General features: G+C 45.0%; 11 protein-coding genes across 21 annotated transcripts; 6 read left to right on the top strand and 5 right to left on the bottom strand.

Annotated features, from left to right (window-relative positions):
* Positions 1-5,325: 5,325 nt before the first annotated feature.
* On the bottom strand, positions 5,326-12,070 carry LOC135368032 (microtubule-associated serine/threonine-protein kinase 2-like). 3 transcript variants are annotated; one of them, XM_064601110.1, is made up of 16 exons: positions 12,035-12,070; positions 10,463-10,681; positions 10,354-10,412; positions 9,847-10,212; positions 9,213-9,304; positions 8,991-9,156; positions 8,657-8,829; positions 8,535-8,605; positions 8,359-8,475; positions 7,902-8,285; positions 7,708-7,838; positions 7,249-7,381; positions 7,058-7,203; positions 6,542-6,726; positions 6,330-6,492; positions 5,326-5,694 (listed from the first exon to the last, which is right to left on the bottom strand). In XM_064601110.1, the coding sequence occupies exons 1-16, from the start codon at positions 12,057-12,059 to the stop codon at positions 5,416-5,418; spliced, it is 2,709 nt and encodes a 902-aa protein (XP_064457180.1). In that variant the 5' UTR covers positions 12,060-12,070; the 3' UTR covers positions 5,326-5,415. The 3 variants fall into 3 exon arrangements, with proteins under 3 accessions (XP_064457180.1, XP_064457181.1, XP_064457182.1); XM_064601111.1 differs by having other exon boundaries at positions 7,261-7,381; XM_064601112.1 differs by having other exon boundaries at positions 10,499-10,681.
* Positions 12,071-22,874: 10,804 nt separating this feature from the next.
* LOC135369062 (UPAR/Ly6 domain-containing protein crok-like) lies at positions 22,875-38,728 on the top strand. Its single transcript, XM_064602701.1, has 3 exons — positions 22,875-23,003; positions 34,952-35,113; positions 37,392-38,728. The coding sequence occupies exons 1-3, from the start codon at positions 22,937-22,939 to the stop codon at positions 37,595-37,597; spliced, it is 435 nt and encodes a 144-aa protein (XP_064458771.1). The 5' UTR covers positions 22,875-22,936; the 3' UTR covers positions 37,598-38,728.
* Positions 38,729-40,637: 1,909 nt separating this feature from the next.
* On the top strand, positions 40,638-48,655 carry LOC135369061 (adenylate kinase isoenzyme 1-like). Its single transcript, XM_064602700.1, has 6 exons — positions 40,638-40,758; positions 42,871-42,934; positions 43,867-44,030; positions 44,246-44,362; positions 45,748-45,933; positions 48,299-48,655. Exons 2-6 carry the CDS (start codon positions 42,889-42,891, stop codon positions 48,371-48,373), a joined length of 588 nt encoding a protein of 195 aa, XP_064458770.1. The 5' UTR covers positions 40,638-40,758; positions 42,871-42,888; the 3' UTR covers positions 48,374-48,655.
* Positions 47,535-73,152, top strand: LOC135369059 (O-acyltransferase like protein-like). Of its 7 annotated transcripts, none has more exons than XM_064602692.1 (16): positions 47,610-47,691; positions 61,225-61,498; positions 64,185-64,456; positions 65,641-65,752; positions 66,433-66,547; positions 66,612-66,706; positions 67,367-67,549; positions 68,223-68,316; positions 68,400-68,501; positions 68,720-68,888; positions 68,943-69,022; positions 69,103-69,225; positions 69,281-69,401; positions 70,027-70,216; positions 70,982-71,124; positions 71,362-73,152. In XM_064602692.1, the coding sequence occupies exons 2-16, from the start codon at positions 61,363-61,365 to the stop codon at positions 71,578-71,580; spliced, it is 2,154 nt and encodes a 717-aa protein (XP_064458762.1). In that variant the 5' UTR covers positions 47,610-47,691; positions 61,225-61,362; the 3' UTR covers positions 71,581-73,152. The 7 variants fall into 7 exon arrangements, with proteins under 7 accessions (XP_064458766.1, XP_064458762.1, XP_064458765.1 ...); XM_064602693.1 differs by lacking the exon at positions 47,610-47,691 and adding an exon at positions 53,923-54,039; XM_064602695.1 differs by lacking the exon at positions 61,225-61,498 and having other exon boundaries at positions 47,615-47,691.
* LOC135369058 (zinc finger protein 16-like) lies at positions 53,812-57,151 on the bottom strand. The gene has a single exon (XM_064602690.1). The coding sequence runs from the start codon at positions 57,063-57,065 to the stop codon at positions 54,573-54,575; it is 2,493 nt and encodes an 830-aa protein (XP_064458760.1). The 5' UTR covers positions 57,066-57,151; the 3' UTR covers positions 53,812-54,572.
* Positions 58,180-61,054, bottom strand: LOC135369100 (solute carrier family 25 member 35-like). The gene is made up of 3 exons (XM_064602763.1): positions 60,509-61,054; positions 59,290-59,499; positions 58,180-58,653 (listed from the first exon to the last, which is right to left on the bottom strand). The coding sequence occupies exons 1-3, from the start codon at positions 60,713-60,715 to the stop codon at positions 58,180-58,182; spliced, it is 891 nt and encodes a 296-aa protein (XP_064458833.1). The 5' UTR covers positions 60,716-61,054.
* A 96-nt stretch (positions 73,153-73,248) lies between the features above and the next one.
* LOC135369060 (uncharacterized) lies at positions 73,249-77,465 on the top strand. The gene is made up of 3 exons (XM_064602699.1): positions 73,249-74,380; positions 75,232-75,434; positions 76,606-77,465. The coding sequence occupies exons 1-3, from the start codon at positions 73,722-73,724 to the stop codon at positions 77,220-77,222; spliced, it is 1,479 nt and encodes a 492-aa protein (XP_064458769.1). The 5' UTR covers positions 73,249-73,721; the 3' UTR covers positions 77,223-77,465.
* A 1,817-nt stretch (positions 77,466-79,282) lies between these two features.
* Positions 79,283-104,851, top strand: LOC135369054 (gamma-aminobutyric acid type B receptor subunit 1-like). Of its 3 annotated transcripts, none has more exons than XM_064602685.1 (19): positions 79,283-80,119; positions 80,723-80,922; positions 90,486-90,715; positions 90,809-90,943; positions 91,675-91,845; positions 92,532-92,633; positions 92,846-92,911; positions 93,214-93,405; positions 93,658-93,912; positions 94,532-94,595; positions 94,665-94,742; positions 95,850-96,000; positions 96,566-96,698; positions 96,996-97,103; positions 98,338-98,557; positions 99,058-99,185; positions 100,199-100,327; positions 101,642-101,779; positions 102,310-104,851. In XM_064602685.1, the coding sequence occupies exons 1-19, from the start codon at positions 79,557-79,559 to the stop codon at positions 102,559-102,561; spliced, it is 3,315 nt and encodes a 1,104-aa protein (XP_064458755.1). In that variant the 5' UTR covers positions 79,283-79,556; the 3' UTR covers positions 102,562-104,851. The 3 variants fall into 3 exon arrangements, with proteins under 3 accessions (XP_064458755.1, XP_064458756.1, XP_064458757.1); XM_064602686.1 differs by having other exon boundaries at positions 79,286-80,119; positions 98,353-98,557; XM_064602687.1 differs by lacking the exons at positions 79,283-80,119; positions 80,723-80,922 and having other exon boundaries at positions 90,049-90,715; positions 98,353-98,557.
* On the bottom strand, positions 85,757-90,653 carry LOC135369055 (box C/D snoRNA protein 1-like). Its single transcript, XM_064602688.1, has 7 exons — positions 89,944-90,653; positions 89,684-89,856; positions 88,005-88,102; positions 87,570-87,745; positions 86,555-86,707; positions 85,934-86,058; positions 85,757-85,861 (listed from the first exon to the last, which is right to left on the bottom strand). The coding sequence occupies exons 1-7, from the start codon at positions 89,958-89,960 to the stop codon at positions 85,776-85,778; spliced, it is 828 nt and encodes a 275-aa protein (XP_064458758.1). The 5' UTR covers positions 89,961-90,653; the 3' UTR covers positions 85,757-85,775.
* A 2,276-nt stretch (positions 104,852-107,127) lies between the features above and the next one.
* On the bottom strand, positions 107,128-108,075 carry LOC135369056 (SNARE-associated protein Snapin-like). Its single transcript, XM_064602689.1, has 4 exons — positions 107,911-108,075; positions 107,748-107,794; positions 107,553-107,671; positions 107,128-107,477 (listed from the first exon to the last, which is right to left on the bottom strand). Exons 1-4 carry the CDS (start codon positions 108,072-108,074, stop codon positions 107,379-107,381), a joined length of 429 nt encoding a protein of 142 aa, XP_064458759.1. The 5' UTR covers position 108,075; the 3' UTR covers positions 107,128-107,378.
* Positions 108,076-108,254: 179 nt separating this feature from the next.
* LOC135369053 (delta-aminolevulinic acid dehydratase-like) lies at positions 108,255-111,508 on the top strand. Its single transcript, XM_064602684.1, has 10 exons — positions 108,255-108,421; positions 108,604-108,759; positions 108,833-108,980; positions 109,031-109,166; positions 109,229-109,312; positions 110,047-110,191; positions 110,525-110,612; positions 110,703-110,789; positions 111,035-111,164; positions 111,340-111,508. The coding sequence occupies exons 2-10, from the start codon at positions 108,605-108,607 to the stop codon at positions 111,396-111,398; spliced, it is 1,032 nt and encodes a 343-aa protein (XP_064458754.1). The 5' UTR covers positions 108,255-108,421; position 108,604; the 3' UTR covers positions 111,399-111,508.
* The last annotated feature ends 4,196 nt before the right edge of the window (positions 111,509-115,704 follow it).

Raw genomic sequence — 115,704 nt, 5'->3', positions numbered from 1 at the left:
GTGTCACAGGGATGTATCATGGTCTGGAGAAATCACTGACACCAAAAACTGAGAATCTGTCCTCGGAAAAGTGTAACCCATTGTATTCTTTTTCCTCCGAGGAGGGTATATACGGACGAACACTAAGTGAATTCTTAACGACCGAGGCGTTTGGACACATGTAATACATACAGAATGTGAGGCGCAAATTGAAGTGAAGACTGCAAGGAGCCCGGAAGACTACCAGGTTACAGTCCGTGAAACAGTTTCTTTTCCTTTCTCACAATCTCTAAATAAATATGTGTCGACACAGTTTACAACAATTCCCACTCTTACCTGTTTTTATTTGATGTTTGAAACAACCTCTCATCATAATCACTTGACTGTATGGTGTTAGTCACTTTTGAGGTAACTTCGCAAAAGTATCGTGAGCAAAGTAAGAAATTTGTTTCGCTCCACGTCCAAGCAGGCAGAACGCACAACGCGGGCTCCTTTCTTTTTATTTTGCTGCTGAAAAATCCGACGACAGTGACCCCGCCTCTTGCACGTGCGCGGCGCCAGCAGCCTGTCTGTCCCGCCTTGTTGCAGCGCGATGTACTGGATGTACGCAAACGCAATTCCGACGTGCTTCTGAGTTAGGTCGCAGCAGAGCGTTCGTTTGGAGTGCGTGGAGTGCATTTTTTTACGGGGAAGGTGATAAGGCCACTGGCAAGGTTCTATGAAATGTGCGCGGAAATGGGAACTCGCAGAACTTGGAACTCCAATTCTCACTTTGTGCCCAATTGACAAGGTATATTCGGAACTCCGCTCCCAACTTAATTTCGGCATGGTAGCAAGATCTTTCATTTCTCACTTAATTTCATTTTGATAACTTGAAGGTTGTAATTTCATTAAGTATTTAGCTTAGTGACGTACTCGTAACTAGCAACTTTTGGGTGGTAATTTACTTCCCTGCCTCTGCTGAAATGTACTTTATTGGCGATGAATATCTAATAAATAGCAGCTGCGTGCTCTGATGGAACACTTGCGCCCGATGGATGCTACATGCATGCCGAACACATAATTCCCCAAAACATGACCTATGCACCTCAGATAAATAAGAGACCTATAGTGACCTCTGTGTATTACATTTAAAATAAAAGACGTCCACAAAAACAATGCCAGCCCGATCTTGTCCTATTTGGATCCCAATCACACAAAGGAAAAATAAGCAATCTAAGAAGACACAAAATAAGTCTAATAAAGCACACTTCGTCAGCACGACAGCGGTCTACTGTCGTCTAGTAAAACGCGCGTACGCGACCGAAGGTTGAGGCTCAAATCCAAACCCATCCAATATACATATATAAGCACATTATAGCTGTAGGCGAGCAAATGAGTCAAACTGAACAACCGCAACGTGCAGATCGCGCCACCGCAGAACGCCAAATCGCATCTCGATCTAATCTGCCGCTCACATTCGCAACATACAGTTGCCTCCGGCTACATGACATTGTCCTCCGCGCCCCACTATGCCAAAGAGTAACGCGTTCCAAACACTTTCCCTCCCTGCGACCGCCGATACACAACAAGGGGGGGGGGGGGAGAGGAAGTCCTGCCAAGCATCTGCAGTGTCAGGCCCATACGCCCACACCAGACACGAAACGCGAAGCGTTTATGTTCGCTCGGTGCACTCCAATACACATTTGCCATTCACTCCGCACGCGTTCGCACAAGTAACAGTCACGACACGTGAACGTCATACATCGACTAAACATTGTCGGCTTCAAAACCTATTATGAGGACTTCGAAACCTATCCGTCATCTTCAAAATCCATCGCGCAGACTTCAGCTTCAAAACCCAACCCGCTGACTTCCCCTTAAAAACTATCGCGCTGACTTCAACACCCAACAGACGGACTTCGACTTCCAAACCCACACACGCTGACTTCAACTTCAAAACCAATCACGCTGACTTCAACTTCAAATCCCACCACACTGATTTCAACTTCAAAACCAATCACGCTGACTTCAACTTCAAAACCCATCACGCGGACTTCAACTTCAAAACCCATCACGCGGACTTCAACTTCAAATCCCATCACACAGACTTCAACTTCAAAACCCATCACGCGGACTTCAACTTCAAATCCAACCACACTGACTTCAACTTCAAAACCCATCACGCGGACTTCAACTTCAAATCCCATCACACAGACTTCAACTTCAAAACCCATCACGCGGACTTCAACTTCAAAACCCATCACGCGGACTTCAACTTCAAAACCCATCACGCGGACTTCAACTTCAAATCCCCATCATAGCCCTTCATTCAACTTCAACATCAACTTCACATCACATCATAGCCCTTCATTCAACTTCAACTTCAACTTCACTTCACATCATGCCGTTCATTCAACTTCAACTTCAACTTCACATCACATCATGCCCTTCATTCAACATCACATCATTCTCTATGAGGTGATGGTGAATGAAGTCGGTGAAGGCCATCATGAATGAATTCGCCGACCTATGGCTGCAGCCCTCGAAATACGTCGAGGCTCTTTTTGCTGGCGGTTTTTCGGCTGTGCCTGGCTGAGCATCAAGATTGAACGAAGATATAATAGTATAAGCGATACTACAGACTGACAGACTAAGTAACTGTTCTGAGGCTGGTATACTCAGACTGCATGAGCTGGCTCAGTGTTATCTTTGCCAATACTGCTGAGTCATAGCTGACTAGAGAGTTATTAGAGCCCGGGAAAAGGACTTTGATCGGATTTTCAGAAAGGGTCCTCATCGTCGAGATATTTCTCGTTTCGTTTGACTTGACAGGTACATAGAACACTTTTTGGCTCATGGCTAAAACATAAAGCAGTTGGTAACGATGACTTGGAAGTTTGGTTTGGAATGGATGCAGAATATGGATACAGCAATACTGCGAAATAACACAAAATGGGGAAAACGGGTAAACGCAAAGAATACCCCACCTAAAGCCCCACCTACCGGTGCAAAGCCTGTACGTGCCGCCACATACAGTCCGGGTTTCGAACGAAAAGAGCGTGAAAGGCGTCCATCCATCATTTGCCTTCTCGATTTAGACATTGTTGGTTCTCCTGGCCCGCTTTTGGTGAGGAGAGGAGGCGGGAGTTTTATTTTCAATAAACTTCGTAATTATAATTCACTCTTCCTGCCGTGTCTACCTCATTTTGTCGAGCTATTTCGTTTCGCCATGCATTTTCACCAACCTGCCCAATATTCTACACTCTAAATAAAAAATAACATTTTACGCACAAATAGAAGTGGCCGGCATGGTTGAGCGGGTTACAGCGTCTGCACGTTGGTGGTACCAGCAAAGGTCGTGCTCAAGATTGCATCGGAGGTGGTGGGTTTCATTCAGAGTTGCGGAATGGGATCACCCATTCCATTCCAATTCCATTCTGAGGAATGCAGATTTGTGATAATTCCATTGCTTTCAATTCCTCGGAACGAAAAGGTATGGCCGAATCTCACTCCTGGAATGGCTTGGCAACCCCATTCCATTCCGTTAGTTCCACCAATAAAAGAAAAGGGACCGGTAACCGTGCTGGGTAGCCCAGCAGTGCTATAGAAGAGATTCACATTACCCATCACGGAAAAAAGACAAGGTTATTTCGCCTTTGACTGTGTGGCACCCAGACCTGTCCATTCCAATTCCGTTCCGCCTGCAAAAAAAGAAAAAAGAAAACCTAATTCCATTCCATTCCAATTCCATTCCGGGCTCTGATAAATGTGGAATGATTCCGGAATCATTTCAACCCCGGAGTGGCAACTCCGCAACGCTGGTTTCAATCCTACCACCGGCTGTACTGTCTTTTCCCTGAGCACAGTTCCCCTTCAAGTCTGCTCAGGACGCATGCTAACCTTTCCATCGCTCTATATCTGTCCACATCTGTACCGCGCTCATAGCCATAGTTCATTCGCGACCGCTAGCACGAAATGAAAGATGCAAGTAAGTGATGAGAAAGAGAGTAGCGTACTCTAACAGCTCATTAAAATGAGCGTCCAGTGAGGCCTCCTTACAAAGTACTTAAACTTTCAAAGACATTTCAACAGATATGAACAGCCACGAAGACAGCATTTTTCAATTATATTAATACGACCATCCGTAGATTTGAGTGCTTTGGATTTTAGTATTGATCACAGTTGTCTCGCGACGCCACGAAGTATTATTATTATTTTAGTGTTCGCAGCACGAATGACATTTCCTGGATGTGAGGTCACGTGTAGTTTTTGCACGTAATGTATACATTCCATCCTGACTAGCACGAGCCGACGTCACAGGGATATAAGAAGGAGACTAAGTTTTAATTTCAGCGTTTTTCTGCCAAATTTATTAGATTCTGAATGTAATAGCCAGATTTTTGCTACAAAAACGCCTGGAATAATGACGGAGGAAAGGAGCTATGTTTGCCCTGCAATAGTTGTAGATGCTCATATGACCGGTAGCCTCTAATAATGGGTACAATTTACGCGGTGTAAAATTCCCTCAGGACGGAATTAGTTACTGGACCATATCCAAGTCAGCTTCGTCTATTAACTACGCCATTGTAAATGTTACGTTGTATGTTTGCCTTTCACCTCGTGAAGACGATTTCTTTTAACGTTAAAGTGTGGGTGGAAATGAACGCGTTTGAACTGACGGATGACATAGTATATATTTGTGTTGGAAAAGGTAGTGGCATTTTATACTTTACCAAGCTTCGGCGTTTCTTTCTTTGCGTGAAGTTGTACGGTATATAATGCGGATGTAATTTGTTGTAGTTCCAATGATTAATTTCTGCGGCATCTGGACGGAAGCGTGACGCTCGGGTTACAATGAGCGGGAAACCTGCACTGTCGCAGCCATTTACAAAGAGAAACATGTTTTGAACGCCGCGTCCTCTGATCCTGTTGACCACGTCCCCAGACACTTTTCGGTTATCAGATTAAAAAAAAAATTGCAGCGCAGTGGGGGGGGGGGGGGGAGGATATACGTCTATTTCGGAATTGTCAGCCTGACCGAAGGTCGGCTGTGGCTTATCCCAGTGGCAGCGGTTATGGCGGAGTGAATGCCTTGAGCTATCGCGTAGGTGATAAGAACACACGTGGTTGCATAGCTTGTGACAACGTTGGTCAGAAGGAGCTAATGGGTCGTGGATTCGCACTAGCTGAACATAATTGGGTCTTGAGAGAACACGAGCTTGGATTCGATTTTGAAGAGTGCGCCACGCATGGACCTCCCTGTTGGTGAGGTGTCTATCACGAACTTGGTGGTATAGCGACCGTCCTCAAAAAGCCACACTTTCCACATAGGGGTACCTCACGGATGGTCAATGATCAAGGTCATCATGGTCAATGAACTTTATTCCGTCTTATATTAAGAAACGGCGGGCACTTTGTGTCGCAGCCTGTAATCAAGCAATTATCCGGAACTATTCAATCGCCAATGGGCGCAGTGATGGCAGCCACACTCGAGGGCTCGCCTACGCTGTCGTTGGAGAGAAACGTTTCGCGTAGACGAGTGGACGAAGGCCGTCTCTGTCTGAGAGGTGACAACGGAGCGATGGTCATCTGCAGCTCTGGGCCTCCATTGGCCAGTGATTGACGTAGCGCAGCCTGACTCATTTGGGACACGGAGACGTTCTCGATGTGAGTGATGATGTCTCCAGGGAAGAGACCCCGGAACCGAGAGAGCAAATAAACATCCTTCACTCGCTGCACGAGAAGAGGCTAGTCTTAGCACTTTGTTCGATTACTGACTGAAAATTTGTTCATGGAATGCTTTGATTATCGATCTTACTAGCTTTAAAGGTACCGTAACGCAGCAGACAGGCAGTTGTGTTACCGGCGTATTAATTTACTATAGTAAAAACATGGTGAAACGGCCAAGGCCGACGTCTCGTGGGAAATAATTCCCAACTTTCGAGCAACAGTGATCTATGTTCCCGAGTGGCTTAGTAGCTGCTCTTGATGGCTACGTAGCCGACTTCTTTCGTTTTAGACCCAGTGTTATGCGCATCCAATGTAGTTTTGCCGCCGTACCTAACGAGCGATGCGCAGTTGCTGGAGACTTCGACACAGTTTTATCGGTAATTTCAATCTTAATTTTCTAGGAGACCGCAGTTGTGACGAAAATTGTGACTTGAAAGTACTGAAGACCGAGTCTACCGAATAGATAAATAAATTTTCTGAGATTGTAGCTCTACTGCCTTACAGTACTTTTAGCACCGGACCTCTAGCATCTTTCGCACGGATCATTCTACGTGAAAAAAAAATGCTAAAACATTTTCCACGCAAAAAAAAAGAAAAATACTTTGACCTCATCGCGTTCCAAGTAATGTAACACGTACATCGATAATATGCAACCTGATGAAGGATTTCTGGATGTGGTCCCACGTCCTAACTTCGGTCGTTGTGAAGCCGTACGACGCTCCACTTCGGCAACCGGCCTTCACCACTCCCAGCGACACAGTCTGGGGTTGGCAGCGCTGCAGGATGCTCGTCATGTCTTGCCTACGCAAAAATACGTTAGGGCTCTGAACGACAGACGCGCATCGCTTACCTTGTGTTGATGATCCGAAATGGGCTAGAGGATAGGACCGTAAGCACTAGTTGGTCACCCGCCGAATCCATGATTTTGCGGACAGCATTAATGGGTAGCTCCGAGACGTCTGTTCCGTTCACGGCGACCACCACGTCCCCTTCCACAATCTGCGATCGGTGTGCTGGGCTACCGCGTTTCACGCTCTGCGTCGGACAACGCATTCGAAACGTGATGGGAAATTGACCCACAGCGACTTAACATTGAAAACCATGTACATGTACAATAACACTGAATTGCTGGGATCCAACCTCAAGATGGCCGGTTGTGCAGGAGCCTTAGACGGTTATTACAGCTATGGCACTTACAGCACCCAAACAACATAGCGCCAAAACCGTGGTGAGAAGCGACCGTGCAAAAATATTAATTAGTAAGGTAGTTAGCCGCAGAAAAATTACGATACCACAGAATGAACGAAAGGCCTTGCTGCTAATAATAAAATCCCATGACGAACGCTGCTTCTAAGGTGGTACGTACTTGCACGATATAAAAGTTGCGTCCACCTTCGCCCGTTACGGGTTCCAAGTTTACACCGAAGTTCCAGAAGCGTCCGAAGCTTTTCTTCCGGAACAAGATGAGGTCCAGCCTCTCAGTTGCCCGCCGAGAAAGACCATCAGTGTTGGCTGAGGAATAATGCGAATAAGGCGACCAGGTCTCATTGTACTTACTCGGTGTGAGACCAGTAAGTCCGAGAGTAGAATCAGCATCTGTCGCTTTCTGGTAATCCAGCTCTGTGGAAAATGTGTTGGTGGCGTCCATGAAGGTGGCGCCCACCGACACTGGATTCTCCGCTTCCTTCACCTGAGTCCAAAATGGAACTTTGTGTATGCGTTATGACAATACTTCGAGGTAATTTTCGCCCGAAGCTCTCGCTGTTCGACAACCAAATAATTAGAACTATAGCAATCAGATCTGATTTTCATGCATTGTGAACACATTTCCGTATGTGACGAAGAACGTGTACTTCTCAACTCACTTGCCTTTTTTTTTTCAGTACTTCGTATTAGTATGTCAAGTAGGTGTCTCTCGATATGCCCACTGTCCTGCACTACAGACAGGGTACTCCATGCGACTCTACCTGAGCTTGAGGCTCCTGGCTAGATGTGGTATAAAGGGACATTGGTTACCATTTTCACTATGCGCTGAAAAGTGGGCGACGCATATGTAAAGAGCGGTCGATGTATCGAACGGTCCATGTCCGCTAAGTCTTTCATGTGGAGTAGCTTGCGCCTCTTCGTACGCGAAGTTGCCCCAGGTGCTATGGGACAGTAAAGGCTACACGTTAACGGAAGCTTCAGAGTACATTTAAAACAATCCTTACACATATTACTATTATTTCCTTCTTCGTCAGCACCTCCCTCAGTATCGTTGCCGGGGCTGTGCATGAGCTCAAAGATGGCAGGAACGTTGCAGAGCTCTTTCGTTGTCCGTAGCTTGGCCCAGCTGAAGTTGTCGAAGAACGCGTGTGTTTTCACGTCGCGATACTGCTTTGAGCCGAGTCTCTCAATGGGATTCTTCTTGAGCAGCAGGTAAACCATATCCTTCGCTGCTGAAGACGCTGGACGTTCAGCCATTTTGGGCCACTTGAGGGGTGCGCCAATTATTCGATCCCGAAGCAACTTCCTCGACCTTCCTCTGAATGGGACGCGCCCTGTCATCAACTTGTAGAAGACAATGCCGGTTGACCACCAATCGCAGGCGCGTCCTGTGTGTCAATAGTGTACCTTCCGAGACTGGTGCATTTATAATCCGAAATAAAATATATTTGTGACACTTACCATATGGGCGACGCTTGAGGATCTCTGGTGCCATGTAGGGAATGGTTCCAGCAGCTTCGCAGTCACGGAATTCCAAACATGTTCTCCGGAAGTACCCCCTTATAACACGCTTTGTGACTGTTTTCAGTTAAGCGTCGTTAGCGCCATCTTACAGTATAATTCGTAGCTGTACTTACAATGTCCAAGACAGATCTTGTTGGTGTCAAAATCTATAAGCTTCACACGTCCTCCAGGAATAATAAGCATACTGCAACGGACGCAAAACAATCAACTCCACCCATGAGATAAGGCAACTTACTTTGAGACCTTGATGTCTCTATGTAGGATGCCCTTGAGGTGGAGATGTTCCACTGCTAGGATTAGTTGGGCCATAATGATCCGCACATGGTCGACGGGTAAGAACATGGCTCTCTCCACAACGCGCATCACGTCAATCCCATACACGTACTCCATCATAGTTATGTACGCTTCCTACAAAGAACCCATTTCGTTAGCTGCATTTTAATACAACCGCCACGAGTGCGAAAACCAACTGGGATTCATATCGAAACAAGTGTTTTACTGCAAGTTCGATAATGGTGGCCGATAATGGTGGCAAAACTTTCAGTAGTCAAGTTCAACTTGACACACACCTTGGTCGCAAAGCAGGTATAATACTTGACGAGAAAGGGACACTTGGTGACCGAGGCGACCACCTTATCGATGCACGCCTGCTTCGGTCGGTTGAATCGATCTGCAGCTACCATCTTCAACGTACACACGAGGTTTGCTGGTTTGTAGCGGGCCTTGTAGACGGCGCTGGAGAGTTGAATTCATTCGACTGATATATTTTCCTCGAGCTAGCAAGAACTTACCCAAATCCTCCAGCACCTAGAAGTTTGATAACTTCAATATCCTTCGCCTTCGGCACAAACTCCGTGAAGTGTAGTGGTTCTTCTATTATCAACTGGCAGAAACAATAAGGAACAAACAAACATGTCTGACTACCTGGTCACTGCATGCAACCCAAAGATCCTGAATCGTAGAGGAAGGTTTCTCCCGTTTCGAATATAGAGCTCAATAGGAAACAGTGCAGAATTAATGCTTATCTCCTATATCAGTTCTGTTCCCTGGCAGCGATCGAGTGATGTCACGACAGGGAGAGTTACCCATCCCTGTATATACCTACAGTTACACAACGGCCTCGATAGACCTGTTGATGACGCCTACTGGTTGCCGGTTCGGAGGCCTTGTTCGAGATTAACCATGGGAAGGGTGACGCAGCAGCATGTACGAAAGCGGTTCAACGCGAAACACTCGTGACGAAGTTGCATGAACTACGAATATAAATCTCCTATAATAACGACTGTGACTCAGTTGGAGCCGACAACCATACTGTAAAGCTCCATGGGACGTTGAACGCGTCTTATCATGCCGTACATAAGACGACGGTCCACTGATAGCTGGAAAAGTTCACCTCTGGAGCAATCCGATGGAAAAATTCGTCACCTTATCTGTTTTGATGATGACTGAATCACCCACAGCCATCCAGTCGGTGATCTGAACTTCGGAGATCTTCTCGAGTGATGTAGCGAGCTCACCGACAATGATTGTGAGCTTCCTCACCAAGAGCCCCATATTGCGTGCAGTTGTGGGGGCCCGCTTGATACACAGTTCATGAAGGCAGACCAGGTTCTCGATCATGTCACGAATGTCCTGGTACGTGATGAACTGTCGATGCAGCTTCTGAAGACAATCTTGAGCAGCCAGCACACATTGCTCTTGACAGAAATGCCACAGCGGGTCCCGCATCTGAGACACTTTATTTTCGCGTTTGATGAAGAATTCAAGCAACACTGTCGTCACCTTCGGAATCTGAAAAGCCCACCCAGTACATAGAGAGGCAGGAAACTTTTGCTGTTTAGCAAATGCCTTGTATGTTATACGCATGACCGCATAAGGTGTCACAGCCAACTGCTTTTCGATTATTATTAGAAGGCAAGTGATGCAACTTACTCGCGGGAAAAGCGTGACAAGGACTTGAACCGCTGAGCTTTTTTTCTTGCGCATCAGCTCTGAGAAGACAACGTGTTAACTGCTTTTCCACGAGAGTATTTAAACTTACTTTTCATTCTGACAAAGTCCAAAGGCGAAGGCATACCTTTTCTCTGCTCGGGCGTCATATCTTGTTCGTCACTGGACTTGGTTGTCGACGCTGTGGACGACCTGCCCGTGGTCGACGTCATAGTCAAAGAGGCTGACGTCTGCGTCGTGCCAGGATAAGACGATGCTGGAGTCCAAGACTGGCCTACAGCAGTCATCGTTCGAAACGGTGTACGAGAATCTGTACAAGGAACGAGTGGCTGCTGCCAACACACTTTTTCCGGGGATTGTTGCCCTTATGCAACCAAAGGCATCTTTTAAAAGCAAGCGCTAAATCAGGGACACACACTTTCACTTTCTTTTTAACTCTTAAAGCAACACCGTCCGATTCGTTACGTGCGTTTCAATACCGAGAAGGGACATTTTGTTCTACACAGCATTTCATTTCATTCCATAACACGAAGAAAATGCTACTAAAAATCTAGTCCAGCAGTATGAAATCGGAAATGGTTACAACTCAGCGAACAGAGCGGAACGCGTGTCTTGAAGCATGACATGACCACTTCGCGGGTAAGCCTCTTTTTGACATTTTAGACTCCGCACCCTCACATAAGCGGAGACAAACCAGAATTCAGATCAAAGGGCAGGGGTTTCCTGCTGAAGAGATGTCCCAACATGACATAGGAAAACCTTTTCAAAGGATAATCCGCGGAATGCACGCGGGCGGTTCTTCAAAGCGATGCCAGCCAGGAACCGCTGCCTCATTATCTAATATTGTTGATTATAAAAGAAAATGTGGATCTAGTTGCACTTATGGCTCTAAAACAGAACGCAAGAAACACAAAAAATAGATTAAAAGAGCAAAACATTAGCGAACGTGGCTAACAAAAAGATAAACGAGGCATGTTTGGAAATAAATAAGAAACAACAAAATTAACCGTATGTTTTCAACGGAATCCGCCATATTCGCAAAGGTGGCTGCTCTGCCTATAGAGCGTTCCCATGGTCTTTTCCACGGGAGAGGGGGGGTGGGGAGCCTTGAACCAACTGACACTAGATAATAGAATGACGACACTTGAAACCTCTGATATGCAGCAGACCTGACGGGTATATGACGACATCTGAGTTTTAATCATAACGACCTGTATGTAAATAAAGAGGGCAATTTCCTCGAGGGCAAGTGACCTCGGTGCTCAGGGGAGGGGGCAACGCCCCCCCCCCCTCTCGGTTCGTCCATACGGAGCACTAGAAACGCCTAACGTATCTTGCCTAAATTAAGCTATCCCGGCCCCTCACATAACCGAAAATAACTTTGTTTCGCTTCTTTACTTTTAACAATCTGGCGGCTTCCATCCATGTCGGTTAGGTTTGCAAGGTCGTTTTTGTTGTGCTCCGTGAAGTGCTACAGACTGGCATAAAAAAAGGTTCGAGACCACACATATCTTTCGATTCCTTTTGTAACGGTCTCCAAAATGCGTGCAGTATTCGATTTTTTTTCTACGCGTTCGCTGTTTTTGAAATCCATAAGTGCGCGTACAGAACCGCACCCTAAAAGCTACTGCGTTGACTTCGTTTGATGTAAATGCTAGCTTACGTCGAGATCCTTCCGGGCCAGTCATACTCGAAGCTGCCATTCTTCTTCTTCTTCGTCCCACGGAGAATGGCCATTCCATCCACTTCTTCTTCTTCTTCTACCTCAGAGCAATGGCCGTTAGCCAACAACAGTGAACAACAAGTGCTCCATTCTTTTTTTTCTTTTCTTTTTTTGTGGCTCACTAAGCGTGGTGAACCTCGAGAGAGCTTGTATGAAATAAATTTAGAAAGCATGGGCGTTCTTATATTTCGAGACCATTGATATTTTGCCATTGCGGACCTGACTCTCCTTTTGCGTCTGCTCGCAAGTCCCATTTGTTAAAGAACAGCGCATCTCAAACACGGCTGGTATTTCAACTGTTTGCTTCTAAAGCTCACAAACGGCGCTATCGCACCGAAAACACTTGTGTTGAGCGTCACAAAGCAACATGTGTGATACTTTTCTTTGACTAAGAAAAGTTGCTTTCGCCACCAAATTGGTTTCGTTCGATGAATAAGAAGCAAGCGTCGCTCGCCTCCTTCGCAGTGACGTGTGGAGGCCCACTCAGCTCACCATCAGGTACCCCATCGTTATCGGACTACCCCAATACGCCACTATCGGAGAGTGCTGTGCGCGTCAGCCTGTGGTGACTTTGGCGGTTCGAAAACCGTTATGCGTAATCTCGAGGTCAACAACATGAGGAGTCATCCCAAACCCTGTCTAAGGTACGGGCTAACCTCTCCTTGGGGACGTCTGAGCCGTCTGAGTCTGGGCCGTCTGAGCCGACTTCACATTGCATGAACCACACACAATTCTTTCCCAACCCAAATCGGGACCAAACAATTTTTTTCGGAGATCGGAGTTTCTTGCTGAATCCGGTACTATCTGGCCAAGTCAGATTTCTACACCGAAACCGGAACAGGGACCGCTACCGAATACGGGCAACAAGTGGCAATTCGGCCGGAATGGCAACAATGACGTCGCCAGAGGGGCGACCGATAGCTGTAGCAACGTCTACGACTCTCCCTCCTAGGAATGCAGGGATTACGTATCCCATTGAGCTGCAGGGATGAGAGGAGATGTGGGCCCAATGTCAACTGCTGCGGTTCGGCTTCCATTTTGGTAACATCGGTGATGCATGAAAAAAAAAAAAAAAAAAGAACAGTTAGGTTCCGACGTCGGTAAGAAAAGAATTCGGCTATTTTCTCTCTCTCTCTCGTACGGTCTCCGTTCTACAGCGTATGAGGAAAACCCAGGAAATACACATGGAACAGCACAGAATTATCTGGAAGACGGGAAAGAAGGAGTAACTGAAAGGTAGCAGGAGCTGCAGGTGGGCTTCGCCTCACGCACACGAGCGTTAGGTGACGCCCGCTTTACAAAGTTTACTTGCAAATAGCACGAGGGCTTCCTCGTCACACTTAAGAGTTATTTATTTATTTATTTTAACCCTACCGGGTCATTACAGGAGCGGGACAAAAAGAACAATAGAATGCAACAAAATGGTTTTGTTGATTGTCACATTGCAACAACCATAAGAAAGAAGCGTAATTATAACGAGAGCCTAAAGATAGCACGAACTTTTTTCACAACTATTACAACATCCATAACACAGGGAATGCCACGTATACACTGATGTCTGATGAGCTGACTCAGTGTCCACGTCAGTGGCGCGTACGCAGCAGAAGTGCCAGTGTGAGGGATGTAGCTGTTTAGACGAAAGAAAGACAATCATCTGCGAGGAAGCGTTAGCTGAAGCCGACTTGCTGTTTCTGTCTCGATTTTGTAAAGTCGGCTTCAACTATCGCTTATATTTCTGAGGGGAAGCCGACTTGCCGTTTGTACCTCAATCTTGTGAAGGCAAGCAATAGGTCAAGTGTGTGTGTGTTAAGTTTTGCGAAACTGTAAGAGGGTAGAATATTGTGCGAGTTGGTTAAGTCAACGGGTGAAACGAAGGCACAAGAAGAGAGTGCACACGGGATGAGCGTTAATTTGCACTCAGTGATAGTTTGAGCGTTTTGTGTGTTCTAGGACTGAAAGTTTCATAAAAACAATACCACCCTCACTTTTGTCTTCTCCTCCTGAACCGCATTTGCTGTTCAGATAGACGTGGCGGAGGGCTTTCAAGGGTGATTTTTTTTTAAATGAAACTTTCAGGTGCAAGTTAGCGCTCATCCTGAGTGCACTCTCTTGTTGTGTCGTTGTCGCGCGTTTTGCTTTATGAAACCGGCTGGTCCTTTTCGTTTCCGTTGCCGCCTCCGTTACTGGCCTATATTTGTTTCTGTTTCAGTTTTCGTTGTTGTTACGTTTGCGTTCCGGGTTTTGATACAGCCCCCATCCCCTCGTCACAAAACTGAATACCTCTAGGTATATGTATATTCTGAAATGTATTTTGAGGATTTTAGGGATACGTGGAAAAACAGACAACATTTATGCAAGAATATAGTAAGTGATCTCTTTGTACAGCTAATATATATGAACATGGTTTTCTCGAATGTTATTCACGCCCATGCGAGTGACCATGAGCGTATAAGAACTATGCTTCTTATGTTCACTATGTACTGTTCACTTATATGCTCCAGTTTCACAGTTAGTTTCATTTTAGTTTACTTTCTCAGTTAATTTTAGTTGGCTTCATTCAGTTTGATTTCATAGATTTATCTAAATGATACGATACAGTATTGTAATAATTCGGGTCCTGCAGTACCGCAAAATATTTTCGTTCCCTTTTCTGTTTCAGGTATTCAGAGTGTACGATTTCCGTTCGTGTTTCTGCTACCATTGCGCGCTATATATATTTCTGCCACCTTTCCTTGGTAACCGACTTCACCTAACGCTTATAGTTCTCAGGCAAAGCCGACTTGCTGTTTGTATGTCAGATTTGTAAAGTTGGCTTCACCTAACACTTGCATGCGTAAAGGGAAAACCCAGTTGCTGTTCGTACAAACAATCTATATAGTGGGCTTCACCGAACGCTCGTGAGCTTGAGGCGAAACTCACCTGCAGAACGACGACAACAACCGAAAGAAGCAAAGTTCCTTTTTTGTTTGTTTCACATATTCCTTTATTTCCGGCACGTCGAATCCAAGCTGTGCTATCTGGATGTTTTTCCTTGGTTTTCTGTGAACGCTGCAAGGTTATTGTCGGCAGATATCCTTACGAAGTCGTCCAAGGACGCACCAGCAAAACACCACCATATCTGCGGGCAGGTCGGCCGAAAATAAGACACCCTCAACCAGCCCTCGTGTAGGATTCTTTTTTTTTTTTTTTCAGGGTAAAAAGCATGCGCTGACGCTATCCGAAATAGTGGCGGCCGACGGAACTACATTTTATTCAAAAGGTATTTCGTATGAACAGCCTCGGAACACATTTGTTTCTCGGAAGATTTTAACTATTTCGTGTTTCTCAATCATCCACGGAGAGCGCATGACGTCAGGGTATGGAGCACCTGCCATATTTTCACCTCAACTAAAATCACGGACTCCTGGATTGCAATCCCGCTGACATAACCCTTGTGGACTAGATTGGTAACATTGTTGGTCTATTTCAAAGTGGCGCTTTAAAAATTGTCTGGGTGACACTCGCAGGGGGAGCCATGTAATCACCATTGAACATGTGCGTCTCAAAGAGCAATGGATTCAGTGCTGTTTGAAAAGTTGACCATGCCATGGCCATGCTGAAGGTTGGAATGTGCTGGGATCGAATATCTGGATGCGGGAGACATATTTCGCGTAGTGATGATGAGGGGGGTTTAATGCTGATAGAAAAAAGCAAGGAAAGATTACCGGACTACAAGCGCTAAAATCAGACCCAACAGGCCCAATTCCACGTTTTAAGGAAAGGTTAGCCATGATGTCGGCTTGCTGTCTCCAAAAGCACAAACAAACAAAGGAGGGATACAGCAGCAGGTACACAGAACGAATGAGGATTACTTGCGTTGTGTCCATTGCTTAATTCGCGTTTCAAGTGTTGCCCTTATAGCACTATGTGGAAACGGAAGATCGAGCCTCATTATGCGTCTTGGGCCCACTTCAGGGGAAACTGTGGCGTCTTGAGAGCCTGTAGGAAAACCCAGAAAAACCTTGACCAACGAGCGGAATCCACACTTGCAAATGGTAAGATGATAAAAATTAGTCGTAAGAAATCATTTTTCTACAGTTTGTAAAATGTGAAAAAGAGATTTGATTAATTTCGCTCTATATTTTGTGGTGGGTATCTTTGTTAAAAGTACTGCACTTAAATTGACCACCTTCACATTGGCATGGTATCCATTTTTGTCGCGTGTGAGTACCACATAGAAACCCACGTGGGCACAGCAACAAAACTGGTCTTGCCGGCGGGTTCTCGCGGTGTCCCCACTCCCGTTGGCACGACTCTACGTCGGATAGCCTTTGGAATGGGCAATAGCTTGCACCACCCAGCCTAGAATTAGAGTATTACGGTTACATTAGTGTTACATCATGTACTAGCACCTGTGCGGCCTACATCCCTGTCCAGCGCCATCTATTGAGCCCGGAGACAACCCTGCCTGGCACCCCAAGCTCATGGGAGCCTTCAGCGCATGCGCATGAGCGGTGGTAAACAAGCTCCATTTCAAAATGCAACGTACAGCGTGGGATAACAGTTTTCGGAACACGGCACTATTCCTTTATCGGAGCGTCTCCATAGTAGCTAACGGGAGTGGACAAAATTAAAACCAGATGTCTCGGTTGCCCTGTTTGGAATTTCGTGCTCTTCTGTTCCCCACGAAGGGGACACTCCGACGAACAAATACGCGAGCGCTGTGTTCCGTAAAAATCGGTAGAGCATTTTGGAGAGAAAAACGAGGGTGAAATTCCCCACAGGACCGCTAGCCACTGGTGGCGACGCTGTGTTCTCACACAGTGAGATGACATTTGACGGCCTCCAAAGCGTCTGTCGTTCAATGAGCGTGTACAAGTTGTTCCATTCTTCTGTACCTAGGAGGGGGTTCCCATTGTGCTTATGCTTTATACACCTACACTGCACTTACGCTACGTGCAAAGAACGAAACAATTTCATTTTGCGCTTCCATTGAAATGGCAGTGTACGTAGGTGAATGCGGCTCTTATTCGCTTACGAGCGATAAATCGGAGTATAAAGAACTAAAATGGAGACGCTCAGCCGTTTTATTTGCTTCCTTCGACAGATTCTTCAGATAATCGGAAATCGTTATCCATCCTCTTTAGTGGAAAATCTTTTCTTGAGAGTCTACGGAAGGTTGCATTTTTGTCCCCATTTCCGTCTTATTCCGGCTTTCGCTTTAACTTTCTCTGTAACTCTTCATTTGTTGACGTTACATTATTTGTGGCCTTTCACCTTTAAACGTACATACATGCACTTTACCTTCATAAAATGAACGAGGCAACGATGATTACCTGTGACTACGGTGTTGGTGGGCTAACTTTGGCCACCTTTCTTTAATGCGAATCTCACACGGTGGACGACATGTCGAAGCAGCTTGTACCACGACATCAAGTTGCTGGCGGCCACGATCGAGTCCGCTGCCTTCCGGTATAAGTGTTGCCATGTGATTCACTACACCTGCGAGAGTGGCCACCACATTATTCTTTAGCATCTAACGAAGCGTTTATCTTTATTTCTACACCTCAGTGTAGAAAGTCGAAGGCACGTTATCTTACATGTGTCTACAGGATCGTGTCTGCGAGATGGCTTCGGATCCCACCAACGGGTGTGCTGTTTTCTCTGGAATTTCCGGTAGGCTTTCTATACCCCTGAAGTCGGCCCAGGACGCATTTCTTGACCGTAAAATGCTCATATCCACAGTTGGTTCGTAGCGCTAACCTTCTGCGCGTTGATACGCCGTGGAGAAGCCACCCTGCCTTCACCCGCGTTCTCTGGAACTAACCGTATAAGAAATGAAGCAATTATTTCCCATATTTATCACTATCTGTGCCCGGAAAACGAGAAACGTAGCCGTAGATTTCCGTACACAAATAAATACACCAATGAGGTACGTGAGGTACGAATTAATTTGTCACCTATATCTTCAGTCGACATTTCTAGCTCCAAACCAGGAAAAAATACCTCGAGAACGTTCAGACCTTGAAATGAACTGAAGGAAAGCCTAAAGGTGGTAATTCTGCAGTAGCAGACGATCAAATCTAGGAAGACTAACCCGAGCCTTTAGTGGCGGTTGATGAAAAGGACTGGAGGTCGAACCCTTCCGGTCAGGGATGCTAACATTGCCTCAAACGTACGATCGGTATACTATCGGCGTTGTGTCCACTGCCAGCATGAAAAAAAAAAAAAAAAAAAAGAGGACTGGAAAAACTGAAAGTTGATCGTCTGTAGACGACCTTCTGTTTACAAATATGTGACGTCACGAGAAGACCGGTTCGAGGATATTTTGCTGTGGTGGGCACGAAGCGGGAAAAATGCGTCGCCTGCTATATGATGATAGTGCCCTCTAGCATGCTTTGCGCGGTGGCGTTTCGTAATCAATGACGTAGGTAACGTAGGGGCGCAGGTCGTCTATTGTCCTCCTAAGTAAGCTTACTCTCGCAACCAGAGATTGTAGTTTCAACGGAGTGGTAAGCACCACACCACAGTTACTCCACGTCTCGCAGAAACTATAACACCCCAAAACACAATAAATAACCAAACAATGGTGACGGTGATGGATGAAAAAAGGGGGGGAGGTGAGTCAAGACTAAATCCAATAGGGCCATGTTAATATAGTATTTCTTGGAGACCACGCCGACAAAGACACTGTTGCGCGACTGTCCACGCAGTCTGCATATATATTTTCGGAGCCCCACGAAGAAGAAAGGGTGATTATCTCTTTTTCTTTTTAGTAGTTTCTGCATATTCAGCTTGCATCTGTTTCTCCTGCAATAGTACGATTTCTTTGGCGTTGCAATATAGTTTTTCTCCATTTTGAGATCTTGGCTTCATCTATTCTTATAGCTTCGTCGATCGAAGAAATACGAATGAAGATTCGTGGAGTGCATTTTCTTTCGCAAGTACGAGTTATGCGCGCGACCCGCACGGCAGCTTGCCCGCTTGTATCATTTATAGCAACATAAAAAAGTGTTCGTACGCGGACTTTCGAAAAATTCCGTGACTGAAAAATAGCGATTCTTGTTTGTTTGTTTCATTTATTAGTGATCTGCAAAAGCGGACGAAACTTCCGCCTAGGCAGACCCGCATGCACACACATTCTGCCGCATGTACACATTTATATGTACGCGTGTACAAATGCTATAATCCGGTTAGGTATAAGGAAGTATTCGATACAACGAAGAAATCGTGATCCGCGTGAGCTTCGTTATATCGAGGTTCAACTGGCCCGAAATGGTGTTGTCTGTGGTGGTTTCTTGCTTGGTTTTCCAGCAGGCTTTCCAGACGAATATCGGCATAGTTCTCCCTGATGTGGGCCCAGGAAGTAGACTAACCCCCATCAATTACAACAACAGTTTACTACTCTCTATAGACACAAGACACCTTCAAGTCTTTAGTCTGTCTATACATCTTATACACGTTGTTAACACGTTTGAATTAATAATCAACGAACTCATAATTGACACATCACATTCTATAGAACGTCTATTTATTGCACCAATGGACAGTTCATACACACGTACTTTAGGCTGTATATATACAGGTCCGCAGCATTTATCCCTAACAAAAAAAAAAAAAAAAGACGTTGTTAAAGAATTTTGAATGGACATTCTATACCAAATTGGGCGGCCACACTCTATAGAAAGCCTATTTAACTAGCAAATCGAGACTCTATACAAATGTATACATTTACTTCAGAGAGTGTATATGTAGTCGACAGTAGGAATGTGTTCAAAGTACTAAAATATACTTAAGAAGCGATAGTTGTCCGATCGAAATATCCATCAGAGCCAACAAACAATAAATAAACAGGTTTTCAGTAGCAATCAGCATTCTTCCTTCTGCCATTTTTTTTTTTTTTTTCAACCTCTGCCATCACACATTTCATTTTTTCTCCTGCTACTTCTTTTTTATTGGTTTCCCGGACTTCCAATAACGGACAACGTGTTTTAAAAGCACACACACACACACAAAAAAAAAAAAGAGTGACGCTTTCTTCCTAAGTGAAGTCTTGTGCTTGTCTTGAGAACTTCCACGAATCCGAGAGTCCTGCTCGCCTCTGAGCCGAATCGAAGGATGACGTTTCTAAGGTTAATTCAGTTCCACGTACATACAACAGTGAATTGAGAAGTAGCTTTGAGTATTAATTCACCATCAACACAACGTTTGTGTTTCTTACTTATTTTGCTTCGAGATGTTCACTATGTCCATAGAAAGTCAAGCATGCGCAGTGCCACACAATTTTCTCTCACACTCGCAATAAATGATCCATGTATAGACATTGTGTATTTCTATACACCTGTATATCTGTGTATTTCTACAGACACATGTATTACATTTCGTGTATCGAAACTAGAAAGCAGCACCGGTTAGAAACGTCATAGCTTGTCAATACGAATTTTGTACAGTTTCTTTAGGTTAAGTGGATAGAAAATAGCAGTGGATAGATACTAGATAGAGTCTATAAAATCAAGTTAACAACTCTGTAGAGAGGGGAAGCCAACTTCTGTAATATATATATATTAAAAATCGTACGATAACTCTAGCGGTCTCTTTATCTTTTTATTGAAATCTTGTCAGCTGTCTGACAAGATACTCTTGATGAGAGTATCTTTCTGCGTTTAGATGGGAGCTGGAAATGAAGGGGATGTAAGCGAACGCTAAGACGATCTTGTACAAGGACTGTATCAAATCCGTGCTCCCATTTCAATAAAACTGCACTGCATGAATGACACCATATATTATCAACACGACCATGCAAAGGACGTATATAGCGCTTCTATAGGATATCCATACAACTTATCTACAGGAATATCTGGAATCACACACTACAAATTCTACGAGGTGTAGACAAAAATTATATACACATGTATTAGTCTCCGTAGATAGAAAATAGTCGAAGCCAGAGATTAGGAAAAGATGTGGACACAAGTTCTGTACAAACATTGTAGACTCAGTAGATATATAATGGAGAAAAAATTTCTATAGACTGTGGAAACCAGTTATCGTAAGGGAGCTGTCCCCCATTCCTTCCTGTCTTCATCTGTCTGTACGCCGCTCGTAGCCACAGTTGTTCCGCGGTGCTAACACTGAATTTAAAAAAGAATATTAATATTCGTCACTTCGCAGCTAATAGTCTCTATCAAGTGGGACACAGATACCATATAGAAGCCCTCTTATTTTCAGGGTTTCTTTTTTGCATACTCTCAAAAATTGCGTATTTAAATTCCTGCGAATATGTAACACACTGGACGTCGAGTGCCGAAGACGAACCTTGTTTTGGACCTATAATGCTGTAGTAGCTTTAATACGTTGCGCAAGTCCTTTCAGCAGAACAGAAGTCATATACCGAACTCTTTTTACTCTGAACCAGTTGACTGGAACTAAGATTGGCTTCTCAAGTGACGTGAGCTAAAAGCCGAACAGAGCCTCCAGCATCACCTTGGATCACGTCGCAGTAGTGATGCAAACCTATCGATAAATTGAGTATCGATACTACTGATAGCGTTTTCAAAGCGATCGATAGTGTAGAAAAACTATCCATAGTCGACTATAGATAGTGAAAAAAACTATCGATTGTTAACTATCAATAGTAGTATCGATTGTCAACGATAGAAAAAGAAATTCGATAGTATATACTATCGATAGTTTTACGATAATTGACTATCAATAGTACTGTTATTGTTTTGTATTTCTTTACTATGGAGAGCTAGATGGGGTTTTCACTATCGATGCTTTCGTTCCCGTCTTCGTTTTCGCACTGGCACAGTGACAACGAAGACAGAATCACGGGCGTCACAAGTTTTCGTTTAGCTGTAATGTATGAATAATGTAGCGAAAGGAGGTGAAAGGAGATACTGGAAGGCACCCGGGTTCGAATGCCGGTGAGGGTTGTACTGTCTAGGATTTTCCCTGGGTTTGCCTCAGACGCTTTCAGACATATGTCGGCGCAGTTCCCAGTAGAAGTCGGCCCAGGACGCACATTCCCCGTCAATCGTGACGTTGCCCACCTCTGTGAGGCCGACAACGGCGAGCCTTTTCACGAACACCACCACCACCGCTCATCATAAAATCGTACGCACTCACGAGACTGCAATGACGCAGTCAATACAATTCGAATTGTATCACGTGACCTTGAGATTGGTTTGAGCGGCATAAGAAGCTCAACGTCACCGTCGGAGGGAAACCTGCTATAAGTTGTATTGTAACACTTGTAGGAGTGAGACTTTTTTTTTTTCTTCTATTCTTATTTGCTTATGGAGTTTTCTGATAGCCGACTATCGATGGTATATTATCGATAGTTTTCTTGTTATCGACAGTCTTCTATCGCTAATACTGTCGATAGTCTATCGACAGTCGACTATCGACAGTGCTATCGATAGTTCCATTCGCATACGACTATCGATAGTTTTGCGTCACTACCTCGCGGACCTCTTTGTAAACTGTATAAATTGTGTGCGTGTTAACGAAAGATTCTCTCTCTCTCATTCTTCGTGAATTTCCGCCAATTATTTTCCGAAGCGAAGAAATCTCAAAAAAGCCGAAAATACTTTCGACTCGAAAAGAGAGAGTGAAAGATCAACTTTCATTTCACGTCCCACCACCAATTTGATAATATTCAGCGAAAGTATGGTACATCCAGGAGAGGAGCAACTTAGCTGAGCGCGCGAAATGTGACTACGCCGGTAAATGCGGGCACCGCGCGGCGGCGTGGGGGATTTTTCCGACGACGGAAATGACGTCGGAGCATCTTCTTCCGCACAGGGGTTCCCATCGTGATCGCAGTGATTGCCACTCTCCCAGATCAGAGCTCCTACTGCCATGCAAGGCTCCGTGATTGCAGTGCTGGCCGCTACGGTCCTTGTGTTTCTAACATTACTTCAATCAAGTGAGTTCATTTCTTGCCGCCATGCTTCGCCTTCGATCGGTTTTCTTTCTACTGCACCAAGCGGCTGCTTTCATGGCTTCAGGAGGGGGGGGTTCTGTTCGGGAAATTATCCAGCGGGTTAACCCCAGGAGGTGTTGGGACTCCGTGGGCTACTGCCCTCTAAATTCATAGTCTTCCTTCGGGGATTGTGAGCTTTTTTTAGGTGTCAGGGGCGCTGAGGAACTCCCTGGGTCAACCAAACCCAGCGAGACATATTAACCTCAGCAACAGGTACTCTGCGTAACTTTCTGTCTCACCCCACTCCTCGCAAAATGTAATCAAACTTGGGCTGCTTGATGATAGATTATGTTCCTCGCATCGAACATATAAATACACTTTGCTGGAAGTAGTGGTAAGAAAAGGCGAACATTTTACCGCCTTTATCGTGGATACAGATAACAAAAGCCGACCTTTCGTACAAGAAAACTCGTTTTTTTTCTCTCTCTTCTTTCTATCCCAGTATTGCCGAACTAATCAGTATTCCTCGGAGAAACTTTTTCACCCATGCATGGAACAGCTCTGCATAGTCGCCGACGAAAACGCTCGGATAGAGTTTCAGAACGTCCGTATGCACCCGCAATACGTGTGTATATCGATAATTGAGTCTACGTTGCGCATGCGCGGGCAAGAAATAGTGAATATGCAATAATCTCTGGCGAAATGTGTATCGTCCCAACGGTACTCAACAGTTGCGACATAACAGCCTCTGCACGTGTTTCCGTAAACCGGTTCTCTCTGGCACCATTTCGTCTTCGCTTCTTTTTTTTTTTAATTTTTTACCGCGAGAGTGTCTTTGAAATAAACTGCCTCCTCGGACGTATCTCTCTCTTTCTTTTATCTTCGAGAGAGGTTAGAAAGACTCTGCACGTATCACCGTAACGATCGATGCTGTATTTAGTCGTCATTTGAGGGTTGTTACCTTTCTCTGGGTTTCCTAGATCACATTACAGCTAGCAGTATTGTACAGATCGAGAACGGCGGTCATCGTCTGTGCTCGACGTCGATCGTGGTACGTACCCAATGAATGGGCACACCCCCGGTGTTTTGAGGGAGCGCGAAAAAGTTCCACAAAGAAACTGCGGTAGTATCCGTTCCTTTTAGCCTAAAGCCCCTCTCTTCGTGGACCCTTTGTTCTTTTTCTTCGCAGTTATTTTTATTCTCTATTAATGTTTTCATATTAATTTATATCTTCACTTCCAATTCTGTTTCGTGTTCTAGGTAAAAACTAACGACTCGTGCGCGTTCGCTTTTCCGTATACTGTAAGCGCACGCATCTTTCGGCCGCCGCATGAGAACTTTGTTTTCAGATATAGTGCATCAAGTTTTCTCGACGCAAGGTTTGGATTAGCAGAACAGAAGTTATTGACACTGTACGGAGACGGCAACCAATAAAGTTCGTTAATTTACCGCGAACTTTATCGATATGCATAACGTAAAACCCCGAGAATAGGGAACACGAATGGCCAGACACAACACGCAGTCGAGACTTCGTATCGCGACGCGATACCTAATATTTTTCGTGTCTCATCTCATGGGTAGCAGAGATTGAGAAGCACCGCGATAAGCGCTAAAAAGCGAGTTCAAGTGGGTCGCTTCCCACTTCAACAGGGGGTTTCACTTAACGTGATAGAAGATAGCGGCGGACAATTATTTGTGCTCCTCGAAACAACGGTTTCCGCAATTTTCTTCTTCTTCCGGTTATTGCCATTGTAGTAGTGAATGTATTTTGCAATACAATGGGATAAACCCGGCATTCGCTTTCTGGTTCTACAAAAGCACACACACGTGAGGTTGTGAAATTTCGGAGTTCGATTGGTCAAATTCAATTTCTCGCCAACTCAGTTTGATAAAAGTGCTCGGAACTCATGGCAAAATCTCCGTCGTGATAAATAGCGTTGACCCCGTAATGTTTGGACAAGTACGTAGTAGTAAGTTATGACGTTCGGCGAAATACCCTGTCCCATTCCCTCAGAAGAGGGAAACTGATCCTACCATCGGCTCTGCTTGTCTGAAATTTTTCGGCACAAACGGAGGATACCGCTCGTTCCTTCCATCCGTCCACAGCTTTCATATATAGGCCAAGTTGTTTCGCGGTGTCAAGACTGAATGTCCACAGTAGTCCAACAGTTCGTGATTGGCAGTTTAAATTTAAATGACATTTCCCGTCCCCCATTTAACGCTGTCATCTCTTTAAACTCAACAATGGAGTCGTCACGAGGGTAACAAACAATTGGCTTAACTCTTTGGAGATTTCTTCGTGGTGACGTCATACGACGTCTTTGTCTGTTACATGAAGGCTTCCGGACGTGCGTTAAGATATCGGGAGACGAGTGATGAACGCAAGGTCACGGAGGGCGAGCTTATCGGCCAGTTTACGCAAAGATAGTGGCCGTCAGAGAAGTCGTATGTAGTATGCGGAATGCATTGCGGCGTCTTCTCGCCGTTCAATAAGATGTGAAGCTTTGCCGAACCTGAACACCTATTAGGACGGGGCTCCATCATTATCGAGGTTCACGGGCTGGGGTTCAGAAGTTGGTGTTTTAACCCGGCGGTTGTACTTCAGAACGGAGAAGTCATTTATTCCATTTTACTTTTTCTTTCTAGGAAAAACTATATTGACATTTTTGTGTGGCGACAGTGTGTCTGGACAGAGTACTGTGTAGAGCTGTATTAATTCAGCATTTCTGGTCTGGGGAAAGGATATCTCGCAGCGTACTAACGTTATTAGCATACTCTAGATCGAAAACGATCGGACCGCATGAACGGACATATTTGCGCCAACTTAAAATTACGAGGGAAGAACACGAAAACTAGTCGCTAACGAGAGAAGTGGCTGTAATTTGGAGTGACTTTTGGCGTTGCCTGCTGCCACAAGTGCTGGGAAGAAGAAAAAAAAAACTCCGTCTCATTTCGTTCCCGACGAGAAGCGACTCGTTTTTCCTCCGTTCGTGTCCTCCCAGAACGAAACCCGACTGAAAAACAAATCAGGCCAACTTGTTGTCACTTGGAAGCCCTTTAAAGGAGTATCCTTGAAAGAGTTTTCCTGGCAATTGAAAGCGACGGAATATTTGCTCATTCTGAGGAGCATCTTTTGACGCCATCATCTGGCTTGTTGGACGCGATGAGGAGCCGCTCAACTGGTACAGATTGAATCTGACTGGGAGGAAACCGTGTAAACTGCTCCACAATTGATTACCTCGAGGAGCTTTCGCTCGTCGGCCGTGTGTGGTCGAGAGAGAGATCGAACGTATATCCGCAAAAGTAGCCGTTTTTGCACACAGAGGCACTTTCACTTTTCGGGCAAATCTGTCCTGGACGGGAAAATATGTTCCACGCAAAAAGAAAGAGAGAGAAGGAATTCTGGGTTGCTTCTGATTTTTATCTCCCGAGCTGGCCAGAACGCAATTACAGCTGTTTTGTCTGTAGCTGTCACTGCGGAGATTTCATCAGCAAGGAGTTTGTAAGCAACGCGGGTTTTAGGAATAAGAAGAGGCCTTTTCTTCCTCGTATTTCACGAACTAACCCGACGACAACCTGTTTTTTTTTTTTTTTTTTTTTTCGTGCTCCTGTTTTTGCCCAGGAGAGGAAATTTCTACCTCGAAGAATGTGTCGCTTAGGATGACATTAAGGGGGTTGCATTCTTCTGGACGGCAAATAGGGAAGTGAAAAAATGTTTATTTTTCTGCGTGCCATATTTAACGAGATACAAATCCTGGAACAAAATTCACCTTCCAGCTCTGACGTAAGAGGCCGCCTCACGAGCACAACCGGGTCACTTTCGGGTTTTGTACGCGTCTATTACCGCAGTTGTGTATGCCACGTGAATGAATACCGTTTCTAGACTACTATCCCCTTGGAATGCAGGTTCACATCTTATCCGGGATAACTTGGGTTAACAGGTGGGGAAAAGCCCCCATGCCGGTCCGTTTAGTTGGGAGGTCAACATTTGACTTGGTGCCTGTTGCTCCATGTACGAGATGTAACTTTGCAACAACAGCACCCACGGCGGTCTTGAAGGTACTGTAAAGCGGTAGATATAAGAAAATGTATCTATTCGATAGCCTCGGTACTCTCACGTAAGTGTTTTGAAAATTAAAAATGAAAATTACGGGCAACACTGCGTCGAAGTAGCCACCGAATGCGCATTGCTCGTTAAATACGGCGGCGCAACTACATTGCATGCACATAACACTGTGTCCAAAACAAAAGTCTGCTACCGGACTGGTAATCATCATGAGCAGCCTTTAGCTCGACAAACTTGCGGATTATTTCTCACCAGACGACGCCCCGAGCCGTTTTACCGCAATTTTACTAGCAAATAAAAATAGTAAGTCTTCCCTGCCACATGTATACTTAAGTGTTGGGTTTCCAAGATGTTGAACTACGCCGGCAACATAATTGCTCTACGGTACCTTGAAAACCTGTAATTTCTCGCGTCAACGCTTCGTTGTCTGATATAGGAGACGCCACATAGAACTCGGAATGATGTCTCTCATGTCTCGGCTTCGCTCGGTTTTTTCACTTTTGTGCATCAGTTTTCCTCGTCGTGGATCACTCATCTTTTCTTAAATGTCTACGATTGGGGTGTTTAATCGTGATTCCCTCCCCCAAAATACGTCTTGAACGGGAAAGTACTGTTGGGCTATACTCTGAAATTGCGCAACTCTACTCGCTCGTTACAGCGAAATTAATGAGCGAAAGATCGCTTCAACGGATGCGGCTGACCCATGGAGCGGTCATCCCTCTCAACTCCCGTGTCTATAGCTAGCACTGTACATTGCTTAGTAAATATAACAGTCTTTTCCTTGTGCAGAAGCGGAGAGAAAGCACCGCGGAAAGCATGCAATGTCCAACTATGTTGGCGCATTCGGTAACATTCAGATGCCTTCCAATGACGTCACCTTTTCTACTCGATGCCTCTAATGATAGTTCGTCCAGCAGCGCTCTTACTGTCCTCGGTTTCGCTAAAAACGGAAAACCCGCTTACAGGCAATGAGAAAGCAAGAGGGGCTTTCATTCGCTAATGAATAACCCATCATTGAGGTCCTTCCGTTCAATAGTACACCGCATCCTGCATGCAAATATAAGGGGCAATAATGCGCACACGCGACTGCCGTCTAGAGCAGTTGCGCCACCATGTGGCCGCTGGGGGCGGTCAAGGACGCCATTGCACGCACTCACGTTATATGTTTTCCTTTCGACTGCGTGTGGTGCTGTTTTTTTCTGTTCTATTATTTATTTATTATATTATACTACTAAACGCATATATATAAAGCTGCGAGCGCAGAAGTGATGCCATTTTTGTGGGCGGACGGTTCTGTGGAAAAGTGTAACTGTAAACCGCAACTGTACTGTAAGCCGTACAGTAAAGTGTAACTATACTGGACCACTAATTACCTAAAATTCGTTAATTAACTTTTTAATCGGATGTTTACGCGAAAATGCGAGACGGCAGAATTGGAGGCGACTATTATTTGAATCAACCCTCTTTTGCGCAAGGACCCTGAAACGAGCACGTACTTTGAGGCATAAGTCGCCAAACTTTGGTACGCAAATGAGGCGAAACCTCAAACTGTGTTGTCTCGCATTTTCGTGAAAACGTGTAATTGAAAAGTTAATTATCGAATTTGATGTAATTAGTAGTCCAGGAGTTACACGCTCTTTCCAGCAAGACGTCGGCACGGCTGCATAACCCGCCCGCAAGCGTGGCATCACTGATTTTTAATAATAATAATAATAAAAAAAGAAGCAAACAAATATCTAATGGATGAAGAAAAACAAACATTCTGGTAGTGACTGTTGTGGGCAGTAATGACCGTGGAATACTTTCGGATCAGGTACGAATGGTGACTACTGATATACTACGCCAAAGTACGATTTTCTACGCACGGACATTGATTTCCCCTCGTCATCCGAGTGATGTTCCTGCATTTGAAATGTCCCGTTTTATACACACAGATAATAAAGAAAGCTTCAGCGATACGAATGGTCGCGTCTCTATAATATGCACCTACCCTAGAATGCGAATCACTTTGCGGGTCGGCAAGAAGTGACGTGTTCCATTCTATCCCCCCCCCCTTTTTTTTCTCCAATATCATCATCGTCATCAACATCGACTTGTCCCATCCTCCAGCTAACAATACAAGAAGGTTATCCTCACAGGGCATCATTATGAGGACGGTGAGCCTTATCTTGCCCTCAAGCTCAAGCTTAGAGATCCCTATGGCTAGGAATGCTCCATGTTCACATATGTGGTCACCTATACTAGAAATATGTTCCTGCCGTCCAACCGAAAGATGACTTGAGAATATAGGGGGCGCAATTTTATCGTACCCAATAAATGAGGCAGATGGCAAAGCGGGAGAGTTTAAGAATATGATTTTCCCATCCTAAAGATGCAAGCTCCTTTGGACTGACCACCCTGTTCGTTTTGCGTGCGAAATTGATCATTTTGAAAAAAAGTTTTTTCACTCCAAGTGTTCTTGGCGTTGCACCGAACGATTTCATTCTGTTTTCTTTGGTCATTTGCTGTGAGGTGACGCTCCCGATTTCATTGGGGCGCTCCACTGTTGTTGCGCCATTGAACATCATATCGAAGCTTATACTCTAAAAATGCCTCATGCCGCTATTTGGGAGTCATTATCGTGTCACTGCTTAACAGAACAAGTTGATCAAAGCTGGTGCGTAAATCCACCGAATTAAACCGCTTGTAAGAGAGAAAAAAATGTACGGAGCTCCAAACGTGTGTCCGCGTTCGTGTGTCTTGCTCAAGACTGCCAGCTGGATTCAAATCCGATTGTGCTGTCCTCTCACTGCTACAGATGCTTATTGTGGAAAGAGAAGACAAAAAGGAAAAGGCAGACAGACACAAGGTTGACTTGCTGTTCCATAGCAAAAAGAAGAAAAAAAGGAGAAAGGCAAAGAAAAATTTCACTCATATGCTTCACAGTTGCATCGCGTTGTTAAACCTGAGTTTTAAAAATCCACTCCGTGTTAGCGTACTCCAGTGTTTGCCGCGTTGCAAAATGCACCGCCCTCGATGACAGGAGAGGCTCATATTTTCGCGAGCGTCGGATGTTGATGCTCGGGAAGCCGTTATCGTCCAAAAGTTTCGAGAGCGTCAGATAAGCCCCCTGAGAAGCGAGAGGTTATCGGTGGTGCTCGACGGACCATAGCTTGGGCAGACAGTTTGAATACCCTTATTAGTAGCCTGGCTTTTGTACGAGAGCTCTTTAAGAGTGCTTCAGACGTAGCCTCAAAAGTGTCTAGTCTGTACAAGCGGTACTTAACGAGAGTTTTAACTATGGTTTTTGAAAAGTTGCGAGTTGGCACAGTACGGGAAAACTTGATAGATTGGTCGATTGCGAAGACGTTATTGATTTTCGGAAAATGGCCACTACTATGGGGCACGGACAGAAGGTCGCCGCTTTACTTGCCTCTTCTGATACATTCTTGGACACTATTTCACACGTTGGGGTCAGTTCATGTAGAATATGCACCCGTCGAGACTGACCTAGGTAAGGTGAGAAGAGCTATGTACGTATTTCACATGATTTTGAGGACGTTTATGAGCAAGAAAATAAATGTTCCACTTTAAAAAGAGGCGGCCGGTGTGGCGAGCTTTTTTTTTTTCGCTTAGCTTATGTCCTGTGAGCTTATGTCCGGAGCGCTTTTGTCCTGTGAGCTTATGTCCGGAGAGCTTATGTCCGGAGAGCTTTTGTCTGGAAGCCCACTACTATATGTAGCTTCCGCCCTACGTTTCACCTAGGGTTCCGCGTTTTTGGAGTTTATTGGAGTTTGGAGCTTTTCGTGGTTCATTTTGACAATTGAGTTAGAAGAAAAAACGAGGGCTATCAAACTGCATATTTTAAATTTTTCAGTCAATTAGTGAGGCTACCTTTCTGTTACGTGGTAGAATTTGCGAACGACGACGTCTGCATCACGACCAGCTGGCCACGTAAACATCTCGAAATCCGAATATTGCCGGAGAAAGTCACACGACAGCTCTCGTCCCATCTTACTATCAGAGTTGCAACTAGCGGCCTTTTCAAGAAGACAGTTTCTATGTCATCTGTGCGCCTTTTTCTGCTTTGAAGAGGGTAGCAAGTGTTATTCGCACACACAAAGGATAAACAGTTTGAGGAGACCCTCTGATAAAGACTCATCCTCCAGCGCCACTTGCGACAACTTGGCTACCCTAACGTCACTTCGGCCACCCTGCTCGGCCCGGTCCTGCACAACCACGGGGCGGTTACGGCTACCCTCTTCAGCTTACTCCGTGCCAGCCTCCGAAGGCCCTTTTGTGTGCCTCCGTTTCTTTTCTTTCTATATTTTCTTTGAATTGAAGGAATAGCAAGTCGGCCTACGCCTGACTAACCTTTCCTCCCCCCAGACCCGTGAAATGGCTGAATGACCTCAAAATGCCCTGACGTCGGGTGGTACCCAACTCAATAACTCCACTATCGACGTGCCTCTAGCAAGGATAGTGTTAACCCGCGCGCATTCCACAGATGCTTCGTGAAGTGGATTTGAGTCTTCCTTTGAGGGCCATCCTTTCTTGTCCCGGTAACCCGATACGCCAGGCAATTTCGACACAAAAGAAAACCGCTCATGAAGGCGTGGCTTTTCTTGCCGAGCTCCGGATAAATCCAAAGGGCTGGAACCTTCGTTATACCTGATAACGCAGTTGAGTCACATGAGACGGCAACTAAGTTAGTTACAGCTAGCTTGCAGAAATTGCAGCTGAGCTACAGCTACGTCACAGTCACCTTTTAAAGAGACTACGCAATGATTTTCCTCGATTTTCTTTGAAAGAACTCATGTTCTTGAACACACAGCCCAAGCTTTACGTTCGAACAGTTTTCCAACGAAAGTTCCCCCCCCCAATTCCCCCCCCCCAACGATACACCCCCTCAACTACACGGTTTACATTTCTTTTTTTCATTTTTTTTTTTTTCAACTAACTGCGGCTTAGTGGTGCGGGGTATAGCCAGTCTGCCTTTGTCGTGACTTTAATCCCCATTTTTTCTTCTATCACACCACATCACCTTTCCCTTTGCATTTTAAAGTGAAAGTTACGAATAATAGGTATTATGTATCATAGTACGATCGTATAAGATATGATTGTTTTTGTGAACTCTGAGCATCCATTATCATTCACTACCTTCTCCCCCACAAGCAATGGGATAGGTGGCGCCTCAGCGGCGAAACATCCCACTACATCACCGTTACTTATTTGTTGTTGTTGTTCCTTTGAAACACATTTACCGTCCAATATCACTGTTCTTTTGACATTTATAACGTTGCAATACGACACTGCGACACTGTCTAAATATAAACGTTCGAACAATTCGATGTAAGAAATAAATGTAACTATAATTACGATACTTGGCATTATTGTCAATAGTGAGAAGGAAGTGGACAAGTTTCCGCACATAGCCTTCCGAGAGAGATTTGAACGTGGGCAAATGAATATAGTTGCTTCCGGGGCGTAAAACTGATCAGAGCAGCAAAAGGTGCCAAAAACCGCGATTTAGTCGTCTTCCGCGAGTGCGTGTACCACTGTTTATGAGCATAGCTGATGCCACCAATTATCGTCTGGAGAATGGGTCAAACTGCACCCTTGTATGTAAACATGTGTCCGTAACCCATTCCCATAATTGCTTTGTCCCTGACCGTTTTTTCTTCCGTTGCTCGCGTACATGACACAATGGGTAGACAAAGTTTGTGTTTGTTTTCGGACTGTCACATTGACTGCTTTGCCGTCGTTTGTTTTTCTAATATTGGCAATTAAGAATCTCGATAATAAGAAAAATAAGGCACAGAAAAAAATTGCTCAAGCGCAGCAGCGGTCGCGTATGGAACGCCCCCACATCCAGAGAATCAGCGCTGCCTAAAAACGGACTACGAATACTGTTGCCACTTTGATAGAAATTCTCTCATAATACACTAGCCTTCACTACCGGACATCTTACTGTATAATGTTTCCAGTTTTGTGACTTTGTTCGTCACAGTGTAAATAAACTTCCGTGTCGTTTTCTGCGCTCTCATCGTGCTGACTCAGTGAAACTCGCACGAATTATCCGGAAAGTGCTAGAAACTTGGCAGAAAGTGTAACTGCCCCTTGCAAATTTGAGGGGGAAGCATTCGGAACGGGGAATACTGGGGCATAGTGGGAACGCAAACAAACCCTTTTCTGCAAGGCACTGGTGCATAATGTGAATGTTCGCTCTTCTGGTTGCATGGCATTAGTGGTACGCTGGTAGTAGACGTTTTGTACGGGCATTATACAAAGAAAGGCACGTAACTTTTATATGGCGCGGAGTCTGTAATGAAGACTTACGTCATGTGGCACTCCATGAGGAAGCACAGAGTGGTCTGTGTGGACAGCTGAGAGAAAGGGAATCGTAACACACACAGAGACTCAAGCCGAGGAGGACAGACCGTTGCCTATGTATCTGTACTGCGTGAAACGCATAATGTCCTTTTCTCCCGGATGGACCACTGATTTCTTCGTGACGAATGCATTCAGTGAATATATTATATGTACCGATGTCGGCGTCACACAGCCCTTTCCTGACGAAAACGACTACGAACTAAAGCTCGGGATTATATCTACGTAGAGAGTAGCTCACGGGACAATGACATTATAAAAATAACGACCCTAGCCAGGACCGAGCCGTGCATTTCGCGCAAATCCCAGGACACTTATCTCTCGCGTTAGGGTATTTTATCCCTTAATAGCGCGAGTACGATGCATCGTTCTCATTCACATTCATCCCTCGTACAGGGTGCTGTTTTATTCGTTAGATGTTTTATAAAAAGCTGCGAGAGGAGCATAAGTAGCGTTTTTGAAAGGCTGGTTATGTGGCCAGGAATTTTAACGAGAATAAGCACCCTGAATCGTACTCCCTGAAGAAAGAAGCACTCTTAATAGTAACACACACAGAGACTCAAGCCGAGGAGGACAAACAGTTGCCTATTTATCCGTACTGCGTGAAGCGCATATGTTATTTTTTTCCTGCACACTCCTTGGAACTTGAGCTCGCTGACCTTTGGCGAGGGTCCATTTCAATACTAAAGGAGTTTGAAATGTTTTCTAGTTCCATTCTAATTAATAAGAATACCTCTAAGTGTCTCGATCATGAGGCACCACAACAGAAATAATCTGTCTGACCAGCCCGCGCGGCGTATAGTGGTTAGGATGATGGGAGGTGACATGGGCCGGCACTGGCAGTGTTGTCTGAGGTTTTCCCTGGGTTTTCCGGCAGCCCAAGAAGCATACTCTGTTCCTTCCTGCTGTCCTCTTTCCATCCGTCTGTATGCCGCTTATAGTCACAGTTGCTTCGCGGCGGTAACAAGGAAACAAAAAAGTTTGGGTAGTTGTGTCTGTGTCCTGTTGTGGTGCCTCAGGCTCAACGTTTTTGGCTTGAGTGTATGTGGGAGCTGTCAAATTCGAGTTGATCATTGTGATGAAAGCGCCATTGGGTTACGAGTGACTCTGCCGGAGCTGTTATCGCTCCCTATATATCCTGTTATCCCGTCATAGTAGGGGAAAACGGAGGACGAGAGAGAGAAAAAAAATCAACTTTTCTTTTCCTTCTAGCTGTATGCTGTTGTTTTTCCATTATGCCACCAACTCCTTGGGTGTTATTTCAGACATTCGTTCTTAGCATCTCGTTACATGGCAGAATAGCTTAGGGGTGGTTGGAACTACACGTGCACTACTACACCAGATGTGCTTCATTACATTGGGATAAACTCCCTAGCGGAAACCTTGACATCACAGCCGGGTCATGTTTGATCACCGGTTTTCATTGCTGTTAAACTTGGAATGCATGGAGTGGCATGAGGCAAGCTTTATAAGTGAACTGACTGATTATGAGTTGTTGTTTTTTTTTTTCATCCAGCGCTGGCCATTGAGTGCTACGTGTGCAACTCCTTAAAAGATCCTGAATGCGACGGAGCACCGAATAAAGACATGCTGAAGAACTGCAGCGAGGCTCGCATGGGTTCCATGTACAGTGCCTGCAGAAAGATTGACGTCTACGTCGACTTTAAAGTTCACGAACGTGAGTATATCGGGTGGTGGCTCAATAGAACGATGGACCTGCCTATAGACAAACTGTATGGGAGAATTCTCCTATACAGTATGTTTGCATGGCCATTTAAGGCACCTACAAAAGCTGCATCCGTGCTTCTCCGGTAGCTTTTCATAAAAATAAGCACCATGTGTGTACCCCTTACAAAAGTCGGCTTCTCTCTATAGAATTCCTAACTTCGTTTTATAGACTCTATCTATTATCTATCCACTTAATCTAACGAAACTGTATACAAGTCCTATTGACAAGCTATGATTTTTCTAACCAGTGCTACTTTCTATACACGAGTTGTATAAACATTCTATACATGTCCTACAGACACATTTATATGCACAACTTCTTCATAACTTGTGTACGTATATACATGTGTCTGTAGAAAGTGCATAGAAATACACAATGTCTGTACATGGATCGTTTATTGCGAGTGAGAGAGGGAAACTGTGTGGCACTGCGTATGCTTCATTTTCTATGGACCTAGTGAATGTCTGAAAGCAAAACAAGTAAGAAACACAGACGTTATGTTGATGGTGAATTATCACTTCACAGTTGTTTGTATGTGTAACTGAATTAATCTTAGGAAGGGAGTTGCCTCAGGACAGAAGCCGCCAATTAATCTTAGACACGTCACCCTTCGATTTGACTCAGAGGCGAGCAAGACGCAAGTTCGAGGCCGGAAAAGACAGTTATTTAGTATGCTTGTTAAAATTCCTTGCCATACAACCAGCCTTCAAAAACGGTACTTATGCTCCTCTCGTAGCTTTTTATAAAAAAAAAAAAAATCTAACGAATAAAACCGCACCCTGCACGAGAGATAAATGCGAATGAGAACGATGCATGGGATGCGGGCTATTAAAGGATAAAATACCCTAACGCGAGAGATTAAGTGCCCTGGGATTTGCGCGAAATGCCCGGCTCGTTCCTGGCTAGGGTCGCTATTTTTGTAATGTCATTGTCCCGTGAGTTTCTCTCTACGTAGATGTAATCCCGAGCTTTTATCCATAGTCGTTTTCGTCAGGAAAGGGCTGTGTGACGCCGACATCGGTACATATAATATATTCACTGAATGCATTCGCCACGAAGAAATCGGTTGTCCATCCGGAAGACGTTATTTATGGCAGGTCTATGTTCATTTGAGCCCGCGTCATAGCATCTTGTATTGTCACTTACGCTGTGTGTCGTGTCGATTATCTTATGTTTCGATTTTACTGCTTGCGAGATCTGGTTGTTAAAATCGTTAAAAAAAACTGTGAAAACCCCAGTGTGAGGGTAGAAGAAGAACAGCACTGTACCTAGATAGAAAAAGCCTCCTCTCCCTCCTTCGCTACGTGGACAGAATTCGTCCGCTACTGCAATACGCCGTTCTGCGAATTTAAGAACCCGCAAATGATTGCAGCTCACCTGGAACCCGCAGACCTAAATATTTGGAGAAAAAGTGCGTGACGCTTTCCAGAAAATCAGTTTTGAGATTTTCTGAGATTCAGATTGAGATTTGGACCGTTTTGCGCTTTATTTCCCATTTTTCCCATTTAGTACGGGGGGACGTTCAATCACAAATCGCAGACGACGGTGGTGGTTGTCCGTGGCCACGACCGCTGAAAGCACGTTCGTCATTGGCTGCCGCCGTTGAAAACACGATCCCGATTGGCTGACTCTTAATTGTTACGTCACCTCGCCGAGCGCGCGGGCTTTCTGTATCTAGGTGGCGTTGACCGTACTGGCAAATTACGTTCCTCTCCTTCCCCCACTCTTCCTTGTACATATGTATCGTCCTTTTCGTACTCTCGTACTGGGGTTGGTTATCGTTTACGGGTTACTGTTTTCACATAAGACACCAAACAGTTGAGATTTTAACGCTTTTCTGCGAGATACTTGTCTGAAACCGACAGCCAGCTGTTTATCGTGTCCGAAATCTCCAGGTGTTGGGGTCTTTCAACTTTAGACTCGCCCCGCATACAGTTCCTCCTCAAACACAACATTGGTAGAGCTCCTTCAGGAACAGTCAAGCCAAGACTGTACTCTCGAGCGAGATTTTCGGATGACTGTGTCGCAAGTATAGTACAAGCGATATATAGAGTGGAAAGAGAGTCTCGAAGGCTACCAGGGGCGGATCTAGGATTTTTCCGAGGGAGGGGGTCCGCTATGAACAGGTACATGCTGGGATTGGTCCATTGAACCCTATGTTCAAGTCTGGAATTGAGGGCGCCCCTGAAGGCGACATTGTCTCTCTAAGCGAATTTTTTGTTTCCAGTTCCCCCACTAAAGCGAGTGATCCGTCAGTGCGCCATGGAGGCGGAACCCGATCGACCTTGCTACTACAAGGCTGGCTTCGGCGGCCGGGTCAACGTCTGTCATTGCTTCGATCCCAAATGCAACAGCGCTCAGATCCACACCATCTCACTAGGAGCCCTGGCCACAGCCACCGTTTTTGTCCTGTTCAGGCTGTTCAGTCAGTGACGTTCGAAAGCCCACCATCCTTCCCCGTGCCTTACCTGTCCTGGACGAGACAATAGTGGACTGCTGGTGGTTCCCATCTACTCTTTTTCATAAGTGCTAGTCCCATCATTGTCCATTAATCTGCTCGACCTACATTTCGAGACTAATTAGTGCTTGTGGCAGCTTTTGGGCCACCGTCACAGTGTTGTTTGTACCAGGTCGGGACCCAGTGTAGGGATGTATAGATACAGTTGTGAGTGTAATGGAGCGTTATATGTTGTCAAAGTGTTGTCGTTGTAGCTTTCGCTGCCAGTTGAACGGTACGCCATGGCTTTAAAGGAACCTGACGTCTCCTCCGTGAGAGAGTCTTTTTAGATTTCTTGTACAACTGACGCCCAGATGCCCTTTTACGGAAGGTGTACCCCTTTTGTTGGGAAGCCTTTCTGTTCTAACCGTCATCTGACAGCATTTGTTGAGCATTTGACACAACCGCGTGTCAAAAAGCTTTTGTTGGAAAGCCGACAACGTTACCTGTACCTAAGGTGGTTCCTTTCATTCCAGTAAGAGGAGGAGAAAGAAATATGTTTATTTACAGACAATACGAAACCTCTTCTTGCTACGAAGAAGACTGCATTTCGTCTGTCGAAACATATCAGTGCGGTTCGCTTACCGACGTCCGGTGTCAACCTCGCATTTTGAGAACCTCTCGTTCAAAACCAAGTTGCCCACTGTTTCGTACCACGTAGGTTATACAGCATTAAACTGCAATTTACGCGGGTCCTGTATTATATATATATAACTTTCTAGTACTATACGATGTTGTTCATATTTCTACCTTACCCTCTTGGGATGTTTTTGACTGTCACTTTTGAAAACTTTCGCTCGCCTTTTTCCATAAAAGTCCCTCTTTCGAAGCACCTTATGAGATGATACAGGTTGGACAAGTCTTTATCCAATTTCTTGAGCAGTGTTCTTCAACAGAGTGTCAACGAGTGGATTAATGGACATAACTTCCTCGAGGAGCACTTCTTATTGCAATTCTATGAGTAAGAAACAGAAACGTGTACCAACCGGTGGCAACCGGTGTGCACAGAGGAGTGCAACCGGTGTCTGCGTTAGAATTATGAAATAAAGTCTGTCGATTTGTTTTTCCGTTCTGCTTTTGTGCGCTTTCGTATTAGCTGCGCAAACACATGTTGCACCGGCTCGTTGCACTTGCAGCAGTGGAGAGCCCAATTGTCCGTGGAGTTGTCTGATAACCCTGTCACACGGCAAATTGAATGTCATTCCCAGCGAATGATATTCGTTTCGTGTCACACAGTAAAATCAAATGGCAATATATGCGAATGAGTTCGGGGAACTCATTCAGTTTTCCCTCTCGCACCGCCAGCTTACCCTTACCCCTTACGGTACAGAGGTATTAGAAACAATGACGATACACCGTTCGAAGAAATGAAAGGCGAATGAAAAGTTGTACTCCAATATTTTATCACCCATTTGATAACCTTTGACACGAAGGAAGGAAGGCTGTCTTTCGGAGAACTACCCTCATTCCCAGTCGCCACGTTGCCAAGTGAGGTGCAGATAGGCTTCTTAGTTGTCTTTACTTGTGGTACTTGGCCAATGAAGTGTCTGAAAAGGCAACTATTTTGTGAAATAATCCAAGTTTTCGCTAGTTTCGAGCAAAAGAAATAAAAATGCTTCGTATGTTCGGTGTGTTAATTACCGACACTGACATAATTTGCGAATGCCATTCGATTTGACGTGTGACAGGGGTATAAATCTACAACAACCTACAAAGTGCAAAAGATACAGCGAGGATGATGCCGCTTTTCAACACCCCTTAATTTTAAGATGATTAAAAGTTGGGAATAGACTAGAATGGGAGTAATATTCCGTGCTGTTATGTTCGACTCGTAGCTTTTCAGATCCGGTTTTATTGTGACGTAAGCGTATCCTTGCAGGCGTCATGAGGTGCGTCGAGAACTGTTTTTCGGGCATCAGTGGAAATACAATATTCCAACGACCAGTAAATAATGCGCCAAATGATTTTACGTTACGAGGTGTACCAGAGGCCACACGACAGAAGAAAAGACAGAAACGACGTGGCAACGAAAGTGCTGCCTGTAAAAATTAAATTGTAAATCGCCGGCTGCAAAGTTAATTGAATTATTTTTCACTGTGACCGTCCTAACAAAGCACGTGACAGCATTTTTCAAGCTATGCTTTGTGTCCGGAACACGACCATCTCTATAATACACGGCCATAACACTCTCACCTAGCCCCAGCGCCGCTGATTTAGTTTCGCCAAGCGGCCTCCGCACGTTTGTAGCGCTGAGTACGGGCCCCTCGGCAGACGATGCATGCCATGCGGATACCGTCGCTGCCGTTATTCGCGTTTGGTCTTGGCTGGTTTTCACACGGTGAGCGCTATTTGTCTCCAGTGCATGGTTTGTCAGACGTGAGAAGTGATGATGTCCTGCACCGTCCCGCTTTGCAAGCCGAAAAAAGCAGTGTCGGACCCAAGCATTTCCTTTCACGAGTTCCTCTCAAATGCTGCCTTACGGGAGAAGTAGCTGGAAATATATCGCGGGGTCCTGACCCAAGTAACTGCATTGCGATTGTTTCATTTCATATACTATGTAGTTTACGAATGGCAGTGTGTACCATAAATAGTTCTATCTAATAGCTGAGTACGTTTTACGCATCTCTCTCTGAAAGAACGAATAATGAACCATGACCTCCGACAGACTACTCAACAGCGTGTTCTCGGCATTTCAAGGCCGAAGACTTTAGCATCGGCGCTAAGCGCAAAATTATAGAGATGGTCGTGGTCCGGAATGGCTGATCCACTCGACATCTCACTTGTACACGCTTCCTCGTTCGAAAAAGGGATATAATTTACCTTTTTTATTTTAATTGTTGGAAACATAATCTTCTAAATGCGTTTTCCTAAAACGCGCTCCGCGCCAAGACCTTTTCGAAAGTAGAGTTCAGAGCGCCACGCCATGGGCCATGCATGAATCGTTACTTATATCCCCAACAGATGGCGCTAGTATTGTAAACATTCTCCTTCAACGCTCCGCAAAGGGCGCGCCGGTTTTCATTATCGGTGCTATAATTTAAGCTTGAAATCACTCGTAATTGGGACATTTATCGCATATCTGACAGAATACCGTAAGGTAAGTGCTTCTGCATGACACATAAGGGCTCCAAAATGTGCGCTGTTGTCATAGGCGCGCGACTATATAAAGAACATCGTATATTTGCATCACAGTCGTCTGCATTAACCCAGAGTAGTTGCGTGCTGGTGTGTGCCGTGTGAATAGGGTTCTTCGTTTTCGGGTTTTATGAGTTTTCAAATTCGGGAGGGAACTAGGATAATGAATGGCCGCGGTATTCAAACACTTACCCGAGCTCCACAAAAGCTCGTGTTTGACTCCTGCAGGAGGGGATCATAAACGGAGGACAAATAGATAGTCACAAATAGCTCTCTTTGCTGATATTATGATTCACTTTTCCGACAGTTTACCGAGAACGACAAATTGACCGCGAGGATTTAGGGTAGATATCGGGTTTTACCAGAACTCTTGAAATTTTGTTCGGGGGCGGGAACTATCGTGAAAAATCGGGTTTAACCCGAAAACTAAGAACCCTACGTGTGAATGGTGGAGCATACTAGCAACGCGTCGAGCATAAGACTGTGCAGTGACTTATCCAGACCCCCCACCACCACCATAACACCCCCAAAATCTGGAGGAGACCCCCTAAAATATTGTGAGATTGCACAATATTTCGTCAGTAAATACACCCCCTTTGCGAAGCCCAACGCCTCCCCCAAGGACGAAATTAAGGGCAAATAAGCACGTGGAGAACAAAAGAGCACGCATTCTTTTCTCCTTCATCGTCTTATTTACGTTATGTCGTTCCAGTCGATACATTTTCTTATACCAGAACGTGTTTCGTGACCTTTATGATCAGCCTTCGCACCAATCAAATGGATCCAAAAAGAACAATGATTGCACGAGCAAACCGCAGAAAGATATGGCGTCGGGAAAATTATTCATAAACGAACGGAACAAAATCCACGTAGTGATTTTGCAAGATATGACACGTGTTTCGAGACACGTGTATCAGAAGGTGTTCACCATAACTGTTCCGAAACCAGGATTAGCCAATCGTCTTATTCCTTTGAAATGACGTTGCCGATCCATATCGTGAGGTTTTCGTACAGTCCTTCAGACTAAAACTCCTGACCCAATCTTGACTCCGAGCTGAGCGCGGTCTGGCTAACGTCTTGATTCTTCCCAAGGATTTCGCAGTATTTCTAAAGGTGGACGTCGCCGCTCTGTAAGTCGGCTTCACCTAAACCGCGGTAGCTATAGGAAAAGATTGCTTTACAGTTAAAGTCGCACGCGGCGTTAACATTGAGCGAGGTGGAAAGTGGAGGTGGATGCTGGCACGTTGCTAACGTCTTATCACTGCGTTGGACAAGGTGAATCTTCAGACAGTATCGTAAGACAGCTAAGGGGGGGGGGGGGGGGGCTGACAACATTTAAGGCACTTGAATCACCGCTCTTTCCTTATGTCGAGCCGTTCACCTGCCTATTAAAATGTACTACACTAAGTGATTCATTCGACAGATGCATAAATATCGTAGAATTCAATTTTAAAAATGGCGGTGGCAATGCCCACAACTAGCTACCCGGGTCGTTACGCCCGCTGATTGGTTTAGATGAATGTCGTTTGCTACACAGGGAGAACTGGGAGAGAAACGAAGAAGAAAATGATTCAATGGAATTAATCCACCGGATAGGTTATATACTGTGGAATGCCGCATGGGAAGTGCGAAATACAAATTTAAAAAGAGCATCATCTGAGGGGTTCCAATGTTACCGCGTGCTGTGCTATCATATGACAACATCGTGTTGTCCATCTGTTCGTCATGCTCAACTGCTTCCTAGTGGTGCTAGAAAGTAATTAATTAACAAAAAGCTTCGACTACTTTGTTTCTTTTTTGCCCCGACGACAAATGCAATCGGAAACGATTGTTTCTCGTATAGTTCCTTGGATGTCTTTCTATCTCATACAAGCAGCGCGCTATTTTGAACTTGCGTCCTGTTTATAGCGCGAGGTGGAATTTCGTTGTCTGCCACCATCGTCACCCGGTTGCCAAAATTGCGCGTGGAAGGAGGAAGGCTCCAGAAGACTGCATTTGCAGCAAATCTTGCCCGGCTACGGCCTTATTTCAATCTTGTGTGTTTCCACTTGAAAATTTCACGCTTTACTTCCAGAACGGTTCAACGAGTGAAATGGGAGAACCATTAAAGGTTGATGTGCCTGTCGTTTTCGTATTCGGTAAGTGCATGAGCGACACCTATTTTACGGCTACGGGACTACACGCATAAAGTGCACGACCCGAAAAACTAAATTTGTCCTTAGATCCAGTGAGGGGCAAGGCTGTACTTAAAGTAGAGAACCGAGTATTTGGCATCATTAGTACTTCAAGTGCTCATCAAGTACATTGCCAATTTAATGTTGTATTACTTCGCATTTCACTGTTGAGTCGCTATTCCTTTTTTTAGAAAAACTTTATCTAGCATTCTTGGCAAATGCTTTCAAGTCATAGTCCTACTTGGTTAAGTGCTAACCCGTGAATATGAACTGAACCAGATGGCATACTTTGTAACTACATGTACAGAAACCATCAGTCCGCTCTGGTGTGCTGTGCTATACTCTGATTATGCAAGATGTCCTGTCTGATCCAAGATCACCATCCAGTGTGGTGTTCCGGTAGTAATCTTCCGTTATAACAGGCTAGGAAAATTTCAGGCGGAAAAGAGCACGTGCCAACAGATATTATACATTTTTGGGCATTTCTCTTCGCTGCTTTTTGAAATACAACATATTCTAAACATATCAAGAGAGAGAGAGAGAGAAAAACAACAACAAGAAAACGGTTGAAGCACAGTGCACGCCTTCATTTTTATACGTCTGTGTGACTTGCAGCAATGTAATCCATGTGGCCAATTAAAAAAAAGTAAAGTGTAAACAGTGAAAAATGAAAGCATATTCTACGTGTAGCCAAGGAGTTTCGGCTACTTTTCTTGCTTATAATATATGAGTATTTTTGGCTGTGGCACAAAAGCAATAAAAGCTTTCTTTGAAAGAGCGAATGAGAAAGGGTGATATAAGTGATAACCTATCGCGGCGCTCTCTTATACGTCACGGTAGCAGGTGCGCCCATTTTTGTAAATTAATGTCATTTCCCTCCTCCCCTCTCCTCACAGGTGGACCCGGATCGGGCAAAGGAACCCAGTGCGAAAAGATAGTGAAGAAATACGGCTTCACGCATATCTCATCCGGGGACCTTCTACGACTGGAAGTCACCTCAGGAACAGAGCGGGGCAACGAACTCAATGAGATCATGAAGAGGGGAGAATTAGCGCCTCTCGTAAGTTTCTTTGGGATGGAAAGTATAAGGATTCTGAGGTTCAAACAGACACAGGCCTCAAGGTGCCGCCTAAGGCAATCGGAGCTTCAAATTACATCGCTGTCCGGCTTTTCCGACGACTGCCATAATTTGATAGCTTACTGCAATCATAAATGAAATGACGTATGTCTAATAATTATGAGATGGATTCATTTGATTTCTTTTCATTTGCCAAGGAAACGATGCTCTTACTTCTCAAAGAGGCCATCTTGAAAAACCTGCCAGCGTCGAAGGGATTCCTGATTGATGGGTACCCCAGAAATGTGGATCAAGCGGAAAAGTTTGAAAAAGAGGTACATCTAGTGTCGAACGGTTAAGATCTTTCGTTCCGCGGAATTCGTTTCGGTTCAAAGAAAACAGTTTCAATTCAGCTGCCGAGTAAAATATTAACGGTTCGAAACCTGTTCGAACCGGTTCAGTTTCACACGGTGTATGAAGAATTGATTGCAGGGAAGGTAATCCTATTCTTTCCAGCAGAGAGAGAAATGAAGAGAGAGGTTAGACTGTCCTATTCACGACCATCTCTATAATGGTCTATAATGGTATAAGATGGTCGTGGTCCTATTATGTCAATGCCCGTCTTCTGCTCTGGCACATTGTTGTAATGTGAGGTTTCTGGAGTTTCCTACCCAAGCACCGACGGATACCATGTATTCCATTTGAAACGGAAACAGAAAACATATTTTCGGTTTCCCTCTGGATCATAAAATTTTGTTTCGGTCTTCATTCCGTTCTGGTTCGCCCAAAAATAACGTTTTTCCGGTTTTCGGTTCGCACCGGGACCCTGGTACATCATGTTTTCCGTACTTTTCATTGGCCACTCCATGATGCATTCTAGACTGCTCGACATGTACCAACGTCGCCGTTGTCGCCACACTGCGCAGATAAACCTTACGTGTACCATTATTATTATATAACGTCGCCGTTGCTAGGAGACCAACGGTTGGAGCCTCCTCACGAGACCAAAACTCGTCAAGGCTTCACCTGATCCTTTCAACAGTAGCAAAAATATGTGTTCTTCTCTTATGGCGTTTATATGATGCTGTTCAAGAATTATTTCGACTGGATTAGTGTTAAAAAAAAGTAAAATACTTAAAGATTTGAAGCTTCCATCGAAGTACGCACCCCTGGGCCAGTGTTCCGGTATCTGGGGTTTTCCCCGGGGTTTTTCCTGGCTTTTTCTTAGACTCTGTCGGACATATGTCGGCACAGTATCATTAGAAGTCAGCTTAGAACGCACATTCCCCCGGAGCGTTAATTGTGACGTTGCTCACCCCTGTGAGGCCAACAACGGCAAGCTCTTTCAGAAACATCACTCTCTCCACTGTTCGGAAACATTTTGTCTGTGTCACCTTACAACCATCCTGAACTTCTTTTCGAAAGCATTTTGATATTTTTACAAACTACATCCCCCGTCTTTCGGTAATCTCATATATTGAACATTGAACACGCCGCCATCTTGTGAAAGATGAAGCGTTGGATCATATACATTAGGTTAGCTTTCTTTAGTTAGGTCAGATTAGGTTTGACAAATGGGGTGTCCCCTCCCCCACGGCACACACCATAGGCGCCTTCCCTCCTGAGCCAACATGGCAAACGTGTCCAATGTTGAAAATGTGGTTCACCCGCTTTCGTGATTGAACTTGAGGTTTTATCCGCGTTTTCTTTTCGTTACCAGGTGTGCCAATGTAGCAATTTAGTTTACTTCGAAGTGGCGGACGAAACGATGGTGGGTCGGCTCCTGGAGCGGGGGAAAACCAGCGGCCGCGTTGACGACAATGCTGAGACAATCAAGAAACGCATTGCCACTTTCCACAATGAATCCAAGCCGGTCATCGACAAGTACAGTGATAGGCTCACAAAGGTACGTTGCTTCTGTAGCCCCTCAGTGGGGGTACATGTTTGTGTGTAGCCCAACTGTACTGTATGGACAGTCTGAGACATTTCATGGAGTGTAAGGAAACCCCTGTTCCGTAGCTTATGATCCAGCGAAGCATACCATTGATTCATTGGTTCTCGAAAGTACGTGACCTTCTCGCCGGTGCCAAGTTATAGTCAGGATTTGCGGTGCTGTTTTTCACGCATTTATTATTCCACTCGGCCGAAATGCAGGTTTACCATAACTAGAAGAAGAACAGTCTGTGTCGACGGCTCTAGTCCGCTTGATTTCTTCTACATCTATTATAAGAAGATTTCAGCAAAGACAAATAGCTTTGAGCCCGCAAGTTTCAGACAAGTAGATTTCTTTATACATTTTCACGTTATGTGAAACACCCTGTATGCTGTCACTACCCCTTATTGTGCCATAAACCAGTGTCAAGGCAAACGGGAAGGCCAATAAATGAACTGAAGGCATAATGGGAAAACAAGCGCTCTGGTTCCCCGAGACTAGAAAGGCGCTTAAGGGGACTATCGCAACCGTCCATTCTGAAACTATAGTACCATCCATGTTACTCCGCATTCATCACCGATAATAACGCCCGAGAATCCGACACGAATCGGTGGCGTTGTTCCTGTGCAGTTTGACGTAACACATGTTCCGGTATTCCCTCTCTGGAAACGTCACGCGGACAAGGCCAATGAGTGAGCGCCGGACGAGTCCAATCAGGAAGTGGCTGGAGGGACCTTGAAAGGCGGCCGTCATGGCGACCGACCGACAGACAGGCGGGGCAGGGTATCTACGTTTGTGAAGTCTCCCCGCGGAAAATAAAAAAATTCGTTTGAAATCAAGGGGATTTTACTGCCGTGACACTTGTACCGAAAGTTTAACGAAAAACAATTTTCCCTAGCTCAGGCAAAGGAAAAACGCAACCACAGAAAGACTTGGTCTGATCGCTGATATCACTTCGTGCCAGTGATTATCCAGAGCCCCTACGCCCCCTAACACTCCCCAAAACCTGGAAACACCTCCCTAAGATTTGGTGGGATTACGTAATATTTTGCCGAAGGGCATAAAAACATATGTGAGCAGCCTGCATCATTTGCATGACTGTGGTCCTACAGCCCAAGTTTGACATCACAGGATGTAATGCGCTGCGCCGGACTCACTACCAGAAAGTGTTGGTGGCCGAGCTGGGTGGAGTCACCTGAGAAATTTCAGGGGGGGTGTTGCAAAAATGCAGGGAGGGTGTACCCCCCCCCCCCATGAGGGGGGTGTAGGGAAATCCCTGGTACAGGGGACCACGGTTTTGTTCTACTCTCCGCTTGCCGCCTCCCACCGACTCGACCTTGGTATCTCATGTTTGTTTGTTGTCGGAGGGAAATCGTTATGAAATCTTGAGTCACGATGCAAATACAATCTTCTCACTGGCTTGTCACCACAGGAAAAGGTTGTGCTTAGGTGATATCATTTACCCGTACTTGTTCTCGACGCCGTCACTGGCCGTCGGAGGCACTTGCGGTCTAGGGAGATCTGGGGAAATTTTGCGTGCAATCCGCTGAAAAAATGCGAAGATAGGTTGGCAACAGTGGCTGGAATACTGGTGGACGGCGTCTGTGGCGTCTGCTCCCGTGATCGGCTTGCGAAATGTTGTACCTGGTTAGCGTCGGACGTGTTCACTTCGTACTGCAGGGAACGGAACATCGTGCTCCACGCAACATGGTTACTGCAGAACTCACACTGGTGAGCGAAAGTCGTCGTATTTACCGAGGGTTTTTCACTTAGTATATTGAAATGCGAAGCAGACGACCTCGGAGGCTGCGCTCCCATTCGTGTGCCTGGCTTGCGTCATCATGGTGTTAGCTGCAGAAGGTCCATTCTTTTCAAAAGAAAAGTGCTGTACCAGTTCTTTAATGCGTGCGAGGTCTATAGCAAAAAGAATGCGAGAGGGCTGCACTCCGTGAATGGAGGTGCAGGCAAAAAGGAATGGACCTAGAGGGAATGGGAACCTTCAAAAAGCTCTCTTCGGATGAGAAGCTCGACCAAGTTGACTGTGGCGGTGACGAACATTACCGTATAGGACTCATGCATATGTTCCCGGATGCGATAGTCCCTTTAACGTAGAAAGAACACAGATGAACAAGGTCTGAGCCGTTTGAGAACTTGTTTCCATGTTCCTTAATCTCGGGATTCTTTCTCTTTTTTTACGAAAGACTACAAACCAACGTTTTGTTCACCATCTACGCTCTAAGGTTACATTTATGTGTTTACAGTAATCTGTCTCATGCACAAGCTTGAGGCTAATCAGTTATCCCATTGTTCCCCTTCCCAAATATTACTGTCTTCACAGGTGTCCGCAGAAGCAGATCCCGAAACAGTATTTGGATTTGTCGTACCTTTCTTTGATCAACTCACAAAGAAGTAACCGAGAAGATTCAATCGCTTTTTGCTCCAAGGTTGAATACTTCATTGCTCAGCTCTTTGTTCCATGCAATTTATGTAGTACACATCCAGCTGTACTACGTGTAAGTTGATGCTCAAAGTATCAAGGATGTGTGCTCACACTTGGATTTTGAACTAACAAATAAAGGTAAACGGAGGGTAAGTAAGTAATTATCTGATCACGTACCCACAGCCTGGGTGCCCTCAAATGGGAATGATTAGTATTACAACCACTACTGGAAATAAAATGCAATTCCCTCGCAAACTTGAAAAGAAGCCTACTTATCATAGCTGAAACAATTACAGAAATTGTGACCTGCACTAGCTTTTACTAGGGGGTATCAGACATGGAAATCTTTTCCCAGCCCTGCACAGTGCTGAGACAGATAACAATTTGGCATCTGAAATAATTTTGTTACGTAGCTTTCACTAGAGCATTCACTTTGTAAGAAGTACCATTTTTTAAATTATGGACACGTTTAGGTTTCATGTTTGCTCACTGTTGTTCACAGAAATGTAAGTCATCCGCATGTGCAGCGCAATCCTTGTATAGATCACAGATACGCCATAAGTCTAATCTTGCAGTGACACTTAACGTCTCGCTTCCTGTTTCAAATATCCTCGTACGCTACGACCCCGTAATTTCTACACATTTGATCCTATTTATACTGAACTGCCTGCCATTCTTAATATTGGAACACGCGTCACTTGCATGAATGTCTCGTCACTCTGCAATTTTATTTACAAAACCAGACACGAGCAGTGCGGCATGACATTGGAGGTGCAATCTCCTGGTGTCAGTCTCACGCAGATCTCATTTCCCACTGACAAGTTGTTGGCATAGCGTGGCACTACTCTGCATGTCACGGACTGAAATCAACTTCATTCGTTCACTTATCAATGTCCACCCGTGTAATGTCAGTTATGACCATCGTTCTTGAGTGTATGTGATTTGTTGCACAATCTGTCACAGCCGAAAGCGAGAAATTTATTGGGGAGGCAGTTTCACGGCTCCATTAAAGAACCCAGGCAACATTAAAGGTACCATGAAGCAGTAGAGCTGCAATCTCTGGAGATTTATCTGTTCAACCATTTGAGCCTTCAGTACTCTTACGTCCCAATTTCTGGCACAATGGCCTCGTAGTTTTTTTTAGAAATTACAATTTAAAACCACGCGCAACACTGTGCAGAAGTCGCCGCCACCGAGACATTGCTTGTCAATTATGGTGGCGAAACTCACACTGCATGCGCGTAACATTGGGCCTAAAACAAAAGAAGTTGGCTACATCGTCATCATGAGCAGCGAGCCAGTCGGGAACGTACGTCACTGTTGATTGACAAATTGGGAATTATTTCCCGCCAGATGTTTCTCCGAGCTGTTTTACCGCGATTTTACTAGCAAATTAAAAACATTTAACATTCCCTGTCACATGTACAACTTGTTTTGCTGGGTTTAAAAGCAACTAGTTGTTAAACATCGCCATCAACATGGCCTTTCTGTCTGCAGCTTTACAGTACCTTTAATCCGTAGAGCGATCAGTGTGGCATCACTCATTGTTTGCAATGTAAGACCGCGCACAATTCTTCTAACGTTAATTGGTTGGGCAAATGTGGAGGACAAGAAGACAGAGAAGTAAGAGGAACGTTCTTCCGCGTGACACGCGCTCTCGGGTCATAAGTTGGTTGCGAACACGTTGCGGAACGCACGAATGCTCATCGGTGGTTCATGCAATACATAGTACTTTCAGCTTTGCACCCAGAGAAGCATCTCCGCACCAGTAACGTCGTGCCCATTGTGTAGTCGTGTATCTTACTCAAAAGGTATCAAAGCCACTGTAGAAAGCACAATGAGTCGCATCAACGTGGGCATAAGGAAGAAAAATGGCACATACTCCCGCGACATTCTGGGGATAACGGAGAAGGCTGTAACATTCGGAACATCTTCCCACGTACCGCGTAAAGTAAAAATACTCGTAGCCATCCGCTACAAATCGATGGCAATGGACTCTTAGACTTATCGCGCGTGTCCTCTTTTTTTCCTCGTTTTTAGTCGAGTGACTCATCAATATCGTCGTTGTAGAGTGCACGCCGGATCAAACGGTCGCAATCCTTCGCTACAAGTCCGCCGTGATCCACTCAACCGCTTGCGCAATCTCAATTTCTTGCGGTTCTTCATTTTCTTCGTCTTCACTTACGGCTTCTTGGGACGACTCCTCGTCTTGGATCGTGTGGCCCAGGACGACAGCCACTTGCTCGTCGTACAGAGCGCTGTGGAAGGCCATCAGGTGGCGCCTTAATTTAGACTCGAAGAAAAACTCGCACTCGCAATGCGGACACACAAATTTCTTCTTCCTTTCGTGTCGCTGCTCGTGGGACTTACACGACGCGTGCAACGTGAACTCTTTCTGACAATATTTGCACTTGAAAGGTTTCTCGTTGAAATGAATCCGCATGTGCAGCGATAAGGCCAACTGGGAACTGCTCTTTCTTTCGCAGTAAGGACAAATTATGTCCCGACCCTCAGCGGTGTTGTGCTTGACGACCTTGTGGGCTTCCAAGCTTCCCACAAACTTGAAGTCGACCCCGCACACATCGCAAATGAGTCCCGCACTGAAACGGCGGCTGGGGCGTTTGGCCATCCTGCTCTGGTGCGCGGACCTCTTGTGCAGCCTCAGGCTGGTCGCCAGGTCGAACGCTTTTCCGCAGACGTCGCAGGCGTGCGACCCCGGTTCGCCCTCGTGGTTGTCGGTGACGTGCCGTCGACGGAGCCCTTCCGACTCGTAGACCTTCTTGCAGTGTTTGCACGGAAATCCAGCGTTGCTCGAGTGGACGTCCTTGTGGCGTTGGAAGGAAGCGTCGTTGTAAAAGACACGTCCGCAGTCCTCGCACTTTCCTCCCTCGGACATGTGCGTCATGGCCATGTGCTGCGTGAGTTGGTACTTGTACGAGTACCCCTTCTTACACTCGCTGCAGTGGAAAGGGTACTCTCCGGTGTGTCCCGAAATATGGTTCTTGATCACCTTCTGACTGTATGTTGTGAAAGAGCAATGATCGCACGGGTAGACCTTGAGGGATGAAATAGACAGACGTTCGTCGTCATTCAAGACATTCTCGTGGAGCACGGCAAGATGAAGTCGTAACTTCTTTTCATTTACAAACTTGCGAGGGCAGAAGCGGCAGATGTACTTGAGATCCGTCGCGTGCACATTTTCCGTGTGCTTGCGGAGGTAAAACGCCGTGCGGAAAGTTCGCGGACATTGTTTGCAGCGGTGGGGTTCGGTCTCCTTATGTTTTGCCATGTGGCCGCGGTATCCTCCGAGAGTGAGCAGCTGCGTTCCGCACTCGGAGCAGCGGAACTTGGGATTTGGGATCCGCTCGGGACACCGGTGCAACGCCATGTGCTTGTTGAACACGTAGAAGGACGCTGAGATGTGTTTCGAACACACGGGACACACGTAGAACTGTCGCGTTTCTCGAGTGATCAGCCTGACCTTGTGCTTGCTCTCTCTGTGCTTCTCACGTTGCTCTTCCGACTGGAAGATGAGGGAACACAGCTTACAGGGGAATATCTGGATGTCCGGATTTGCTTCTGCTCCGTACTGGACCGTTTGGGCATTCGCGTCGGATGCTTCTACTTCGGCCTTGTGGTTGTGGGTTATGTGCAGGTCGTAGTGCATCTTCAACATGAACTGCCATCCGCAATACTCGCAGCAGTACACCGTAATACTGGATCTGTGGATCCAAGAATGCTTCTCGAGGTCGCGGGGAGTGTCGAAGACCTCGTTGCACGTTGCGCAGGGGTGAAGGATTTTCTCAACGTGACACGTTCTCTCGTGCCTGTCGAGGGTGAAGGCAGTGGTGAAAGTCGAACTGCAGCTGGAGCATTCGTAAGCTTTTTCGACGACGGGTACGTGGCTCCACACATGCTGCTGGCACGAACTCCTACTAGCAAATCCCATGTCACACAGACCACAAACAAAATTTGTTTCTTTGGGCTCGCTAACACGACCTAATTCATTGTGCGCACTTCTTTCTGATTCGTCGGTGTTGTCTTCTGCGGCAGAACATTCCGATTCGCCGCTTGACACATCCGAGAGTAACGTGTCAGCTCTGACTTTCTTCCTAAAAATTGTCACACCTTCTTGGTCTTCCGTTAACTCGTCGCAGTTCCTCTTTGTAGTAGAACGTGGCGCCCCCAACTCGGAGTTATTATCGACTTGTTCCTCGTCCTCTGTTTCATAACCATCATAAGCACCTTGCGTGTCATCTTCACTCAGTGGGTCACGGGAACACGATAAGAACTTGTCACCATCAGCATCAACGCGCGGCGATTCACAATGGTCGTCAATTCCTAAATGTTGAGCACTTAGAGTGACGGTGCCTTCAGTTGGTGTCAGACACTTCCAGAAGGATTCTAGGCTCCAAGTCGCATCGCACGGTTTGGGTATGCACAAAGGTTTTCCGTCCGCGTTGGGGGTGTTAATAACCACTTTCTGCTTCAGTACGAAAGGCGCTACCGGGATCTTTTCACAATGCGAGTTTTCATTAAGTTTTGAAAAGTCGCCAACTACTAAAGACACAGTCCCACCCGTGGGAACACCACAAGGAAACAGTAAGTCGGTAGAGAACGACGCTGTTGGAACGTTAACGTAGATTTTGATGGTTCGCTTGAAAACATCGTCGGTGGTTTCGGCTACTCTTTTTTTGCTACCCCTGGAAGTGGACATTTCCTGGACGTAGCCCTTGGGAGAATGCTGTGTACAATGTAGACAATCGCCAAAATATAACCGCCGCGATGTATGAAGCAAAAAAAGAAAAACTCCGTGAGACACCACCTGAACGACAACGCAAACACAACACTACGCGACGACGTTGGATTACGTCGACTTGTGAGTGAAGTCGTGAAGTTGCCACCAGAGCATGGATCCCCCTGGTGAGCTTGTTTTTAGTACAGTGTCGAAATAAGATAAATTTTCAGTTACGTACAAGAAACACTACGTATTTATTTATAATTTACCAGAAATAAAAAAGGATGGTAAGCAATAATTCAGTGGATGTAATCCATGCTTAGTGGTGAGGGCTGTACCCCAACTGCAGGCTCTAAACTGCTCTAGAGCGACAGTTATGAGTTATCGGGTCCGGCCGCGGACCCGAGGGGGGAGGAGTCACTTCTCCAAAAATATCAGTTTATACATTAGATTTTACTCTCTCCCACTACATATGCTTCAACAAAGAAACTGCCCCCTCTCCCATATGCCCAGGGTAAATCCACCCCTGCCTTCATCCAAGCTTTTTTTTTTGTCTATTAAGCCTTAAGATTCCCTGACTTTTCCAGGTTTTCACTGGCTATTTCAAGTGGACCTTTCACTGACCAAAACAACAGGGAACTTGGTGCCTGCTGCTACATTTTCGTACAGATCCTTCGTAAAACAGATCATTTATTGAGAAATTAGTAAAACTGCCGTCCTTTTCTACTTCCGAGATTGTCGTCCCTGTAGCGTTGCTGCAGCGTGGCCACGCAACCACTTATCAGCACTCGTGATTCACTGTGCATCGTGACGACGCTTTTCCCCAACTTCATCTGCCTTTTTGGCAAATTCCCTTACTTTTCCAGTCACATCAAAATCCCGGGATAATTCTGTTTTCCAGGTTGGTAGACACCCTGATGAGATACTATATTTCCGATGTAAGGAAATGCGAGCACGGACTACACGATAAGCTCCATCAGGTTCCCAAATATGCAAGTTTCACATTCTTTTCGTCATAGGATGTACTTAGGAACTGGTGCAGCACTTTTCCTTCGAAAATAATGGACCTACTATTATGTGGCTACTACTACAGAAAAGAGAGAGAAAGAATTAGCTTGAAATGGCATTGAAAGCACAAACAACGAGCGCGTTAAAATATTACGAGAATGTCCCGGTCGCTAGTCCCAGAATAGGGCCAGTAGACCACTCGGAGTGTTCCGTCGTTTCAGAGCGTGGATCAGTCAGCAGGGGGTGTGGTTCGAAGTACGTTATCAGTCTGTGCCGCTTTTGGTACGTTAAATGTTAATGCTCATTTTACAACATGAAATTACTCAAGGACATTTCGTTTTTTGCTGTAGTCTTCACTTAAGAGCCAGAATGCAATAACGATGCTATGGAACGTGACCTTTCCAGACTAGGGTGTTCAGAGAAACATCAAGTCACTATCTCCCACGTGACATTCTCACTTTCACCCAATGGTAACACGTTGATGTCGTCGACCGATTCCACGTGCACCACACTGTGCAAAGCCTGGAAATGCTCCTTTAGCTTGGACTGGGTCGTAAACTCCTCCGCGCAGGCCGAACACGGAAACTTGCGCTCCTTCCTGTGGCGCGCCTCGTGCGCTTTCATGCTCCCGCAGAGTGCAAACTCTCTCCCGCAGTACTTGCATCGGTACGCCTTCTCGTTGAAGTGCATCCGCATGTGGTCCGCGAGCTCCACTTCCGTCGTACTCTCCTTGTCGCAGTACGTGCACGAGAAAACCTGGCCGTCTCCTCCGTGCTGGCAGATCTTGTGAGCCTCGAGGCTCCCGACAAACTTGAACGTCATGCCACAGGCTTCGCACGGGGTCTCTTTCGTGTTGAGGATCTGGATCCTGTGCGCAGTTCTCTTGTGCATGCTCAGACTCTTGGGCAGTGAAAACACCTTTCCACAGGTCTCGCAGTCGTAATTGCCATGCGGCATCTGGAACGGGCATGACATGACATGGCGGCTGAGCTTCTCTTCAGACTCGAACAGTTTCTTGCAGTACTTGCAGATGTGACCTGTGTTGTCCACGTGCATCGTCAGGTGATTCTGTAAGGACTCGTCGTTGAGGAAGTAACGTCGGCAGAACTTGCACCGTCCACCTTGGCGAAGATGAGCGGATGCGTAGTGTTGGTCCAGGTTCAGCTTGAGGGAGAACCTCTTTGGGCACTCGCTGCAGGCGAATGCGCGAAGCCCCATGTGGTACGATTCATGTTTTTTCCAGGACTTACGACAAAAGGTTGTGTATGGGCAGGACCCGCAGGTGTACTTCTTGAGGTTCGATATGAATCTGCGCTCCTTCTCTGTCAACTGTGGCTGGTGGGCACGAAACAGGTGTTTCTTGTAGAAGGTGGTTTCCGTGAACTTCATGGAACAGTAGCGACACGCGCGCAGCCTCGGGTTGTGTACCCGATCGATGTGCCTCTGCAAGAGGGAAGCACTGAGGTACGTTCCGTTGCACTGCGGACATTGGACTCCCACGCGCTCTTGGTGCGTCACCATGTGCTGGCGCAGGTTCTTGCTCGACTTGAGGCGGATGCCGCACTCTGAACAGAGGAAGTTCTTTTCGTGGGGGTTGTGATTCGGATACTGGACCGCGTTCTCGTGCGAACTGATGTGCTTGCTGTAGGTGGCTAGAGACGAAGTGATCTCTTTTCCGCAGACCTGGCAGATGTAGTATACTTTCGAGTCCCTCGCCTCGAGGAGTATGCGGTGACTGTCCCGTTTGTGCTTCTCGCAGGCACTTTCTTCCGCAAAGATGAGCGAGCAGAAAGTGCAAGGGAAGAGGTTGGCTCCCTCGTGCTCTTCCCTGAAATGTTTGCTCAACGAGAGGTCGGAAGCTCCAAGAAACGAGCACATCGTACACGAACGGCTCGTGCCAGTATCAGCTCCTGCCACGTTGACACTGGGTGCCTCGCTTTCGTCTTTATGACGGTTCTTGATGTGAAGCATGTAGAAAAACTGTGACATTGACATCCATCCGCAGTACTCGCAGCAGTACACGTATATGTGATCGCTATGTGTACGCATGTGCTTTTCGAGGGACACCACCAGGGGAAAACCTTTCGAACAGACACTACAGCGGTGCCGATTGTTCTGGCAGTCTGCGCAGATCCCTTCGTGTTTGTCGCGTATCATGGAAGCTTTAAAGTCGTTACCACAATTTGGGCATTTCACGGTATCCTGTACTTGCGGAAGATGTTGCCAGACATGTTTTCTGCACAACGTTCTAGATTCAAATCCTTTCTCGCACAATGCACAAACGTAGAGATTGTCCTGAAGCAACCTTCGACGACGACGTTTCTTTTGGTTAGGTAGCTTTTCGTTCCCGTCAGAATCTTCCTCTAGTTGTACAGACTCGGTGTCTGATACATCTGAAGTTATGAAGCTTGCTCGTATTTGAGGCTGCTCCTGAAGATCGTCCGCGTTGATAGACTTCTGGGGGTCGGAACTGTCGATAGTTAACTCTGGCTCTGCTGACACCACATCGTCGTTGTCACTGCAAATGGGTGAGTCGTCATCTACTTTTTTCAAATGTCGAGCACTTAATGTTACAGTGCCGTCCTTTGGGGCTACATACTGCCAAAATGCCTCCACACTGTATTCTGTGTCGCACGGTTTCGGAATGCAGAGTGGTGTCCCATTTGAATAGTCAGCGTTGATGATCAGCTTCTGTTTCGAGATTCGACGCGTCGTCGTCGAAATAGGTTCGTTGTTGGGCTTTTCGAAATCATGGAGACGTTCCTGCGTGAAATTTCCGACGACCAGGGACACCAAGCCGTTGATCGGAACGCCACACGGAAAGAGCAGATCAGTAGAAAATAGCTCAGTTTCAACATTGATGAAAATCCTCACTGACGGCTCCACGGGATCACCTATTATCGTTTGGTGGACTTCCATGGGCGTCGAAAAATTTACCCCATGCAACTCAAAACTGCTACTACTCAAAATCTGTGACGGTTCGGACTTGGATTGGATTGGACTGGATTATTTTCGTCTGTAGGTGATGATGCACGATGCCCCACGTGACTCTGAACTCCTCTTCGGTCGTCTCTTCTCTTGGGCGCGCGCTTTTCAAACGTCGCTGACATCGTCATGACAGTACTGCTGTCATCTCCTCAGACTTTTCATTTGCTGCATCGGTGGAACAGTTGGTAGCATGCCCGCCCACTGACCACTGCTGAGAACACCGGCAATTTGGTGGTAGGATACAAGTTACGAAGGAGAGGCAGTCTCCTGCGCATGTGAAATAACCCTTCTGCAAGTCGGCTTTACGTAACTCCTATATGCGTTGCGGGGAAGCCAACTTTAGGAAACGCTCGGTGTTGCTAGACTGCTTGTTTCTCTTTCTCTAAATTTAGCGAAACATTTTCTAATCGTTCAATATTGCTGGTGGGAAGTCGACTTTACAGCAGTGTTGACTGCACGTTTTGAACCACCTTTGCAATTTTGCGCTTACGGCTTGCAGAGTTGCACTTACGGCTTGTCATTTCCTTTCTGCTTTCTCGGGATGTGTGGAGATTCTGGTGCCATTGATCGACCACTGTGGCGTCGCTTACGTGGGAATAGAGTCCTTTTCGGAAACACGCCAGAGGGGAGTATGGAGATTGGAACTAGGAGAACATGGAAATGGTACACCGAACGAGGGGGTCAGGAGAGATATCATTTGGCTGAGCTTTTTCAATTTGCCGGAGTGATTCCCCCCTGTCGGGAATTCCGTGTTGTGACGTTATGAGGCAAATTTTTACAGGATTTTTAAGTCCACTCGCATATGAAACACGCCATTCTTAGGATATCCTTCGCAACGTTCATTTTGAGTTTCAGCTGGGTAGACTTCCCGGACGTGGCCTTTGGGATCGGAAAACGTCCTGGTCGTTAGTCCTTAGGACAACGCCAAGACAAGTCATCGGCTTGCGCACGTGTTCATTAAATGCGAATAGAGACTGCCTCTTCTCACAGTTTTCAGTAACTATCTTTATACACGCAACAATGAATTTATGGTTCCAAAAAGGTTTCAATAATACATATACGTCTCGAGGCTCATGCGACGGTGAGTGGGATGCTTGCGGAGCTTCTTCATCTCTTCCCATGACACGAGCGTTATGGACGAGTAGAGAAGTGTGTAGGTGAAAGCGACATTCCAGCCTCGTAGAAAGCCCAGCATGCCGTCCAGGCTGTAGATTTTTCGAGCGCAGTTCAGAATGCCGTCGTAATACACACCGCGGCCACGGTTGTCGACTGGCTGCAGGTACATCCTGGACTTGATCATGTCTAACGCTGAGATAACAGGGGCGCTTGTGGCGCTGGACGCCACTGATGCGGTCACGACGGTGATCAGCTCATCCCTAGCATCACCGTTGGGAACTCTGAAGACAGCTTTGTACTTGATCATGGCAGCCATTTGGACGGCAGATCCGATGGAAAGGCGGAGAACATTGCTCGTTGCTGCTCGCCAAATTCCGCGTCGTATGCCGTACAGGCTGTACATCTGTAAGAAGCAATGTCAAAGGTGCCACTTTGGACTAAAAAGAAGTATTCACATGCAGGGTGTCTCAGCTAAATGCGAACAGATATATGTTTAAAAAAATATATGTATATATATATATATCATTTTTGCGAGATGAAGTCAATTGCAATATAGCATAAACTCCTGAGGCAATCTCCTAATTGACTTTCAATAATTAACTCTTTGATTATAAAAGTAGGAAGTCGTCTCAATGATATCTGGTCCCTTCGGTCACCTGATATCATAGCCGTTTTCGGAACAAAAATCGGTTCGATAGATCGTCCGCAGAAAATTCGTGAAGGAACACAATTTTTTTCTTTATTTTGTTCATTGCGCATCTTCGGAGACGCGTCTTTCCCTCACCCCAAATGTGAGAGGGTGAAAGAGCACACTATCACCTCTTGTGTGAAGATTAAAAGAAAACAGAAAATGCAACCCAAGATAAGGGCAGTTCACCCGATACATGCACTTACATACATCCTCTTAATGCAGCATATGCTATATAGCAAAACTCTATTCGCCCTGTATACGCACACTGGTTCAGGTCCACTGGCGCGACAAACGTGTGATTCGTTGTAAGGCTGATCGAAGTTGCTCATAAGGACCGTCGGTGCTTACCACAGTGAAGACTTGCCACGACGTCTTAAGGCCATGTTGGTGTCCAACCGCGATAGCAGGAGAGGACCTTATCTGTAGCTTACATTTGATCAGCTGAAGGGGACTTCCCATGAAGGCTCCTGCTCCACCACAGATTGCACCAGACACTGCGCTCTTTCTCCAGCTTGGTTCAAGATTTTCGTCAAGAGTCAGGCCCATATCCTCAAATAGCTAATAGATGGAAAGTGATAGCCGTGATCAATCAATCATACTCAAGGTGCTACCACAGAAGCATTTCGAGCTGCAGGAGATGTATCCTTGTTTGTTTTGTTTTGTTTGGTAAAATGTACGTGAGACGAAGTAAACGGTCCTGGCAGGGTGGAGGAAAAGGAGGTGGAAGCTACCTTTTTTATTTCGTCTGGACGAGACCGAACGGCAGTTGTGCTATGTTTACTATCGGGTCTATGGAAGTTTTGCCTCGAAAAACCACGGGTTAGCGACTCTGTACTTTAAAACCCAACAAAGGTTATTTGCCTAAAAAGTTGCAAGCAGCTAAGCAGTGACCAGCTACCGGTGGACTTGAAGGTGACATTGACGTGTACACAATTAAGATGGCGGATGGAAGGTCAGTCCATCACTGACGTTCCATGGATCAATGAATTCGCATTCAAAGCTGTCGAAAATTTCAAGAGTGGTCAATCGATCCTGGGCAACCTTAGAAATTTCGGCGAAAAATGCGACGCAGAAAAATTACTGTATAGCTGACGGAAGGAAAATCCGAAGCTCTTTGCGCACAGTGTTCGTCACATCCGGTACGGCTTTTGTCAGCGCGTCAGTAATCGTATCTTTCATTGGAACTTAGCTTTGAACTGGTTGTTCTCAACTTAGTTTCTAGCAAAAAGGTACTGGCTAAGGTACGCTGGTGGGTTCTCTGCAGTCTTTATAGTAGACTGATTCAGTCGAAGATTGCAATGCAGGACGGCCTTTGCAAAAACCGGCCTCTGTTAGTGACCCAAGGTTGCGGGATCGAATCGAACCAGGTCGTGAACATCATGACACGTTGCTGAGACATGTATTCGAAAACTCAGATGACTGGCTACGTCGGCTGTCATAAGAGTCTCGAAACGTAACACCCCGGACGTAAATTGTTGGTACCTGTGTTCCTAGTGGTATAGGTTGTCTCCCGATGGAATTACATGTGTTCCCCAAATCCCTTTTAAAGTAGACGCTATAGCAGTACCTGAAACATGCCGAGACGAATGCCATGCGTGACTTGTCGATAGAAAAGCCCTGGGAGGTAACCTCTATAAAGGCCGCTGATGCCATCATAGCGAGCCACCAGCCACACAGACTGCAGAGTTGATCTGTAAAGTGGAGTGTAGTGACCTTGACGCCACATCTCCCCTTGGACAGCCATGCGGACACGAGCCACATCGACGGGATGCATCAGCAGTGTGGCCACAGTGGCCCCAATAACAGCCTCGTAGAGATCGTGGGCCCCATCGATGCCTTTAACTTGATCAGCCTGGAAGCAGTCGTTTGAAGCTATTGGCGTTTGCAACGTACCAAGTCACGGCTTCAAGGCGATTGGTGAAGCAGGAATATGGTTCGTTCCCAAAGTTATGCCGGATGAATGTATTCTTTAGATCGGTGGGAACCCAAGTTTTACAGCAAAGGGGGCGCCAAGGAACACATCCGGCTGTCCCTACGTCACGTGCCTCTACCGGACACCTCCTTAATGTACTGCCCTTTCTTTCCTCTATGCGTGTCGGATTACGAATAGCGGGCATTTGGGGCGTACATGTTGGTGTATGAGTCGCTAATTACACTAGATGTCCAGCAAGTTACTGCGCGTGGTATATATCGCGCAGGTTGTCACTTTATTCGATAAAATTTTGAAAGAAACTCGAAAAATTACGCGTAAGCAATTCATATGCTTACCATTTTCGTACGCAGGTCGAATGGTGTGACGAAAGAGATGCAGCTTCTTCTTCCTCCTGACACGTGCATGTAACCGAGCAAGGGAGATTGGCCGAGGCAAAACGTGCAAGCTGTGCTGTCTGGGGCTTTTTCTGGGTTTCCCTCGGACTGTGGATGTCAGATATATGTCGGCACAGTTCCCTTAAAAGTCCGCCCTTGCGCACATTCCTTCAGAGCGTTAGCCGTGACGATGCCCATCTCTGTGAGCCCGACAACTGCAGTGCCGCCACAACTATCCCTACGAGTAAATGTAACTCCTCCTTCTTGTTTTTTAATGCGAATTTGCGTGGTCATTTTTTGGCAGGTGTCCCGATCTGGCCGGGCAGCGCGTTGTCCAACTGCATCCGATATCGTCACATCCGCACTGCGAGGGCCCGCATAGGCCCAACAGACGCAGTCGAGACTCGGATTCGACTCCCAATGCAGGCTTGGCTGCATGAAAAAAAAAAAACGTTTTTCCTGCGTTTCCTATCAGACATATGTCGGCGCAGTTCCCTTAGAAGTCGGCCCACGACGCACGTTAGTCGTGACGTTGCCCACCTCTGTGACAACGACGAGTTCTTTCAACAGTAAACTACCATCCACCTCTACCACTAGATGACGCAATCGGAACACAAGATAGCGACTGGCCCTCATGTTCGGGTGGCAATAGTCACGTAATGCAGCGTGGCCGCCAGACAAGAAATTTCCGAGGGCTGGGCCCACAAAATGCGTCAGTAATTTCGTGTCGCGAAGCAACTGTGGCTATGAGCGGTGTATACAGATGGCGGGTCAGTCCTTGAAGGGGGACTGTCTGGAAAATCTGCCGGAAATCCCACGGAAAACCTGATACCGGTGGTAGGATTCGAGCCTCCCAGCACGACCTTGGCTCACGTGGCTCACCTTGCGTGTAACTCTGTTATCCTCAGGTATACACGAGTGAAGATTGACCAGAGCAGAACGGAACTTTGTGGAATCGATACGTCCCTATGCGTTTTTTCTGGTGATAGGTATCCCTATATATATAAGTATATGTGGTCACCTGTGCAGTTCAATTTTTCGGGCATCGGGGTGCTATCAAAGGTAACGGATAATGTCTACCGTGGAGTCATTGTTGTGTTGCATTTTTCTCTTCCGTGTGATTCTTTGATAAGATGATTTGCTCCAACCTTGACATCCCTGATTTCCTTCTCGACTTCCTCCATTGTTGTAGCTGCCCAAACAGATTCATAAACGAACACCGCGTTTGCTTAGCTGCCTCCGCTTCCATCGTGTCTCTACTTCCTCGTTGCTCCCGCGTAAACTATCTGCTGTACGGGATTCCGTTTCAGGAACCACATCTTTGCTGTACCATCTATGCGTCGTGTATTGGTTCTGTAATCACCCGTCGGACATTGAGCAGCGGATGTCTCGTAGGTAGAAGACGGGAGTACGTATTTTCTCTTTTCTCGGGCGTTAAGAGTACCAGGTCGAGGTTTGTATACGACGTTCGTCGCTATAGTTGGAATGTTTCCCATGTTTGGAAGCGTATTTCTAAGATTTCTCCGTTTATCATTTTCTAGATATCAATAGAGACAGCATGACGAGCGCGCCCAGAGAAATATCACGCGTCATCATTCTTCTGTTTTGCGTGAGCCCAACAGTTTTCAGTTTGAACCTAGCTGCAATCGAGCCAAAGGGAATGGTGGATTCCATTCGCGCTACCCTGGAAAGCATGATGGGAATGCTGACAATGACCGGAGCCTCCACTGAGTGCGCAAAATCCCTCAAGATGTTCATCAGACATCTCTTCCACGGTCAAGCGTGGGCCCTTTACAGTAAGTCACATGTTGTGCCATCACCGTGTGTCGTAGATCTCCGACGCACCAGACGGATGGTTAAAAAGCGTGCCTATGGTATGTATTATCACGCGACACGTGCGCACCAGACCAAAGATGGGCACTCCCGCTCACTCATCTCCTGCTCGGCTCCTCGTTTGCTCACTCCCCTCCCGCTCAAATATCTGTTTGTTCACTCACGCTCAGCTCCTTCGCCACATTCACGTTCACAATTGGGACGTCGTCCATGTAGCATCTGTAAAGGGGCTGTGGCCGTGATATTGTCCTTTGCCCATTGTCTTATGTGCCTTTATAATTGTTCAGGGTATCGAAAAGATTTCATGGGCTAGATTTAATGTACGATAGTGTCCATTTAGTTGTCCTTCACCGGCTGATGCACAGCGCCCCCGCAATAATCCAGAGTCTTTCGTTATTCGCTCAGTTCTGCTCTCAATCCGTTTGCTCACTCATGCCCACTCATACTGTGCTCAGCCTCCTCGCTCAGCTGTTCGTTTACTCGTTCGTGCTCACTCATTTTCCGCTCATTCCTCAGTTTGCGCACTCATGCTCTGCTCATTCGCCACATTGAGCATGAGCGAACATACTGAGTGAACATGCTCATGAGCGAGTTTTACCGATGTATGCTAACCTCAGTGTGTATCTATATATACTCCCAACTATTACAGTCACCTGTTGTGCACTACATAGCTTTGCTGAAACAGCGTGCATTTAAAGTCCTGAAAGTAAAGCGTTTATTAACACCGTTGCTATTTTAGTTTAATGTAGGGTTTTCAGTTTTACAGTAGGGTCTCCGGGCCTCAAAGACACTAGTGTACACTAATAACACACGCACAAGAAGTAAAAGAGATGAATTCAGCAACGATATTTGAGACCAAAACACATGAATTCCCCCGTCAAGCACGTGATGTAATTGCGATTGGGCCGTTACAAGTGCTAAAATCAAGTCTTTGAGGTTGAACTTGCTCAGCTTCTGTTTCTTGCGCGGTAACTGTAAAGTAATGATGTTACTCTAACTTGATAACTGTAACGTTTCGAAGAGAACTAGTTGTATCTCAGTTGCTATATTTTCACGAGCTGTCTATAACTTACCGTCGACTCGTTTGACTCGATGAACTGCAGTGCTCGATGCGATGTCCAAACCAGAGGCTGGGATTCTGCAGGGCGGCTTCAGCAGCATCGGCTCTCAGTCGGAATGCTACAAGGTTCATGCGAACCTCAACATGAGCGGCCGGGACATGGATGGGGTACAATATAACGTGAACAAAATAACTGGCCGATATTGTGCCGTGCGATACAAAATTGATTTGGCTGGGCTGCTGGACCTTGTGTACTCGGAAGATGCCAGTTCTGCCACGTACAGGAACATCATCAATGATCTTCTTGGAAAAGATGTAAGAAACGCATTCCTCATTTTTCGTCGGCTGGCAGGACCGAGACAGTGGCATGCTACTCACAGGAGGGGTAATTGGAGTTGATTTACACGTAACGTGTGTCAGCCTAGGTGGTGGTTGTCGCTTGTCGTTGTCGGCCTCACAGAGGTGAGCAACGTCACGATAGGACTCACGGGAAGGACGATTTGTCACGAGCTCCGCGTGATTGTCAATCGTACGTGACGCCTGTTTCAAATCGGTTTTCACGTAACGATAACGAACGGTATGCTCAGTTCAGCGTCGGGTCCCTAGGCCGACTTCACATGGACGCGTTCTCTACCCAAGCAGATGACAGCATGAACCCTCCTACTGAGTATTACATGCGAGAGCAGTGTTCTGCCGCCGAGTTTCATAATATCCCGCTAAATATCTGTACTTCAGAGAGAATACCTCATATAGCGTGCCACGATAAATAGGTTGCTTGGATCATAAGGTTCTCGTTGAAATTACGGTCTTACAGGGCGTCGGAAGTCACTCACGACAACAGGGCACTAACCGAATCTACCCTAACCTAACCGAATGAACCGGAGGCATATTGATGTGCTTATTAGAAACGACTCGTCCATGCAGTCCGATGACTATGGAGGGCGTAACGTATATGGGAAGGCCACCTCGCGTTCTTGATTACCTTGAGGCGGAAAAGAAATTGGCGTTTGAGCAGCACAAACTCAAGTATTGTTTGATCGTTTCAGTGTTAGTAAGTACGATAAAACAAATAGAAGCAAGCGAGCGGTGACGTGTTCCTTTATCTTTAATTTTTTTTTTTTTTGTCGTCAAAGTGCAGTGGTGTCGTCTGCAAAGGGTATGCCATTATTGTTGCACTAAAAATGCTCTGCCGAGTGTTCTGACCATGGATCAGGCAAAGACAGCAGGTATGCTGCACATGTCATCAAGCACAGCATTTGGGTGAAATGGGTCTTGTACTTTGTAAACGGGTGTTCATTTTCGCTCTGCGCGGGAGCTGAAAGCGAGTTTGACTCGGACGACACGTACTACATATGAAAAATGGCGTGACGGGACCCTCAGAATGAAAGTTCAGGGAAGGGGACGACCGCTCCCTCTGCCCCACCTTCCGACGCCCTTGCAGGCTCATTCCTTGTCCTTTATGTAGAAATTCTCCACAAGTGATTTATGTGTTACGCTAGAAATACCTTCTACGAGAAGTGGACAACGTGGTGGAAGAATTTCCAGGTTTCTTTGGGCTCTGCATCCCATCCACATGCAGCAAAAGTGATATGCAAGCCCTCTTCACATTTGGTAAGCCTTAACATAGGTGTCTGGTCCCCGTCCTGTCTCAAGCAGGAATGGTGGGTCTGTAGCGATGTCACGAAATGCCGCACATGATTCCAACTTGGAGCCTCCCTGACCGGCACAATGTACTGAAAGGTCAATTGTATGTGCTGCTCAGTACATTGAGCTGCTTGGGTAAGTCCCATGTCTCCTGCCGGCACACATAAGCCTTTAGCGGTCCCTGACGTTATTGAGAGGCTCTCATCTGTGCTGTTGTTGTCCCTAGAAGAAGCTTTCCTCGGCTATAATATATTCATTCTTGTCGGTGGATGAAAAGGTCCGCCTACCATCCTCAAGTTTGCGGGTTCGAACACAGTCGCTTTGTGTAAACACCGTTCCCCGCGAGCGAAGTTTAATTCAGGTTGCTGTGTGCTGAAATTTCAGCGCACGTTAATCAATTCACAGACCGGCAACTCATACATGTCTCGCGACGTAAAGATACGAATTATGATGTAAAGCAACAAAGATAACGTCTGCGTGTTACTGCTATTCTCGTTTTAATTCCTGCGTGCCTGGAGCTTTGTGTGATTCTCAACCTCCCGCAACAACACGTACGAAAAAAAACAAAAACAACTTTGGAAATCTATTGGGCATATATGTTTGCTGATAATGGATTTGATGAGCACCAATGATCCCCCATATTCCAGTACAACCACTCGTCAAATCTTTCCTGAACATCAACGTCAGTTCTCAAGTTGTCTCCTGTAAGACACAAATGGAAGCAGATGACATGCAAATGACACCGGTCATCCTGGCTGCCTTGTGAGTAGCTGGTCCATCCATTTCGTTCAGTAGGAGTATGTCAGTCTTCTTCTTCTTTCTTCAGGAGCGCTTTGGGCATTTTGCTCGTACTAATGTGCATCGGGACGCTGCTGACCTTTCTTGATGCCAGGAACTCACAATGTCCACACAAGAATCCAAGTATGGCTCGATCCTCCGCCTGGCGCTTTGCACCGCTAAGGGCGCAAATAACCGTTCTGTTTCTGCATGCCCCTCGGATGGTTTCACAAGTTTGTAGCATCCAGTGGCCCATTGGATACAGTGCTTATCCATTGTTTGGTGGTCATGCTAGGACTAACTAAGACCAAGACATGCTAAGTGTCTCAGGACGAGAGCCGCCGATATTTTGAATACAACCTGTTCTTCTTCTGGGCAACAGTTGGAAGATGCGGGGAAGTCGGCGGCAGCACGGAGTCGGGACACCTGTCTGTGCTAATCCCGGTCGTCATTGGCATGGGCATTTAAAGGGTTAGGGATGACGTATCCAGGGTTCATGTGTATTGTAGGTCAATACCCATGAGCCCTTAACGACCTTCCTTTCTTTTTTCTTAATAAACATATCCCCCCTTAACGACCACGCCAATGATGGTGCCTATAGGAGAAGAACAGCCTCTGTTGGAAATATATATCGTCCTTATCGGTTCGCTGGATTTTGAGCCCTTCTAAGAAGGTTGGACTTTGCTGTGGGCTGAAGTTCAGAGGCTTTTCGTGGGTTTGCATATGGATGTTCACCGTGTATAGCTTCTCAGCGCTAACACGGAATCAAAGAAAACTGTTAACTAACGACCTGCTTGTTGACAGATGCTAGAAAGAGCCTGATGGGTGAGTTGCTGCGCTCCTTCTCCGCAACCAAGAATATAGGCCTCTTGTTTGCTATGGAGGACAACCCGTCGAAGCTACAATGCGTGCATGGCCTACGAGCTCTGAGCATAATTTGGGTTGTTTTGGGCTACGTCCTTGTGCTGCATTCGATGATGCTGACGCGTGAGTATTTAGGCATTACAGACTTCATGCCAACAATTACATGCCACATATTACAATCCGCACAATAACTTGGAATGTTGTCTGCTTCTGGTCTTTATGCGAGGAAGACTTCATTGGCTGCAGTATGGGAGAGGATAATCAACGACGAATAATAACGAAATGTTCCGTAGTGAGCTTGTGTGCATTCCGAAATGGATAAGTATGGATCTATCGAAAGAAGGCGGGCCCAAACAGTTTCTCACATGCTGTACTATCCCCATATACTGCAACCAATCAAATCTTCTCTCGAAGACGAACAGGTGCCCTGGGGACTTTAACGACACGCCGTATCGATCAATGACAATTCACTGACACACAACTGAAGACGCGACATATGATATAAAGAGCGGTGTCATTACATTCAGCGATGGACAGTCCTGTTTCCCATAAGCCGCTGTTACATCGTATCGAGTTATCGCATCTCCCCGAACCCATTCCGACCGGTGGATTAGTTGACGTGGCACTGTCAGAAATTATTTGTTGAGATAAATCGATACGATCGTTTCTGTCGCATCCATGTAAACGGGGCTATAGATACGCATCCGATAGAGCCGCTATCAGAACATATCGCCGCAGGAACGCTACATTTAGACACTGGAGGACACTTTGTTAACGAGTACTCTCCCAAACGCAGAGAACCTTATACTACTCAAGGATAAAATGAAGGACATCACCATACAGTTTCTGGTAAACTTCACACCGGGAGCTGATACGCTGCTCTGCGTCTTGTGAGTCACGCACCAATGTCACATTCTTGGCGATTTCCATTTATCAGTTCCGTCATTATTGAATACAATTATTTCCGTGATAGAGGAATGATGATGGTGTACGACACCCTGACGAAACTGAGGGAAGAGAACCACAGAAGAACCAGAGGGTTCCTCTTTAGATATCTCCTTCACCGTGTTATCAGGTGACGTACGATCTTCGATTACGATAAGGTGTATCCTCTCTTTCTCGTGCTGAACACTAGGAGGTTTCAATCCTATCCTGTGCTCATTGAGGCATTGACAGACGTGAGCTCCTACTGAAGTCTCATCTGTCGTCACACACGGAATAAAAACAGCCTTACACAGCACAGTCGGTGGCGGCGCTGTTGTAAAACGGCACAAACGCGTTTCTTTTTGACAGGGTACTCCCGTTACTGTTGCTGACAACTCTTCTGATAGTTCCCCTTTTTCCATACCTCGGCGAGGGTCCGACATGGGACATTGAGAGCAACCGCCTCGTCTCTCGCTGTTCCGATACTTGGTGGTGGAATATTTTTCTAGTCAACAATTACCTTTCCCGTTGTCAACAGGTAAAAAGATGACGTGTGCGCTTTGTCCCGTTTTAACTTGATGTCACATTCCAGTGCATGGAACACACCTGGTTCTTCGCGCTTCTGATGCAATGCACACTTGTGGGCCTCTTTATCATTCCAGTCTGGTATCAGTGAGTATCCGTTTCTGGCGATAAGTATACCGAGTGATCCATATAGTACTTTTGCTTAGGAAATATTCCAATCCTTCCAGTCGAGCAGCAGCCGGTCATGTCTTGTCTGGAGCTCTTGTTTCGGCCACTGTGGTGCTCACATCTGTTGTAACGTACATGTTCGATCTCGGTCCCACATGGCTGCTCAGGGAATACAGACCAGGGTATATAACACCGTCTTCCTTATACTCTGCTTGAGGTCCTTGGGTATCCCTACAGGTCTCGCAGTGAATACATCGAAAAAATCTACACCCCTATGTACACACGCGGCGGTGTGTTCTTCGTCGGCATGATAGCGGGCTACATTCTAGTTCACAAGAAGAAATTTGTCATGAACAAGGTGAGCTATGGCGCGGTAAAAACTGCGAGTATACCTTTGAAGCACTTTTATGGTTGTTTTCCGTGCCATTTTGTCCTGCAGATCCCTTGGATTGTATCTCATTACGGCCGAAAGCCTCATTCACAAAGTCTCAAATTCCCAGTCACTTGAACATGAACCCATAAAACCTACGACACAGTGATTGCTAATATGGCGGAGGCCTTTTTGGCTGAAGTGAGACTGGCCGTAACGAGACACCTTGGACCGCAGTGAGATTTTGGTCGTAATATGACACTCGGGGATTAAATTATCTTGGCAGTACTGAGATGCTAACGATTCCATGAACTTTGTCGTTCAGATTCAGAAGAAACCTTTAGATTCCTATCTAACGTATGCCATTAAAACCTATACACACTATTTTTCTCGCAAAATATTTTCGCTGTGCAACGTGAAAAACTATGACCTGCCTACGACGTGCCACCCGTTTGAAAAAAAAAAAAAAATGACTTGAGTCACTCCAGATATTCATGGGGGATAACAGATATGATTACAAGTACGCTTCGAAAGGAAGCTAAATATGGGAGGGTTTAAGACAGACGAATAACGCACTATGAAATACAAAAGCGGACATTTTCTTAATTTTCAGCTTTGCGTTCTACTCGGTTGGCTATGTTCCTTGTCTGTCATACTGGCCATAATACACATACCTTTCAAATGGAACCGTGGTGAAGACCTGCCCGACGCGAAAGTGTCAGCTGCTTATGGAGGCTTCTCTAGGGTCCTCTGGTCTATCGCTGTGTCTTGGATCGTCATAGCGTGCGCTTCTGGAAATGGAGGTATTGCTCTTGTGCGTTTCAGCAGACATAGCGTCCTCTAAGGACTCACCGGAGTCCCAATCACGCGACATCCCCGTTGTCAGTTACATGTGGCACTATAGATGATGCACTCGACAATATATTCTGAAGCGTCGTGCTGTTGACAAAAAAGGAAAGGGAGAAAAGTAACCGTAAGGAATGACGTAAATATAAGGGAGAGGAAAACAGTTTCAGTGTGGGTAAGGGTTGTTCCTTTAATTAAAGGAGGTGACATTTAAAGTGGCTCTCATTCGTCCATCGGGCGCCACCATGCAAAAAGCAGTCGGAGAAAGCCAGCTGCGTACGACCGACACGATCCTCGCGTGATGCAGGGAAGTCCCCGAGTTATGCCATGAGTCACGTGTCTGGGTACCACGTTACGTCACGACGTTCCTTCGTTCTCCGATACATTCTTTGCAGGGATGGAGGGTATAATTAAAGGAGTGTGGAACAGAGCGCTGTGTAGGTCACCTGCACTCGTCGTTCTTTGGAAAGCTCTTATGCAGAACACGCCGCAGCGAAAAGAAGAACGAAAGGGGGAGTCACCTCACTGATCCTTTACAGAACGACAACAACAATTTCGATGTTCACGTGCTGTTCCCTATATAGTGTCCCTTTCTCTTCTTCAATAAACATATGCCCCTATGATGTGATCTTTAGAAGAAGTTCAGTAAGGGTCCATGCGATCCTCAAATCTGCAGTTTCCAAATAAGCTGGCTGAGACATTTCCTATTATCGTCCGATTAGGTCCGATGAACACGATGCTGTCATTCAAGATATGGCTTCCTCTGAGCAGGCTCATGTACTCCTGGTACATCGTCAGCCCTTTAGTGATCATTTATGCCAACGGGGTTCGTGAACACATGTTTTTTCTTTCGTACGACGCTATGGTAAGTAAATGCTAGATAAAGTTGATCTTTTTCGGTATTATAAAATGACTCAGATCAGTCGCTTGATTTGTTTGTAAGAAAAAAAAAAGAGTCGTCATGGTTGAAAATTCACTTATAAAGAATTGACTGCGAGCGGAGTTGAAATATTTCGACTCCGGCATCACCAGAAAACTTTGAACGGAACAAGAAGGTTATTGCTACTCAGAAAACTACAGTATAACGTATCCTTTCTTTCAGTCCTACGTCCTTATACACCACTTGGTAATCAGCACAGCGGTTGCCATAGCGGCAGCCATCTGCTTCGAGCTGCCCTTCTTAAACCTGGAAGAAATAATTGCCAAGCGAAGAAAACCACAAGTGGACATACAGGAGACTGCCCTGCAAGTTCCAAGGGTGAAGCCTTTTTGGCTGGAGCAAAGTGGCGTTAATCCTGGTTATGTCCACGATCGCGCCTAAGGGGATACCATCGGAGTGCCTCTTTTTATGGAAACGTACAACAAACAACAACTTTATTTTTTAGATGATCAATGGGAATGTACGGGTTTTATTCGGTATAGATTATGTATAAAAAAAGCTGCGAGAGCATCGGCGATGCGATTTTGGCGGCAGGCTGGTTATGCAGCCAAGCGAACATAGCGTGTGCGACTAATGGACGATTAATTAGCTCGAATTCATTAATTAATTTATTAATTAGATGTTTTCTGGGAAATGCCAGGTAACAGAATTGGAGCCAGCGATTATTCAAATCCGTCTTCCTTATTAAACACCGTGAGAAACGAACATACCTTGAGATATGAATTGCCAAATTTCGCTATGCAAATGAGCCGAAGCCAGAACAACAAACGAGCATTACTCATTATATAAACAAGCAGATCCATTGCGCATAGCATCTTTGCGGCGCTAACACGCAATCAAATATATATGTAAGACTTCACTGCGTGACGTCATAGCGATGCGGTGGCGCTGCTGTCCCGTTTGGTGGGAAAAAATCGCGTGATGATCAAGTCACTGAGTATTTTCGGTCACTAATAAAGGCATGCCGCAAAGTTGTGTAGCTATATTGGATGTGGTACGCGGTACAGACATGCCGTACCAACGCCACCTAGATACAGAAGGTGTACTTATTGCCTCCTCTCCCTACGTGGACATATTAGTCACAACTGCAATTCAAGAACCCGCAAATGACTTGGAACCTGTAGATCCGAATATTTAGACAAAAAGTGCACTTTCCAGTTTTGAAAAAGATTGGGGCCATTTAGTACGCGGGGCACCACTCGCAGATGACGGTGGTTCGTCTTCATGGCCACGTTCGTGATTGGCTGACTATTAGTTGTTACGTCACGTCGACGAGTAAGCAGGCGACGTCTGCTGTATGCGCATGCGTAGATGCGCTCTCTTGTTTCGAAACAGAAGTGAGCGACGAAACGGCTGGCCATCCTAAAAATAATATACCCTTAGCGTACTTTATCTTGAGAAGCAGTAATATACCCTGTATCTGGAGCATCTCTCCGCGGTCAACAATAGGGAGTATTAGGAATCGAAAGGCATGACCTTGGATTCCTTTTCCGTGTCGCTATGAGCGTGGCAACAGCCGATTGGTTGATAGCAAAGGAATCTAAGGGCGCTTTCCTGTGAGGTCCCTTTCACCACCACCGTTATAGTAGGGGTCAGTATGCATCCTGGGCCGACTTCAAGGGATCTGTGAAGACGTCTAGAAATTCTGTCACTCAGTCTCAGCGGCAACGCGAGTGCCGCCCTGACAGAAATTAGACATAAAACAAATAACATCCAGACACGACTTGAGTAGAAAACGAAGGCTTTCAATTTCCCCACGGGCCGTGCCTCACAATTAATTCACAAAAAGAAACGCTCAAAGGATGTTTGTATATACGCTTAGTCTATCTCATCGGATGTTATTTCTGCTTTCAGCACGGCGCTCACAAGTGATGAGGAAGTTTCCCCGACGTCATAACACTTGAGTCCATTGATAAAGAAACCGTTTTGCTTTTAGTAAACACTTGAACATGGCGTTACGTATGCTTCTCTGGGATATTCACGTAACACTTAATCACAACCTGTAACTCATCAGAATATTTTCACATTGCAAGGTGATATGAACTTGAAGCATTTGTTGGTACGGGGAGACGCACTTATTATCGCCTTCATCGCGATCACCCTTACTCTGGTCTCGAGAGAAAGAGGACGTCGCGTATGTACACGCAAAGAAAGCACTGTTTTTATCTGTCCGCAACACGCGATAGCTTTTTGATTGCCACTGGCGATAACACGAAGAGCGCGTCGATACTTGATAGCTTAGCTCGAGAAGAGGCATCTTGGCTTCGAACCGTCAACTAGCAAGTGCCACATACAGTAGATTTTACGATGTTTGTCGAGCCGAGCAATCAGTCAGGCTTAACGGGTATAGCTACTAAGTGCGGAAAGACGTCCCTATTGACTCCGTACAAGGGCACGGCTTACTGGACGAGCGAGGTTAAAATGTAAGAGGCTCGTAATTTGTGCGTTACCACTTCTGGCTGCGGGAGTGCACGTCTTGTGTGACAGGTGGCCAGCATGTTAGCGTAACCGTGCATACTGCCATGATCCGCGAAGACGTTCGTCAATCCTCAAACGAAAGTGTGAGGGTTAGTGATCCATCGGCATCGCTGCCGTCGCAAGGATCTGCAGACCGTTCCACAACCGTCACCTTCATCGGACATGACAGTAGTTCGAGCTGTGTCCAAGCCATGGAAGACGCAATAGGACCCAGTCAAGATGAATCTCCAAGATCTCCGTCGAACGAGCTCACGCAGTCCGAAAAGCTCATTGTCCAGTTGTTCCTGGAAGAAGCCGAAAAAAAGCAACGTGTAGCCGCTGGAGATCTGATTGAACCTGACGAGGAATCGGAACGGATTCGTTCTGTGTCAGAAGGGCTGTGGACCAGGAGTTCGTCTTCCGCGGCTCCACCGCCGCCGCGGCTGCATCTGAGTGATTTGTTGGTTCCTTCGACGTTCGTATGCTTTCTGGTGGGTGCCGTGCTGGTGCTGGATGTGATGCTCATCACACGCTATTATGAAGGAAGGACAGGATTGTTTTTCGCAATGATGGGATTCTTGCACGCGCCTTGTGTGCCCTTCTTCGTGTTCAGGATGTATTTTCTGGTGGTGCGCTCGACTGTGACGACAACGTTCATCAAAGTGGTGGTGGGGGTGTGGTACGTCGTGACGTTCCCGTTCTTGCACCTGTTGCCGATGCTCATGTAAGTACCTAAATAGACCACGTCCTGTGTTGGTAGAATTAACAGTGAGAAATGCTGGACCAAGATGGCACCAATTGTTTTTGATACTTGCAAAGGAGTTGACCGATTTGAAATCCAGTTTCATGGGTAAATTCAAGCCGGTGTACTTGGCCAACAGAGAAGGTAACTTCAGTGGACGATGCTGTTGGCCGAATATCAGTGTATAACAAAGAGTTGCAGAAGAGTGTTTTTTTTTGTGTGTTTTCAAGTTGGGACCTTGTTTAACAAGCGGGTGTGCAGGCTCCTCAAGCTTGCTGCCAGATGGATGCCAGGATTAACCCCTTAGGGTAGGGCTTACCAAACTCATGCCATCCTGCAACACATGGGAAACATTAAATATAGTTATGCATCGACACAAAAGGCTTGCCTGTGCCCTCTTACGGTGGCCATTTAGGCGTAGAGGTCATCGCCAATGGTTAAAACTGGGAAAAAGTGATTTTTCTATTTTTAAAAATTACTGCTATAGTTACGGTGGACACCCTGTATATATATATATATATATATATATATGGAACATGTCACGTTTCCTTATCTTCAATGGAGTCGAATGCATGACAGTCATGTTGTATGATATGGTAATTGATACTGCCTCGCCAGATCGCAAAATAAAGTTCGTGTCTATTTTCTCGGTTTATCTATTCGGTGAAAGTAGCCTAATCCCGCGTTATCTTTCACCTCCTTGTGCGCGCGCGTGCCGTGGTCACGTTTTGTATTTACGCGAGGCGTTTGCGAAGTGTACGTAGTTGCAAACGACTATTGCGTATATGTTGTCGGGTCGGTGCTACTAATGTAACCGAAATTATTCAATCTAGGTTGGCGTCTGCGGCATTCGACAAAGCGCTTATGATTTTGGGTGATCCGTCGGACACGCGGACATTCGTCAACCACCAAGAAGAGATAGCATTTGGAGACCTCGTGTGGGTGGCCGTCGTTCATTGTTTCCCTCAGGGTGTTCTCCAACTCTACCTTCTTCTCTTCCAGACAGGACTGCATAGAGTGGGACGAGATTATACTGGTATGAAACATTCCATGTTTGCTAATAAAGCGTACAGTCTGTTGCGATGAAGCACTCATAATGTGGAAATATTTTGGGGACCAAATGAATGTGACTGAGTGGGGACTCACACTACCAGGTACCTAACTGATGTGCATGCATGAAAAATTATACCGCGAACAATTTGCACTCCTGGGGAGTAAATTTCAGGGTCAGGGGACTAAAATAAGGATCAGTTGCAATCTAGAAACTCCCCAATTTCATTTTTTCCCCATGGAACATGTAACCCGTTTCACCGTGAACGATATATGAAATCTCTGCAGAAGTGACTTCATCAGACGTAGTGTCTAAGTCGTTGATTTCGCGGGAACATGATGAAGACACGTTTGGAGCGCGGAACCTTAAACTGCGTTGTTTCCGCGGAAAGGCTCGATAGTTGCAGGATCTCTAAATGTGTCCTAAGGTTACTACGATGAGCTCCCCTGGGTGACTCACTGGGACTTCTTTTGTTTATAAGCCCCAAACGTCGCCGTACCAGCACTGGACAGCTGTTTCGGCCTTCTTGAGCAATCGTCAGCAGTGCGCAGGAGTATAACGTTTGAGTTCGTGGCGTCAGAAGGTCACGTGGAACGTGATGTCCTCCCGTCAGGGTGAGCTACTCACCACTGAATGCCCAGCGGAAAGCCGTAGTTAGGGAAAAATAGCCGAAGCTCTTTGGCTGCACGTGGAACGTGTGTTTACAAGTTCCACAGTAGCCCTGGACAGCTGTTTCGGCCTTCTTGGGCCATCATCAGCCTGAGAAGGCCGAAACAGCTGTCCAGTGCTGGTGTGGCGACGTTTGGGACTTATGAACACATGTTCTACGTGCAGCCAAAGAGCTTCTGCTACTTTTCTTGCCTTGGACAGCTTCTATGTCGTAGTTACAAAATGCTAATATTTCGCGGAAAAACGACAATCGCGGAAACTACTACTTTTACACCATGTCTGAAACAAGTGTATGTTTTGGAAGAATAGTGTAGCTTGTGGAGCCAGAATGTTGTTAGGGAGTGGACAGTTACCTCGCTTCTTGACGTCATATTACTTAAAATTAAGAAAAAAATTATGTTGCTTCCCGTGTAACTTAGAGGGAGAATATAGATGTCAATGGCATGGAGACATCACTTGGAACTATATACGTCCTTTCCCTCTGCAGCACTTCTGCAATTGCTGTGCACTGCCTGCTGTATTGTTCTAATCGCATCGATAGCCGCCTTCTACACCAAGTACGTCCCTCTGCACCACGATGAAGACACAGACTGTTCTACTACATGCGATACAACGTTCGATGGCTACCACGACCCAGCATCAGCGTCCTTCCTCAAGCTTCTATCCTGGATCTTCCTCATCACAGCCAGAGTGCTCGCTGGCGCCACAATAGTATTCTCTTTTCCTAGCGTATATGTTGTCGGTCTTCTATTTCTGCACGTTCCTTTTGTCATAATATGGTCGTCTCTGTCGCAAACCACGTATACTTTAAAGAACTGTCTCCGGGACTTGTCGTTCGGTGTTATCACCATGATCATCGTTCTCAACTACCAGAATTCGCGAAGGGAAGGTCTAGCAACATTAATGGCGTCCGTCTTGTTTGTGATAGCGATCTTCTTGGAGGACACAGTGTGTTTAGTCGTGACTTATTTTACGACGAATATCGAACAGAGTGTCGCTCTGGTTCTCGTCTGTACTCACTACGCTCTCATGGCAGTTGGGTTGCTGCTCTTCATGGGTCACCTGAAGGCGAAATCCGCAAGAAAGACCGCGATACGATTGTGAAGAATATATTTATTCAATGTTTTGCTATTTTGTCCCGATGGTCGCATTTATTTTATCGGGTTTGTTTTTAGCATTCCTTTTCAGTGTTTGCTAGCATGGGGGGAAATGAAGAGGGGTTATGCATGCCATTGTGTTACTTGACTACTGAGCCACGCGGTAGTCAGGAGCTGAATATGCGTGGACCTCAGGAAGAGTTGTTTTATAAAATTTGCTATCTTTTTACATTAAACAGTAATGAAGTGATGCCGCGTAAATGTACGTGTTATAAACTCGGTCATCTGAATCACTGAATGCACAAGCGGCTTGGCCCAGTGGATCAAGTATCCATTGGTTGGTTGGTGGTAGTTCCGAGGTTATGCGGAAGTTGGAACACTCGGATTTTTCGGATGGATGTCGGCACAGTTCCCCCAGAAGCCGGTCCAGGAAATTCCCAGGGTTGAAAAAAATCCGGATATTTTTAAAAAGATCCTCTTCAGTGGGCTGTTTTGGATATAACCCGGATATTTTTGGACGTTTTTGGAGAATATATACGCAGCTAGAAATGACACGGAGTAAAAACAAATGTGCTTTGCTGTTCTTGATTTCAGGTGACCACTCATAGTTTCCGTTTACGCGCGGAACTGCCTGTCCCAGCAACACTGTATCAGTTTCTATTTTTTTCCGAAGAGAGGAGTTCCATGCACGCGCGGTTGAATGGTGTGGACGCCTGGAGTAGCTGTCGTGTTTCGGCGCACTTCAGTTACAGTGCTCCAGGAAGCGGAAGAAAGTCTCTCCCTGAATGAGCAAAAGTAGAAGAAAGCGGGAAAAAGTTAAATCTGAAAAGTTATAACTAAAAAAAAGTTAAGTTACAAAGTTAAAAGCTATTGTTGCGCGTACCTGCGCTTTTGCAAACAGCCAACACTACAAGAAAATATACCGGGAGTTTTCCGTGTGACGTTGAATTCAGATTGTCTTTCACATCACATTTGGAGAAAATGTCTAAAAAATCGGGACAAAATTGTGTGGGTAAAATTCAAAAAATCCACCGGATAAAATCCAAACAACCCAGCTAATTCCTCTCTCCCACCCCCTCCCCGCTGTCATCCGCACCACTCATATAGCCACAGTTGCTTCACGGGGCTAACACGGAGTCAAAACTTGCAGACTGTTCGATCCTTCTATCGTTCGTCATTGAGGATATAGAATGACGTCACAGAATGTTAGACCCGATTCTGTCTCGAAATCTTTGAATACCTACCAAGCATAACGGTACCATAAGTTGGAATCTGATATGTAGTTGGAACTGGATGTAGTATATAGTCTAACTCCAGGTGCTTTGAGTGACCTGATAAGGCGATAACAAGAGTGAGCACTCGACCTGAACCGATAACGGGGGCTTTAGAATAGCGCGTGCCTCTTCGCGGTGTCTTCCGGAGTCGTATTTTTGTTTAGCAATCCCAATATCCCCCGCTGACTGCGTGGAGACGCACAACACAGCTGGGTATGCCTTCGGCCACGGGCATGCTTATCTTTTTCGGTCATCCGCAAATACCTTTCGCTATTCTCTCATTCCGCGTTGGCACCGCGAAGTATGGCTTTGAGCGGTGGACAGATTAGTTTTGGGCCGTCGTCAACGGGTTTGCCGAGTTGATCATCTTGCTGGTCATATTTAGAAACAACCACTCTGTGCAGGTTTTCCGGCAGGCTTTTACTCTCCATCTTTAGTTACACTCATGTGGCAGATGTAGTTTACTCCTTTGCGTAAATTTTGAAAGCTGAACACAAAAATTCTAGCCGAAAAACATTGGAAAATGAGAAAGAAAAATGCTACCCAACCTTTTTAAGCTTCCGAGACCCCGGAACGGCACAGTTCCCATTGAAGCTCTCCTCTTTTTACACCTCTGTGCATCGCCACTGCCTTGTTATCTCCGGCACGTCGTCTAATCAGCTCCAAATGGATGACATGGCACGGTGGATGAGGTGGCACGAAATTGCATGAGGCGGCCACAAGCGGTTATCTCCCATAGTGGCAGGACGCAATTCCTTTGTGTATCGGTAGATAATAGAGAGTGTTCGCAAACCGCTGATAACGTGGTTTCCGAAGTAGTACCGTACCTACCGCACCCAACATTCCGAATCTGATTGGTTCCACTGTGACGTTATCAACGGTACGTCTACTAACACTATCTAATACTCGCTCAGAAACGTGCAAGGACAGATAAATAAGATGACGCTTCAACTATCATGGGACGGACCCAGCCAGCCTCGTGCCACAAAGCGCACAAACGCCACCTGGCCTCATTCTTTTTGCGATACCCACCAAGGGTGGCTTTTTAGCCATTTCACTACCTAGCGATGTCAGCGGAAGAAACAACGGCCCTCCTTCGGGACCAGACACAAGTCTATGCTGAAGGCTGGGCAGAACGGTTGATAGTACAGAGTCGCCGGCTTTACGGCAGACGACGGCAGGATGCTTTCTGCCAATCCTCGAGTGAAGATGAATCGGCAGAAATCCACCGAGACGCGCAACAACGGCCATGTAAAGCTTCCAGCGTCGAGAAACTGACCACCGACTTGTTTTACATAACCGAAAGTGACAGTGGAAGACCAGACCCGCTAGCGGGAGATTTTGAGCCGAACAGGAGGAGCGTGCCGTTGTCTCTCGTGTTTTCGTCGCTGTACGCCGTAGTGTTGTTTCAGTTGTACCTGTATGTTTCGTGGTGGATCGCTTTTCGCGAGGGGAACAGCATAAAAGCCTGGCTGACGCTAACCATAGCGCATGCGTCCAGTGTGCCGTTATATGCGGTAGCCGTGTGCTCTGTAGCTGGTAGACGGACGGATTCATGTTGCATCGCTGTGGCCAAAGCGTTGACCTTCACTCTAGTGTCGCCGTTCTTCAACATCGTGCCTCTGCTGCAGTAAGTCGGACCTTTTTTCTTTTTTTGAGTTTGGATTAGCTAGAGTGCATGGTGCTAAAGCCTGCTGATTTGTTGTGGTTCATCATGATGTTTGACCGCGCCATCGAGTCAATGTCAGCATCTACAGGACACGAGGTGTGCGTAGGTTATCGTTGGTAAACAATGGGCGCATGGAGATGACATGGTCGTCGCTGAACTGACCTCTGGAGGAATTTGTGTGGAACGCTTGATTATTATGGATTACGATGCATCATGCATAATTTCATCCAGGCGCCGCTAGACATGGACCGAGAGGCGACAAATGCCTAAAATGGTCCTTTAGATAACCAGTTCCACATTCACCTTTCTTTTGATGACCGCCCTCGGTTGTTCTGGTTTACCGATCTTAAGGTTGCGGGTTCGAACCGTGCCGAGCAACTTTGTGACATGGCATGTGTTGCTAAGGGGCCGAGATTTCAGCGCGGCTGAGCAAATTTAGTGCACGAACCGGTCTATGCCGTCGCTTATGGTCATCGCTGTCTCTCGAAGTAAAACGCTGACTTTAATTGCGGCGTCCAGTTGGTGGGTACCTGAACAGCTGGGCTAAATTTGTTTGACTTTTAGGTTGGTGCTTCGACTGAAGGATTCTGCGCAGATGTACAGGACATCTGGCAGGGTAGGAGAAAGCGCACGCTTAAAACCGACTGACATCGCAGTCTTCAGCAACCTCATGTGGTTCGTCACTCTGAGTTGCGTTCCGCAGACAGTGTTCCAGATATCGGAAGTGCTCAAGTTGCATTTACAAGAACAACAGTGGCATTCAGGCGAGTAGAGACACTGACTTCCTACAAGCAAGGTGTCATCGACAACTGAGGGTTTTTACTGTCGTGCACTCTTCATGCTTTATCTACTTTTTCACGAAGATCGCAGGATGCAGAGCTCTACTATCGCTTGAGGGCGCGTGGCATTCATTTTTGTTCTTCACGCCTTTTTCACGTAACGACCAACGACAGGCGAGACACAAAGTAATCGAGGTCTATTACTTTGACGAGGATAGGGTTCCTAGTCTTTAAAGGGACAGTCGCACCCAGAAAACCATCAATAAAACTGACACCACTATGTCATCGGCCGACAATCTACTTGGCTAATGTTTTTGTCGGAAAAGAACTATATTAAATACGCGAATTCTAAAGATCTGTAAATCTGCCCTTTGTCGTCGTTCTTTCGCAAGAGCTCATTTTATTAGATGAGAAAATAAGAATGGTGCATTATTCGTTGCAAAACACGACGCTGCGGAAAAAGAGAGAGAGAGCGAGTCTCCTCAGTATGCCTCCTCTCGCTCCTTCGCACGTAGGATGTCAGCCAATCGCCGCAGATGATTTGAAGCACACTTTCGGTGGCTGTCCATGCGGTTGATGGCGAAACACAGTCCTGATTGGCCATGAAAGATGAAAGTCACTGAAAAGGTTAGCCAGCTGTAGGACTCGAACCCACATCTTCTGGATTACCGGTCCAGGGCTCTACCAATTGAGCTAAGCTAACACCATTTTAATTGTACGTCACGTTGGCTTCCTCTTCCGTTTGGTTTCGGTTTTCGCTCACTCCCACGTGATCATACCTTCTCGACTTTTTCATTTTATTATTATTATTGGTGGTGGTTGGTAAAATATTATTATTATTATTGAAATACCCTACAGCGCAGATAGGTATTGGAGTGAGAGTAGGGGTGACGGTGGCACATACACATAGCGAAAGAAATACGTAGAAAAAGCACATAAAAGTTCACAAAAGATTATAGTCACAAATTAAATACAGTACGAATGATATAACTAGGCCAAAAACATTACTGAATATTCCATTACAATTGATGACGAGAACGCGGATTTTTCTGCACGACGCAAGACACTTTTGCTCTTGGTTTAGTACCGATAAGAGCATTCTATGGTGCATACAGGGTGTCCCAGAAAACGTGTCATTGAATTATTATAAAAAAACTACGCCACCTAGAATCATGCGGTCAACAGCATTTGTTCTTATTAGGTTTTTGCCACCTCCTAATGTGAATGTCATGTACTCCAAGTTTAATTATGTAAATATTTGCGAACTGAACTCGGAAATTTGCAAAGTAAAGGTCACTTTTTTACCCCACCAATATGAAGAGCGTGCCGAATTCACTCAAATTCATTCACAGTGATATTCACGAGCTATCCCATCGGAAAAAATAGGCGACTATCATGCTTTTCGGAGCACCGGACCATAGCGCGCGATGACTTTTTGAACGCAATCGCTCTCAGTGCGACGAAAGGAGGTTCCGAAGCCAGCCAACAGAGTGATAGTAGAAAAAGTAACAGTTCCTAAAATTGGGAGAGGGAAAGCATTATCCCAGCGAAAGTCGCACGTGATAAGCCGTGCCTATTTTATCTCTTTCTGCGATGTCGGGGAGGGCTGGGTTTCCAACCTCCTTTCGTCGGACTGACAAAGATTGCGCTGAAAAATTCATCGTGCGCTATTCTGTGCGACCTCCGTAGAGCATGATGTTCGGCTCTTTTTTCCGATGGGATAGCTCCTAAATATCCCTGTCAATTATCATTAATTTGACTAAATTAGACACGCTCTTCACATTGGTGGGGTAAAAAAGTGACTTTACAAGGCAAATTTTCGACTTAAGCTCGCAAAAATTTACATAATTAAACTTACGTTACACGACATTCACATGAGGAGGTGGCAAAAACCCAGTAAGAACAAATGCCATTGACCACATGACTCTAGGTGGTGTAGTTTTTTTTTATATAATTCAATGACACGTTTTCTGGGACACCCTGTATAAATGCATGTTTTGCACGTTGCGGCATACAGTATGTCGCATGAAAGTGCATGAATAGTTTATTTTTAATAATCATGAATTTTATAATTTTTAGGTGCGAGACTTTACTTCTTTTTCCACGGGTGATTTTGCCGGTTTCAGAACAGAGTATTCGGTCGTCTTTCGCCAAAAATTCGTCAGAATCGAATATTTTCCATGTTTCGGTGGGGTGCGCAGCCGATGGACCGTACTTTACCGTCTCCACTAAACCGCTACGAAATAAGCCTGAGCATTGACAACAGACACTCGTGAACCAGCTAGCCTGCGTTTGCGCCATTTTATGAATTGCGGGCGTAAAGCCTTCAGCTCCGTGATATACAGGGTTTGTTTTTTATTTGTTAGATTTTTTAATAATCTAGCGAGGCAAAATAAATGCCATTTTTGGTGTTGCGTTATATGACCAGGCGAACATTCTCTCGAAGAAAACATGTAACAACAAGGTGACAAATGACATAAAATTAATTAATTCTAATTAAGGGATTTCGCACACAAGCGAGATAATAACAGAACTGGAGATATTCTTCGTTGAAAGCGACCCAGGTGAGAGGGCCACGTGCTTTGGAGCGATGGAGCTGATTGGTGCAGGAGCTAATCTGCCCTTTTAGGGCATTTGGGTTATGAATAAACGAAATTAAATGAAATCTATGGGTCAGATAGGGACCACCCAGATAAGGCGACCCATTCCTGTGCTAAAAAAATGCATATGTTCTCATTTTGGCTCATTTGCATAGCGAAGTTCAGCGATGGATATTTCGCGCGTTTAAGGGTTTTTTAAACATAGAATATCTCCCGTTCTATTATCTCGCTTGTGCGCGAAATCCCCTAATTAAAGAGTTGATGAATTTTAGGTAATTAGGCATCTTGTAGTTGCAGACTTTCTTTGAGAGAATGTTCGCCTGGCCATATAACTCAACTGCAAAAACGGCTTCTATTTTGCTGCGCTACTTTTTCAACAACAAAAAAAAAAAACAAATTAAGAAAAACGCCCTGTCTATCTGGGTGCAAGTATTCTTTGTTGTGTGCTTTATTAGACCGGGCATTTTCTTATAAGTTTTCTTTTTAGGTGCGTTGCTTTCGTACAAGAGCAGCGAAAGACATTGCATATATTGATGACTTTTACTGCATATTTCTTAGCTTTTCAGTTCCATGTATTATCGCATATTCAGCCACACTCCATTGATGACTGACACCAGTACACAACAAAGTAATCAAGGAACACTTGTGTGAGCCAGAACAGGCTCTAAAGAAAATTTTTAAACATAGAAGGGTGGTATCAGACTGCGCAGCTCACGGTGCATGAGCGCAAGCGCTACTCAAGCTCGCTCTTGCTCACTTCACCAAATTTGAGCATCATTTCAGCTCACCCATGCTTATGCTCAATCATGCTCGTGAGTAAACTTTGCTCACGCTCATCTCGTTTGCTCATTCACGCTCGCGAGCAAGTTTTGCTCGCGCTTATATTCTCGTCTTCTGACTCATGCTAGCTCGTCCCCTGCTCAGCCCTCCTCCGCATTTGCTCGCTCGTGGTCAGCTCATTCGCCACATTGAGCGTGAGTGAGTGTTACTGAGCCAACACCCTGCCATTTCTTTTTTGCAGATGTACCGCGTAAGCTGTTCATTGCCTGCATCTCCATCCTACTCACATCTTACAGCTGTGTGCAGTTCAGCAACCTGAAAGAAAACTCTCCACCACGGGTGTCCAAGCGTGCCCTCGAGCACCTCTCCTGGTTGCTACTCCTAACAGCACGTGTGCTACCTTGCTCCACTGTACTTACCAAGACACCCCATCTCGGTTACATATTCTTCATTATATTTCTCCTTCATGCTTTCTTGTACATCTTTTACAAAGTCTCTTGCAGAGAGAACGTGTTCTGTAGCCCATTGTGCGTCGTGACCCAGGCGGCCGTTTCCATGTTCTTTCTTAGAGGCGGGAGTACAGACAACCAGCGTATGTGGCGGCTCATTGCGTTTCTCGCATTGCAGGAGGCGGAGAATGTCGTGTTCATACTGGTTCCCTTCTGGGACGATGGGCTCCCCGTCTGCGACATCGCAACATACTATAGCGGTGTGCTTTGTATTGGCCTGTGCGTACACTTTGGTGCGTTTGTGGCGGGATCCCTCGGACTTGCACTTGCGTGCCATCTAAAACACCCGGGAACGTGTATCGAGGTTTGAACACAGTTCCATATATGTAAAAAAAAAAAAAAAGGATTGGACTTGAATGCATGCATTGTATGTTTTAATTTTCCAGTACGTATCATCTATTTCTGGTTTTATGACATATTTTATCTTTTAGTGGAGGCTGTGACTATTTCTTTTTATGTACAACACACTTTATGTGAAACAGTTCGTGGAGGTGATGATGTGCTACAAACATGCACATGATAGATATGAGTGTGCTTGTCCACAAAAACCAGTGATCACATACCCATCAATCGCATATGTGCTGCTGTTCATAAAGGTTTTATACATCATTCTTGATATGATTCTGATCCATGATTCTGATTCATGATTTGGAACAGTAGAGCAGCAGTACGGATGATATCTATCAATAATAACGGAGTAGTAAAAATGTCCTTTTACGCTGGTTACGCAAAAGAAACCTCACCAACAGCAACTGTTTAGTGTCAGTGTTACTAAGTCAACTAAACACTAGTTTGGCATGTAACTTGACTCAAACAGACTGTCATGCAGAACAAGGGCTTCGTGCAATTTTGTGCAAAGATGTGGTTACATTTAATGAAGCAGCCTCTGTTTTATATCGAAAAAAAAGAAAAGAAAAGAAAATCAACTGATTATCTGAAATGTCAATTTTTATTCCTCACCGCTACTGTCACTTGACACATTTGGATTGCTGCTAAAGAACGATGGCAAACCCGTAACTTCCTGCTTTTCAACATCTGAAAATGTGTTACAATGTTATATGTGGGTCCCTACAACCAGAGACCAGGAATACAACAGGTACTGCTCACCGTTTCCGACTATCTTGTAGCTAGAGACATGGTCTCTGGGTACTACTACGAAGGTAGGGTACTCTAAAATAGCTTTTCCTTTCAAGTTGTCCTCCACTGTGGCAGAGATGTCCAGCTGGTAGTAGCTACGATACAAAAAGAACATCACCCAAAATGTGTCACATCGGAGGAACAGATATGGCTGCTGTAAGAAGTACAAAGACAATTTTGCATAAACTGTAAGCATGCCTTACTTGCCAGTAACACCTACAGTAGTCTAAGAATTAGTCTAAACAAACTAGTAATAGTCTAAAGTTGAACCTCTGTATGCAATAAGGGGATATGTCGACTTTTCCCCTTTTTAGTGTATTTGCTGCAATGAAATCTACATGCCAGCATGCACCTGCCAATGAAAATTTAGGACCTTATTGCGATTTGTTGGCCCGCTACTGCATGGTAAAAAGCGGGAAATGCATGTGCGTCAATGGGGCGGACAATCATATCGGGCCCCTCTTCTCGGTTTGGGATTTTTCGACTTATCCTGTTATTGCATACAGAGGTTCAATTGTTATCCAATACATCTAATAGTAATAAACAACTATTTACACCAGTGTATAATGCCTAAAAAAATATGGCGCAAACCTGGCATGCTTCCCTTCGACGGCCATGAGCACACAGGTTGCCTTGGAGCCACCTGCCTGGTACATCGCCAATTTGGGTCGCAGGTCAGCGCTGCAGGTATCTGTGTTCAGATGCCTGTCTAAGCACTCTCCTAATGTGTCTGTTTCCGGTATCCTACATGCAGAAAATGAAAAGCATCAAGTAGGATTCATTCCCATTCTGAACGCATCCCATGTGTGTCGACTTAAATGAACAGTCTTAATTCATTGGTTTATTTATTGCTTTAAGACAGCCTGATTATTTTCAAACTAAACTGAAATTTTATTCTTCAGTATTACACGTACACAGTCAGGGAGGTTCCATTCCCAACAATGGATAGCTCTAGACTAATCCGGGCCCAGATCTTCCACTTGTCGTTATCCGAGAGTTAAATGTATCACTTTGCCACGTGATTCGCAACAAGCTCTCTCAAATCGCAACGTTCATTCGAAGAATCTGTCTACCTGAACTGTTTTCACGTGCCATCGCACCAACTTTTAAAAAGACTCTAACGCTTGCTATGTGCAAGTTCAAGATTAGGGCCCTGGGGTGATACATGCCATAGTACTCTGGATGCTGAGGTGCAAATACATTTTCCGAAGCCATTCGTAGTGGCCCACGGTTCTTTCTGGGTACAACAAATTCTAGTTAGAGCTAATGTTTACCTAAGCACTCGCTTCATTCTCTTAGTTTTACGCTTGTGTTCTTCAGCCCTAAGTAGATGTTACCTTAATCAGTAGTATTCTGCAAACAGATGTCCGTGATAACTTTACTACGTGATGACGAAGCTAACTACCAAAATTTTGGTTCGTGCAGGTGCTCAGACCACCACATACTACCATGTTAGTACCTACTCTATTTGTGCTTTGATTCTGCTTTTTTAAGTTTTACTGAAAGAATTGCTTTGTTTGTGTGTGTCGTCTGTTCTCGTAATCCCTAGTCTCAGGGTTTTACAGTTACCCTGGCTTTCTTCCAAGGTCGTCGTCGTCTGTCTCACCTTTTGTCGTGAACCTTGACTTTTGCGTCTACAAACTCCCACACAATGTGCCAGTAGGTGCATTTTTCTTTGATGTCATACCAGCTGGTATTCTCTCTCCTCTTTGTGAAACATTTTGGTAGGAATTTCAACTGGATCCCTTTCTGCCTCGATGCTGTTTGTAGCTTATGGAGGTGCTGCAACAGCGAGGAGATTAAATTACTCAACTTCTCATATGTGTATCACATGACCCAACTGAAAGCCATAGAAATTTGTAAGCAGAGAGGCAAAGGATCTGTGAGGAAATTGTGCCTAGTGTTCAAGTTCAGAAACAGTTGACTACATTTTGTCTTTGCTGAAAGAACTAGTATAGACCATAGAATGCAGTGTTCATTATATCAGCTCCATACGACGAATCGGATAACCCTTATACATCGCTATAACTGCTAACCTTACCCCAGGTAAAAAGCCTCGTCGTGCAGCTACACCCAGAGTTGACCCACTCCTGTGTGCAGTGTCGACAACTCTCGTTGATTCTTCGAGGAACCTGTAGTCTAGGAACGGGGCAAGAAATAGATTCAGTAGGCTAGAACAGCTTGACACGAACTCGCAGGTAGAGCCAGTGATGGGCAAAGGAACCAAAATTTTACTTAAAGGGGCAGCTCAACGAACATTCTCCACCTATTATGCTCCATGAAAGAACGTGGCTCACAATATCCAAATATGAAATTCTTTTGCCTCTAGCGAGCATCTTTACCACGAAACAATGCCATTCAAAGAGCATAATCCGTGTCAGTCTCTCTTTCATCCTTGGTACGAGGTCACGTCACAACGTTCCAACATATAGCAATGCCCCACTCCAGGCGCGGAAGTAGGGGAGACTTCGCTCTCCTAGCCAATGACGGACCACGCACCAGTTGCGGGAACATCGTCGTGACCTCGCGGAGCAATACAGCGCTGAAAACATAGTGCGCGCATGAAACAGAATATTGGACGCTTTTGGTATGGTTTGAACTGGCTCTCATGGATTTGACAAGTGGGAATATGTTTACAACTGACCTCACTTCTCGATATTACAACAAAATTGTGTCTCTCATTCTGAATGGTTGCGCGGCATGATGACTCGTTGCTATGCCTCGTTGCAATGACTCGTTGCCACAGGGCGGGGCATGAGGGCGAAAGAGTGCATCGAATATTCGGTCGGTTTGGAGCCATTACTTAGTTTCTTGCTATGCAACAATTTTTTTAATGCGTTCACAGTCTGCAACGTATCACGACGCATTCAAAAAGAGTGCACCTCCTACACCCGTTTATTGCCCCCCTTTAAATGTAAAGTAAATGCAAAGTACCTCGCATCACTTGAAGTACAGTTACAATATGCTTACAATAAAATACAGGAAACAGTACGTGTACTGTACTTGCCAAGTACGTTGCAACTGAGTTAGGGCAGTAATCAATGCAAGTTGGTGCATCTTGAAGAAGGGAAAACTTGCAATGTATGTGCAAGCTAAAAAAAGGACTGTGCATGTTGACTATGACTCTGTAGTGTGTGTTTCATCTCTCCGTTAGTCCAGCTTTTTTTCTTTTTAGTCCCATGTTTTCCCTCTTCTACTCTGCAACGTTAGTCTGCACAGCGCCACATGCCACCGTTTGGTGGTAACAAAATTTGATAAAGTGCTGATGTTTTGATTGGCTGAATGACAATGTAAGCATTCCTTTTTTTTTTTTTTTGCATTGTTAGTTCTAAAGCCCAGCTACCCATGAATATGAACTGTAACATATGGTAATATTTCAGTTCACAGCCATTCAGGCAACCGGTTGTGCATTGGAAAGTATTATTTCCTGATTTATTCATCCTTGCATATCTTGGTATACTATAAGAAAGGAGGGCAGCAATCTACGTATTTTCTTGTACAAAAATACTTCTTCTATAAGCAAAACTTTGTCTTTGTATTTCCACTCGAGTACTTGAACGGAAAGTACTAGACAAAAGTACTCGTGCACAGAACGAAGTACACAATTGGAAATGTATTAAAGTAAAGTACAAGTACTCAGAAATGTACTTAACGCGTCTGCCTATCACGGGTAAAGCAATCGCAGTCCATTGATAGTTATCCGCAATGATAAGAACGTACCGCTAAGTAGGTCCAGATCCGTGAAATCAGACAGTGGGACGTACGCTGTTTTATCTCGAATTCCGTCGCATTCTTGGTTCCTCTTGTGGAGCTTCACGCAGGGTAGTGAACACGATCGTGTGGAGCAGCGAGGACAACAATACTTGGGCTCCTTTCCACACTGAAAGCACTTTCTGCAAAATACGATACAAAACTGTTGCACAGCTTGCATATTTTATGAAATTCCTGAAATTGTAAACAAAAAGCACGTGTAACATCACCTGTCAGAAGCCGCCATGTTTATTTTTTTTTTATCTGCGTCGGAGTCGGAAATGACGTGTTGAAGACGTAAAGAGCTACCCTTTACCTCTAGTAGCTACCCTTCGGGTAACAACAATGCAAAGCTAAATTCAAATTAACGTTACGTACACTTTCTTTAAATTGGTTACTTAATGCCGAAAATCTTCCTTTCCCAATTGTCTTGCAGCAGAAGAGCAGGTTGCCTAGCAACGGTTACGCACATGCTCCCTGGAATATCCGTTCTTGCGGATCCGGCCTTGAGTGGTCTTGTGCGCGTTTATTTTCTGCTCGTAATGTGGAACTGCTGAAGCTACGCCTCGAACTTATTGCACCGCATCTTCGCCTTGTTTTCCAAGCAGTGTAGTTGCACACTGTGAGGACGATGTGAAAGTATGTGCCTTGTGTTGCCTGCAGATGGAAAGCGTATCGGGCCGAACGGTACCACCACCACCATAACGGATCGATAGCAGAGTGTATACGATGAAGAACTACGACCTGTTCGTTACCCTTGTCTTTCATATAGTGCTACTCCAAGGAGCTTACACACTACAACCGATCGAGGATGAAAAGAAAGCAGACGGCAAAGACTTGAAAAACTTGCACATAGCTGCCGTGTTTCCGATGAAAGGCCACGGAGGTTGGCTAGGGGGTCAAGGATGCTTGCCTGCCGCACTCATGGCTTTGGAAGATGTAAACGACAGAAAGGATCTGCTGATTGGTTACAGGCTACAAATAGATTGGCGAGACAGTCAGGTAGGTGCGTTTGCGTGCATCGTAAATAATACTAACCCTTGACATTCAGCGCGTTGGTTGTCAGAGGCCGGGGATTTTTTGTATTTTCTGCAGTGCAACCCTGGGCTTGCTGCGACTGTGATGTACGATCTGCTATATAACCCGCCGCAAAAACTGATGCTGCTTGGCGGCTGCAGCATCGTCTGTTCCACAGTGGCGGAGGCTGCAAAAATGTGGAACTTAGTCGTCGTGAGTACACGACTTTATTCCAGTGTTCCTTAGTTCTTGTGTACGAAGAGAGAACAGAAAATATGGCTCGTTTCAAGAGAGAAGACATAAGTCTTTCGGTGTATAATTCTAGTTCGCAAAATGCTTCTCCTGCCGGTAACATATGGATTCAGCTTACTATTTCATTTTTTGCAAATGCACGATGTCTGCATGGTTACTTATGTAATTGATGTAATATCGAGTTATGCTGTATTATAATACACATACTCATGAAAATGTTTAAGGAGAAATATACTCCTGCTGTTGGAGGAATTGAAACCCCAAGATCTACCAAGAATGAGGCACCTCAGCTCAATTTTAATGAGTGATGAGTCGTCATGTGACGAGGCATGGCTGAGTGGATAAAAGCATCTGCTTATTGCTGGTAGCTCTGAGGTGATGGGTTCAAATCCCTGGGTTTTCTGTCTGTCACACTTTCCAGACAGATGTCGGCAAAGTTCCCCCTGAAGTTGGCCCAGGACGCATACTAAACCCTCTCTCTATCCGTCCATGTCTGCCACAGTTGCCTTGTGGCACTGACGCAGAATGAAAAAAAATCATCAGGCACTTGCTATATTACATGATTGAGCGAGCCACAAAATGCACACACGTGAAATACAGATTTTATAGATGCGCGTTCTATTATATAAATGATCTAATGTGAGAACTCTAACATGTATGCTATACCATAAGGTATACCATTTTCTTTGCAGATATCCTATGGATCCAGCTCGCCAGCATTGTCGAACCGCAACCGCTTTCCAACGTTCTTCCGCACTCATCCCTCAGCGACAATACACAATCCGACAAGAATCAAACTGTTCCAAAAATTTTCATGGACAAGAATCGCAATTATTCAGGAAGCTGAAGAAGTTTTCATTTCCGTGAGTCACAATGTAGTCAACACTACAAAATGTGCGAGATAAGATGTACAATTTTGTGCACATTTTCCACGATGTCCACATACTTCTCAAAGGCCCAAATCGACAAAAGGTTCCAGAAACATGTGTAACATTTATCCTTGGACTCTCTCGGCTATGCTTACAGCCACTAGCTTTCTATGATTCCACGAAATTTTGCTGAATTGGCCACGTCTCGCAGAACCTGTTGTTTTCCTCAGGATCGTGTTTTTTGCGGAATATTCGATAAGACTACAGAATTATGTAAAGACGTCAATCAATCCGCAACATTTTTGCACTTTAAACGCGATCGGTCGTGACTACATTTGCCTGCCGCTACTGGTACTGTTGGAACTTAGTACTACATGGCTGAAAGTGTCTCGCCAAAAGAAAATTTAATGGCAGGAGCTCCCGGAGAAGAGTTGTCAGAGGTGAGCCTAATTTTCTTTGCACACCTACGATAGGCTGGAAAAGTGTGCGGGCCAAGTCAGCGATGTGTAAGCGATCTTTGGAAAATGCTGCGACATATTTTGCTCGTTTTCTCTCGCCCTCAGAATCTTGCGGATTTGTAAATCCTACCTTTGCGGAAATTTTAATTTTCCACCGCAGAAAGCCTTGGGGCTTTAGCTATGATAGTCTTGCTTTACATTAAATATCTTATGTAATTGCAGACAGGCGAAGACTTGGAAGCAAAATGTAAAGAAGCGGGCATCGAAATAGTGACACGGCAAAGTTTCCTGACTGATCCAACAGACGCTGTAAAGAATTTGGTGGTATGTGACATATCTAATATATTGTCTGATTTTGAGACACCATACCCTTAACCTTGTGAATAGGTTTGTTTCATCTGCTTTCTCACAAATATGGCAGGTGCTTTTATATGTTTCTAATGCAGATCTTGCAAATGTGGTAAAGATATGTGCTAACTTGAAAAACATTAACTTTGACAAGTTAGTTGGTGGATGTTCTGCTTTCTTTTCTACAGAGGCAGGATGCTCGGATCATTGTTGGCATGTTCTATGTGGCTGCAGCACGGAGGGTGTTTTGTGAGGTAAGGAAACTCGCATATACTGTAGTTTATTGATTATCATCGTGTTTGGATAATTATGTGTGCAACTATATATTTAGATATTAGTGTGCAATAAATTGCATATTTGTAAATGTGCCAGATTCATGGTACTTCAGCAAGTTGGTGTTGCTGTTGTGAAAGTATACTTTTTGCAAGTAGTCATACCATTTGTCATGAGACATGAAAAGTAATCTGACTAAAGGAGCAAAAAGTGCGAGTCATTCTTGTGTTCTGTTTCAATAGCGTATTTTCGTGCAGAATTCTTAAAGCAGCTCATGTCATAGGCATACAAGCAAAACGTTTACGGAAAGCAAAAAGTGTGGTTTCTGATTGGATGGTACGAAGACGGATGGTATGCCGTGCCGGACAAGGGCCATAACTGTACAACTGAGCAAATGAAGGAAGCCTTGGAAGGACACTTCACGACCGAGGCACTTATGCTAAACCAAGGACATCAGGAAACTATTTCAGGCATGGTAAGAATATATTCGTGCTTCTCAGCGTTCTCTCTGGAGTGTTTGTCGAGAGAAATGTTGTATCGTATATTGCGGTATATCACCACGTATTCGGTATGGCACTAGTCCCAGTTACCTGGAACAAGGGCGACTCAGCATCCTTGAAAACTGTCCATCGGCTGTTGAGAAACTCGTATGTCGCCAAAGTTGAGGGTACATAAAATTATACGGGTAAATAACGGTACTTAAAATCCTGCAAAAACTTGATCGCAGAGCTCCCAGCAGTTCTTGGAACGGTACGAAGGTGAACTGGCCAAGCGCAATGGAGCAAACGGTTACAAGCCCGAGGGTCATCAAGAAGCGCCTCTGGCCTACGATGCCATATGGGCCATTGCCCTAGCTCTCAACAAGACCATCAACACACTGAAGGAATATTCGTTAAGTCTCGAGGACTTCACGTATACCAACAAGAGGATCGCCGATGAGATATGGTCAGCGATGAATGCGACGCAGTTCCTCGGTGTGTCTGTAAGTGATGGCAGAATTCTTCTCGCGCAACTCTGTGAAACATATGGTTGTATAGAGGTAAACTTTATGGTTGTCATGTTTCTGACGTGCCTTGTGATGGTCATATTTTTGTAACGGCACGTTTTATGCTTTAACTTCAGCGGTTAAACTTTGGGAGACCTCATTACCTGACGGTGTGTACTAGAGAACTACTTTCGGTGATATAGCTATTGCTATGGGCACTTTAACGTCACCCACCCCAAGAGTCACAAGGGACGCATTTCTATGGTTAGGACTCGCCAATTCTCATCACATTTGGCTTTGTTGTGGTTCACAGGTCCCAAGCAGTTAATCACCTCTGGTGGGAGAATGCAAAATGTATCTAAGTGATATACCAGGGCTAGCAGTTTTTAAACAGTATTTGGCACATAAATAGCTCTAGCTCAAAAGCGAAATGTGTTTTAGCTGTTTTATGATGCAAAGGTCTTTATCACTCGAAGCAAGGCAGGAGTCTGACGGTTAAAAGTCTTTGTTAAAAATCTTTGTCATCCTGTACTTTGTTCTTGCATTATGATCTTTTGGTGAGCTGTAATTCCTGTTAATATGGTTAATGCTTAATGTTGTTAATACTGTTTTTAAGGGCCTGGTCGCATTTTCGGCAAAAGGAGACCGCATGGCGTGGACCCTCATTGAACAGATGATAGGTGATGGAACAATCTTCCTTTTTCTTTTGAAATATGTGGACTTGGATTGATATTAGACATCTTTTGTAGATGGTAACTACATCAAAATAGGGTATTATGACACACAGACTGACAACTTCACTATTCTAAACCAAGAAAAGTGGGCAGGTGAGTGATCTATACACTAGAGCCTCTATATAGTAAAGATATGGATATAGTGCAGTAAACCTGCAGTCCCAATGTGTCAATAGCTGAACCTTCAACTACAGAGATAGTGAAGATACTGATATAGTGCAAGTTTTTTAGCAGTCTCACCATGTTCACTATGAAGAGGTTCTACTGTACTGATAAATATCCGTAGACATTGTATCATGTCAGCACAGTCCTGTAACTAGACACACCAGGTCCCAGATCTAGAACTTGTTTGTAACGAGCGTTATACAGCAATAAAGTTAAAATCTGGGCGGGTTGGTGATGCATATTAAAAGCGATAAAAACCCCCAGTGCGAGGGGACACAGTGGTGTGTTTGTCTGTCCTTTGGCCTTTTTATTGTCCCCTTGCACTGGGGGTTTTTATCGCTTTTAGTTATACATGTACAGTAAAACATGGATATAACAATGCTGATGGTCATTGCAAAGTTATATGATGAATGTTGCTATGTAGCTCATCCACAATACTGCCATGCTACAAAGCCTGCAGAATGTGCATTTCCTCGTGAATGATGGGAAAAGCAAGAAGCTGAAAAATTAATAGCTGTCTGTCTATGTTGTCTTATTGCTCTGTGTCCATTTTCCTATTCCGTGCTTTGTCATCCTGCTATGTAGCCATCTAGCCCAGCTGTCTATGTGGTCTTATTATTCTGTGTTTATGTTCCTATTTCAAGTTTTGTCGGCCTGCTATGTAGCCAACTAGCCCAGGAATCCAATTCTCATCTCTTCATTATTCCGTTCATTACTAATGTGTGATAAATTCACTGTGATTCATCCAGCATGAAGACCAATCGCAATGTCTACTCCTAATCACAGCCTACCAAAATGGTTTGCATGTACCATGACATGATGTTTGGAGAGCCTGCATTCTGTGAGGAAATCTTTCAAAACATTGATTGTGTGAAACGTGGTAGCACATGTAAGTGTGTCATTATCAGCCATTTTACCCAATTTGATTTTGGTGTGGCCAGTCAGGAACAGTCCCGCTGAAGTGTCAATCCTTTAATGAAATTTTCCAGGATAGTGTGTGTCCTGTGGTGACATTTGAATATGTTTCTTCTACAGATGGCAAACCTCCACAAGATCGCACTATAATAGTGAGGGTGCACAGGAAGGTGTCCCTGAGCTTATTTGCGGGAATGTGTGCTGTGGCATTCATAGGAATTGTGTGGGCAGTGGGTCTGCTCATATTCAACTGGATCTTTAGACACTCCAGGTATGATCCCACGTCAATGTCAGTGTGACACGTTACACATCTGTAAAATTGGCTTTTGCCCCCTTTTCTTTCCACGGAGATTCCAACGATGCGCAGTGTGGTTAAAACTACCATTACTGAATACGACACGTGTATCGAGCACGAAGGACAGACAGATGAAATTGTGTTTTCTGAGAAATCACATTATCCAGAAAATAGCACTTTTCAAGAAAGGGACTAGAAACAGGGCACTAGTGAGCGAAGGCAACGTTGCTCGACAAAAAGGAACTCACAAGGAACCAGTTAAGTTACTGCGTAGAAAATGTAACACAGTTACTAACTCAGTTACCAGTTATTAAAATGAACTTTAAGTTCCAAAGTTACTTTGGAAAAGTAATGAGTTCCTTTCAGGCTACTCTCTACGTAATATACAGTAAACCCTCGTTATATCGAAGTCGACGGGACCGCAAAAAATTCCATATAAGCGGTATTTCCATTGAGGTTTCACTCTACACCTGCTATCGTGCTCATCTCATTAGAACTGTGAACAATCATCTCATTGCGAGTATTTGCTAATTTTGTGTAGGTACATCCAGCTGTCCCATCCGATGTGCAACAATATCATGCTCATTGGAATCATTCTCTGCCTAGTGTGTGTGTGCCTACTTGGCCTTGATGGCCAATTTGTCAGCAAGGACAGGTACGCCCAGGTTTGTCAGGTACGTTTTTTTCTCATTTTCGCGAATGACCGTTATTTCCCATTTCTGTACTTACTTCTGCGGGGAACACCGGCATTTATGTCATGTTTGAGCAGCCACATGATATTTCTGACATTCCTCGTCTTTTCTTCAGACATTTTTTCTGACATTGTTTTCTTACCGCCATACTTCCATAAATTACCTCAATTTCCCACGCAGAAAGCGCGTTAATTTTTTTCAGTGTTCGTGAGGCCATATGATACTTGTTCTGGATTGGCTTGACTCACTAATGCGAGGTTATTTCCTCCATGCTTCCAGGCTCGATCGTGGTCTCTTGCCATAGGATTCACATTGTCGTTCGGAGCCATGTTTTCCAAGATATGGAGAGTGCACAGACTGACGACAAAATCAAAGTCCGAAAGCAAAGTAAGGGATTCGTATGGACCGAGCCGACAAGGAAGGATTGGAATGGTTATAGTTCATGTTGCATCGATTGAAACCTTTAATGTATCGAACAATTTCAGAATTTGAAATTTCCTCCTTTTGATTTGCCATATTTTTTTTTTCCATTTCATTTTGTAGTTGTTGTGTAGATCACGGTGGATTTGTACGAGAGGGTCTGTTTACCAGTCACCTTTGCAGGAGCAATTTCAGGCATGACTATGTCCACTAAGAGAACCACGTTGCTAACAAAGTAACAGGAACATGTTGCCTCGAAAAGAAGCATAACCAACTGCGACTATGCTTATACTAATGTAGCAAATCTGGTTAAATGTGAATAAAAATGTTCAGGGTGGTTGTAAGGTTAGGTGCAACAAAAATAATGGAAAACTGTCGTCAACAAAAATATACGTAACTTTTTTTAACGAGCCACGAAAATATAGCAGCTTGAAGAGCAGTACGTGGGAACGGTACATGAACGGAATAAATTATGGTGCCAGCTGTGGGTGCCGTCCTACAAATTGGTTCTTCACCAACTTCACACGATGACTGAGAATTATAGTCATTATTGCTTTCGGAACTTATTAACCATTATTTACGGTCATTCCTAATGGTTATGTATTCAATTCTTATTAATTCGTTCAATGATTATTCGTGTACACTCTTAAAACAGAACTTCACTACATAGCACGCTGATGGCCAACCATCGCAGATAATGATTGATACCGTTATCACCACTGATTTGTGGAAAGCGCGGGGCATACGCCTTTTTGAGACAATTATCGTAACTGAACTGAATCATTTCGTAAGCGAACATCTTCGACACCAGTGTGTCTGGTTGGGTAAAAAACAATGATAGTAATGTTTTGGAGCTAGTTGGGCTACTTCCTCAGGGGCGACTGTAGTGGCCACAAAAAGGCGTACGCCTCCCGTTTTGAACAAATCAGGGGAGAGAACGATGTCATTCAGGATGACAGTTGGCTAGGATCGTGCTATGTGGTCAAGTTTTAAGAGTCACGTAACCTTTGACTGTTATCGCATGAAGTTCCGAACAATATGACACTGTTTATTTGGTGCACATTTCGCAGTCTCGCTTGGGACATTCGTGTCTGATCCCCAGGTAGCTTCCCCTCTGACTGGTATTCACAAAAAGAAAAAAAAAAACAAGTTTCTGTACCCCATGGTGAGCTAATGTGTCCCCTGTGAATTGATATTTCAGGGGCTGTCGTTTCAGAAAGTGCAAAGCTGGAAGCTCTATGGAATGGTAGCAGCCATGGTGCTCATTGATGTAGTCATCCTGACAGCCTGGCAGTTGGTGGATCCCATGAAGCGAGGCCTGGAGACTTTCCCACTGGAAGACCCTGAGGTGTCCGGAGAGGACATAAAGATTGAGCCGGCCCTTGAACATTGCGAGTCTAAGAATCACGCTATTTGGTTGGGTATGTATATCTCCTCTATATACCTTCTATGTACTACTATGTTCTTGTACCTCTCTATAACTTGCTAGAAATGATGAAGGCGAGGCACGCCGTGCTCTGTAACATACGTTTTGGTTCTCCGTGAACACTGCTGCTTTTATTGTTTTGACTACCAGGCGACTGTGATGCTCAATCACTTGGAAATTTACCAAGATTGAATCGCATTCAGAGCATTACATGTAGACGACACAATGCTTCAAATTGTGTATGACCCTGTTTTACAGCTTGTGACCAGGGTTGGTTACTGGAAACTGAAACTAGAAACGTTAAATACCAAAATGCGGCATTAAACGAAAATAGAAATGGAAACCAAAATATATTTTCATTATCTTTACCAGAAACCAATACGGAAATGGAATTCATGTAACGTAATTCGTATTACGTGGACCATTATACGCGGTGGTTCTTCTCTTCTACCTGGCATGTCTTTGGGCCACGATGCATGCAGACTTTATTTCCAGGTGTCATGTACAGCTATAAGGGCCTTCTGCTCATTTTTGGCATCTTCCTCGCCTACGAAACGCGCAGCGTCAAGATAAAGCAACTCAACGACTCGAGACTGGTGGGAATGAGCATATACAACGTTGTGGTGAGCATCTGTTTCATTGCACGTGGATAGAGGTACTTAGGCACTTCAGGGATAAACTCCCATAAAAGCTTGTTTGTACCCTCCAGTTTGTCCCATCGGCATTTTAGATAAAATCCTCGAAAGCGTGGGTGAATATTAAATACCGGATGCTCCCCAGATCTCCACGCTTGCCATACCACGTTAATCTGAAATGCACTTTTCGCTCTCTCTCTCTCCCTCCCCCATTATATGTATCACCCAATTTCGTTCTGTTTTACACCACCTGATGTAAAACCCCATCGTTACCCTAAAATTTCAAACGACATAAAACCGAAACGCACGAGTGTCTCAGTATATTGGTCATAGAATGGATTATGGCTGTGACAACATATTAAATGTGTCGAGTCTCCCATACTGCGGTGGTGTTCTCTTTGTCAGTTGTCTGCATTATATGCACAACTGCCTGCCGCGTAACTTTGCATCATTTGATGTTTACTCTGGTGTGTAATTGTGCTTCTATAAATATGCTCGTACAAACCATCAAAGCAGAGGCCCTGCTTTTCTTATGCATGGACTAAATATTGATACTCTGCATCTACAGGTGTTTCACGCGTGAGATTTACACTCGATCCAAGCAGATTCGATCATTGATTGGGTGGAATGAGCTTCAGTTTGGCCCGATTACACCCGAATTAGTGAAGCAAAATACCCAAGAAGCACAATGTACTGAAAGTCGAGTGCAATGGTGGGGGACGGGTAGGTGGAAGGCCTTGAACAGACCCATGAAACTAAGGAACATTGATAAGACGCATACCATCCACCCCCGCTGCACTCGATTTTGAGTACATTGCGCTGCTTCGGTATAACCAGATATCCCCACCCTGTATGCCCCCACCGATGCTGCTGAAAAATATAACTCGAAAAGGTCGGGCCCTAACTGTGAAACATTTTCTATGTGTGGATATTTCTAATCGAGCATTCTTGTAGTAAATCTCTGTTGTGTAGCGGGGCACTCTAAGAAATTCTCATTTCAGGTACTCTGTCTAATTACTGCACCTGTGACGCTGGTCATTGGCAGTCAACAGGATGCAACATTTGCATTTGTGGCGCTGGCAATCATATTTTGCAGCTTTTTGTCGATGGCCCTAATTTTTGTTCCAAAGGTAAGCCCGCATATATATGGGAATTTATGTAGCGATTTGTTTATAATGTACCAGTAAAGGAAGGATATCCTGTGACATACATTCTTGATGCTGGTCTCGTATGCGCAGTGAATTTCTTTGCAGGAACAGCCTAGTGGCTCAGGTAGCATAAGAGTTCCTTTCTCCTCCTCATCATAATAATGTAATCAGTCATCATTGCCATCAAATGTTGGAACAATTGTATTAAAATTGAAGTGTTATTCGTAATATTCAATTAAATATGTATTGGGTACAATACTTTGCAACTCGTAATTCAAGGTGGCATTTTGCACTATACTACTCACATATTTCCTTGTTTCTGAGTTCAAGTAAAAGTAAGTTTTTGGGTCAACATCAAAATCTGAAATATGCAATTATGGAAAAATGTGTGTGTGTGTGCGCACATATTTGCTTTTCTGAGTTCCAAGTGTTGTCCGGCGACATTATCATTTGTTGCAAAGGTGGATGTACATTCCTGAAGGTGATCCTGGCTACAGCGTTTTTATGTTGTTTTTTGCTCTGCTGATGCGGTGGTGTCGAAAGCATCAAATCAAGCGCTATGGGGAAATGGAAATTAATCTTATCTGGACCAAATCAGTTTGGTAGTAAATATGAGCAGAAAGGTAGAAAGTGAATTTTATTAAAAGTCTGGGTCGTCTATGTTGTCTATAGTCAACAGAGTAGTTTTACAGTGAATGCAAAATGGTCAGACTGTAGCCCCTGGCAGTGTCATGGCCAGAGAGGCATTTTTCGCGTGTTCAAACCCCCCGCAATTGTACCTTTGGTAGTGCATTTGGGAGAGGGAAAACAACGGTGAAATCCTCTTAGCCGTGTAAAGCTCACATAGAACCAGAGAAAGGTAACAGAAATGGAAACAGTATCATACCAAAAATATGGCAGGTAACTGTAACAGAAATGGATATCGCACGCTCGGAATACCTGAAACAGAAATGGAAACGAAAATAATTTACCGTAATAATTTGGGTACTGCAGGACCCAAATCATTTAGACCGCACTTATCATTTATTTATTGATTTATTTAGACAAAATTTGTCATTTATTACTGTATCATTTTGATAAATTTATTAAATATAGCCGAATGAAGTGAACTAGAATTAACTCGGGAACTAAAACTAAAATGAACAATTAAACTGGAGCATATAAGTAAATAGAAGTATAGTTTTTATATGCTTGTGGTGATCTGTAACGGAGGCGGTAACGAAAACGAAAAAGATTCCGTTACCTTTCCCTATGTAGGACCCCTCCTGAAACATTTTACTGGCATCCGTGTTGCAGATAATAGAACTGGTCCGTCGACCGCGTGAACGTGCAGACGTCAGGAGTTTGATGGACACCATCACGAGCAAAGAGGAGGAGGAGCGACACCAGAGGCTTCTTGCCGAGAATGAGGATCTCAAGAAGCAGATTGCTGAGGTAACCCAAGGCGAACAGTACAAGAAACAGTACATGCTTGTAGAAACTTTTCCACACACAGGAATCTACAGATTTTTTGTCTGAATATTTAGGCTAGATAATTCTGCAAGTTTGCACTTTTGCAACAGTAATTCAATCCAGTTAAAGGAGCAATGAAACGACATTTAGCATTCCTTCGTCGAGCGCTTTATCGAGAGTTACCGCGCAATATATTTTTTTCACTAATGGTGCCTCATAACTGTGCAGGTTAAGTTACAAAAGCACCCTAAAAAATAGCCACAAGCTAGTTGTATGGCCATAGTTAGGCGGAGGGATTCCATTGTTCCTTCCAAAGTAATGCACTTCCTCTATGGCAGTACGTTTTCCGTGGAGGGGGAATGTGCGAATTATGCGATTAAATACGGTGTATATAGAGAAGGAAGGAGATGATGCATCCCATCTTTTTAGTAGAAGGTGTTGGCTGTGCTCTACTTTGCCCTTGACCTGACTGTGATTCAGTGATTCACAATGATTCACTCACTGTATTTCAGAAAGAAGAACAGATTCACGTGCTCAGCCAGAAGCTGCAAGAGCGGCAGCGCCTTGCAAATGCTCCGCAGAGCGGTGGGGAGCGGGTGCGCATCTCCTTGCCCCCCGCCTACGCCGATGGCCTCTTGGCCCCCAAGGACCCTGTGACCATCGACCCAATATCGGACTCGGGCTTCGTTACGGGCACCTCTCTCGGACACCGCGGTTCTCGGATTTCACACTCGGACTTTGAGTTCTCCGAATCCTACCTCTAGCGGAAGGGAGTGTCCCGCTTTTTAAAACGGCGGTTTATGACAGCGGAGTAGTACAAATGACGGGTGAACACTGCAGACTCTCATCATGGCAAGGTGTAGGAGGCCGCGGTTAATGATGTTCCCACATGTCAAGGATTTACATTAGGGATTGCTGAAAGCCCCGCTTAACTCGTGAACCAGCCAAGTGAATCCTATACTCATAATCACGAAACAACTTGAGCATTCTTTATGGGTGTTTGTTTGTAGCTTCAACCCCTAGAGAGATTTCTGGCTCCACCACACTCACCCCACACGACCAAACAAAGAAAAACCCTTTAAGCAGGCTAGTACACTCTGTGGTCCGCATTCCAGATCCCACTTCACTTAAGCGGTCACAAATTTTTCTGATGGACTCATTATTTTGCCATCTCGCCTATTAAAATGCCCGTATGTCACCCTTTACAATCTACCAATGTTTTTGCTCAAGAAAGAAAGAAAGAAAAAAAAAAAAACTACAATCATTACGCTTCTCAGTCAGATCCATCAAACTCATCATCAGGTACAGCGCAAACTCTACTGAACTTTGCAAGTTAATTGCGCGATGTCGAATACATGTCGCCGCTGTATCACGAGCGATCAGAGTAATCGCGAAATTTTACCTGCGCGCCAAGAAGTTTTTATGGGTCGTTTATCGGAGGCTTATGGATTTCTTTCGCACTCGTGTTCACATCCACTTTTAATGCGCAATTTTTGTGCGCACAGAGTATGATAATAAAGGATGGTAACTCCAGGCAAACTGCTCGCAAAAGTGCAAGGATTTCCAGGATATCCCTTGGAATCGCCGGGGACTTCGAAGGAAGTATTGACAAAATTTGGAAAATGGTGCTCAAATGCAAGGGCATTCCAGACATTTAAAGTGAGCACAGTCTGAGCGCCAGAGTGCCTGGTACCCTTTGTGCCCCCCGAGAGTCTTTATTTTTTTCGTAGCGTATTAAGAGTTTATTTACACTATTATAGTATCCCATATATTTTAAAGGGGGCAAAAATTTCTCCTATCAGAATGAAAGATGCTGTGACCTTGACACCAAGATGAAAGGAACGATGTTCAGCCGTTGCATCGCTTGCGATTTTAGTCGGGAACAAAGCAGCAGTTTAGACATTCCATCTTCTCAAGGAGTGCAACAATGCCTCCCATTGGCCTCCTCAAATGATCTCCCGCAATTACTGGGCAAATCATTTGAGGAGACCAATGGGAGGCAGCCCGCAGTCCATGAGGAGGAGGGAGGAAGGTGCAAATTCCAGTTTTATTTGCGCACAAAAGGCGCAGGTGAAGAATCCTGCGTTCTTTTTGTATTGAACATCTTTCATTCACGACAGGGCTTTCACCAAAGTGACGTGCTTTTATACTTCTTTGTACTTTCGTTTCTTCTCATAGTATTATTTACTCCTCTATATAAGCACACAATATTGACAGTATTCCGGATGAGGAAGCTGCCTTGCAGAGCTTCAACATCCTGCCACTGCTGAGAGTATGGCAGGCCACCTCTTCTATAGCAAGATAGGGCTCATTGTCATCAGTTGCCTTGCTGACATAGGAAACAATTTCAGAACCCACTAGCGCATAACAAACCTGCAACAACGCATTAAGTTTGTGTCCTGCATTGTTGCTGGTAGAGACTTGTGAGCTTTGTACATACAGTGTAGTGCAATCGTGCTGAAAGTTTGTTTCGCATATGGACCAGCTCTGGCCCCTTTATATTGTCTCATCAGTTTAGAGAACTGCCTGCACATACTTATGGAAGTGTTTGTTTTTTTGTTCACATATGCGCCACTAAATGGAAGAACTGAAGGAAGTGTGCCGCTGGAGTGGAGAGTTTTGTGTCCCTAGTCTCGAGGGGGGTTTCAGTATGCAAGGAATATGGTCCTGGCACGGTTTGTTTGTCAGTCTGTTCACTGAGTTGGTTACATGATTGTAATTCATATTTCATTACGAGCTTTATAAGAATATATTATAGTTGGAAACAGCGTAAATGCGATAGTATAAAATGTAGCCTTACAAACTAATATGGTTCTATCGAATGCAAAATGTTTTGAGCAGATTCCCTCCAGTACACATGGACCGTGTTGAGACCCAACACTATTGACCTTAGCTACCAGTCTTGCTTTTAGCCCAAGTGGCCAGCCGAGTGTCCAGCCCAATGGCACACTTCCCATAGATCTCAGAAAAACATGTTTATTGCTACATGGCCAGATGCGTGTAGGCTATGAACTCGCTTGTGTCCCCAGTGTGATTAAAGGAGTGAGATCTTGGCATGTTTTGCAGGTTCTCGGCATGAACTGTAGGAAAAACTTGAAAACGACCTGCCTGTGGTTTCAGCACCCCAAAGGGGAGCCTCCTGTTGCGGTACGGAGCTTAGGGGATAATCATGAACGAGATGCTGAAAAGTTTATTTCTCGAAAAATTTACATTTTTTATTACATCTACTTTTCTATCGTTGCGCCATTTTATTTAATGCGTCCGCGAATCTCAAGCTGCAACCATTCTCGCTGCAAAGTTGTGTCCTACATTTTTTTTCCCTCATGAACTAGTCATGACAGATAACTGCTGGGCACAGCGACTGTAGTGTCATTCAACAGAACCCAAAAGACAATGACCCGAAATTTGGTTACATATTCCTACCAATAATCAGATCATAACGCAAGAGACATCACCATGTTTTTTAGTCACCAGCCACGATCGTCTTTCATACATATTTGGAATGTGTGGCAGGAATGCAAGTGCTAGTACACAGTGGGATTGCCATACGCTTTCTCGGCTGAGGGGTACTATGGCTCCACGTGGCGTCTTTCAAAAGGAACCTCCACTGTTACATACGGGCGGTTCACATTCCACTTAAAGGTACTGTCGCATTCGTCCCGGTCGATTTAGAAACTGTAGCTCCATTTGACTCTTCATTTATCATAATGCTGAAAGTTCAACACGAATTAGTGGAGTAGTTAGTGTGAAATTTCGTGTAATGCATGGCAAGAGGAGACGGTGGATGTTGAGAGTATGCTGGAATTCCCTATCTGGAAATGTGAGAAATCATCGCACCAACAAGTCCAATCAGGGTGCACCCTTTGGCGACCAGCAAGACGCGGATATTTCTGATCGGCTTGTGGAATGTTGTTTCTGGGTTAGCACAGGACGTGCTCGTATAACCAGGAAGGCGACATGCTCACGCAAAAGTTAAATTCTGTGTACTTACAAAGGACCTTTCGCCTACTATATTGTGATGCGAATGTCAAGCAGACAAGTTCGGAGACAATCGCCTGCACTGTGCTCCCATTGGTGTGCGTGTCCTATGTCATCACGATGTTACTATCGCTGGGGCTTCCTTATGTGCAGAGGGAGCGCGAATCTTTAAAACTCGTTTATTTAATATGTAGGCTGTTTTTGGAAGAGAAACTTGGCCAAGTACACAGTGAAGGGTTTCCAAACATTACCGTATCTGTGTCGTACACGTTTCCGGATGCGACAGTTCCTTTCAGTTTGAAAATTCTTACGCAATTCCAAGATTTCTATTTGGACTTTTCTTCTCTGCAAGAGTCATTGAATTTTGTGTGGGTTAGATGAGCATAGTGTTGCATGGTGTCGCGTTCATGTAACACATAAACACCTCTGTTCCGGGGACAGTGTAAAATTCTCGTGACTCTTCACAGAATGGATCGGAACACAATGTATGTGCGTATAATCAAAGTGACGATTAGAGCCACAGTAGGACTTTTGAATAATGAAAACTGACACCGCAAATTTTTTTACTCAATTAAATGTTTACATTGGCACGGGAACATGTAGATCTGTAACGAGGACTTATTTGTGGAATTCCGAGGCTCCTGATGGAGCGACGTTTTTACTTTTCTGTGCTCTCTTCAAATTTCTTTTCATCATGTATTGCAAGAGCTAGTTGATGTCACTGTGGTGTTGACTTTGTGATCTTTTGAACAAATACCCTAGTTATTTCTTGTTTGTTAACAATTTGCATATTAAAATGTTACGCCCATAAACGTTGGTGCTTATTTAAACGCTTTAATTTGCGATTATAATGCACGTATTTCTGCGCCCCAAGCTGTATAGTTATCACAATGACAAAACGCAGGATATACATGGCTGTACTTGAATCATGCAACTAATTCCTCTTCACGCTGTTTGGTCAAGTCATCCATATCTTCAACTTGCATCACTTTGCATATGATTAGCCTCGAGCTCCCACGCCAAGGCCAATCGTAATGTTTATTTAAGATAACCACCCAGGTTTTCATGTGCCGTTGCGTGCCGTTTTGGTGTGTCAACTTAAAAAAGAACTAACGCTAATTACGTGAGAGTTCCAAGATGTCGGCTTCAGAACATCATTGCTCATGATTTCTGGAAGCATCAATGCCAGAATGCAGAATGATTTGGGGATGTAATCTTGCAAATGAATTTGTGGCATTCTAACAGTTGGACTATACGTATTGTACTGACTCTCTAACGAGAGGATAGAGAGGTAGCAAGCACGAGCAGGTGATATAGATCCATAACTTAAAAACCCTACTGACTCTGTAAAGTAAAGTGCCAACATTTGTTGTAGTATTTCTTTAGCAGTTCTTTGCAGTTCTAAATTTGCTCCATGCACAATGCAAATCACATATCTTTGTTGGGAACACACGATAGCTGGAGCTGGGGTGTTGACATGGTCGTTGCCAGTTTGTCTTTTGATTGCAAACTGTGCCCTGTCTGACTAGCTCGTAGCTTTTTCAACAACGCCCAGTTACTCCACGTAGAATGCGGAGTAATACATATTGCGATATGGAACACTCTATCCTTCACTTGGCGTTGTGGGTGCTTGTGGCTCTATGAGTGCCTTGCGTCTTGCCCCTTCACGACTTATGCTCTGGTTTATCCTGTTCAACCTTTCCTGCAAACAAAAAAACAATTAGATCCCCGTGTCAGAACATGCGTCTTCTGGTAGCCAATTTTTCACAAAATGTACCTGCGTATTCTGCAGAATACTGTTGACAAGCATCACCTTGCGTTTTGCGTTTAAAAGCTTCTTAATGTACGCATCCATGTCGTATGGTACTTGCTGACTCTCAGCTATCTTCTTTAAGTCTAAAAGAAATGGCAAGACTTAGAACAGTAGGCTAGGAACACATTTGTTGAGATAACAGTCGATTACTGTACACACCTTCTGCGAGACTGTCAATATGCTGTCGTAGCTCCAGCTGACTAATTCTGTAAGTTGCGAAAAAATGTTTCACGATAGAGCTCCTCAAACTCGAGCCAATGTTGTTAACCCCTAAACCGCTAGTATTGTGCATCTTTATTCATCACAGTAACATCGTACAAACCTTGTAGACCTTACTCGCTCGTCTAGTTGTTCTATTGTTGGGTGGAGTAAACCGATTATACCCTCAGTTAAGATATCTTTGGGTGAGGGATCACCAAAATCTTCTACAGATGTTGCACCGCTTCCGCTATCCTCCATTGCGAAATGTTTGTAAACAATGTACATAGTTGCTTGGTGAATGCTGGCTGCTTTTTTGCGGAAATCACGTGCCCGACACATAGCCACAATATTTCTGCGAGTCAGAGAGTGTAAATTTAATTTATTATTTTACAGGTGCTCATTTATATGACGTTTATACTTTTTTTCAACACAAGGTTTTGAGAATAAAAAAGTCGTTCGCATCGAACGCACGCAGCACGCGCGGCCCGCTTGGCTGCGGAATTTTTGGATTCGTATTGGTGACCTTTCACCTCTGGTTCCTCCGGTGGCGTACACATGGTCGTTTCCTGAAGCAGTTAACGCAGTGTGTATACGCCGAGCTTCTTCGCAAGGATTTGAAAAGAAAAACGAAGGTAAAAATGTGAAAACACTGACTCATTTAGCAGGAGAAGAAGCATCCCTCCGTCGGCATCCTTGTGTTCGGTAGGGTTTGCTGGGGATCTTACCATTTAACGAAATGCTCTGCCCCGATATCTGTTCTACGCATGGCCCGTTTTACGAATTGTACAGATGTACCTTAAAACTTTACGTTTAGGATGAGTGGAGAGGAGGCTGTGTTTCCCATGGAGGCTCGTCAAAATGCGCTCAAAGCGTACTTGCACAGCGGATACAGCCATGTCCTGTTACGTCAGTGGCACGAGACTGGTGTTCAAATTGATTCCAAGAGCTTTATGTATCCAGTGTTCGTCCTGTAAGTATGTGTTGGAGCATGCATCGGTTTGTTACAATACCAATGCTGCTGTTGTCGTACTGAAACATTGCAGCGATGATCCGTCAGGCACCGCAGAAATCGCAGATCTTCCGGGCGTTAACCAGTACAGCGTGAACTCTCTGGAAGAACATTTAGAGCCTCTTGTCAGGAAAGGACTTTCGTCTGTACTGCTCTTCGGTGTCATCACCAAGCTTACCAAGGTAGTGATGCAAGAATAGCGACTAGAAATGATAATCTTGCGGCCTTCCAGGACTCTAATGCGAACGTTATGGATTGTGCTGAATCTCCAGTGCTTCGGGCCATCAACATGTTGACTGTCGCCTTTCCCAAGCTTCTAATAGCCTGTGACGTGTGTCTGTGTCCATATACTGACCACGGCCAGTGCGGTAAAATACGTTCAGCTGAAAGCTTTAATGATTGTTTGTACATATGTGTACTTTAATCGTAGGCATTTACGACAAAGATGGTTACCTTGACAGGACCTCTACTACAAAGCGCCTAACAGAAGTAGCTGTGGCATTTGGAAGAGCAGGTACGTTAAATTATCGTTTTGATACGACTAAAGTAACGTAAAATGAAATCGCGATAGTTAATTTTATCTGTTTTCCTCAATTTTTAAAAGATGTTGCAGGCAGTAACGCCTGCACACATGAAAGACTAAGCACTTTATGACAAAACAACCGAAGGAGGTTGTGGACCAAGTCGACAGCCCAAGTAGCCCAATCGGAGGTTGTTTCTGATTGACTTCTGTGTTGGCAGTATGTAAATACGTGTGACAACCCACTTCTATACCAGAGACCTGAACATGAGCAAGGTTCTGAGCACACGAGTAGTTGTTGCACTGAGCTCAGTGGTGCGCGAGCATTACTCAAGTCTGCTCATGCTCAGTTTGGACGATTTGAGCATGATTTCAGTGTGCACATGCTCAGCTCATTCACCACACTGAGCAAGAACGAGCATTCTTGTGAGTGGGTCCTGCTCTTGCTCGTGTCCTCGTTCGCTCACTCGTGTTGACTCACTCCCTACTCAGCTGTCCTTTTGCTCACTCATCTCGTGCTCAGCTCTGTTTCCTAACTTATGCTCGGCTCATTCACCAGATTGAGCATGAGTGAGTTTTGCCGTTGTATGGCCTCTAGCATAATAGTAGGTTGCTGTACATGCCCATAGTAGGTCTTGAGTGTTAAATAGGAAAACATTTACGTATTTAAGAGACACGCGAATATTTTAGAATAAAATTTATTTAACAAGCTTCGTGTATTTTTCCAGGATGCCACGTGGTTGTCCCGTCGGACGTTCAGGACTGTTGCGTCGGTCCTATCAAGGAAGCATTGTTTAACGCTGGGCTCGGGACGAGCGTGTCTGTCCTTTGCTGTTCCGCAAAGTTTTCGTCTTGTTTCTATGGCCCTTTGAGGTATGTTGCTAGCTCTTTTGCTAGCTAAATAGCATTCAAAACATTATAATTTAGTAACTTGCGTAGTGTTCAATAAAGGCTCCGATTTATATTGCATCCTTCTGTAATGATACGAAAATGTGTGGCAGATTGTACAGATTGTGTTCAGTAACATACAGTAATGTACCGCAAACCTTCTTTAATTTGATGGCATAAATGTAACATTTCCCACGTAACTACGGTTTTCAAACCAAATGTCAAAATTAACTGACATGCCGCGTTTACCCGAGTTTGAAAGGAACAGTGTTCCACGTGCATTTTCAAATGTGAAACAGCCTTTCATAAATTTTGCAGGGACTTTGAGAAAACAAAAAATGCAGACTCTGACGCCAAGTGTTGCCAGTTGCCTTCGGGGTCTGTGCCTCTGGCCCTCCGTGCGGTGGTAAGTACTTATTCCTCGTGCTTGCTACTACTTGTAATTACTCCACTTCTTCAGTAATGTGTTATACAAATTTTGTTGCATCTGCTGCAGGAACGGGATACCAAAGAAGGTGCTGACATGCTTATGGTGAAGCCAGGCCTTCCATACCTGGATGTGATTTGTCGAATTAAAGATCGCGTAAGTGTCAACTTCTGGTGGATTGGGTACCTCTTAGAGAACGCAGAAAAACGTTGTCGTATAAAAAGTGTCGCCACGTTGGAGGCCCCATGTTTGTATTGACAGATTTTCGTGCTTTTTCGATAATTATTTTTTTTACACTAAGAGTACATGAAGGTACCTTGGGGCAGAAAAGGTTGTTTTCTATTACCAATTTGATGAGATCCTTCACTGTAATGACCACAGTTTGTGTTTGCAATCTTCAGTACCCTGGGTATCCTCTGTTTGTGTACCAGTCAGCGGGTGAGTACTCAATGCTGTGGCACGCTGCCTGCAAGGGAACATTTGACCTTCACCTGGCTGTGCTAGAAGCTGTCAAAAGTTTCAGGCGAGCAGGTAATGTACAACTACTATCTACTTTGGACGAAAAATCTGAGCTTGTACCGTATCCCGCCAGTCCGCCCTCTAAACAATACATCCCTTTATTGCGAGATTTTTACGCGTTTTTATGCATTGCATGAAGCAGGGGCTCATGCAACTCAATGTGATCAGTCTCCCTGTTCTGTTGCAGGTGCGGATGTCATTATGACTTATTTCACACCGCAACTGCTGGACTGGCTACAAAAATGATCTACTAGGGGATAGTGCTAGATAAGTCTAAGTTATTTTCTCAGGTTTATTACGGTGCCTTTTATACGTTTGCGTCTAAATAAACTCCTCGTTGAAAATGATACAATGAACACGTCGTTGTTTTGCAGCTTATCCGACGCGCAAATTGTGGCTCGTAGATGTATTGTGCCAACTGTTGCATACTAGCGAAAGCAAAAGTGTTAGGACGCATTCGCGTATAACGTGCACAGTTTTCCAAAATGCTAATTTGGTATGCAAGCTTAAAGCTGCCTTAAATTTAGATTGGTATGATGGGACATGCGTAATAATTATAAGAATGATAAAAAGAACAGTTGCATGTCATGCACATGGTGTGCAACGGTTCAACGAAATGGAGAACGTTGATGGTCCAGACAGAACATAGCACTACCAGGTTGCGATGTTAGAGAGAGAAAAGCAGAATTGTGGTCGTGGCATCCTCAGAATGATGGCTAATGACTCACGTCAGGGGAAAAACATATTCCTTTCCACTCCAGAAGTTTTACCCCCCTTGGTAACAACTAGCGTGAAGCTTATTGATGAGAACTACCTTATGGCAATTTTTACTTTCTGAAATGGAAGAACTGATTTCCCACACGTTCTCTCGAGTGAGTATTGTATTGTATTGTATTTGTATTTGTATTGTTCAGTGACCGATAGCCTTAACAGTACGAGCATTCACCATGTAAATCGGAAGTTTAATACCTTTTATTTTGTCTTACTTCAAAGGTTAAGTATAGGGTTAACAGACAACTGTTGTTAAAGGAACAAGTGCAAGAGTGCAATTTTGGCTTCCTGTTTAAAAAAAAAAAGCATTATATTTAGCCGCAAGTTTTATAGTCTATAGTTTTTTTTTCATAGTTTTATATTTGGGTCATAACCCGCCAAATGATCCTGCTCGAGTCCCGCCAGTTCGGTTCCCAAAGTTATCATGGATTCCCTGTTTGAGGCACGCGGGGTCCAAGTTTGCGAGGAACATGACAGTACCATGAAGGTAATTTCCCTCTCCAGTTTTTACAGCGATAGCTGTGGCGGGGAGCTTGGCGGCGTTGACGGTGATTATGGTGAGCGTAACAGAAACGGAATGACGTATGACTGACGGAATGAGTTTTAATATTACAGCCAGTTCATGCAATGGGTAGAGTATTAAGTACCCAGCCTGGAATAGTGTTTGAGATAGGGTATTAAATACTCTTAGAAGTAGCTCATTGCTTTCAAGATACTTTGGCGTCACAAAAATAGGAAGAGCGTGAAGTTGAAAATGGCATTACCGATAACCTTTATTAGCTCGCAGGAACAACTGCTTTTCAAAATTACTGTCCTACAGCCTACCTTTCTTTTTTAAACGCATTAGCCTCGCTACACGTTACGGACGTTCTACAGATGCGAACGAATGTTCCACAGGAAAGACTATCGTGTGCCCCGTGTCGTTTTCTATCGGACGTTCGGGAACGAAGAGACCAAGTTCCCCCTCAAATCCCTTGAGCCAATTTTTATGCTTCGGTAGAAGGTAAATTTAAGTCTGCATCGGCCTTTGAATACAATTCGAAGGCGCAAGGATGACGCCTTTATAGTATCCAACCCCATCAGGGACTGCAGTACTCGATGCCATTCTATTCTTTCTGCAGGATGTATATGATTTTAGCCCGCGATAATGAACAATGTTCACCCACTGACAAATCTGCACTCCAAGCTGTTGAGAACACAGGCATACGAGGCTCGTTCGCACCCTTAGTGACAGATGCGTTAATGGCTTACCAGCATTTGTACGAAGCGGAACACAGGCTAGTTCTCCTTTGGGTTCCAGCCCATTTGTGGTGTTGCGCGGAATGAACAGGTTGACAACGCCGCAGAAGCAGCTCACTGAAAGGATCCCACGGCTGAGAGGAGACCGTCATTCCATTCTTCGACATCTAGTGGCATCGCTGCTTCCTGCCAATTGACAACTGACATTCTCACCCTATATCTATGATTGCAAGTGTTTATCCAACGCTCTCTTTTCGGATGCCACGAAACACCTCCCGTGAAGACACCATATTCATTCATATAATGCGACTCAGTGTGACTTTCACAGCTGAATGACATTACTTCTTGCGACAAGTTGACTCTCCCAGATGCCGTCATGGTGATCTGGGTGACGCAGTGATCTGGAAGACCTCGAAGGACAGGAGGCGAAGATCTCGAGCCCGCACTACCAACCCTTTAGATCGACACTTTCGGTTTCCCTAAATCAGCTAGACTCTCGCTCTCTCACTATGTGAAAATTGCTTGGGCCACATCCGGCCCACCACCAACGCGCTGCCCCGAAAGCAGTTAAACGTTCTTAGACACCGTAGGACCAGAGTTGTGCCTAACTCGTTACAAGTAACTCGTTACTTGGTAACGGTTACTTTTTTTGGTAACGAAGTAACGATTCAGTTACTTTTTAAAAAATGGTAATAGTAACGGAATCAGTTACAAAAATTGGTAACTCGTTACTGACGTTACTCGTTCCTTTTCTTCAGCGCGGGGGAGCACATTTAAGCGCTACGTGTGGCGCAATGCGTGGACCTGCGTGACCCACGACCACGTGTGACTCAAAGTATTATTGCAGTCCTTCGTTGGATGTGTTGTTGACGTGCTGAATCGTCTTAAAAGAATCGTCATCACTCCTTCCCAAGGATGGGTACCAATTGTGCTATGGCTACAAAAAACGCGTTTCGACTTCTAGCCTTTTCTTGTCTTTGCTAAGCTTCTGAGAGCCCTAAATTATGACGCAGCCCCTCGTCTGTTTTGGGGAACCGTTGGTGATCGGTGCACGAAAACCGGTGTCTTTTCTTGCGTTTTCATAACCTCCGATCACCCCCACTTCGGCAGCAGATGTCATCACACGAAAGAGAACGAAGATCACTGATGTAAATTTCGAGTATCAGCTTCTTGTGAAGTGCAATTTCTCATTAATAATGAGTTGAAGGCAAGTGATGGCATGTTTGTTGGCTCCTTTAACTATGCGGCGGTAACGAAAAAGTAACTGGTTACCTGTGAGTAACGAGAACTCGTTACTTTTGTATGTTGGTAACGAGTAACGTATTTAGTTACTTTTTTCTGAAGTAACGGTATTTAGTTCCTATTTTTTGGTAACGGGCACAAGTCTGCGTAGGACTTGGGTCCTTACTGTGGGGCGACCTAAAGTCCCTCGATCGCTCTTTGGGAAGTAGCGACAACCCTTCCCTCGCCCTCTTTATTTTTCTCCCTTTCACTCCTCCGCCCGCCATGTTCTTCCCAGGTATCGACGCCGGTTCGGTTCGCTGATACATTGTCTTGCTTGCCACATGCTAATTTCACTTCAGCAGACCGAAATTTTGTGTATGTGGGTGCGTTTTGAATGTTAAACGTCCTTGACTTGTTTTTGAACTCCCAAATCAGAAGTAGGAGCATGCCGCTTAGTGTTACAGCATGACGAAGAACCATTCGGCTGTGCAGTGAAACGCTTGAATGAAAACCAAACGAAAACGTCTTCGAAGGAAGACTTCTCATCTATTTCTCGGAAGTGCTGTTTGCCAGTCCTGCACGACTCCGTTTGCTTGTTAGGAAGATAAAAAGACAAAACATCTGGACAAGCATGACCGATAGTGACTCTCTGTAATGCATCTGCTAGGGAATTGCAACTTAGCCTTTTCGTTCGTTTCTTTTTTTTTTTTCCAGAATCAAACAAACTTCAACCTCAACTACACCAAACTTTTTTCATTTTCTGCACAGCGTCTTGTAAGGAGGTAGCTGTTCCAAGTAATGCCTCGGTTTACCGTAATTTTTCCCACTAATGTCCCTATGCCTGGCTACTATAATTTTCCCACCCTCAAGTATAAGGGAAAAAACACACAATTTGGATTTCCTGCTAACACAGCTGCAAGCCTCATGCTGACTAATTGGAACGGCCCTGAAAAGGGTATTTTTTTCAGCGCGTGTTGTCATGTCAGGTTGTTCTTGTCAGGTTGTCACAATCGGGTTGTCTTCATAGGTAATCTTAACCATCTATAGGTGTTCTTATTAGGTTTTTGCCACCTCCTCATGTGAATGTCGTGTAACGTTAGTTTAATTATGTAAATTTTTGCGAGCTTAAGTCGGAAATTTGCCTAGTAAAGGTCACTTTTTTACCCCACCAATGTGAAGAGCGTGTCTAATTTAGTCAAATTAACAGGCATAGCTTATCACGTCCGACTTTCGCTGGGATAATGCTTTCCCTCTCCCAATTTTAGGAACTGTTACTTTTTCTACTATCACTCTGTGGGCTGGCTTCGGAACCTCCTTT

This window comes from Ornithodoros turicata, chromosome 9, assembly GCF_037126465.1.
Source record: "Ornithodoros turicata isolate Travis chromosome 9, ASM3712646v1, whole genome shotgun sequence".
In the NCBI taxonomy this organism is placed as follows: domain Eukaryota; kingdom Metazoa; phylum Arthropoda; class Arachnida; order Ixodida; family Argasidae; genus Ornithodoros; species Ornithodoros turicata.
The sequence above is the reverse complement of the archived record's forward strand: the minus strand, read 5'-3'. Positions and strand labels throughout refer to the sequence as shown.

What these genes read in the sequence shown, in the direction of transcription:
- LOC135368032 (XM_064601110.1), bottom strand. Translation starts at nt 12,059, where the DNA reads ATGACTGGCCCGGAAGGATCTCGAC. An exon ending in TTGTCACGCTTTTCCCGCGA is followed by an intron (nt 10,213 to 10,353) that starts GTAAGTTGCATC and finishes TGGGCTTTTCAG; the next exon opens with ATTCCGAAGGTGACGACAGT. An exon ending in AGGAAATAATAGTAATATGT is followed by an intron (nt 7,839 to 7,901) that starts GTAAGGATTGTT and finishes ACTGTCCCATAG; the next exon opens with CACCTGGGGCAACTTCGCGT.
- LOC135369062 (XM_064602701.1), top strand. Translation starts at nt 22,937, where the DNA reads ATGCAAGGCTCCGTGATTGCAGTGCTGGCCGCTACGGTCCTTGTGTTT. An exon ending in TCTAACATTACTTCAATCAA is followed by an intron (nt 23,004 to 34,951) that starts GTGAGTTCATTT and finishes TTTTTCATCCAG; the next exon opens with CGCTGGCCATTGAGTGCTAC. An exon ending in CGACTTTAAAGTTCACGAAC is followed by an intron (nt 35,114 to 37,391) that starts GTGAGTATATCG and finishes TTTTGTTTCCAG; the next exon opens with TTCCCCCACTAAAGCGAGTG.
- LOC135369061 (XM_064602700.1), top strand. Translation starts at nt 42,889, where the DNA reads ATGGGAGAACCATTAAAGGTTGATGTGCCTGTCGTTTTCGTATTCG. An exon ending in GCCTGTCGTTTTCGTATTCG is followed by an intron (nt 42,935 to 43,866) that starts GTAAGTGCATGA and finishes CTCTCCTCACAG; the next exon opens with GTGGACCCGGATCGGGCAAA. An exon ending in ACAGTGATAGGCTCACAAAG is followed by an intron (nt 45,934 to 48,298) that starts GTACGTTGCTTC and finishes CTGTCTTCACAG; the next exon opens with GTGTCCGCAGAAGCAGATCC.
- LOC135369058 (XM_064602690.1), bottom strand. Translation starts at nt 57,065, where the DNA reads ATGGAAGTCCACCAAACGATAATAGGTGATCCCGTGGAGCCGTCAGTG.
- LOC135369100 (XM_064602763.1), bottom strand. Translation starts at nt 60,715, where the DNA reads ATGCATCCCGTCGATGTGGCTCGTGTCCGCATGGCTGTCCAAGGGGAG. An exon ending in TTCGTCTCGGCATGTTTCAG is followed by an intron (nt 59,500 to 60,508) that starts GTACTGCTATAG and finishes TCCATCTATTAG; the next exon opens with CTATTTGAGGATATGGGCCT. An exon ending in CGTGGCAAGTCTTCACTGTG is followed by an intron (nt 58,654 to 59,289) that starts GTAAGCACCGAC and finishes TGCTTCTTACAG; the next exon opens with ATGTACAGCCTGTACGGCAT.
- LOC135369059 (XM_064602691.1), top strand. Translation starts at nt 62,807, where the DNA reads ATGACGAGCGCGCCCAGAGAAATATCACGCGTCATCATTCTTCTGTTT. An exon ending in ACCTTTCCCGTTGTCAACAG is followed by an intron (nt 68,889 to 68,942) that starts GTAAAAAGATGA and finishes GTCACATTCCAG; the next exon opens with TGCATGGAACACACCTGGTT. An exon ending in AGAAATTTGTCATGAACAAG is followed by an intron (nt 69,402 to 70,026) that starts GTGAGCTATGGC and finishes CTTAATTTTCAG; the next exon opens with CTTTGCGTTCTACTCGGTTG.
- LOC135369060 (XM_064602699.1), top strand. Translation starts at nt 73,722, where the DNA reads ATGATCCGCGAAGACGTTCGTCAATCCTCAAACGAAAGTGTGAGGGTT. An exon ending in CACCTGTTGCCGATGCTCAT is followed by an intron (nt 74,381 to 75,231) that starts GTAAGTACCTAA and finishes TATTCAATCTAG; the next exon opens with GTTGGCGTCTGCGGCATTCG. An exon ending in AGTGGGACGAGATTATACTG is followed by an intron (nt 75,435 to 76,605) that starts GTATGAAACATT and finishes TTCCCTCTGCAG; the next exon opens with CACTTCTGCAATTGCTGTGC.
- LOC135369054 (XM_064602685.1), top strand. Translation starts at nt 79,557, where the DNA reads ATGTCAGCGGAAGAAACAACGGCCCTCCTTCGGGACCAGACACAAGTC. An exon ending in AGAACAACAGTGGCATTCAG is followed by an intron (nt 80,923 to 90,485) that starts GCGAGTAGAGAC and finishes TCTTTCATATAG; the next exon opens with TGCTACTCCAAGGAGCTTAC. An exon ending in AAATGTGGAACTTAGTCGTC is followed by an intron (nt 90,944 to 91,674) that starts GTGAGTACACGA and finishes TTTTCTTTGCAG; the next exon opens with ATATCCTATGGATCCAGCTC.
- LOC135369055 (XM_064602688.1), bottom strand. An exon ending in GTCAAGGTTCACGACAAAAG is followed by an intron (nt 86,708 to 87,569) that starts GTGAGACAGACG and finishes TTCTGCATGTAG; the next exon opens with GATACCGGAAACAGACACAT. An exon ending in CTACAAGATAGTCGGAAACG is followed by an intron (nt 85,862 to 85,933) that starts GTGAGCAGTACC and finishes ACACATTTTCAG; the next exon opens with ATGTTGAAAAGCAGGAAGTT.
- LOC135369056 (XM_064602689.1), bottom strand. Translation starts at nt 108,074, where the DNA reads ATGTACATTGTTTACAAACATTTCGCAATGGAGGATAGCGGAAGCGGT. An exon ending in TATTGACAGTCTCGCAGAAG is followed by an intron (nt 107,672 to 107,747) that starts GTGTGTACAGTA and finishes CATTTCTTTTAG; the next exon opens with ACTTAAAGAAGATAGCTGAG. An exon ending in GTATTCTGCAGAATACGCAG is followed by an intron (nt 107,478 to 107,552) that starts GTACATTTTGTG and finishes TTTTGTTTGCAG; the next exon opens with GAAAGGTTGAACAGGATAAA.
- LOC135369053 (XM_064602684.1), top strand. Translation starts at nt 108,605, where the DNA reads ATGAGTGGAGAGGAGGCTGTGTTTCCCATGGAGGCTCGTCAAAATGCG. An exon ending in ATGTATCCAGTGTTCGTCCT is followed by an intron (nt 108,760 to 108,832) that starts GTAAGTATGTGT and finishes GAAACATTGCAG; the next exon opens with CGATGATCCGTCAGGCACCG. An exon ending in CTCTGGCCCTCCGTGCGGTG is followed by an intron (nt 110,613 to 110,702) that starts GTAAGTACTTAT and finishes CATCTGCTGCAG; the next exon opens with GAACGGGATACCAAAGAAGG.